The 123,321-nt window shown below is 32.9% G+C and overlaps 1 protein-coding gene and 1 long non-coding RNA gene across 4 annotated transcripts; one reads left to right on the top strand and one right to left on the bottom strand.

Moving 5' to 3' along the window:
* Positions 1-21,404: 21,404 nt before the first annotated feature.
* On the bottom strand, positions 21,405-50,642 carry LOC118185550 (uncharacterized). Its single transcript, XR_004757614.2, has 2 exons — positions 50,517-50,642; positions 21,405-21,558 (listed from the first exon to the last, which is right to left on the bottom strand). It is a non-coding gene; the product is annotated as an uncharacterized LOC118185550 (long non-coding RNA).
* On the top strand, positions 50,585-106,209 carry LOC118185529 (serine proteinase stubble-like). Of its 3 annotated transcripts, none has more exons than XM_035355409.2 (8): positions 50,585-50,712; positions 74,754-74,885; positions 88,098-88,451; positions 95,107-95,186; positions 95,303-95,388; positions 98,900-99,186; positions 102,600-102,757; positions 105,638-106,209. In XM_035355409.2, exons 2-8 carry the CDS (start codon positions 74,792-74,794, stop codon positions 105,794-105,796), a joined length of 1,218 nt encoding a protein of 405 aa, XP_035211300.1. In that variant the 5' UTR covers positions 50,585-50,712; positions 74,754-74,791; the 3' UTR covers positions 105,797-106,209. The 3 variants fall into 3 exon arrangements, with proteins under 3 accessions (XP_035211300.1, XP_035211292.1, XP_035211305.1); XM_035355401.2 differs by lacking the exon at positions 50,585-50,712 and adding an exon at positions 50,791-50,956; XM_035355414.2 differs by lacking the exons at positions 50,585-50,712; positions 88,098-88,451 and adding an exon at positions 50,793-50,956.
* Positions 106,210-123,321: the final 17,112 nt, after the last annotated feature.

Genomic DNA, 123,321 nt, shown 5'->3' with positions numbered 1-123,321 from the left:
TGGTTACCGCCTGCAGTTAGGCATACTAATGATACCTCGACACAACACTCTGAGTTCATTGGCTCAGTTTTCTACCTCGAACGTTCCAGTACTTTGCAGTAGCTAACAGCGTCCACTACGACCCCTTTTGACAGCCAGCTGAAGCCCACCAGTGCCCGAGTGTTTAGGACCGCTGAATTCTGGTAGTTCGACCTGTCTTGTATTCAAACTCAGGCGGAAAAGCTTGGAGAACGAACATTTGAGTTTCCTGATTTTCCTCATGTGTAACGTAAATATGAGGCAGTTTCTCTCATAAAGTCCTCCATGAAGGGACCACGTATCTCCACGTGGAATTCCACGTATCTCCACGTGGGAAGATAGCCGCATACACAAATAATCTAACCTGACAGCCAGTCGAAGAAGATAGCTATACAATGACCAACTAAATGGGTCACCACAATCTTTTCAATAAAATGTTTACAGCAAAACTCAAACGAATATGAATTCAGCAGTGGTGGAATCCAACACTGATGTCCCTTGCGAATAAAGCAGATGACTATAGGATCCAAACTGTATAAAAATTAAATCTAAGTCCTTGTGATACTGACAAGTGAAGTATCTGTCAGTCTGAATTTCAACAAAGTTCTTAGGAAGATTTAAGTAACCTTTATATTTACTATTTAAATGAAGAGAAAGCACATTTCGTGCATACAAATAAACTCCACCACTGGCGAGTATTTGAAATAACGTAAGCTGAAATTTCAAATTACAGATAACGTAGTCGGAAACTACACAAATGAGTTTAATTAAGCTGGTTCAATGTTTTAATAATGACGCGTTATAAACCTCGGTCAGTAGAATGGTTATAGTCGAAATATTCACTGGCCGATAGATGTAAACTGCAGGCAACGCTGCCGAAAGGTAATATGTGTCTAAAACATTCAAAACCCTCAAATTAAATACTTTATCATCTAATTTGCATCTTCGTGAGGAATATGGAAAAGGAGAAGTTATAATAAAGGTTTAAATTATGACAATTCGTTAATTACAATAAAATACTTTAGAATAAATGTAACTTCTTAGAAAATGTTGGAAACTTCTTTATCGAAGCTTCTTTGTTATTTAAATATCCTAACAACCTCATAACTGGTGCCATAGGAATAAAACAGCGCGTTATATCCTAATAGCTAAATAGATGAAGTATATAAGTACTATAGATATTCGAAAATAGTATCTCCTTACATCATATGATACATTCTAAAGAAGACATGTGTAGGTAAATATTTATTTTGTTTTGCAATAATTCTTTAAAAACGATCCTATGGTAATTACCTATATTATTTATTTAATATTTAAATGGTTACTGTTCTAAATAGTTAATTAAACGATAATTAAACGTATTCCTCTCATTCTGCAATTTCAGTTATCAATATACCTGTTTATAAGGGACCACCAGCGACCATGCGATAAAATCCTTAACACTAGTAATTCCTCCTTGGGTTCAATTCCAGATAAACGGATTACCTGCATGGACGTTTTCGTGGTTTTCCACATGTGTAACGTGTATACGGACAGTTTCCTTTAGATAGCCCTCCACGAAAGCATTTTGCCGCAGTCAACTAAACACCAAACCCGTTTCTAAAGCCTGTAAGGTATTTTCTTCCTCATTACCGCACGCCCTCATGGTGTAACCAGAACGCATGTCCGACTAGCAGTCGTAAATTACGGAGTTCGAATCCTGGCGAAATTGCGGAGTACTGAATCGGAAAGTACAGAGTTCGAGCCAGTGCATATTTCTTACATTTCATGTCTTCAGAAAAGATCTTAATGTTTTGTGAAAAACCTTAAACAATTTTAGAACAAAAATATAGCAAAAACAAGCCCTTATTTTCGAGTAAATAGGGTAACAGAATCATCCACTGATCTGGAAATTAACAGATTTGAAACCATGCGATATATTAAAGTGTATAACTTGTGCTGCTATTTAAACTAGAAACTAAAAGACTTGCAGATCCTACTAGACATACAGCGAGTTATCGCTACGTCTTAAACAACTCACAAAGAAGAAGGTTTAAATTAACCTTTACTATTTTAGGAAAAGCGAAAATATTGAGACAAGATTCTTTACTAAAATTTATACATTCTTGATCTTGCTGTTCGAGAAAATATTTTATCTCAGTTATTAAATAACGAAATTGTTGCAGAAATTTACTTCTACTTAGCCATCTTACGCTGGTATGTAATAATAATTTTGGCAGTCCTTCATCAGGTTACAACTAAAAGAGATGTCATCTGAGGAAAATCCCTCGTATGGATTTAATGTTGAACGCTGTGTCCATTAATTCTTTTGTATTTAATCTTTTGCTGGCTGACATTTGTTCTTGCACTATGCATTGTTAGCTAAAATCTTGCCTATTTGTCAATATTTTGGCAGAGAAATATAAATCCACTTTTGCGGCTTTTTGAGCCTGCTCCATCTGCTGTCACTGAAGCTTATTTAAAAAGTAGTAGCTTCAAATTAGTGAGAAAAGTTTGAAAAAATTTGAATATCTCTTATCCTTTTTTTTTTTCTGTTTTGTTTTTTAAGAACTCAAATCCAACTAAACATCTTTAAACTTGTAACCTTTAAAGCCTGTACAATTTTGTGTTGTGGCAATTAAATCTGTCGATTGGTCAAATTACGGGCAAAAGCAAGATCATAATTATATTTTCGCTCATTTTCTCAATCTGCCGAATCAAAGTATTTCGAGACCATTGTAGATCTTTAAAGCATCAATAATTTCACTTTTCTTCTTAAAATTATTAAAAAACGAATATGACATTAAAAAAAAGGCTTTGTAAATTTGCAATCAGAAAATTGCTAATTATTTATTTATTTTACTAAGTTATGGCTTATTTTCCGTGATGCAATATTTACTGTATGCGATTTCCAAATGGGTTTAAAAAAATGTCGAGTTATTATTTGAGACTCAAGATCCTTAATTGTGTTTCAAGTCACTATTTTGTAGATAATCTCTTTGATATTTGTTATATAAAAATAAAAAATGCCTCTTCAGATTACCCCTTTCAGTAACGATTAGGGAGCCACTGAATATAAGCAACAACATTTATAATCCATCATTTGCAAAAAAAGTAATTATTTTCCCATTTTTCACGAAAATTACAAGTTGTTCAATTTTCTGGGATTACCGAATGAAACTTATGCTTCTGCAAAATTCATCAGAATCATGAAGATTTCTTTTAGATAAAGGTCTTAAAGCATTCACAGAACACCTTAGATATAAAAGTATTTAATTTAATAGCCATAATTTATTTTAATACATATTATTAATCACAAAAGCTTATAACAATCTGACTTTCATATCTATAATCTGCATGTTAACATCAAAAAAACTAATTATATCGGGCTAAAATTATGGTTTCATTTTTAATTCCTTGTACGAAGTAAAAAGGAAGTATTGTAATCGCAAAAAGTTTCAGGCAGCATATTTCAACGAAAATATGCCATTTCGACCTCTTTCAAATGCAATTTAACGATGTATTTCCGTGATATCTGTATGTAAGGACAGAAAAAAACACTCTTTTCCTCCAAAAAAAATATAAAACTGCTTTAAAATGAATTCTGAAGAGAATTTTTCGTGGCGTCTGTACGAACGTATGTACGTACGTATCTCGCATAACTCAAAAACGAGTAGCCTCAAAAACTTTGAAATTTTGTATATAGGACTGCTATAACATATAGATGTGCACCTCGTATTTTGGTTGCAATCGGCGGCACCAAACCTATATATCCACTCTATTACCCGACTCAGTAATCTCAGTTTCTTTACTCTTATATGTTTGTAAATTGTACATTTTTTGCTTTAGAAATGATTGAATTATGTTGTTCTTATCTTCCGGTTAAGGTTTTTATGCCTTTAGTAAATCTGTATGCAATATTTTTAGAATTATCAACAATTTTAAAATTGTTTAAGTGCCGCTACGCCTAATAATGTTTTAATAATGCTTGTTTACATTTGAAACAGCAGGATAGCGGATTTGTTGCCAATCTAGAGAAACTTAGCTTCGCAACAACAAAGATAACGCCTTCATTTATTATTAAATCATGCTTAATCCTTTCTGGAATTTTTTTGAGGAAGTAAGCGTTTAAGATTTACTTCGTAATTTTTAATACAGATATTTTGAGTTTTTATGTATTTTTGCCTTCTCGCGAAGTGAAAACGGAATTAAATGAATGAGAAATACTCAATCGTCTGTGAAAAATTGTTTCTTTTTTGTTTTGTTTGCTTAATTTCTTTTATACATAGTTCTAGCTTTGTTATAGTATTTGAATAGAACATGTGGCAACGATTAGATAATACTTTAAATGATATAAATTTTGTGCATTCTGAGTTATAATATGAACGAAATATAATACTGTTAAGTAAACCTAGTGCCAGAGTGTCGCTATGGTAAACAAAGTGAATTTTAAAGAATGCATTTATTCTATTGTGGTTTATGCGCTGTCGGCGAAGTAGGTTTAATTCAATCTAATAAGTTTAAATGAAATGCAAGAAAAATGCGTATAATTTAATATTCCGTAGAAGGAACTCATGTGGTGTAGACATCAGATTTTTATTTAAATTTAACTTTCATTTTAATTCTTAATTTTATTCTATCTGAAGGCACCACACTTCTCTAATTTAAAAATTAAAGTATCGATATAAAAAGAATTAACTGATTGATATGCCATTTCACCTGCGGGTAAAATATGCCTGAACAGTTACTTGAATGACCTCCACTTCTTACTAAGGTAACTTATCTTATAAAAAATGTATTAAAACCTTCCATGATAAAAAAGTAAGGTTTAAAATTATCTCGAAGTAATTAATTAAAAAAATCTGAAAGGTTTCAGATTTTAAATTATGTCCAAAGGGACGTTTTTTAACATTTTGTGTTACATTTATTTATTAAATATCATATTCTTCTCACTTAAACCCTAAAAATTCAGTTCCACAGCAATATCGCAACATAGTTTTAAAATGAGCATACTATCTTTAGAATTTCAGATAAAGAGACTCGCGCGCTGGAGATATTTTTTTTTTTTTTTTTCTGTTCAACGTTGCGATTGCTCGCTTTGAAATCCTTGAGTTTGTTAATCAAAAATTCGTTAAAGTTTTACAAAATATAAAATCGATAATAAAACAAATTATAAATTTCAAATTTAATCTTCCATATGTCCCTATTCGCAGAAGGATTACGTCATTCAAAATTCGATGGCTCTATGTACCGTTGCTTTATCACAATGCGAGAAATAAATATACATTTACGCAGATTTTTCATTATTTAATATTTTCAAATATAATGCAGGACTCTAAATTTTGGGGCCAACAGTTTGAAAAGTGACTTGCCGTTTATAGTGATTCAACAAAGCCACTTTGGACAAAAAAAAAAAAAATTCTGAAAGGTTTTAGACTTTAAAGGTTGCTCAAAAGGGTTTGTTAAAATTTTCTGCGTTCTCACCGAGCTCACAGTCTACCAGTCTGCTGCAGTCTACTGACTCCTGCTAATCATTTTTATTTTATCTTATTTTTAATTTAATTTAATTGTTTTTGTCTTTTTAGTTTAGGACACATAAAACTCAAAAATTCAACAGCAAAATCGAAGAAACAAATCTTAAAAATCAGCATAGCAGCATATGTTTAGAATTCCCAATGCAGTGCTAAGTGTTGGCATAGATTTTCAATTTTTTTCAGTTTTCACTCAGTTCATCGTACAATATTCAGTTTTTTAGTAAGCTGGCTTGCAAACCTTTCTTTGTTTACTGTTATTATTATTATTAACGCTTTTTTTGTTAACTTTATGTATTAAATATCACGTCCTTCTCACTTACGCCGTATGAAATTCAATTCAACAACATAATCACAAAATATTGAAAAATAGCATATCTTAAGAATTTCAGACAGACAGTCTCGTGCGTTGGGAACAAAAATGTTTCATTCCGTACAGTGTTGCCACTGCTTGCTTTCAAATCGTTCAGTCTGTTAACCAAAAATTCGTTAACATTTTACAAAATATGAAATATAAAATTCGAAATTTTAAATTCAGGCTTCCACATGCACATGTTCAGGTGAGGACTCTCGCTATTGAAAATTTGATGGCTCTAAGATGCCTTCGTTTTTTTTCACAATGCTAGAAACATGAACACATTCATACAGATTTTTCATTGTTTAATTTCTTTAAAAATAATACAGGGCGATAATATTTGGTAGCAACAAGCTGAAAAGCAATACTCATATAGTGATTCAACGCAAAATTCCGTTTCGAGACTAATAGCCCATTTGGGCTAACACCCCTTTTGACCTAAACCTGATCATATTCATTCTTATTAGTTATAGCCTTCACCTTCTTCCTATGAGAGAATAAAAGAAACAATGACTGAGAGGTAAATAATCCTCTGATCCTGAACCAATAACTGTCTATTTTATAGATTACTCCTTTACATTCAAATATCCATTTATATAATTAACTTAACACTAATTATTCATGATAATTTCAGATTTCATTAATTTTTTTAGGCATTTTACTTTTGTCATTATTCATATTCACTTTTATTAAATACATAATTATTCGATTTTGTCTAGATTATTCGATAATCATTAAAATATTTAGTATTCTTATAACAGCATTACAATCATTTCTTCGTGTCATTGAATATCACAGTTTTTATATCCATTTCCTTACTAATACTCAAAATTATTTCGTTATTAAACATGTTTCATACTCACCATGTTTCATATTCGTTATTAAACATGTTTCATACTCATTATACTTTAAAAAATTGTTTTTTAAATTCAAAATTAGTATAATTAGTTAACCATGAGGTTAACGCAGCACACCAGACGAAGTTTCAATAAATTTTAGAAACTAAAATATTTGATAAGTTTTAAAATTCATTGCTTAATTTATTCAACGGGAATACTGATAACGTAAATTCAGGAAATCATCATTAAGTACTCTAAGTTCAGAATAATTATACCTACTAGCGAGTTTCTACTTAACAAATGAATAAAACATTTTTAACTGCCTTCATTAATAAATGCCTTATTGTTATGAAAAATTTTAAGTATACTCGCAAAATTAAACATACTCAAAAATTTTATAAATTTAAAACCACTTAAAGTAAATATCTAAATCATTACGCTTTCCTCCTTTGAAAAATAACATATATTTTTCTCCAAAATAGCAAAACCAAATTGTAGAAATTAAATAAAGCACTTGATGTAGAATTTAAAGCAATGATACAAATTTTATGTTACTGAAGACGAATGTAACGTTGGTCTCATTGCGTGAAAAAAATATTTATAAACGTTTCATTTACGACTATCATGTTACATATTAATTCACGAGCTGGGAAGTGAAAGTCATAAATATAAAAACTAAGATGTATAATTTTCGAATGATATACATTTGTAACTTAATGACACACTTTTTAGGTTATTAATTCTAAAGTATTGGAATTCGACTGTAGAATGATGCCAAGCGATTTGTTTCCCTATCTTTCTTGAAATATTGCTATGGATTACTGCTTTGCAGAAACAAGCACTTTAATACAAAATTTGTCTGAAGCCGGTGGCAAGCGTGATACTGGCAGACGTTTAATTATTAATATAAAAATATTCCTGATGATGTCAAGATGCTGCTGAAGGGGCATATTCTTGAAGATGTAGCTTTTGTAGATCATTTTCATTCAAATATGTTTTGATGAATAATAATAGAGTGCACTAATTTCAAGCATATATGACATTTTACATAGCAATAAGCAGCGAAGCGATAGCATGATGTTAGCAACCTAGCAACAAATCAGAGGCGAGAGCATAGCATAAAACAGAACCTGGCAGCCTTGTAGCTGTGATGTGCCAAACCAATCTACCAATGTGATTCAGGATGATTTAGAGTTTTATTATATATTAATTTTGCATCATTTGAAGGTATTTATTAATATAAAATAAACAAAATAAAAAAAATCTGAAACGTTTCACATTTTAAATTACGTCCAAAGGGGCGTGTATAAAACTTGAACGTTATGATCACGATTCTATTTTATTCACGAGTTGGGAGAGCATTAATTTAATCAAGAATATACTGGTATAATCAAGAATCAATATGCCATTTTCACGTAAAGACTCAACTTGAAAATAAGAACTTCCAGTTGAAAAACAGAAATATTTAATGAAGAACGTATGTACATTATTTACATTATTCAAAACACAAAATTAACAAATAATATAAATTTCTCCATTATAGGGCCAAGATTAGTTTATCAAGAACAATCAGATCATTTCAAGCGTCAAACTCAAGCTAAACTAAAAGAGTTATTACATTCTTTCTCTGCCGCCAATCACGTGACCTAGTCGGCGACAGACGATAAATAATAAATGAAAAACTGACTCCATCGGAGAGAAAAAGGAATAATTTCAACAGGACGTTTTCTTTAACATTTTGTCTGTTACCTTTATTTATTAAATATTACATTCTTCGCATTTAAATCATAAAATTCAATTCAAGAGCAATATCGCAAAATAGTTTTAAATTGAGCATATCTTTAGAATTTCCGATACAGAGTCTCGTGCGCTGGAGATAAAAATGTTTTTCCGTACAACGTTGCCATTGCTCGGTTTGAAATCTTTGAGTTTGCTAATCAAATATTCGCTAAAGTTTTACAAAATATGAAATTGATAACAAAACAAATTCCAAATTTGTGCTTCCACATGCCCCTATTCGCAGTAGGATTACGTCATTCAAAATTCGATGGCTCTATGTACAGTTGTTTTATCAGAATGCGGGAAATATACATACATTTATGCAGATTTTTCATTATTTAATTTCTTCAAATATAACGCAATACTCTAACATTTGGTGGCAACAATTGGAAAAGCGAAATGGGCATTTATAGTGAACCAATGCAAAATCGCAAAACTAAAACAATAGTCCTTTAGAGACAAAGCTCCTTTGGACGAAATATAACTATTCCATCAGTATAAATAAAGAATTTAAATTATACATTTATTACGTATTATGTATCTTTTAAACATATGTATTAAAATAAAAATAAGCAATATAAAATTACAACATAATAACAAAATAAGGCGCGTAACATCATTCACTTCAGTATTTTCATCAACAGCAACGCTTATGAAAGTTTCTTCTAATCCAGAAATTTTGTTTTGTTGCTATGTTTTCTGCTATTTAAGTTATTCTTTTTCAGTAGTTCGCGCAGAAGCCTATATTTCTTGAATTCGGGGTAATATTGTTTGTAGGTTTGGTAAATCGCTGAACGCAATATTTCAACACTTTTTTTAAAATGTGCCCTTTAACATATTCGCCATATAAGGGATTAATTTTGGAAGAACCTAGGTTACAGAGATTTGTTACAATTATATTATTATTTTTAGGTTAGATGAAATAACCAAATTAAAAAAGAGACTTATCTGGGTATTATAAAATAAAGTTAGAACTTTGTTTTAACCTTATATAATAATTTAGAACTTTTTATCTTGCGTACAGATATTATATAATAGAAATTTATTATGGCATTAACTAAAAAATCATTACTTGCTTCCAAAATTGGTTTTAGCGAGATGCTGCTGCCATCTATGGATAGTATTGTGAATTATACTAATAAAATTTCAGCTATAACACACTAATTGCGTGATATTAATAATCTGTTACTCCTTCAAGAAAAAAATAGTTGCTGACATGAATAGCGAAGCAAGCAGAAAAAAAGAGAAAGAATGAAAAGATAATTTATAAATGCTAAAAGTTTATTTTTTAGTAAACCCAGTAAATGTCATTAAGAACATTCAAACACAATATTTAATAAGAAAAAAGTAACAGATATATTAAAAATAAATATTTCCCAAAATTTTATGGACAGTAATAAGAACTAAGTAATAGCAGGTTTTTATCATAAAACGTATATTGTGGCAAACCAACTTACTAATAGCACAAAGAAATTTAGCTTTATGGCTTTCGCATTCGTGTCCATAGATGGCAGCACTACCAATTCGGATGATTGCAGTAATGGACCAACCTAGAATACACAACAAATAATTCATTTTGGCTATAGCTTCAGAATAGTCAAATTGATCATAAAGTGTCCTTTTAGCCAATCTAGCTCAGCGATTAATAAGCTTAATCATATCTTTAGAAAAAAATAAAAGCTTAACATTTGGCAGGGTTTATGTCACAGGCAATTTATGATGATTGTTAGGTTGGGGGAGAGGGGGAATGAAACATATAATATTTCTACATGATCTTCTACAGTAATTAATTTTCTTATTTATTTTCTATTATTTATTTTAGTTGTCTTACTTTTAATAATAAGTTATTTATTATAAGGATTATAGATCTAAATATCTATGTCTAAATATACACATGTAAGATTAAAAATCTGTAAGTAAAATTTTAAATTAAATTAGCAATATCTCCTTAATTCTTCGTTTTAATTTAGGTGTTCCCTTCTCTAATCTAAAAATAGCAATTGCTTATAATAAATTTTCCCGTCTTTTCTTTCTGCATCATTTCTCGATTGCTCCATGACTTTTACATAACGCTAGTGACGTGAATGGAACTAAAACAGCCAATAATAATTTTAAAGCATTATTAATTACCCAATCAAATATGCTGAAACCGAAAATAACCTACTTTGAATTCAGATTTTATCCTGAACATATGGCACTTTGCTCTGGTATTTTTTCCTAACTAGACTGCTGTTTGCCGATTCTCATTAAACAAAAAAGATATCAAAATATATCTGTTTTCTGAAACAGACGCAATTAGTTTGCCAAATTATTTGTGGCCTCAAAATGCTTAATTACAATAAAAAATTAGTTTAGTTTGCTATAACTACGTCTTGTTGCATCTACATGACTTCCAAATATTGTCTTAATTAAGGATCTTCTATGGGTGCTTCAACATACATCTGCGTTGTTTCCAAATCATCACACTCACTCACACACACAAACGCATATATATAGAGAGAGATAAACAAGAGCTTAGAAATTTCAAAGTTAAGATTATAAGTTCCTGAGTAGCTGAGAAATTAATTAAATAATCAAGATATAATAAGAATTAATCAAAATATGGTAATTTTAATACGAAAAACTTATATCAAAATCAAAACCAAAGAATTCATGAAATAACAAAATAAAATGTAATGCAATAATATAATTAAATAAATATTTGAAAGTGGTTCTTCTCAAGTAGCAGCCAAGTTTTTAACTGAGACATATTTTTTAATTATATCTGGAAGATTATAAATTCATTAATTTTTTTTTCTCAGTGGCAGGCACTTGCCTATAACGGCATTGGCGACTCCTAAGGCCAGAAGTGAGGGCCATTTTATTGTTGAGGCACCTAATAAGCGGCCGCCGTTACCTCCTATGAAGGGACAGACAATTTTAAATCCAAGTCTTCTCCAGGACTCCAACCCGGTTCTTCGGTGTCGCAGTCAGGCTCCTCTAACCACTGTACCGTCTGGGAGGCGAAAGTTCATGAAATAAATTAAAACAAATTGCAAATAAAAAGACAAATAAACATTAATCAATTAAAATAATGGAAGGTCATAAAATTTTATAACGCAAATTAAGAATTCAATAAAAGTATAAAGTAAAAAAAATCACTTTTTAAAATAAATCATCAAGGTGCTATCTCTTCCGACCCAGTCTTGATGAATGATCTTCTTGTTAGATTTCCAACCACCAACTATTGAATTACTTATTCAATTATTGTATTACATGTATACATATGTATATCACCGTTAAATGTCTCATGAATTACTTGTCTTAGGCTCGTGGTTTCATTTAATAACTGAGTGAAATGAGGACCTTCATTCCGGATATGAATTCTTGAGGCAGTACCCTATTCCAGTGAGGCTTACTATACGTTGGTCAAACTAGCAGATTCTTGAAATTTCGTATTAAGGCTCATGAATCATACATTAAGGAAACCGAAACTCATAAATCGTCCATTGACAAACAGTGTTGGTAAAAGCATCAAATTTTCTGTTTCTACGCAGAAAAAATTTTTCAGAAACCATTTTCTGTTGCCGAATTAAGATTTCTTAGATGCGTTTTGTATTTATAAAAATCCTTCAATTCTGTTTAATGACCACAGTTTCAATATATTCTTTACATTCAGTTTTAAAGAAATGGTATCATAAATACTTTGACAGTTTGTCAACAGGCGACGCCACTGACTTTATTCTCTTCTTTTTGTCAACTGTCATCTCTTGAGTCTATGTTTAAGTCCCTTTCACTTCTGCAGCTGAAGAAAAGGGTTTTATTAAACTCTCGAAATTATAGTCCTGCAAATTTACCCAACTTATGCTGATTCTTGTTGCTACAGTATGTTTAACATTGAATCAAAGATTAATTTTTGGACAGTTGTGGTTATCGGACTCTTTTCAGCAAAACGTAATGAAAATTTAAACAATTAAAGTTTTAAATGTCTTGTAAAAAGAAGAAAAAAGAGCTGTAAAGACATCCAGAAAAAGCCAATCCATTTTGCAGCAATACATAAAAATTTGAATTGAAGGAATTGTTAACATATGAGTTTTCACAACAAAGCAATTTTTAAGTAAATTACGTAATGATAACCCAGCTAAAATTTACTTTATTGCATTCGTGATAAGCTTATGTGCAGTATTATCATGTTTAGAACCATGAGTAGACAAGCTAGACACCGGTTAACCTACTGCGCTAAAGTAACGCATAGGATTGGCTAAAGATTACTAAGATTACTACATTTCATTCTTCTTCAGGAAGGGTGAGATTTGCATATGGTTTTCCAAATATGTATTAAACCATTGCGTTTGAATAAAGCAAATCATCAAAAGAACACAGAAAATCATAATAAAGATAACGCTTTTTCTTAAAGAAAAAGAAAAACACTATTTATTTGCAAATTCCTAGCTATTTCGTAAAATTAACCCTTATTTTCACAGCCACTTTTTTTTTTTTTTTTTTTTTTTTTTTTTTTTTTTTTTTTTTGTCTCAAAATTATCTTTTTCTAGCCCAAAGAGGCAATTTTCCTAGAAAGGCTATTAATTTCGTTTTGGCATTTTGCGTCATCCACTATAAAACGGCGTTTCACTTTTCAAATTGTTGCCACCAAATATTACTACCCTGCATTATATTTAAAGAAATTTAATAATGAAAAATCTGCATGAATGTTTCTCGCACTGTGAAAAACAACGGTACTTAGAGACATCAAATTTTGAATAAAGCAATTCCTCCACTCGAATATGGGCATCTAGGAGCCCAAATTTGGAATTTGTTTTATTACCTTTTTCATATTTTGTAAAACTTTAACGAATTTCGGATTAGCAAACACAAGGTTTTTAAAGCAAACAATAGCAATACTTTACGGTAAAAAAATTATCATCGGCGAGGGAGACTGTGTATCGGAAATTCTAAAGGCATATTCTTTTTAAATATTTTGTTATATTACTGTTGAATTGAATTTTATGTTTTAAGTGTGAAGAACTGGATATTTAATAAATAAAAGCAACACACAAAACATTAATAAAACACCCCTTTGGGTGTAAAATCTGAAAGCTTTCAGGTTTTTTATCTTTCGGGTTCTTTATCATCGAGCTCTGCAGATGTTCCAGGAAGAGGTTCTTTTCTAGGCTGCAGTTCATGCTTTGAAATTATGACACTACTGATACTGACTTACTCTTATTGTCCAAATCCCATATAGCGCGTTATTATTCCTATTATTTAATTGAACTCATAAAGCAAAATAAGCCAAATATACTCCTCTGTCACTTCCAATATAGCCTGTAAGAAATATCTGTTAAAATCTAATTGCATCCTTTAAAACGTGCACTTAGAACAAAGTAAAATCTATAATAAGTTGACGCAAATAGTTTATCACATCTATAACAAGTAATCAACTACCAATCTGCATTTATAGAAAGTTGATGCAAATAGTTTATAACGTCTTCCTCCAACTTTTAGTTCAGTTGAGAACAACCGTATATTTTGTGATGACCCAATAACAAAATAATATTTTTGTTGCTACAAGCGTAATTTAGGGGCATGAAAATATCAGCCCCATCAAATAAACCTCAAAAACATAAATTATATTTTAAAACATTTTGAAAAATGAATCGCTCAGAGGTTGAGTGTGTGTGATTATGGCAAAACAGCGAGGGCTATCTGCCTAAGGGGAGGGATGCCTTCGTGGAGGACTTTCTAAGGGAAACTGGCTCGGATACACGTTACACATGGGGAAAACCACGAAAACGCCCATACAGTCAGCCTGTTCGCGGGATTCGAACCTCGGACTGAACTACCAGTGTTCCGCGACTTTACCTCTCGGCCGCTGGTGTGCCGTTCAGAAGTTGAAAGCCATTTAGGTTTAACACGTTGACGGCGGCGCGGATATTCATTGTTCTTTTTCGTGCGGCGGCGCTAGAATTAGCGGTCCGTTTAGTGAAAGTTTATTCAACGTGTTAAGTTTATTTGATTAAGGCAAAGCACTCGAGGGCTATCTGCCTAAGAGAAGGAATGTCTTCTTGGAGGACTTACTAAAGGAAATTGGCGGACATACGTGTTCCGACAATGGAAAAAATCATGAAAACGCCCATGCAGCGAGCCAGCTTGCCAGGATTCGAACCCCAGACCGAACTGCCGATGTTCAGCTATTATACCGTTCGACATCTGATGGGCGGATGTTGAAGACCATTAGCTATCTTTGCGGATCCTGAATTAACTATTTCTTTCAACTTTCATTCCAGTGAAAGTAATTTAAATCATATAATTTTGGTAATTTGTTTTAGAACAAATGTTTTCGTGTTACAAACCAATCATTTTATTTTTAATGGAATAAGGAACGAATTTAAAATAGGAACTTTCTTTGCCCAGAAGGAGGGGAAAATTTACATTTAATATATTTTTACAAAATGTGTCCGTGACCAAAATTGTCTTAAGCAGAGAGTCTATGTTATTTGAATAAGAGTTTACAGTTAACGGCTAAAGATATACTTAATCTTTCAATCTTTAAGAAATATCCTGTGTAATGTAAATAACTAATAATTGATACGAGAAATCGAATTTAAATGCTACATAAATAATATGCGTTGACATTTTTCATCCGTTTCCTCTTCCGCTTTACCAGAAATAAAATTCAATATTTAAAGAATCTGAGATGAGCGACGTTTGATGTGTTTAACCAAATCATCAAATAATTATTCGTTTCCTCATCAAAAATATCTTCTTCGTAACAAACAATTTCCTCTTCCGTTTTATCCTTCTCACACAAACAAGTATGCGTATGATGATCACAAGGCACATCCAGAAAAGAAATCCAAGACAGGAAAAGAAGTGCAATCAATAATAGAATAATTGTTTTGCTCTGCTTGTTTTGGATGCAAGATATTAAACAAGATGCCATATATGCGTGACTTGAGCGCTTTATATGTAAAGTATTTTCTCCCTTATACAAATTGGTGCACAATGCTTCCGATTATGAGAATGAAGGTAGGAATGATCCCACGTTAGAAGATTAGAAGAAGAAAAAGCTGCGCTAATATAGAAACGCCATTTCAATAATATTGAAAATTCAAATTGAGATTAAATGAAATGTAAATAACACGGACGTCGAAATGTCACACTCTTATTTTCTGTTATAGCTTTAGTTAGCTGTGAAGAGATACAATGTTTTATAATTGTAATTAATAATAATAATTACAGGTCTAAATAATGTAGAATCGGTACTTACGGTCTAGGAATATGATGTCTGTAAAATGACTTCTTTTGTGGCTGTCTAGGGCTAATAAACTAGTCCAATTTACAAATAAATTGATTATTTAATGGAAACATGAATAGTTGCTATAAACTACAAAATGATTACACGTGTAGAAGGATGAATTTACATAGATGATATTTACAGATGAAGACAATTGACCGTCTTTTACATGTAAACATCTTTCAGTCGCGTCATCATTTTAATGGCGGAATCGTCTGCCTTCCATCATCGAAAAAAAGGTGAAAGATTTATTCTCACAGCTTGTTGCGTCATCCGATTATAATGAACGATGCCATCCCACAATAATATATTAATTTATATCATTAATATTAAAAACTAAGCAAAAATTATTTATTCGAAAATTAATAATTTTCATAGCAAATCCTCTCATTTCATAATAACAGTAATTCTTAAGCTGGTAAACCTTGCTTTACGGAATTCTTTCTAAAGACATATGAATTAATTTATCATATCGATTTTTCCCTAATCTATATGCTCCTTTCAAATTAAAAGAGATACAGCACTTCTTCTTTAAAACCCTGTTATCAAAACCCTTGTCTCTTCTATGACTGTTTTTCTATGTAGGAACAGGAAAATCGAATGCTTGAATTCCACTATCTTAAAAATATTCCACATTCAAAGACTCGAATTTTCGAACTCATTTCATCATGCGAATATTTTGAGTCATGATCTAAAAAAACAGTTACACGTTTTTAATTCAAAACGTTGAAATGATTCGTTTTATTGACGTCCAACAGAAACGCCATTTAAATAATGAGAGTTGATAGTTCCATCTCCGTTTGACTTAAAATGTTAAATTCGTGTTTTAAAAGTCCTGAATTTCGTATTGTCAATTTCTAGTGAGAATATAGAGCTTCAAAGTGGGAAAAATTCGAACTTTTTTTTGGAACATAGTTTGAGAATATGAATCTTAAAATCTTAAAACTCAAGAGGTTTTAAGTTATGTTCTTAATTTAATGAATTTCATTTACATCTTCTTTATAAAAACAGTGATGTTTTTAAAATCTATATTTTTATCTTTATTTTGCCTTAAACCTAAATTTCAGATTTGATTTTAATGAAGACTTTACTTTTAAATACATTTTTAATATTAAATAATTTTCCTTATTCTAATCATTCTCTCAAGAAAGATTCAGGATTCGAGAAATTTTTAGGTATCAGATTCAGGAAAATTTGGGATTCGCTCTACCGCTAAAATTTTGAATATAATATATATATTACCGTGAAAGAGCGAAATTGGAGAATGTCGACTTTCACCGGAGAATGTCAACATTCACCAAATACGTCGGTGAAAGATCGAATACTTCTTTACATTCTTGTACATTCGGACCCTCACCGGTGTATGTCGACGATCACAGATATGCTCTGGTGTAGGTTGAAAAGAGAGGAGTATACGCTGTCATTGTAAAAGGAAGTGTTCCACAAATAAATGCGGTTGTAAAAGCAAGGGCCTCTTGTGCAATTCAAAGTGTCATAATAGTTTAAGTTGTTGCAATAAATAAGATTTGAATCACGTAATTTAGTAAGTTTTTAACTTCTATTATTTTCCTTTCTCATTTTGAATGTACAGTTTGTTTTAAGTTCCTTAAGTTCTTATTTTAAATCTCAAGTCCGTTTCTCGCGACTGAATTACGGAGAAGAAAATATAATAATATTCTTATATGTTCAACATTTACCATTAGTACATGGTGAATGTCGACATTTACCGGTGTAAGTCAGAAATAAGAGTATTTCGAAAATATTTCGGACATACACCAAGCGACTATGTGAATGTTGACATTCACGGGTGAAAGTCGACATTTTCCAGATTTTGTTGTTTCACCGTAACATATATACTACGTTGACAAATGCTGCTTTCATTTACATATTGTAAAAAATGACATATATTACGCTATAAATTTACAGGTAATAAAGAGAATGAATTAGAAACGAAAGTTGGATCATGTAAAAATTAAAATTTTCAAAAATTTAAATACAGTGAAACGTTTCAAATATTAAAAATTCTAATTAGCAGGCAAAGTTTTCTTATATTTTAGCTCTCGTAACAGACATATAAATTGCATAAAATTTCATTTCATGTTTCCTGAATTGAATATAAGTGCGCAATTCTATACTGCTGAGACTGAAATTCGTGAAATAAATTTGTCAGAGTAAGATAACCATGTCTGAAATCTTCCGTTTTGCTCTGTATTATTGAGGGTTTTCAGCAATAAAAACTTATCATTAACATCTGTAGCCTACACCAATCAGAACTTGTAATATTTCGTCATATTTTAACACATGAATCACTAAAAATGTTTTAACAGTTTTCTAGCAATACCGTTCTGTACTGAGAAACGCTTATAAGGCTTTAATTATTTTCATGCTTAAAGTGATACATATACCTAGACTTCCTTTCAGGAATAAATAAATTTTAATCAAAATTGTTCTATGTGATAAGCAGTATTGAAAGAAAAATATTATTTTATTACGGAAAAGTTATATGAAGATTTCGTAGAATTCATTTCCTCCTAAAATATTCAAAATTAAATAAATTAATACATTTCTTATATAAAAATGTTCAGTTCGTCGTAATAGTCTTAGAAGTTTGAAAAAGACTTTAAAGATTAATGAGTGTTTCAGTTTTTTTATTCTTCACAAGTTGTATAAATTCTCTTCACTTACATTTGTATGTGTTAGCAGAATTAGGTATTAAGAATTTTGATCGCTAAGAGGTGTGAGGTTGACTTTAGAGGACGACAATTAGACTCTGAATTCAGATAAATTCCAGCTTTTAATTGCCGTTGATTTTTTTATATATTATGCGAAATTAGATAGAATTTGATACGTCTGTTTCCCATTTATCTATCTTCTTCAATTTTAAATTTTTGTATTTACCTAGTGTATTTGTCCATTTTCTTCAAGGAGCAAAATTGTCAAAGTTGTTCTGATAATTTCAACGGTTTAAACCCACGATAAGAAAATGCGACATAGGTTTCTTTGAGCAAAATTAGATAGAAATAAAGCAAAAGATGGGGGAAGGTATAAGCATAAAAGCATTTAAACACATATAGAGAGAGATGGGATAGTTTAGTTAGGTTAGATTATCTGAAAATGGCCTAGTACTTGGGAGCTATCCGCCTAAGGGCAGTGATGACTTCATGAAGAATGTCTTAAGGGAACTGGGCCTTATTCACTTAACACATGGCAAAAAACAAGAAACCTATTCTTGCAGCTTGCCCGTTCTTCTCGGATCCAACCTGAGCTGAATTTCCACTAATCAGCTGCTGCAACGCATCGGACATTTCATGTTTTTGTCTTTTAAGGATGACAAATCCTAAAAGAAACGTCTAGAAACAAATCGAACACTTTTCTAAAATCAAAGCAAATCTAAAGATGATTTCTTACCTAATATTTCAGTTCATTTCAAACAAGGTTCTTTAATATACTTATTAATTTCAAAACATTAACGTAATGCAAATGTTTTTATTTTATAGTATACGAAGGAGACATGATTATTTTCGATAATAACAATTTTTAACAATCCTATAATTTATTTAGCATTAAATATATTTCATAAATTTAGTTTCTTTCCCCTCCCCCCAAACTACAAATACTTTTTTTCCAGCAGTACATTTATCTTTTTATTAACATCAAATATTATCTACTGTTTGAAATATATTATAGAGAAATTAATGATATTTTTAAAATTATAAGTATATATAAAAGTAATTATATGAATTACAGTATTAAATTCCATCAATAATAGATCCACATTAATTTTCAATCAAACCATTAATAAAATTAGAACGCAAAGTCATGTATAAATTCGATATTTGAACCAAATGTATAAATATTAAAGACCTAGTTGAACTTTCTGGGTCAGTTTCATTTTAAATGTCATGTGAAAAAAGGTAGGTAAAATAATGACTACAATTTTTAAATGCTAAAATCTAAATTTTTAGCATACATCTAGAAGTTTATCTGTCCAAAATTTCATGTTTCCAAAATTCTGGCTCTGAAATTACGAAGCTCGTACACATAGAGTAGCGCCATCTATCCATAAAAAGGTGAAACTTACAAATACAGCTTTCTTCCTGATATATTCGTTATGCGCATTTAATAAATTTTATTTCTAAATAAGAACAGAAAACCCTTTATTTAATTTATAATAATGAAAAATTTTTGCGTCTAAAACAGAAAATGATTTACACGCATACCATATATTTACATATTTGCTCTAACAAAATAAATGTTGCATCTCATCGTTGACGACAAAACTACTTACTGTCTATAGTACTAAAAAACACTTTGATTAGCAAAATAAATTTGCAGAAAATACATGTGTTGGTTATCAGAATTAGTAAATAATATCAGCCTATTTCAAAGTTTTTGAATTTCAACTAAGGCAATAAATTCAGTTTTCAGAAACAAAGCTTTTTTCAGGAACACGTTATGTTATTTTTATCATATTCATTTAGAATATTATTAGTTATTCTTTTTAATAATAATAATAATTACTATTAAATTATTATTAGAATAATTATAATACTATTAATAATTAATTCTTAATTTTATTAAAATAATTATAATACTATTAATAATAAATTATAGTAATAATTGTTATTATTTATTTTTGTTTATAGCTTTACGTAATTATATCAAATGTATGTGTAATGGAAATCTTGAGCTCAATCTTTATGCTGTTAACTATTTCACATAAACAATTTTAAAAATAAAAAAAAAAAAAAAAAAAAATTAAAATCTGAAATGTTTCAGATTTTAAATTACGTCCAAAGGGGCGTTTTTTTAACGTTTTGAGTGTTACCTTTATTTATTAAATATCATGTTCTTTGCACTTAAACCATAAAATTCAGTTCAAGAGCAATATCGCAAAATAATGTTAAATTAAGCATATCTTTAGAATTTCCGATATACACAGTCTCGCGAGCTGGAGATAAAAGTATTTTTTTTCTATATAACGTTGCCATTTCTCGCTTTTAAAGCATTGAGTTTGTAAATCAAAAATTCGTTAAAGTTTTACAAAATATAAAATCTATAATAAAACAAATTCCAAATTTGGGATTTCAGATGCCCATATTCGCAGTAGGATTTCGTCATTCAAAATTCGATGGCTCTATGTACCATTGTTTTATCACAATGCGAGAAATAGACAATCATTTATGCAGATTTTTCATTATTTAATTTCTTCAAATATAATGTGCCCACCAGCGGCAGAGCGGTAAAGACGCTGAACACTGGTAGTTCGGTCTGAGGTTCGAATCCCGCGAACGGGCTGGCTGCGTGAGCGTTTTCGTGGTTTTCCCCATGTGTAACGTGTATACGAGCCAGTTTCCCTTAGAAAGTCCTCTACGAAAGGCATCCCTCCCTTTAGGCAGATAGCCCTCGTGTGCTTTGCCATAATTAAATACACCAACACCAACTCAAATATAATGCAGGAATCTAACATTTTGTGGCAACAGTTTGAAAAGTGAACCGACGTTTATGAGTCCGGCGCAAAATCGCAAAACGAAAACAATAGTCCTTCAGGGACAAAGCTCCTTTGGACTAAAAATAACTTTTCCCTCCCCCTCTCCACAAGCTTGATATTGCTAAAACATAAACCGAAACCATTTTTCAACACTTTTATTGTTTGTGTTTAATCTACGTTACATTTTTACCATCCGTGGGTGAATCACCTAGAACAAGGACTCCCAAACTTTTTCTTGCATCGACCTTTTTTTCAAGGAGCAATTTTCTTCAGCGACCACCTTACATTTTCCACTGTAATATAGAGTATTCAACATAAACATAATACAATTATTGCACATAAACAATTATGTTAAGAAAATGAACAAAAGTTTTGAAAAAATAGTTTGCTAGAGATATATGGTTTATTGTATTTTGTATAATTATTTTAATTTTACAAATATAAATAAAGTCCTAAAAACAAAATCACGAATTAAAATTATACAAAAATTTGATTTCAATTAATGTAATAGTTGAATTTGATATACTGATATAATTTTTAGAATATTAGTCTAAAACTGCTTAATTGTAAAACCCTTCCATTAAAAATATTCAGTCGTGTTTTCTATTCTGCTTTTGTTTTCTTCGTATTTTTATCTTGTTTTCTTCTGTTTTTGTGCTTTATTTTTTTATATTTCACTTATAATTTTTATGTACTTCGTAAAAACATTGATTTAAGAAATATTTTAAATAACTTTAGTAGATTTTTCCCTTATATTTATTTTGTATCATTTCTTTTTTACTACACGATACAGCTTTATATCAATAAATAATTAATTACCTATATTAATATTTTTCTTCTTTTTTTTGTAATTAATGGGAGTCTTGATTATATCGATCAACTGCCAGTTGCACATTCAGCTATTGACCTCAGTCGACCTCTTGATCATCTTTGACCTCCTTTAAAATTTCATCTACATCCAGACGGTTAATACTAAACCACTGGAAAACCCTGGTCTAAAATATCTAAAAAGTGTTCTGATCTTTCGCTGTTTGGTATGAAAACTGTGTGGTTTTTCTCAAAACTCAGTGAAGCATTCACAGTTTAGATACTGTAAATAATAAGTAAAGTAATATATTCCGTTTACCGGTTTATCTCAAATTTGTCTAGATTAGTCTAGATTCTATTACACATTCAAAATATGAATTACAGATGCTGATTTTAACTTAGGAAGAGGAAACTATAGCTTTATTCATTTCAAATTATGATAGAGAATAGATAAAACAATATATGCAGTAAATTATGATAGAGAACAGATAAAGCAATATAAGCAGACAATATTGAGTGCATTACTAATTTGTAAAACAGGTTTCAAATATTAAAATGAAGGTAAAGAATTTGTGCTCTCCTCGCCAAGTGCCGTCGTGGTAGAATGGGATACATTTGGCTGGCAGCTGGTGTGTGTGTGTATTTAATTATGGCAAAGCACACTAGGACTATCTATCTAAGGGGGAGGGACGCCTTCGTGGCGGACTTTCTAAGGGAAACTTGCTCATATACATGTTACACATGGGGAAAACCACGAAAACACCCATGCAGCCAACCCGTTCACGGGATTTGAACCTCGGACTGAACTACCAGGGTTCAGCGACTTTACCGCTCGGCCGCTGGGGCTGGCAGTTGGAAGGTACAGAGTTTGGATCCCAGGGAAAACATTGCTGAATTTTCGTGCTTACTGATCAGATAACGGTGCTACTTTGGTAGACGGTTGCACGGATTTTGGCGATTTGTTGGCGATTTTTCTTTTGGCGAGTAATACAACTTATGGTAAACCCATTGATGGATAAGTTATTTATGGTAACCGATACTTTGTTGTCATTTTATTTAAAAAATAATGTGTTTTATTGTGCATAAATTCCGTGTTTTAAATATTATTTATGGCTTCTAAATATTAAAAATCAATTTAATTTTGCATTTTTATTTGAAATAAAAATTTTATTGTTTATCATATTTTATGAAATTTTATGTTGTGGATGATGTAACCAATGACGTCACCTTACTTTAAAAGTAATTGGTTTTTATATGTATAAATTTAATCTAATGTTTTAAACATTATTTATGGCTGTTAAATATTAAAATACAATTTAATTTTGCATTTTTTTAAAAAATGATTTTATTATGTATGAATTTTTAAATAATTTTAATTCTAGGCATGATGTAATAAGCTCTCTGATTGGTTATAGAATATTTGTGCATTAACGAGCTGTAATCAGCTCCCTGATTGGTTACTGAAAATTTGTGCATTTCCGCGCCGTTTTAAAATTTAATTCATATCTTCGAATTCCTTGAAAGATGTCTTCAAAGGTTTTATTTAAATTATGATTTCGATTTTTTGTGGTACTTGTCAATAAGCAATAGGTTAAATGACTAAAAAATGTAAGTACATATTTTTCCTTTATTTTATAATTGCATACTTCAATTTTTTGTTGAAAAAATTAATACACTATTTTCAAAAATTGCTGAGATAATTATTGTCCATATGTTTTAATGTTAATTATATTCTATATAACGTATTTTAAAGTATTTGAATTTAATAATATTCTAATTCTTTTAAATGTTGGTATGATGGTTTTTAATTCGATATTCAATTTCAGTAATATTTTAATCTAATTAAACGTTGGCACAATGTTTTTATAGCGGTGTTTTTATTCTCTTTGCTATATGAAAGTAATAGTAACCTTACTTTAGTATTTTATACTCATAGTAAATGTATTTATTTACCCTTGCTGCCATCTTAAAAAGCGACATTTTCAACAAAATATTAATCCATTACTTTTAACGATATTTATTTTTTTAAAGTTTCGAATACTTTACTATGCGTAAAAACAGCGATTTTCAAGATGGCTGACGTTTGTAAAAATCGCGCCAACAATTGCGCCAACATAAATCGCCAAAATCCGTGCAACCGTCTACCAAAGTAGCACCCAGATAACTACCGAATGTTTCTATAAAGATATTATAAAAGAAAGTTAATTAAAATAAACTATAATTACAAGTTCCGAATCATACAGTATATGACTAAACGTCAATGGGTCTTAAATTATACATTATTTAACATTTCCAGTGCTTCCGATGACTTTTCATCTTCGGACTTAGCTGTTTTAAAAACAAAGATGAAAATAAAGTTTTTTGACACTGCATCTTATAAATACAGTTAAAATTTAACAAAACTTACCAACGAACTACTTGCGAATATCTTAAGAAATACAGATGTTTAAATATGTACAACGCACGCACTCTGAGTTTGTATACATGAGATTTCCCATGTCTAAAATTATTTAAAGGGCTAAATTTTTAGCAATCAAGCTAGGATGATAATTTATGTATTCTAGTATCCACATACAAACACACATACACGCAATAAATAAATAAATAAATAAAAAACTGAAAGCTTTCAGATTTTACATTACGCCCAAAGGGGGCGTTTTTTAACGGTTAGTATGTTACCTTTATTTACTAAATATCACATTCTTCGCACTTAAACCTTAAAATTCAATACAACGACAACATCGCAAAATCAATTTCAAATGAGCCTACCTTTAGAATTTCCGATACACAGTCTCGCGAGATGGAGATAAAAATGTTTTTCTGTGCAACGATGTCATTGCTCGCTTTGAAATCTTTGAGTTTGTTAATCAAAAATTCGTTAAAGTGATGCGAAGTATGAAATTGATAATAAAACATATTACAAATTCTAAATTACGGCTTCGAGATGCCAAAAATCAGTGGGAGATTATGTTATTCAAAATTTGATGGTTCTAGGTACCGTTGTTTTATCACAAAGCGAGAAACATACATTTAAGCAGATTCTTCATTATTTAATTTCTTTAAATATAATGCAGGGCTTTAATTTTTTGTGGCAACAATCTGAAAAGTGAACCGACATTTATAACGAACCAACGCAAAATGCCAAAATGAAATTAATAGCCTTACTGGGCTAACCCCCTTTGGGCTAAAAAAAAAAAAAGAAAAAAGAAAAAGAAAAAGAAAAAAAAAAAGAAAGAAAAACTGAAAACGTTTTAACGATATTTATAGTTTAATATCGTTTATCAGTAGAGATTAGATGCCCCAGGTGGAGTAGCGAAACATTTTATAGGATTTTTCATGAATACATTTAGACTAACATGAGAGCATAATAGCATATCTTCTATACATTTAAAAAGTGAGAAATATGTAACGTGATTCTGTAAAAATATTAATGTCATCAGTTGCATATACCATGAATTTAAAGCATTTTAATTCATAAATGTCATCAGTTGCATATACCATGTCATCAGTTGCATATACCATGAATTTAAAGCATTTTAATTTAAATCAATTAGATTAAAATGTAAAGAAAAATATTCTTAAGTATTACATCTATTGAATTTCAATAATTTCAATTTGTTAATTAATAACCGATAGGCTAAAATGAAAGAACAATATTTTACGTTTTTCCGAATGGCTACAAACTCGAATGAAAAGTGAAACAACACAAAATAGTGTTTTGGAACTTTTCAGGTACTTTTTGTTTTAAATGAATGCTTAAATAACTCAGTTGCAACTACTCGCGACTTCTAGGCCAAAGTGCTTGTAACTGCAAACAGGTGGATAAAGATCTTTCCCTAAGTTACACATTCGCTGTCTGTTTAATCTCCATCAAATTTGCATTCTAATGAAAGCTGAGAGATGAAGTAGACGTTATGGAAAAGAATTAACACAAAAATAAGCTGTTACCTAAAATAAATTTCACGGTATAATAAAAAAGAACTACTAAAAATAACACACCAAACTCTGTGAAGATTTTGCATGGGGATACGTAATTTATGGCATTAGAAAGATGTTTTATTTCATATATTGTTTCAAATATTCGTAATTATTGATGGATGTATTATAAATGAAATACATTTAATATCAATTAATATGTTTAAAATACCCATGATTTATAATCCATGGTTTACAAGGAAGAAAGAGAATTTAATAAATGCATATCGAAGTGAGATAAACATAGTAAGATATAGCAACTCAAACCCATCGGCTTCGTGTTTTTGGTTTGGAGTGTGTGCTTATTTCTCGCTTATACAAATATGCATATTTCAAGAATTCTAGCTATCTGTAGTCGCATAATACATGAATTTCTTTCCTTTCTTTTCATGTAGCACGTACTGAGAAAATAAAGACTTTTATTTTTAAAATTTCAATTGCAATCATTCCTTGAAGCATTATATTACAGAGCGTAGTAAAGGTACACTGCTTCATCTCTTGCTTTGTTGATATTAGAATAACATGGCACCCCAAAGTTGTGTAAGATAATCGTACACAAGGTTCGGAAAAATTCACTTAAGACGTCGTTTTAAACGATTTTGCGGTTATAAAACAGGAAGGGCAATCAAAATATGAAAAGGGATTGTGGCTTTCTGTCCCGAAAAGAAATTACAGACTTTGATATTAAGAAAAAAGTCATAAATATGATAGCAATAAAAAATTGTTAGTTTTAAAAATCAAAAATGGGGCAAAAGTTTAGACTTCAAGCGTCAATAAACTGGAGAGAGTTCAAGTTGTGAGAGTTGCTCAAGCTGTTGGTCTGTTCTCGTGTTCACTGAAGAACAAATAACTCTTAATGAAATAAGACCTCATAGGAAACAGAATCTTGAATGGCATACGAAAAATGAAAACCAATTTAGGTCATAAAAAGTGAATCTGAAATTGAAAATTCTATGAATTCAATCAGTACTGCTATGAAATAAATCTCAAATCTTTTTAACATTTTAAAAAGAAATGTTGTGACAATTAGATATACCAAGATTTAAAAATAATATTTATACGGATAGTTCCCAAGTTATGGAGATTCGATCTAAGTTATGGAGATAAGATCTAAGTTATGGAGATAAGTTATGGAGATTCGATCTAAGTTATGGAGATCTAGTTATGGAGATTCTTTCGTTTTTTTTTAATAAGGAGCACGAACAAAGAAGCATTGGTTAAAATCTCCGCATGTAAAACCAAATTTTGGATAGTTACCAAGTTATGGAGTTTCGATCTAAGTTTTCTTTTCCATAAGAAGCACAAACAAAGAAGCATTGGTTTAAATCTCCGCTTTTAAGAACCATTAACATTAAAAATTTTATATTTAATGAAATTTAATTTTACGCTTACTTTAAAAATAACAGTTCTTCATTCCATAAAATAATTCGACTCCTCTAATGTTGGCACCTTTTTATCATAACGAAATTTTCTGCTTTGGACCGTTTTTGTTGTTAGAAAATTTAGCAGCTTAGTTCTCCCATTTATCAACGTATAAACGTATAAACGGGATAGCATATTCGACTATAGTTCGGCCGCCTCATGCACGACCATGAGCACAAACACGCATGCGTCATTCGTACCGAATTATTCTCAAAAGAGGGTGGAAGGATGGGGACTTTCTTTCTCTCGAGCATACAAATTCTCTCTTTCTGGAAGAGAAGACTTTCATGTTGCAGCAAGTAATAACGCCCGTTTAGGACGAGTCTATGTGTTTTGGCATTATGCCAACCAAGATTGCATTTGAGAGGGTCGGACTATAGCAATCTGGAGGTCTGGTGTTCGAATCCCGAGAAGGGCCTTCCACAGTTTTCATGTTCCTGCACTTTGTATAACCTAATGACTCTATAAACATTTCTTTATATTAGTCACGATAGCAGGGCAGGTAACATTCAACAGCTTGACAAGGGTTGTCATTCTTCGAAGCTATAGATCTTTCATTTATCATGTCCGTTATATGTTATTAGAACAAACTACCCTGCATTGAAGTGCTGCCATTCAATGAGACATAAAATATGTAATTTTCAAATTAAAAAAAACCGTGTAATTAACCGACAGATTTAAAAGCAATATAAGTACTTTTTTAATGAATATGTTTGTTTCGTGATTTAATACTTCTTATTTGATGTAAATGATGCATATTTACTTATTTTGAGTGATAACGTACCTAACTGACAACTTTTATATAACTTGCACAATTTTTGCAACTTAAGAAAGGTGTTCCTAATGTCATATATAATGAATTCGGATAGAATATAAATTTTTACTTTGCCCTAAACGAGTCTATTTTCTTCTATAAAATATTCGATAAACACCCAGCAGCTAATTCATTGTAAAGCTTCTATGAACAACAATAAAAATCTGAATTTTATACATTTTAGGGAATATGTTACTCTCTATATAGCGAAAGACAATTTATTTGTTCATTCAAAACAAAATGGCTTCTTCGTTTGTTGTTGTGCTCATGAAGTCAGTTAGATGGTACCATGGGCGGTGCAGACCGTCTTAGCTATCTCGAGGCATTCTTCATAGAGGTCATAATTTTCTTCATAGAGGTCTTCCTGGGAGCAATCACTAATTTGACGCATTGCAGCCAAGTATGGAGGTAAGAAAAGACTTACTTCCTACCTCTAATGCAGTTAAGATGGGTTCTAAGTTCTAGTTCTTAGTCTTGCCAAGGTCTAACCTTAGCAACAGAATTCATTTCATAAATGAGGTAGGATGATGATATTCTTCATTTAGTTGCTTCTTTGGCCAGGGCTTCACTTCCGTCCATGCCGACGTAGGCTGGTATCTGTAGCATTATACAGTGTTTATTTAGCTGACCGATGTGGGCCAGAGCATTATGTATTTCGTATGTCTGTCTTAAAACACCCTGCTGAAGTGCCTAAACGGCAACCATGGAGTCATTGAAGATTATTATTCCTTTGGCCTCCTCTGAATTTTCGAGCTCGAACAAAATGGTGACATTTCTATCAACTATATCACTCAATAATCAGTTTGAGTGGATTAAGCGTTCTAAGAAAGAGTTCGCTTTAAAATATTTGCAGCAATTATTAGCATTTACACATCAGCTTTACAGCTTATATACTCGCAGTAAAATATTCAAAAATTAAATGATGTATTAAAAAGTAAAACTGATTTCACCTAACCACAAGCTCAAATAAATGCCTAGAGAACTTATTTACCACTTTACTAATCTCGGGCATCATATTTCAACTAAAATATCAGTTTTAACCACTCTCGAATCCATTTGAAAGATGGTTTTGCGTGACATCTATACGGACAGAATAAATAACGTTTTTTTTTTCTGAAGCGGATTTTAAGAAAGATTTAAAAGATATTTTTTTTTCTTGGCGTCTGTACGTACGTACGTGTGTATGTATCTAGCATAACTCAAAAAATGAATAACCGTAAAACGTTGAAATTTTGAATATGGGACTGCTATAACCTCTAGTTGTGCACCTCCCTTTTTCCTTGCAATCGGCTGTACCGAAATTATATATATATATATATATATATATTCCCATTTTGTTACCCGGCTCGATGAGCTCAGGTTTTTATTCTTACATGTTGTTCAATTGCGCATTTTTTGCTTTAAAAGTTATTATGTATTATGTTGTTCCTATGTTCTACTTAAAGTTTTTATAGCTTTTATTAATTTACATGCAAAATGACGCAAGGCCTAATAAAGCCGCCACTTGTTTACATTTGAAACTCATAGTGAAACAATAAATTAAGTCAATTGGTGCACCAACTTCAGTGTCTTTTTGTCAGCGACACAAAAAATTAACTTTCAGTTTGCGTACAGAAACTTTTACCTTCCTGTAAATTATAAACCGTAAAAGTTGAGTTCCTAAGTTGTAAACAAGTGCAGATTTCTGTTTTTGACGTTTTATGCCTTGAAGCATTACACACTACGGAGATTCTTGAGGAGTTATGCTCTATCAGTTCTCTTCATAAATTATTTTTTATTATAACTTTACCTACCAAAAAGTTTAATAAATCAGAATTTAAAATTTTACAAGACTATTATTTACAATTATTAATACTTTAAGAAAAATGAACATATTATGTTATTTAAGAAACACATTAAATATTACTAAACAATATTTTTCAATATTAGTAAATAATAATTTAAAAAAATTACATTTCATAAAACAATAAAATTATAAACATTCAGTTTCTTTTTCTTTTTCTTCCACCAACTATGATTTTTTACAATATCTTAAAATCTTACTTTCGCGCTTCTTCAAGCTTTTATAAATAGTTTTAGAAAACTTGATTGCAATGCCATTTCAAGATCTAATCAATATTATTGTTCTTTTATTCAAGGGGAACTAAAGGAGGAAAGCCCTATAAGCCGGTGTCTAATCTGCCCATTTCTTAAGTTGGTGCTGAGTACCACACTAAAATCTTTCCTAGCAAAATATTATTATATATTTTCGTGTATCAAGCGAGAATTTTGAGGAAAATGTTTTAGCAACTTTAGTTTTACTTAAATTCGGAGATGAGCTTATATACGAGTTCTGAAAGACGGTTGGGAAAATATTATTTTAGTTTTGTTTAAATCTTGTAGCGTCGTTAGGTTATTTTTAAGCAGGGGTTCACGAAAATCGTACAGTGCTCTTGCCGGGAATCGAAACTGAACCTCTCGAATACGTGCCGAGTGTGCTACCCTTACACCACGAAAGCATGCTGGAAGGAGGGAGAAAATACATAATATGCTCCCTCTTTTAAAGGGCGACTGTGGATTAGAGGACCCAATTGCCAAATCTTACTGGTGACGAATTATTGTGCACCACCTTTTAGTTCGGGCGCCACAGAAGAGTCAGGTTATTTTGAAGTAGGACATGTGAAAAATGTGCAACGTCCTCGGCAGGACGGGAACCTGGACCTCTCAAATACGCACTGAGTATGCTACCGTTGCACCAGGAAAGAGGGAGAAAATACCTTACAACCTGATATACTAATTCAGAAGTCAAACAACAAAAATCAGCGTTAATTTACAAAATTTTCACAGGACTAGTTTCGATGGTTTTACCGAACCATCATCTTCAGCTGCAAAACCGCAAATGATTTGCATTTGCGGTTTTGCAGCTGAAGATGATGGTTCGGTAAAACCATCGAAACTAGTCCTGTGAAAATTTTGTAAATTAACGCTGATTTTTGTTGTTTGACTTCTGAATTAGTATTTATTCGGCGTGTTATTGTGTCTTAACCCGATATACATTAATAAAATTTTTCAATGTTGAAACCAGATTCAGAATTTAAAAAAAATTCTGAATAGTATTTTTACGCCGCAGACAAATCTGGGTAAATGCCATCACCATCCTTTCAACGCTAACATCGTTGTCATCTACCTTCGTAGATCCCAACATTATCTTCAGTTCCGTTCATAACACTACTTCTTTGATAATTCTGATGATTTTTCGACTGGGTGAGAACTCATTTTCAGCTCATTTCATTAGTCTATCCATGCTAGGCGAGCAATTTTTTCCAACTTTTTGCTACACGTAGCTGGAGTTATACAACGAGTTTAAATTACTTTTTAAGAAAGGATTTTAAGTTTTGTTGAATTTTTGCAGTAATAACTTACTTCTCATCTTACATTCGAAAGCATACGGTATTCCTGTGATGTTAACCCTAACTAGCATAAATAAAGAACCGCATACATAAAAATTCTTTAATTTTGCATCCTAAACAAACTAAACGTCCTAAGCTGACAGCCCACGTGCTTTCACGCAATTAGGATAGAGAGCGATGTTTCGAGGCTAAGATGCCATTGTATCGAAAAGGACAAGTAGAGCGAGAAAATGTAGCGACCAAAGTGACGTCATGACTGATCGTCCGTGACAATGCCGTCTTGCACATTTGTTTCGCGCAAGGACTTTTCCGGCGGAAACAAAAACGCTGGAACTTAATTAGATTTAAAAAGCATTAGGGCTGAAAATCCTTGTTTAAGCAATAAAATTTTCTTTATTTTAAGGATATAAATTTTATATTTTACTGGAAATGTATAAAAGCCGACATTCTATAAAGTACATAGAGATTTCATAGAATACGGAAAATTGGCAAGCCAGTGTGTGAAACGAATAACATTTAATACATTTCCCAATATTTATATATTTTCATTTATTCTACAGGATAAAAACTCGCATGTCTGATAAGCACGCAAAATATGAAATACATATTCCATTTTTTGTAATATCCAAACATTTAATACATTCACACATAATCTACACATATCCATTCATTTAATACATTTATTCCAAAATTCCATACACATTTAGCCCAAAGGGCGTTAGCACAGAATGGCTATTAGTCTTGAAATGGCATTTTGCATTGAACCACTAAAAGCGTTATATCCTTTTCAGATTTTTGCTACCAAATATTATCGCCCTAGAAATTTAATAATGAATAATCTGCCTGATTGTATGTATGTTTCTCGCATTGTGAAAAAAAACAAGTACCTAAGTCACCAAATTTTGAATAACGTAGTTCTTCACCCGGATATGGGACCTAAAAACTCGAACATGGAATTTCGAATTTATTTTATTATTTATTTCCTATTTTGTAAATCTTTAAGGAATGTTTTATTAATAGACTCAACGAGAAATGGCAACACTGTGAGGAATAAATCATTTTTACCTCCAGCTCACGAGATTCTCTATCGGAAATTCTAAAAACGTGCTTTTTATAAATATGTTTAGCCCAAATGCTCTCGAAATGTGCATGTGTGCGTAAATGAAACGCCTTTTTGCGCGTAACATAAAATCTAAAAGCTTTTAGTGTTATATTTTGGCAGTTTTTACACATTTTTATGCGTTGTTTTCTTTAATAAGAAAGCCATAAATTTTTCTTCTATTTATTTTTACACATTTTGAATAAAAATTCTTAATCACATTCTTTCATTATGTTTTCAAAATAACATTTACATTTTTGAGGAATGTACGTCTTTTAAATAATAGCCCTACCATGATCTTTTTTATAACTTTGCCTAAACAGAATTCGCCATTCTACAGAATGCCTATGTATTTTATACAATACTCAGCGAAAGTTTTTAATAATTCTCATATTTTATACTTTGGTAAAACCGCCAGGCTTTTTACAAAATACCCGGGTATTCTATGGGATGCCGGCATTTCGTATCTTCCGATAACATATATATAAAATAATAAACTTAATAATATAATTAACAAATATGGCATTAAATAATATAACAGAAATAACAAAACAAACAAACAAAATGGCATACCTAATTACCATATTTATTGTATATAATATAAATTAATATACCAAATTTATCATGATAGCAGAAACCACGGCATAATATAAACATAGGAAAAAATATTTTCTTAAATTTTTTTCATGCTATTAGCAAAAGCTTTATAATTAATTTGCTGTTAATATATAAGTTTAATAAAAGCTTCAAAACTTATTATTTAAGTAATTGCTTAAATAACAGTAAAAATACGAATTGCATCAAATTTTATTCCTTACTACGCTGAAAACGCCAAGTGAAAAGCAAAACTTATTATTTAAGTAATTGCTTAAATAACAGTAAAAATACCCATTGCATCAAATTTTATTCCTTACTACGCTATGAATACCAAGTGAAAAGTTTTCTCTTCGAAATATAAAGTTAATTACAGTCAGATATCCCATTATTTGAGGTGTATGTAAGACAAAGCTACCTCCAGAAGTTGGTAATATTGAAAAAACATTTTTTAAAAAGAAGGCGAAAATATTTTGATTAAAAAATTCGGGATGTAAAAAGTATAATTTGTGTTATACAATGTCAATTTTAAGCCATGTTTTAACATTATGCATTTTATAATAAAATGCGAAAAAATTACAGTACATGTGCTTTTAGAATCTTGTTTATAAATTACAAAAAAGTAGCAAGTATTCATAACATTTATTCAAATAATTTATAAATATTATTTATAAATTTATAAATATAATAATTTATAAATTTATAAATATAATAATTTATAAAGTTATGGTATATAACAAGATAAACGTATTTTATTTTACAAACGTTGTATGAATTTTAAAGAATAAAACCTTAAAAAATTTAAATAGAGTGGTTTCATTACTTTAAAATATCTCAGTTTACAGACTGAATAAATCTCGAAGATTAATTAAAGATTTAACAGTGTGAAAAGTTAAAAACTTAACTTTTTCTCTCATTGGAACGACAATATTTGCGAAAACACGTGCATGGTATGTGCAACGTAACAATTTTAAGAATAAAAATGTGAACAGTTGCATTTGTATTAATGTAATTAATATTTACGTTGAAATTAAAAACAGAGTTATGAAAGGTAATAAAAGAAGCTTTTTTGTAATGTATTACAGTAAATATGTCTAAGCATAAAGCTACTTTGTACACAGTTATATTAAATTTAGTTTCTCTGTTTATTTAAATGAAATATTAAAACAAATATTTAATCGGCTTCTATTGACACAATATTTAAAAATTTTTTCAGAATACATATATACGATGACAGCACACTCTATAATTAGAATCTGTTTCTTGAAATTCAATGTAAAATTTATTTTCATTCAATACTAAACTTATTTCCTAGATCCTTGTTCAATAGTCAAATTAATCATATCAAGCTTTGAACATTTATGCTGTAAAATAAATAAAAAAGTAATCATCCAACTACAGCTTCCACTCTTAATTTTGAACCGCAATTTTTGAATTTTGGCAGTTTTTCAAATACATATGATATTTTAGTTATCCTACTGTTGGCTAACAGTGATAGTTCCTTAAATTATTAGATTTAATCTTTCGTTATCAGCAGTACCGTGATTTTAAATGATGATGAGATCGGATTTCTGAATCGAACCAAAACGTAAGAAGAGATACTAGTTTTCAGCTTTAAAAAAAATTCGACTTTTTAAACTTAAAAAAAAAAAAAAAAAAAAAAAAAAAAAAAAAAATTATATTTTATAGATTAATTAAAAAGTCTCAAAATTGATCAAAAGCTAAGCTTACAGTGATGAAAGATTCATTTGTATTGTTGCGTTCTAAGTATTCTTGCGTTTGGAGTAATTAAAGACAATACTTGATGAAGAATCAAAACACAATTTATTCGCCGGTAGACACTATTACGCAGAAAAATTCCAAAGACACGTTTACACTCGTTGAAAAACTACGAAAAACACCCTGAAACAATCAGGAACACAGTCTTCAGGCTATAAGGGTGAAGACAGCTTCTCGGCAAAGCACAAAAGTACAGCTCCCGACACGATCGATCTCTGATCTCTCAAGCTAATCTCTGAACTCAAGACATTACACTATTCTTCCCGTACAAGGCAGAGTAAATATATAGCTTTAACCTACCTTCGAGGATATTTCCGAGAAAACCACTAAAATCGCGTTCTAGAATGTTCTCGCTCCGTCTGTGACACGACGCCAATTTTGTTGCCAAATATACCCAAATTAACGATTTCTCGACAAATTTGGCAAATCTGCCTTTCCGTGCCACTTTCTGGCAACCCAAAGTTCGCCTGCTTTGCGGGGAAGCTACATCATCGCGTACCTGCTGGGCACTTCTCAACAGTATACACAATTAACACTCGATTAACTCGGGGCGGATAAACAAGGCGTTGTCTAAAAAAGATAAATTTTGTTCGTTCGGTAATTCGTTAAATTCAAATTCTTTAAAGTTTGCTAAAGATTCGTTAAAGTTTTACAAAATATGAAATCGATCATAAAACAAATTCCAAATTTCAAATTTGGTCTTCCACATTCCCATATTCGTAGGAGGATTACGTCATTCAAAATTCGATGGCTCTATGTACCGTTGTTTTATCACAATGCGAGGAATATACATACATTTATGCAGATTTTTCATAATTTAATTTTTTCAAACATTATACAGGGCCCTAACATTTGGTGGCAACAGTTTGAAAAGTGAAATGGACATTTATAGTGATTCAATGCAAATTCGCAAAACGAAAACAATAGTCCTTCAGGGACAATGCCTCTTTGGACTAATTATAATTTTAAATATTGCAAATTGGGTAGAGTATAAATCCGTACAAATGTCAAATAGTACAGATTAATAAAAATTATTTAAATGATCACAAAATTAACGATAGTCTTAATTCGCTTTTATCCAAGCAATCAAACCAGCGTAAACCGTTTTAGCTCAAATGCTTATCAGATTAATTTAGAATTACAATAATGTATTTGAAAGAATTAATAGCACAGCTTAAATGCAAAGACTGAATAAAATGAGCAGATTTAAGACAAAAAAACTTGTAAGAAATAAAAACTTAATTTATGTTCAAAATAACTCGATTTAAGAACGTAAAAGCCTAACAAAAATTACTGGATTATTTGTTTGTTGTCTAAGTAATTGAGCTGAAAAAAGAAAACAAAAAGTAGCTCCAGTTACCAGTTTAAGAAATGTATGCAAACCAGTTCAAATGCATTCCGGAAGTTCTTGTAAAAACTAGTTTCAGTGAATTAGAGTTTAATGGAGATATGAATTTTGATCTTTTCAATTAGGCTCACTTTCATATTTTATTCTTCTTATGCTTCAAAATTTTAAATGCTTGCATAAATAAGAATAAAAATCATATGTTTTTTTAAACCTTCCCATTATTTCCTTAAAATTTCTTGTCATTTGTTTACTATTTTCAGTAATTGTTAAATATGTAAAATTGGTTTCGGGCATTAATGTTTGAATTTTGCTAACGAAATGTTATTTAAACTTTTGTTTAATTTACTTCTTTCTTTTAACCACGAAGTTCACTCATTCATTCAAATATGGCGTCTTTCAATATGAATTCTTTCTGAAAATCATGGACGCTACTTTCAAAGCTCATATTGCTTCGTACTCTTTTACTCTTCATACTCTTTTACTCTTCATACTCTTTCATACTCTTTTACTCTCTTCATACCTTGCCTTGCTCTCTCATTGGCTCATACTCTTTTTGCCATCAAAGCTTATACTATAAGGTATCTCTCCCTCCGTCTAGCATGCCTCTGTGGTGTAAAGGTTAGCACGCTCGGTGCGTATTCGAGAGGTCCAGGTTCGAGTCCCGGAGATGTTATTGCTTATTTTTCAAGTCTCCTGCATCAAAAATAACACAATGTCTCTACAGTGACGTCAACGAAAAGGTGGTGGATAACAATTCTTCACCACCAGGATATGGCGATTGGATCCCCTAATTCCCAGTCGCCTTTTATAAGGTATTTCTCCCTCCTTCTAGCATGTCTTCATGGTGCAATGGTTAGTACACTCGACGCATATTCGAGAGGTTCAGGTTCGAGTCCCGGCAAGCGCATTGCTCTTTTTTCACGTCTCTCGCATCAAAAATAACCTAATGACTCTACAATATATTTTATGCGTTTTTCTTATACAGGGCTTAGAGAGAAACATGTAACACAAATGAAATGCGGGAAGTTCTAAATAATGAATTAGGAGAGTTAAAAATTTACTCGCAATGTTAATTTGTGTTTGATGGAATTAAATTTTGTCATTTAAATTTAAAAAAAGAATTTCTGAATCAGTTGTGCAATTCTAGAAATAGATTTAAAGATGGCAACTAAGAAAATGGACAAAAAAAAATATTTTATTAAAACTGGTTTAACGTATACAAACTGAAAATTGATGTAAATATTTGGATTAATTTTATTGCATTTTTTTACGTGTTTTGTTTTTATATTTTTTGTTTTTCATAGTGTTATGCACTTTACTTATTTATTTATTTAGCACATTTTGTGTAAAAATTTTATTGTATATTTTTGCTTAATCAAATTTTTTGACTTTATTTTTCTTGTAAGTGTTTATTACTTATATTACGCTGAAGATCTTATAGTTCTGAATTGCTCAACGTTTGAATTATAAAATAGCTCATTTAAAGTCCGTAATATAAACAATGAACCACCTTACTGTATCTTGGCGAGAGTTTTTTTGTCACTAAGTTTCCAGCATTTAGCGATTTCTTGCCAACAGCGATATTTTAGAACTTTTCAGAAAATGCATTTTCGAAATCCAAGGAGGGATTTTTGTCGAAGCTTTCAGATGGGCTAGGCCAGTCCCATATAACATCGCAGCACTGAAACCGTGAGTCAATTACTTCACAGACACGTGACTGCATTGTGTTCCAGGTTGGTGCAGTCCTGCCTTAGACGTTGCTCTAAACATCTTAATTATAAATATGCATAATGTTGAAAATTGAGTTTTCAATTTGAAATTTGAGTAATTATTACTCGCTTTTGCTGCAGATTAGAAGTGATTTACACTAAAATGATTAATATCTGGAATTGTTTATCTATTCATCTGAACTTATGTTGTACCTAAGGATTACTTAACCTTTAAACGTTACCTCAAATGTCTGACGAGTTACCGTCTCTCTTACAACTTACAATTACAATTTACAGAAAAATACTACTCAAAAGATTATATTAACATAAAACTTTAGCCGTCATTAATTTATGGGATTAGAACTAAGAATAACACAAAATAAGCAATTCAACTTCTTGATCGGTAGCGACTCGCTGTTTAATGTACAATCTGTCTGCTGGGTTACCACTCTATGCAAAGTTTCAACGCTGAGTTGGTTGGACAAGAAACAAAAGTAACTTAATCATTTAAACTAGCGGTAACCAACGTCAAGCTTTCATCTTTTATTCAGATGAGGGGCTCTTTAACAATTAGCAGCTACAGTGGGTAGAAAAAGTATTTGCACACCTACATTTTTGTTTGCAATTCATAAAAAGAAGCATTAAGAAATAAATAAATTGGTATTGCCAAATCAGAATAAGTTTAATCATCCAAAACAAACAGAAAAATTACAATAATATAAATAACAATGCTTTTTTGTAGCAAAAATTAAAATATTTCGTATCAAAAAAGTATTTGCACACCTGCATGAATACAAAAGAAATAAAATATATAAGCAAATTTCAAATAAATAATATTTAGTATGCATTCCTTTAGCATCTATTACTGCTTGTAATCTTGCTGGCATTGATTTAATTAAATTTTCTGTAACAGTAGGGTCAGTATTCTATCACTCTTCAATAAGGGCAGATTTGTTTGAAATCTTCCTTTTTCTCATTTTTAAATCCAAAGAAGTTCATAAATATTTCAAAGGATTTAAGTCTGGTGATTGTGGTGGAGTGGCATGTTTTCTGGTTACATTATAAAGCAACCACATACGTGTTATACCGGCAGTGTGCTTGGGATCATAGTCTTGCTGAAAATATTACGAATTACTGATACCCAATTTTATTGCACTTTGTGGCAAATTATCTCGTAACACATCAATATAGGTTTGAGCTGTCATATTCCCATCAATGAAACACAAATTACCAACTCCTTTGCTAGCCATGCTCCCCCAAATCATAACAGAACCTCCTCCCTGTTTAACTGTAGGTAACATATTTTTGGTATGAAAAACAGTACAAGGTTTTCTCCAAACTAATTTCCTGCCATCTGATTTAAAGATATTGAACTTACTCTCGTCGGTGAATATGACATTTTTCCAGAAATCGATTGGCTTATTGATATAGTCCTTAGCGAATTCAAGTCTCTTCAATCTATTTCGTTTAGTTATGAGAGGTTTTTTCCTTGGAGATCTCCCATAAATGTGTGCATCGTGCAGGACATTTCGAAAACTTTGGACACAGATTTGAACTCCAGATGTTGAAGCGACATCATTGGCTAAAGTAATTGCACTAATAAATGGATTTTTCGATGCTTCTCTTATGAGTTTTCACTTCATTCGCCGTGAAAGTTTCTTTGAGTATCCAGAACGCAAATTATTTGATGTAAATCCTCTTTCTTTATAACGTTTTATAACATACCGAACAGTAGAGAAGCAAACATTTACTTTTTTACCTATTTTTCGATAACTTAGGCTATTTTCACGTAGAGAAACAATTTTTTCTCGCAACGAAATCGGCAATTTAGTTTTCTTAGTTGCCATTACAATTTGAAAACGACAATCAACTGATAACGTTTCTATAACACCTCCTTTTATAGTCGCCTTACGTATGTTATTTACTGCGGGATGACTGTCAAATAATAGCATAAAAACTCAAATTTGCTAGAGTTGAGTTGAGTGTGCAAATACTTTTTTGACATAAGATATTTTAATATTGTTGCAAAAATATTTTTTTATTAATATTATTATATTTTTTGTAATCAATTTAAATGAATAAGCTTATTCTATGTTTTAAATGCCAATTTTTGTATTTCTTAATTCATTTTCTTATGAATTGTGAAGAAAAATGTATGTGTGCAAATACTTTTTGTACCCACTGTAGGTTAGCAGCCAGGTTATTTGAATATGACGCAGGCTACCTGCCTACAAGAAGGGATGCCTTTCTAAGGAAAACTGCCTCTTATCTACTCTGCACATTCGAAAAACCACAAAACCAGCCATGCAGCTAGCCCGTTTACTGGGTTCGGACCAGGGTCGAACTACGTCTGTTCAGCTAATCTTAACTAATCGACCATTAGTTGGCAGCAAGCCGCAATACCAGTACCCAGAATTCTACTCAAAATCAACATTTATGATTTCCACTTAACTTTAACATATAATACTTGCCGTAAAATTTGCATAGCATTTTGGATTGAGCAAGCATTTGAAGAAACAAAGCCTAATTGAAAGAAATCAAAACAGGGTGAACTGTTTGTAAAGCTTGCATAAATGTTGTAATGAAAAGGGGGTTTTTCTTGAATGAGACTTGCTTGTGTTGATTTGCTAAAATGCGGCGGGTTGTGTTTCAACATGCTGTTGAATGTTTTAAGTTGTTCAGAGTTACTGGTTGTGGTGCCAAAACCCATTAATAATACCTCCACATTTAACACTTATAAATAAATTATTTTAAACTAGCAGCTACGCGGCCAGCCTTCGTCTGGTTTTTAAATGTACAGAAAAAATGCCTGAAGGGAACACCAAACATTAAATTTAAAAACTGCAACAGAATTTTACTCTACAGAACAATATCAAAAAATAAATAAAAATAAAATAAAGACACAAATTTTAATAAAAATGTATTACATATAAAAAATTACAATGAAATAAGCAATAACCCTTAATACAAATATTAAGTATCCTAATAAATAAATTCAACAACTTCCCGTTGCCTTCTCTCAACAAACATCCAGTATCCAAGAGTAACATTAAAATTAAAAAAATGCACAGAATTATCGCCCTCATTTTTCCAAGTGGCAACAGTGCTGATTTTCAACTGTCAGCAGTCCAATATACAAAGCACTGAATGAAGAACTGTTGCCAAAAACATATTTCTGAAAGAATGAAACTATTCAAAGTGATGCGATTTCATCAAAAAAGATTTTTAAAAAAATCTGATTCGAATTTTGAAAAAAATCCCTTCGAGGTGCATTGGCTCTCGACTAGATGCACTTATCTACCAAATTTCGTAGCCCTGGGTCTATTAGCTTACGCGTAGTACGAACGAAAGACACACAGACTCTTTCTTTTATTACAGGTAGAGATTATAATATACTCTTTACAATAATTCCTGACGTTTGGTCTACCATATGTAGTCTATCTTACGTTTTTTCTTTGATGCAGAATTGTATTAGTCAAAAATTCGCTAAATTTGTTTATAATCATTGTGCTATTAAGCTAGATAATTATATTCAGCAACGAGAACTTATGTTTTCTATTTGATGCAGAAGTGTTTTAGACAAAACATTTCTAAATTTATTTATAATCATTATGTAATTAAGCTACCTTACATTAGAAAAGAAAACAATGCATGTGGCGTGGACGCACTCAGCTGATCGATGTTTATTAATATTCAACAATGGTTTTACTCGAAACATTGTATACAGTGAAGATCTTGATTAATTTCATGAGTTGATTTATTACTGCTTATTGTTGCACAAAATTTGATTTGTGTCTGAGTTAAAACAACACGCCGAATAACGGTTACTGTAGGAGTTAAAGCAACAAGAATAGTGCAGTATTCATAAATTTTCAGGAGTAGTTTCGAAGCTTTAAATACAGAAGTCCATTTGAACTTCTGCAGCTGATCCTGGAAATTTAAGAATATTACACTGATCCTTCTTTCTTTAACCCCTCCAGTAATTTGTGTTTTGTTGTAAAATGAAGCAATAAAGTAATAAACCCGTCGTTTAATCTTTATATAGTATTATATATTTACTATTTAATTTTGTTTAATTCCGTCGACAAGTCTCAAAATATTAATGCAACTTTAAAGTTGTATTCATTCTCTACTTTTGAATTCTTCCATTCTCATTTCCATGTAAACCTTAACTTAGAATGTTTCAAGAGTTCGACTCTTCGATTCGTTAAAGACTCGGAGGCTTACTATTATTAAATATTGTTCCTAAAACCTGGTGTCTTATATGCTGGCAAATACGGTTGTTAAACTCTTATGTTAATTAAAACTCTAAACTTTAATAACTGTCACAGGTAGAAAAAAACATTAGCGAAAATAAGGCTGCAAAATTCATTAAAACTCAGTTTTTATTTCTAGTTTATTTACTGAGGCATTTTTTATTTAAATTAAGGGTTTCCAACACTTTATCTCATCGACTGCTTTCAAGCGAACGCTTTTTTTATCGAACTCTTACATTTTTCTTTATAATATACGATATATAACATAATCATAATACAAATAATTGTGCAGGAAAAAATTAAATAACATTTAGACTAAGAATAACAGCAAAAGCTTTGAAAATGAAATGGTTCATTACACTAAAGCTTCATTATTTTTTCTATTATTTTTTTTAATTTTACAAATGAAAGGACAAGTTTCCAGAGACAAAATTACAAATTCTAATTGCTATTTGATAAGAACTTGTCACCATATTTTCTTGTGTTTCTCCATTTTATTGTTTTATATTTCAGGTCTTGCAAAAAAGATTTATATAATTAAGGAGTATCAGAAACCCCTATACCGACAATGTTAAATTGGCCATTTTCGATGTACCTTTTCTCAAAACCTGCTGTAGATACACGCTTGAAATTTTTTTGTGTAATTAAAGTATACCTATCTAATTATACTGAAATGAGCTTTTGAAACATTTTAAATTTTAGAGTAATTTACAGAATATTTTGTTAGGCATAGTAAAATTTAGCACTTTTCTCACAGAAAAAAATAAAAAAAAATTTTATTCTAAGTTTATCACAAAAAGCTCATTTCAGTAAATATTAGGAAACCTAATAAATAAGCTATAAAAAGTTTAGATACCTGTGAGCAGTAGTTCCTGAGAAAAGGTACATCCAGTGTAAAAAAATCACGTTTGGAGAAAAACGCATTTTTATGTAAAAATCCTCATTGATCCCAGCAGCCGATGACATATTAAAACTAGATTTTTTTACAGTTCTAATTTTCATAGAGATTAAAGAATGGTATTTTTAGAAAGGTAAAAGCGTAGAGAATTTGAAAACGCAAAAATCCGAAATCAGAATTTTTTGAAGATTTTGGAGTTCCAACACCCCTTAAAACAATTTACTTATTTAAAAATATATTAAATTATTTTTCTGTATTTTCCCTTATATAGATTTGCGTGATTTTCCCCTTACAATGGGATACAGAGATTCATATTAATTCACAATTTTATTAATCATTTTTTAATCAATGGAGTATTGATTATGTCAATAAATTATTGCGCCATCGACTTCCATTCGACCCCTTAACATCATTGCCCGCCTTTAAAATTTGGTAACCTCTGATTTAAATATTAAACGAAATTATCATTTGAAACTATCTTAATATGCAAGTCCTGAAATAATTTTAAAAAAAAAGTAGAACGAACAACGTAAAAACCCATCAAACGTATAATTCCTTTAAATGCATGTTGTTTTAGTTTTTTTCAGATATCTCTCCATAAAACCCATTAACCTCCTTCCTCTTGCATGCAATTCATTTTGTAATGCGAAAGTATGGAGCTTAGGAAGAAAATTACAAGAAAAGAGAATGATAACGATAGTAAGTGATTTACAGTCTACTGAATCCGTAATTACGCTAAACGCAGCAATATAAAATAGCTGAAAGATGCAAATTTTTAAAAACGGATGGGAGTTCAGAAAAACAAATTATATTAAGGAAACATTTAAACAGAAATAAAAATTTTAAAAATATTGAATTATTATGCTAACTGATGTTTTCAAGGAAAGTCCAAAGCATTTTTCGATAAATATTAAAAGTTTTAAAAACGTAACTTGATGCCCCTAAGGGGTTACCAAAAATCCTACACTGACCTGGACAGTTCCCTATTTTTATTGTGCCCGGATCTATGTCTTGGATTGTAAAACGACAGACAATATCTGTATAAAACTGACAACAGTAGCATTTAACACCCATTCATTTTCGTCAAAATATTTCAGAGTAAAAGAAAGAGAATTGTTTACACCCACACCGTTTTGCGTAAGTTTAAGTTTCATTTTAAAGCTTTGAGCCCACTAGCGGCCGTGCGGTAATGTCACTGAATACTGGTAGTTCGGTCCGAGGTTCGAATCCTGCGAACGGGTTGGCTGAATGGGTGTTTTCGCGGTTTTCCCATGTGTAACGTGTATACGAGCCAGTTTCCCTTAAACAGTCCTCCCCGAAGGCATCCCTCCCTTAAGGCAGATAGGCCTCGAGTGCTTTACCGTAATCTAATAAACCAAACCAAACCAAACATTTTAAAGCTCTTGTTTTGTCTTGTGCATAAAGTACGAATCCTAAAGCATGCTCGAAAGATTTATATTCACTTTGTTCAGTTTCAGGAATTTTCCAGAAAATTAAATACTAATGGTCTCTTCCAGAATTTGTCACTAAATTCAAAATTATTATTATTAGAGAGTGAAAGAAAAATTAAAAAGTTTTATCTTATTTTACATAAATGCAGTGGCTCCTAAAAGTGTTCGTACACTTTAAGAATTTGTAGAAAAAGCGCTGTAGTCCGGAATTGAATTCGAATATACAGCCTAATATTTTTCATGTGATCTCCATGCGATTTTGAATAAAACCAAATGTTTCTTTTTTAATATAGAATTATTTTCTTTTTCTAAAATTCAAAATGTAAGGAGGCATAGATCGTAACACCGAAACAGTTTCGTAAAATTTCATAAATAAAATTATCGTCCGCCACTTTTTTTTTATTTTTGCATTTTGGAGATGTTTAAGCTAGCTTACTTCATTTATTTAATATCTAAAAATTAGTCGTAATCATAAGGAAAGGATAAAGAACATTAAATAATTTATAATGTTTCATCGTAAGAGTGGAAATTCAATCCGGGCTATATTAGTAAATTTCTCCCATTCTACGGTGAATATATGATAAAACGTTTGAAAGAAAAAAAAATAAAGTAAGAAGAGGTCTTCCGGCAAAGTTAACTCAAAGTGATCAGAAATTTGTTGTTAAAAGATTTGTGGAAACTTCACCTTTGAGTGCGTTAAAGATTTCTACAGAATTTACTGAATATTTTTCTACTTCAATTTCACCTGAAACTGTTCGACGAGTACTCCGATCAGCTGGATTACATAGGCTCTCTGCTCTAAGAAAAGTTTTTTTAAGTACAAAAATAGAAAGATTATTTTTTCTTTTGAAAAATCAGCGTTAAATAAGCCCGAAGCGCATTAAAACCATGTTTTATTTGCAGATGAATGCAAATTTAGCATTTTTAGAGAAGGCGTTCTCTGTGGTGCCGGGAACACCTGAATTGCAGAGACAATGAATGGGGACGAGTACTCTTTACAGATGAGAGCAGATTCAGTCTGAGTAACGATTCTCATCGCATACTCATCTGGAGAGAGCGTGGAAGCCGCAATCATCCCTCGAACATCATTGAAAGGGACAGGTATGGAGGTGGCGGTGTTCTCGTTTGGGGAGGCATCATGCTTGGCAGTCGTACAGACCTTCACATCTTCGACGCAGGTTCAGTGAACGGGACCCGTTATTGTAACGAGATTCTTTATTTAAATATTTTAAATAATAACTTTATTCACCCAAAATCTGGGTATTGGAAACAATTTTATTTTTTAACAGGGTAACGATCCTAAGCACATGGCCCTCAACGTTCGCCTTTGGTGTACTTATAATTGTTCAAAAGTTCTAAAAGCACCACCCCAGTCAGTAGCTTAAAACCCGATAGAACGTATTTGGAGAGAACTAGATTTTAAGTCAAAGACACAACATAAAAACGAACTAACAACAGGAATGATGGAAGAATGGAGGAACATTCATGCAAATAATTTTTAAGAAAAACTGGTGAACTCTATGTGACCAGACGTTTGAAATTTGTCATAAATGCTGCAGGATGTCCTATAAGATATTAATTGAAATAAATATTATAATATTTATTAATATGTATAGATTTCTTTAAAGCGTACGAAGACTTTTCTGAGGTAATTTTTCTGTTACATTTTTTTGATTTTCCTAAAAACGTTTTACTCTGTTCATAAAGTAATTTATGTAGTTTTGACAAGAAAAATGTATAGATATTATTAAAAAATTCTCATTCTCAAATATTAATTTTTACTAATTAATATAGCAATATTTCACTTAAACTCGTAAGCGTACGAGCATTTTTGGGAGCCACTATATGTAAGAATTTTTTTTTTTTTTTGAGAATATAAGATGTTTCATTTTAATCTAGAAAAGGAGGTGTGAGATGTTTATACGCATTGCCTAGTTCTTATAAAATATTTTCTACTTATTTTTGACGTCTTTGTTTTCCGAAGAAAATGGCCTTAGCGACTTTTTAAAGCATTATTTGGTACTCTTCTGTTTTGAGGGCTGTAAAAAAATTGCAGCGAATATGTATGCGCAAAAGCGCTAAATCTAGCAAACGCGCCCATTTAACAGCGCGCCAAATCTAGCGTACGCGCTGGTTTCAGATTGCGTAAGTTTATATAGTTTTATATTTCTTAAGACGCCATTGAAATACTAGTTTAATTTTTAAATCCTTTTTTGATATCCTATGGATTTAACAATTTGGGAATTGCCCATGATGAAGAGTCGGCAACAGAATTTTGGCTAAAGTGCAGAATCATTCACTGCTTGACGCGTTTTTAAGAATTAATTGCACATACTCGGTATCCATATGCATATCGACCTATTTTCACTTTTAAAAAAAATCTCAGAATTGCACAAAAATGGCACTGCACACCCCTTTCACTTTATCTATGTACACATCGACCTATTTTCATTTAAAAAGTAAAATAAAATTGACAAAAATCCAATTGTTTTGACCCTTGTAAAAAGCGGCAAACAAATAAGTGAGCGATTCTGCACTTCTGAATTTCGATTCTGAATATTTTCAAAGAAAAGGAATCATTCATTATAGAAAATTACGTTTGAACAACCAACGAGATTAAATTATGCTTTAGCGATAGGTCGGTAGAGAAATAGCGATGCAGGCATCCATTCAGTTATGTTTAGCAATTTTTATATAAATCATAATAATGATCTGAAATAGTTATTTACTCTTATGCTTCCATTCAGTCATGTTTAGCGTTTTTCATATAAATTATAATAATAAAAAAGTATTATATGAAATTAACCTTTATATAAATAAAAAAGTATTATATGAAATTAACATCAATCTTAGATAATTATTTACTACTATACTTCCTTTTCTTGCCGCAATTATTAGGTTTGCCGCAATTATTTTTGGCAGCATTGGCATCAACAATAGTTTGGCGATTTTTACGGCCCTCAAACCGAATAGTACCCATTATTTTCTTATGATGTCTAGATTTTCTTGAAAGTACTGATTAGATGTGATGACCACAATGAAGGAGTTTAGCTATAAGATTATTCATTTTGTTTAATAATATCACTCCAATCAGCTTGCTAATATAGCTAGAGCTTCGCTAGGGTCAAATTTCAATTCCTTTTTCCAATCTACACCCCGCTGAGTTACATGAGCAGGAAAAGTGTCAAATAAATCCTGTGCCGTTACCCTAAAAATTATTAGAATATACACGAATCAGATAGCGTTGTTCAGAAGGCAGTTTGTTACGTATATCTGGGGTAATTAAGATTTATAATTCATTTTAGCAACTCTATCCTGTAGCAATGGAAATGCAACTACACATTTGTAATGTCCTTTGCTCGCCTGTTACAGACCCCAGAAAGTACCTACCGGGCGCTCTGCCATTCGGTAGTGGTGAGCATGGGACAAAACCGACTATTCTGAGGTAAATAGACGATGCAGAGGCAATAGTCATTTTTTGATTATTTTCGCAACTATATAATATCCTTCATCTGTACAGCAAAGGAATGCGAACTTCAAATTAATGATAGCTCATTGAGATCATTAGCCATGCTAGAGGTATAAAGAAAAATAACATCATTGAGCAAAAGAATATCATTTATCTGCTTGCTTCTTTATTGCCAGTATAACGTATAATATTATAATGATTATTTCTAACAATATTTATTCATGCCGCAGCTTCGAAAATGGTCAGTAAGCATGACTGAGCAGAGTGCAAAGTTTTCCTACCAACTTAACCTTAAATTTAAATTTTAAAATACATTTGTGCATTCCTTCCATGTATTTCATCCTTCCTTCCATAGCCATAGGGTGTATTTGTTAGCATATTCAGCTATCAAATTGGAAATCCATGGTGTGATTTCCAGCAAGAAGTACTCAGTTTCTCATGTTTGCTGCTCCCAAAAATACCCATTAATCGGCAGAACTTGACTTCAAGGAAATTCAGAGATAAAATGTTACATACAAAATACATACATAAAATGTTACATACAGTCAGAAAAAGGAGATACTGTTTACTGAAATGTTCTACATGAACTTCTTTAAACATAAATGTGGCTCCAGTTCATTTTCATACTCCCATGTTTTATATGCAACAGATATATAGTAAAATTAAATAAAAGGATTAATAAAAAATGGGAAAGCTGTCAGATTTTACATTACGCACAAAGGTGAATTTTATTAACGTTTTGTGTTACCATTATTTATTCAATATCATGGTTTTCGCACTTTTAAACCATAAAATTCAATTCAACAGCAATATCACAAAATAATTTAAAAAGGCCATATCTTTATGGTACAGAGTCTCATGCGCTGGGAATAAAAATATTTTTTTTACCGTACAGCATTGACATTGCTCGCTTTGAAATCGTTGAATTTGTTAATCAAAAATTCGTTAAAATTTTACAAAATACGAAATAAATAATAAAACAAATTCCAAAATGTTGGCTTCTCAGATGACCATATTCGGGTAGAAACGGACGTTATTGAAAATTTGATGGCTCTAGGTTCTTTTCACATATGTGCTGATTCTTCATTATTTAATTTCTTTAAATGTAATGCAGGGCTGTAATATTTGGTGGCAACAATTTTAAAAAGGAAATGCCATTTATAGTGAACCAACGAAAAATGCCAGTACGAAATTAATAGCTCTTCTGGGCCAATAGCAACTTTGGGCTAAAAATTAATAAAAGATTTGAAGTGCATAGCCCCTTTTGTTTACTGCAGTAAACTAATATAATCTATTTCAAAATATATGTTCCTAATATTATATACATAGACACAGAGTAATCATTTGAAACCCGTCTAACAAGCTTTCAATATCTTAGGCGTCCTGAAAAATAGCATTTCTTCTTTCGTATAATTTCATGTGAAAATAAACCTCCAGTAATTCTTAGGTTTAGATAAAAATGGGAACTATTTGAATCAAGTTATATTTAGTTTTAGAAAGTAATAATAATAATTAAGCTAAAATGAAAAAAAAAATTGAAAATAAACATAAGCTGAATAATATTATTAAACAGGTAACAAACAATAGCCAATAATAATTTTAGAATAAATACAAGTTTAGCAATAATAATAAAAAGCAAATGAAAATTGAGAAGTAAACGTAAATTGACTAGTCACAATAAATTCATTTAAAAAAATAAATTAAATTAAAAGCAATAGTAACCTCAGAATAAACATTAACAATAATGATAATAATAAGCTAATAAGTAACATGGAATAATAATCTCAAAACCAAACAAAAGTTGACTCTCAAGATATATGTTTTTCAGCTTATTTTTGCTGCGGAAAATAAACAGCAATTATCTTATAGGATTATAATTATTCATAAGCATTTGATGTTTGGGATGACGTAATCACGAGGTATTTGGTTATGCCAATTATTTAATTTAATTTTTTAACTATGTGTTAATATTCGAAATATTATTCCAAGATTATTTGCAAGGAATTTGAATTTTTTGCATTTAATGCACCATTTGCTTTTATAATTAGGATGACAAAAAATTAACTTGTAAATTATCTACTAAATTATAGGAAATATAGTGCAATATACGGCGGCATACTGTAACATTTTCGTAGCGGAGAATATGCAAATCCAAAGAAATAATTCCGAAGCAACAAAATTCAGTAACTCTCAATATTGTCTCATAAAAAATAATAAATTTTAAAATAATCGAAATCGTACTCAAGAATTCCACCAATAGAAGAAATTAGGTAGGTAAAACGATCCATCTGAGTTTACTAATATGACCAAATAACACCCTGGGAAGATTTTCTGCAGTTAAGAAGGCAGAAGTGTTGTTATCATTAGTCTCTGCTGGTGAGGTAGAAGCCGATTCATTCTTTCACTCCTGCATCGAATTTGTAGGTCGGCTATCACGGTGAGTTACATTAGAAAGTGACTTTTTTTTTCTTCCACTTCATTTCTCCCTCGTCCCCTCACACTTCCTGTTCTTTTGCGTGTTTTATTTCACCGTTCGATGGCTAGGTGATAGCACGCTTCCATGGCAGTTTCAGACGCTGCCGGGAAAAGGTAAAGTGCGCCTTAAAGTACTTTTTGTGGAGGAAGTTTTTACAAAACGGATAATCTATTGTTCCTTTCACTTTTCCTTATTGCATTTCAAGGTAAGTGATGTACAATTATTAAGCTGTTTTTGTAGAGATTACAAGAAGGTTAAGCGATTATTGGCTTTGCAACATTGTAATGAGTTTTATTCTATTCATGAAGAAATTTCACAATACAGTTTTAATTCTAGATGTTTGTTCCACACCAGTTTGTCAAACAGAGAATTATAAAATTTAAAGTATTTTTTTTTTTTTTTTCTGAATAACTGTATTGACATTGTAAACACATTAATTTGTGATATTTTGAAAAATTGAAATTAATTGCTGTACAGAAATTTTCCTTGTGAACATCTGCAAGTAATTTTGCAGAAGTTTATTGAAAATTTTATAAAGTTTTAATGTAAATGGTGTTGTAGAAAATGTTATTTTTACGGCATAAACCTCAAGTTTGGATTTATAAATACTATTTTATTCAATCCCAATTTTGTTGTCTCTGCTGTGAATTGATCGTAATTTTAATTCATACTTAAAATTTGTACCAAATGTGCACTGGAATTATATCGTCTGTTTTTTGCTTGTTGGTACATGCTTTAAACCTTAAAGCATCAGAAAATAACCAAAATGAAACAAAAACTGAAGGCTTGAGGACTATAAATATTAAACTCTAGTTTCCTGTAGCTATAAATATATATCTAGAATAGTGTTTTTATGGCAAATGTAATGCAGAATTTAATTATTACCTTCTCTTAAATTTACTTCCAAGGGCAATAGTTTATCCTCCTTAGTTTTAAATAAACATAATAATTTTATTTTTGAAAATAAATTATTCTTTACCGTTTTAAGATTTCCTTATCAGTATTAGTGACAAGTTTTCAAATATTAAATTTCAAGTGCGCATGAAGTAAACTTCGAAAAAGTTATTTCACGTCTTTCATTAAATTCGAATTTTAATGTTACTACCGAGGTAAATACAATCTACTTAAGTATCTGTTACAACTATAAAAACTAAATTTTTTTTTACATTCTTATGTGATTGAGTTTGGAAAATAAGTCTTTAATTATGATTTGTTTGGCGAAACTTTGCTTGTAATTCAGTTCTTGTGTTTAACTGGAGAATATATAAGACATGTACAAGTCAGGATTTTATTAAGAATTTTTCAGTTTGCTTAAAACAAATTGTAGAAAAAGTTTCGAATTGTGGCGCTGCCAAGAAAAACTATAATTTATTCAAACTCTTACCAAGTACAACCGGTGTTATACGTACGAGATACACGAAAACAATTGGCATATATAAGAGCACTAAAATTGCTAGTCACAAAATTTTCATTTTTTGCAGTGTTTAGTTTTAAGATAAATTTACTCTTAATAAAAGATTTTTACTTCAGGTATTAAAATGAAGCTTAGAGAATAACATATCAAAAATTAATGCAGAGTTGCATCACCCTTGCTAAGTGGTTTAGATCGCTGGCGAACGTGTTGGCAGCATGATTGGGTTTAATTATTTCCCCTATGTATAGCACGGATATAGCCATTTCTTAGAAAGCCCCCCCATAAACGCGTTCTCACTCCTAGGTAGATAACTCTTGTATGCATTGTATACTATGTTCAAATAACCAAACCTAACACAGAATCATGTTCGCCAGCTATCAAACTTATAAAATAGCTGAGCCAAGGTAATTTCTCTCCATGTGTAATAAGAATACAAACTACTTTCTCTTAAAAACTAATGAACCATGAAGGCATTCCTTGCCTTAGGCAGATAGCCTTAGTGTGGTTTGAACGTAAGCTAATGAATTCTATCTTGACACTGAATCTCTTTAGATTTAAAGCATACGAAGTAACTGCGTAGCTACTTTCGAAAACTAAAGTATGATGGAGGTTTTCTTGACTTTGTTCTTCGATGAATTTAATTCATGCCAAGCTTAGTAATGAAATTCTTTCTTAATGAATCTCTTTCAAAATAATAGTTAACGCATTTTACGTATTTACGTATTTTAACGTTTTAATGTTAAGAGCCCATCAGAGACTCGTCGATCAAGACAGCGGAGTACTGGTGGTTCATCCCATCTCCGGTTAAGAGTTTTTGTTAAAAGGAAATTCGTGCCACTTTTTCCTTTGTTATCAAAGAAAGCAGCCTTGCTAAAGCAGATGTCATAATCAATGAAACAACTGATCAACGACTACACATTTAAGAAATTTCTACGTACTGACTTAAATATTAGTTACTCTGAGCTCCACGAAGCTTCTGTCCCAAATATTTTAATGTATTTTATTTTATTTTTTTTTTATTTATTTATTTTTTTTTTTTTTTTTGAAGCAGACATTTCTCTAACTTGCAGAACTTTATGAAGTTTTTCGTATTTGATATCAGAGTAACATCTCCTTAATTCCACCTGTTTAAGTAGATTTCTGTGCTATTAGTGATCTCATATTTCAGTTTATGCATGGTCTTTCATAAATCATGTTAAGGGGTAATTGGAATACGGCAGGTTCGCTTCATATAAGCAAAAATCTAGCGTGGATAAGTTAAATTCGCAAATTTATATAAACAGTAAAATTTGTAGGCATATAAAACAATTTAGTCGTCAAGATTGTGTTCATTACTTCGTATTTTACACAGAACTATCGCAAATTCATGTGAAACCATAAATTAACAATCTGAGGGTAAGTTATCTATGAATAGTGGAGTTGAGTGCTGAGTTAAATGTTTTGCGGTACTTACTCAGTCATTAACCCACGGGTTACATTTTATTTTCCTTAAAAATTAATCTGCTTATAAGCCCGTGTTTACTGGAAGCTTACAAATGTAATCTAACTCTTGTATCTGCCCTTAATTCTTTCATAACGCTTCACTGAAATTGCTTTCTAATGTAATTAACATTAAAAGATAATGACATAAGCTTATAATTTTGCAATTTTTTGCTCGTTACGGTATTTAGGAATACAAAAAGGTCCGTCAGTCATTTGTTAGCTTCCATATAATTTTTTTTATGGCTTAGCCTTTTTAGGCTTTGGTCACTACTAAGGCCAGAAGGGGTGGTCATTTTATTATATAGGCACTTGACAGGTGGCCTCCTATGAAGGGACAGACAATTTACATGCATTCCAGAGGCCGAGCGTTAAAGACGCTGAACACTGGTAGTTCGGTCCGCGGTTCGAATCCCGCGAACGGGCTGACTGCATATGTAACCTGTATACGAGCCAGTGTCCCTTAGAAAGTCCTCTACGAAGGCGTCCTTCCTCTTAGGCAGATAGCCCTGGATGCATAAACCAAAAGACTAATAAACCAAAAGACTAACCACTTTCCCGGCTGGGCTGTGTTGCCACAGAGAAAATTTTAGGAGGCGCTGGATTACACTCCCAGTAAAGAGTATAAGCAGTTGTAATATAGTATAAGCAATCCGCGCCTTCTCCGGCATACAAAACCCGGCCCAATGATACGGCAACTGGCTTTTTTAAATTCCTGCTTTGTCCAGGATTTGAACCTAAAACCAAAGAAATTGCCGATGGCTTCAGTAATCGCGATACTATTCAAGTTGGTTAATTGTCAATCTTTGCCAAATGTATTTTTATGTAGCCAAAAAATTATTCAAACAAAATTATTCACGGAAACCGTTTAAAATTTATTTTAAATAGTTTGCGTGGTTCTTAGTCAGTTACCGTCGAACACTATTATAACAAAAATGGACAGCATTTTTGGAACTTTTAACTATTTTTCCCTACTCGACTGTATGGTAAAAGCAGGAAAATTGTGGCATTTTGTTTATTAGTTATAAAATGTTTATAACTTTGGTTAGGATAGATGTTTGATCTAGTAATTCTATATATTGTTTTTTAATTTTCAAATGGTACACTGAAAGTTTAGTTCCTACCGACTCGTAAAATACTAATGTGTAATCCGATATTTAGGACGGTGTACTACGGCAGTTGCATATTTGAATAATTTTTAATTACTTGCCATCGCAAAAGTTACTATTGCATTAATTTACTATAATTTGCATTTCTATTGCTATAATTACTGTTGCATTAGTTAAGTTGTACTATTATAGCCATGCCTTACAGATACTGTAATCGGATAAATTATAAATTAGCGTAATCAGATGTTAAAACTAGTGCGAATTATTCTAATGTATAATCTTCAATTTCTCTAATGTGCAAATGGAATGCTACTCGGTTATTCACACGAAAAAATGTTTAAATATTTTAACAAATTTTTCTGTATCTTTGCACAAAATAGTAAAATTACTTACATATCTATGTACTACTCAGGTTGAAAGCTTACAATTAATGTGAAGACACAGCTATCGGGTCACATGATCTAGGGCAGAAATTGCGGTCGAGCCAGAAAGTGTTCATAACTAGAGTTCCGAATGAGGTGAATCTTTACATTATGGTAACTTGGCGATTTTTTGGCGAAACTTTGACGACCAACCCTGTTACAGCAACCTGCTAGTTTTTGTTTTTGGACACCATTTTGTTTTCACGAAGTAAAGGCATGTTTTTATTTAAACATTTATTTACAACAATCTGCTAGCCGAATTACGCTTATGCTAGAACTTTTATGGAACAAAAGTGCTTAATCATGACGAAGATTAGGTGCGAAATTGGGAGAAAGTGTAGAATCGCCCACTGCTTGCCGCGTTTTTAAGAATTGCATATACACGGTATCCATGTACACGTCGACCTATTTTCACTTAAAAAAAATCTCAGAATTGCATAAAAATGTCATTGCACACACTTTTGACTTTATCCATGCACATATCGACCTATTTTCACTTAAAAAGTCAAAGAAAATTGACAAAAATCCAATTCTTACTCTTGTAAAAAGCGCCAAATAAGTGGGCGATTCTGCACTTTAGCAGCGAAATTGTTTCTAAGTGCTTATTAGCTAAAATCCTGATTGTAATTTTCCGGAAAATGTCACATTACATGTCTCATGATCTCTTTTCTCTGAGACAAAATAATCTGTGATTCGAACTGTGTACTTCTCAGATTATTGCTAAAAGTCCTAGCTAGTAACCTTTATCGCCTTACCCAAAATGTCGCCAAACTACCTGTTACCATATTCTAGATTACCATATTCTAGATTAGCCCAGAATTGTTCATGAGTTGATCCGAGTCAAGTGATCTATACCATACTATATTGATCGTTACTGTAAGAGACAGAATGTCATTCTTTGACTAGTATGAACTCGGAGCGCAGTACCCAACTTGCAAGCAAAGTGAAGAATTTTATTAACGTGAAGTACAATCCATCTGATAATGATTATAGTGTAAAAGAATAGGCTGCCTGTTAACACTCCTACGTTAATTGGGAGTTTCTGTAAATAGGAAAATAACGCGGTCGCATCAGAACAATTTTTGTAAATATGTAAATTTCATTTCTGAAATTATTATCTTATGATCTTAATTATTATATCCAATATTTATCCCTAAGATTTATAAACAGATTTACTATTTTATTTCTCAAAAGTCTCGCAAGGAAACATTTCTTGCCAGTTTACCGTCCTTCGTAAAACAAATCATTCCCGCTGTCTGAAATAATTATTTTTCAAACTGGCGATGTCTCCAAGTGTAAAGGATCATTCATTAAAAGTAGAAGATTTACGGTTTCTGTTACATTTTCTTTGATTCTGTGTGGCTTCTGAACTGCTTCAGTTGCTTCATCACGCTTCGTCACCTCCTGTTAAATTGCGATTAAGTTTCAAAACTCTCTTCTTTACTAATGCTTCAAAATTACGTCGGCAAATTTCAAGAGTAAAATGCTAGATGCAGTTATTGATATATGAAAACTTGAGCACTCGACCTTTTAATTACCCAAGGTATAACTCAAGTTAAATTTTCAAATTTTACAAATGAAACTAACGTTAAAATTGCCACAAGAACTAAAAGTAGTAAATCTGTTGCAAATATTATCAAATTAAGATTTTTGTAAAACACTTCATATACAAAACGTGTTATAGAATGAAATGTGCGGAATTTTCTATTGAAAGATAATACGCCAACGTTGCCTGTTGGCACCGATAAATCTTCATTTTTATCAATGAAAAGATTCCAAAGTATATTCAATTTAATTATCGAAATAGCTGTTTAATGTATTTTTGCTTCAGAACAAGCTGATGATTGAAGTATTTCCTCATTAGGTGTATTCGTTTAGCGCTTATCTTTCTGGAGAAAGTTGCTTAACACATTAAACACTATATTGGGAAAAATTTGTATTTTCTTCAAGACCAGATTCTTGACAAATCGCATTGCTGAAAATTTACTCAGAGGACATTCTTTATGGGATTATTTTTAATTACCCGAATACAATGCCTTTTTTCTCACAACTGTAACTAAGGGCCGAATTGTCATATTTACAAAATTCGGCTAAAATGCGATTATTTATACCATGTCTACTATGGCAGAAAGGTTAGTCAAAAGCATAAATTACTTGTAAAAGCATGTTTTTTGCCTTATCTGAAGGATAATTTACTAATTTGTTTCCTTTTGTAAGCGCGTCATCTCAGTAATTATGTAATCTAACTCATGTTTCATACTTACTAGCGTTTTTGTAATTTAAAAATATATTAGAAGTTTCTACCATACATTTCTTTTCTCATAAATTTTAAGCAATATAATTAGCGAAATTTCTGATTTTTATCTACAAGAATTAGGTTAAGACTAGGGCAGAGCACACAAGGGCTATCTGCCTAAGGTTACGGATGCTTTCGTGGAGGACGTAAAAAAAACTGCCTCTTACTCACGTTACACATGGGGAGAAAGCCAACCATGCAGCTACCACATTCACCAGAGTGTAACCCCAGGTCCAGCTGCCGATACTTACAAGAATCTTTTTGATAATGGCAAAGTATTCTAGGGCTATCTACTTCTGAGTATTTGTACTTTTGTGGAGAAAAAATTATACTGGGATAAACTTGATGCAACTTTCGGATTTAGTTGCCAAGAATGGTACCCGAGAAGAATGTCTTTTTGACTTAACCAGTAGGGCACGTGTACGTTGTCTTCTACAAATCTCCCTGCATGACCTGTGCTCGAATCCGAAAACGTCTAGTTCTCCGAGCTTTCGTGTCTTTCTCGTGCATCATAAATGTCAATTTTCCATTCATGAATACCCCACGTAGATATCCATTCTTTTAGGTATGTAGTTACCTTGTGGTTTGCCATATTGGAACCAAAGATAACTGCGCATTAACTCTCTTTGTTTAGCTGTTTTAATAACGCTTGAAATAAGGCCACAGTTCCAACTTTATTTGCGCTTATATCTTTAATTGCTGTTTGAACTTTATATCAACTTTTATTTTTCATAAAGTTTATTATTCTAACTTTATTTCTTACAGAAAAACTTTGTTACCAATTTTTGTTTATAGTTTATATACTGCCGAGTCCTTGGTTGATATTAAAATAATCATCCTATATTTCAAAACAGATTTGATGAGATTCAGGAACACTTCTTTCATTATCCGATAGAAAGAAAGATGGGGAGGGAGGGAAAGATATCCGGCAGATTATCTTCTTTGAGGGCTTAGCTAAGGGAAAATAGTCCATATTAAAGTTGCGTCAAATATTTACATTATCAAATATTAAGAATCTAGTTCTGCGATAACCCAATTTTCATTTTATACGGCACATTTAATTAGATTCTAAATAGCTCTTAATATTTCGGATAAAAAATTCTGCAGTTGCGGGCCTACCCAAAATGACTGCAAAAATCTTGGACCCCTTTCCCGGCGAGCGCGATGATTTGATATAAAGATTATGCCCCAACCACTTAACCGAATCTATTTAGCCAAAAGGTCTTTTGGGAGATGGTGAGTTCAACAAACGAAATCATCCTAAGAAACGATCAGGCTGGTATTTTTGTGGTTTTTGAAGAGAATATTAGTCAATCTCCCTTTGAATTTCTTTTACGAAAGCATTAATTTCCAAAACAAATGGCCATTTGCTGCTTTGCCATAAGCAAACTGAATTTTGCTTAAGTTCGCCCAACCAGTGACAGAATGGTAGGACTTCAACCAGGCTTCGGGAGTAGGCGAACGGGCTGGCTGTATGGTTGGTTTTCTTGGATTTGCACAGTTAACGGAATACAAACCAGTTTCCGTTAGTCTTCCATGACGGTATTCTTTCTTTCATGCAGAGAGTCTTCGTTTGCTTTGCGATACTAAATAATCTAACCTTTCAAAAGTCCTTGCTAGATGTTGCATATTATCATGGAATCCAAACTTTGTTTTGAAAACCGAACACTTAGCTTTTGCTAAACCGCTAGATAATCAGCTACTTTTAGCAGCGATTTCTGGCCATTAAAACCAGTTAATTAGTTGTACTAATTATTTTTCTAATATATAGTATAAATACATTTTCTATTTCTGAGCAACTCTTTTCATTACCCGAGTTTCTTTAAGTTGAAAACATTTCTAGACTTAATATAGCAGTAGAGCCTGAGTACGATAATTAAACTGTTATACTAATCAAGCAATCGGCTTTCCTAGATTGCTTTTGAAATATCTGTAATAGCAGTTTGCTTTAATAAATCTCCCAGAACGGTATTCCTTCAATTAAGCAGATAAATTGCCTGTCTTTTTCAGTAATTAAATAACTTCGATTATATAATCAACGTTATCTGGTTAAACACTCAATTTACGCACCCTCTCATCCCGCAATGAATTTGTCTGCTAAATATATATATATATCGATATTTTCATTAGTTTTCTCCATGTTGAAGATAAATTCAAGTTTCTTTTAATGTCCTGAGTAGATACTGAGCACATAACCCTCGAAAGCCTCGCCATAGTTAACCTAATAGGTCACCATTTGACGTATCAGTACAGGAATGGAATAAAACTGATTTCTACTTTTATGCATTGTTTCAAAACCTTGAAGCTCATCTGAAAAATTTTCTTTAAAATATGCTTTACCACTTTGTTTCTGGGTTGAGTAAAGCAACCAGGTGGAGAATTTCCATTATTAAGGTGAGAAAATTACTGTCAATAATATACCGTTGCTTGTTTATGTATTTGAAAATGGCATACTCTGCATATTTGCAGCAAATTACTGCTTTTGCGCTTGCTTGCTTTCTGTCCTTTCGAAGATTAGACAGATATGCCAGTTTCTTTAGCGAGACCTTGAACATACTTCATTGGTTGTAAGATATGAAGACCTTGCACACTGTTTTTTTTGAGGAGCATTTTTGAGGTTAACAAAAGATATCGTGACTGTTTGGACAATAATCCTTAGCTCACTCCTCCTGTTTGTTTGAAGTTCTTAATATAATATTTGACTATGAATATAAAATTCAAGGATGAAAAGAACGTTAACCCACTTCAGAACATGAAAGGTGTATATCGCATTTTTTGGGGGTTCATTCATTTGAAAAGGATAAGTATGTTCTTTCAAATATACATGCTTGTATAAAAACATTGTTTTTCGTTGCAAAGACAATACACTCAATGTGTTACGATTACTTTTTATCTTCTACATGATATTTTGCAATTACATAATTATTTGCATTCAGCAATTTTAGAATTAAGGGATTATTTGCAAGCTTTATTAACTCAAATATATTCTGGTGGAAGAGTTCGATTGATTCAGTGAAGTTGTTTACATTTTTAAAATCTAAGCACTTTATTTGTGGACTGCAGCTAACCAGTGCTGAAGTGGATAAAGCCGAGATATATTTATAGTTCGCCTTGTGTTTTATTTTTAACAATTCGATGAATTGTCTGCCTAATTTCTTAGAGTTCCTGGTTTGTAATATGAATATGGGTTAGTTGCCTCTAGAAAGTCCTCAACGAAAGCTCCCATCTCTGTCTCCAAATAGACTGAATACTTCTCTGTAATCAGAGAATTTATTACATTTAAAAACTTTCATAATATTTCCCATATTCAGTTTTAAAGCTTTGCACAAATCTCGCATTCGGACAGAATCTTAATTTCATGTTCTCATGATTTAAGATTGGTTTCATTTATCAAAACATAAATGATTTCAGTAGCGAGTATTTTGCGATACACGGTAATCCTCGTAATTTCAGTGATTATATCAAAAGTGCAATTTTTCTATTACTTCCGATTTCATTTTTGGTACCGTCTTTGGCGATTGACTTTTTGAAAATTGCATCTCCTCTTATTTTAATCTTGTATTATATCTGCAAACTAATAGCAGTGGAATAATGTAACCTCTACTGCACGATTCGGAAAATAAATTTTCAAAATTTTTAATTGTTTATTGGCATCATTATGAACTTGAAAACTTATTTTAGTTAAGTATTGAGCTTTAATGGAAGGATATATTAATTGATATTTAACTCAAATTACGCAGGTGTATTGTGATGCAGAAAACTGTTAGAACTATTTTTACAAAAATAATCTGGCTGAATATATTTATAAAATATATAAACTTATCATTAAACCAATAGAAGTTTATATATTTATATATGCCTCAAAATATCACATTGGTGATTCTGTAGAAGCATTAGGTTATTTTGAAGCTATAGGCATAAAAAATGCACAATGCCCTCGTCAGGGCTCGGATCTGGACCTGTCGAATAAGCGCCGAGTGTGCTAACTGTTACACCATGAAGGAGGGAGACTGGGGATATATGATAACGGGCGTGGCCTATCACGACCATAAGACCAACTTGTTTGGTTAGGCGGGTCGGGCTGCGCCTACTACTGATACTGATATCCAACTGAGGATTAGAGGACCCAATCGTCAAATCCTGGTGGTGAAGAATTGTCAACCACCATCTTCTAGTTCGGGCGGCACTGTAGAGTCATGAGGATCTTTTGAATCAAGAGACATGAAAAATGTGCCATGCCTTTGCCGAGACTCGAACCTGGATCTGTCGAATACGCGCCGAGTGTGTTAACCGTTACACCCCGAAGCCATGCAGAATGGAGGAATGTATTAAGCAGTTTTTTCAAATAATTTTGAACTTTAAATGAAACGTTTTCAAAAGGAGTTCATCTTCAGCAAATAATTAGTATTTAAATTCCCCACAGGCTATTTACTAAACCGTAAAATTATTAATAGGGGGACATCTTTAGGCTGTTTATTTCAAACGAAAAGTGTGAAGGAGTCTTGAATAAGTCTTAATATTTGGTCTTGGTACTTAAAACGGTCAACGCAGTTTTGTCATAACCTCTTTGTACTTCGCAATATTTCTAGCCTCAGGCCTTCCAGCTATCTTTACTGAAACGAATTTCGTACTTAAGTGCTTTTTGTAGAAAATTACTTTGAATAAAATATAAAAACGGAGAATACATAAACTTGCATTGCTCCATCATTAAGTAATGCTTCACGACTAAACGTAATTTTTAGACATGTAAATCTCTAGACAAGTTACGTTTCTTTGACTAATGGTTTACATTCTAATGGTTTTAAAGAATATCTGCAAGCTTACAATGCTAATATATGTAATTATTGGGAGGAATTTCTTTCACCTTGAAGCTGAGTAAAGGTTAACTTCCCTGGAAGAAGGAAAGACAACTTCAATCTGTAGTACTTAAACTGGTTTTCCGGAGTAGTTGATTTAAAGTGACCATTCACAAATGCTAATATTTTGATTAGATTGTTTCCAAACACTAATAACCTCAATAGTTAATATGAATTCAATGCCAGTTGGTTTTATTTATTTTGCACATTTTCCTTTCAGACAAGTTTAGAATATTATGCTCAAGGTGTTTGAAAAATGTCTTGAGGACACGTGTGTAATTTATGTCGCTGCCAATTACTATTCTGTTCCACCAACAATCGGAAGAAATAATTAAACTTAGTTTTCATGAGCAAGTTAAGATTTTCAGCAATTTGTTTTCTCCAGACAAAACAGAATATCCGAGCCACCCAGACGGTACAGTGGTTAGGGTAGCCGATTGCGATACTGAAGGATCCAGGTTCGAATCCTGGAAAAGGCATGGATTTAAGTTGTCTATCCCTTCGTAGGAAGTAACGATAACCACCTATTGAATACTTTCATAATAAAATGACCACCACTTCTGGGCTTAATAGTAGCGAAAGCCAAAAAATGACTAGTGCCTGCCATTAAAAATTAAGAAAAATCCGTATAGTCCTTTATGTTCTGCTTTCGAAATGGATACATTGACTGAGCTAAGACAAATATTGTAAACATACAGTTAAACTCCCTTCGCAAATAATTTTTTTTACATTTGCACTATTAAAGCTTAAATATAAAATGTTTACTTTTGTAGCGACTATTTAAAATTTCAAAGATTAAGATTAACATTCGTTTTTGATGAGATTAAAATAATTTATTAATTTTATATAAGTCTTAATTCTGGATATAAGGGTATTAAACAATTACATACGTAGTTAAATAATTTATCAAAAAAGCGTAGTGGAAGATGTTTCTATTAAACTTGAATGTGTATTGCATGCAGATATGAATTTTTCCGAATATATCATGAGGTGACAATGATGATCACAGTATGTTACATTACTCGGAGGATAAAATTGTCATTTCTAAAATGAAAGCTTATTTGTTAAGTCTTTACGGGCTGTAACAACTACGGTGTATTGGAATGTCGGTATTAATCCAAATTTAAGGTTGATGAATTCGAAATTAGATTTTGTGCTCGTAATTTTTTTTTAAATTTTTGTGAGCAGATCCTGCCAACAGGTTCTGTTTCTTCCCTACGTGAGATTACCCACGACTTTTACCGTCGCCTGAAAACCCCACACTTCCTCAAGTTCTTGCATCATTCATAAATAGCCTCCAAGCAAGAAATCAAACTATTTACTATAAGCCTGGGCCATTTTGTCTACGGAGTCGTGCGGTGACTGCCTGCTTCACCACTCGGGATGTTGGAAGAGAAACATCGTCTGCGCTTAAGATTTATTCAATCAAAGGATCTTTAAAGGTGTCTCGGTGAAAGGGCTTGTTACGTCGGAAATATCGTCTACGAAGGCATCTCTCCTTTTGGGAGCTAGCCATCAAGTACTTGTTATAATCAATATAATCCAGTGCTTTCACAGTACAATTTTACTTCTTGAAATTCTGCCCACCAGAAGCCGAGCGGTAAAGTCTCTGAACACTGGTAGTTTGGTCCGAGTTTCAAATCCGGCGAATGGCCCACCAGCGGGCGAGCGGTAAAGTCGCTGAACACTGGTAGTTCGGTCCGAGGTTCGAATCCCGCGAACGGGCTGGCTGCATGGGCGTTTTCCCCATGCGTAACGTGTATACGAGCCAGTTTCCCTTAGAAAGTCCTCCACGAAGGCATCCCTCCCCTTAGGCAGATAGCCCTAGTGTGCTTTGCCATAATTAAATACACCACCACACCACACCAAATCCGGCGAACGGGCTGGCTGCATGGGCTTTTGCATGGTTTTCCCAATGTGTATACGAGCTAGTTTTCCTTAAAAAGTTCTCCATGAATTCATCCCCCCTTAGACAGATAGCCCTAGTGTGCTTTGTCGTAACCTCAATAAACCATTCTCGAAATTGTATATTTTTGTAATAATCCCTAGTCTCTAGTTTAGACATGTTTATCTTTCTAATGTCATCCTAAACGTGAAAACGCAATTTTGAACATTTATTGTACATTTCTTAATGTATGAATGTTTTGAATGTAACTTGAATGCGTTGAACTTGAAGCCTATACATGAAATGCTATAAGCGAATAGATTTAAGCTAACATCAGTAGCTTGAAATATTTAAAGTAGAATTTTGTTTGCGATTTAATATGAAGGTACCAAGATGTGTATTCCCAGACTAAATAATCATTAGTTGAAATCAAATACTCAGACACGTGTTGGTTGTAGAGTCCTTTGGCAGTATTTCATGTATAGGCTTCAAGTTCTGCGCATTCAAGTCTAATAACTTTGAGTCTGCACAAATTACCCAAGACTTCTTCCACTGGCGAAGCTTTTCACATTCACAAAGATTCATCTTGTTTAGTTAATGACTTAAAGTCCAATCCAGTTCTTCATAATACTTTTAAAATTCTGTTAACTTAATTTCTCAATTTTCGTGACTAATTTTGCCGACACCTCGTTCGCTTTACTACGGTAGGGTATAAATAGGACCTTTATGCCCCTTGCTTTGTAGTCTTGCAAATTTTTCTCCTGTAAAAGGGAACCTGTTTTTCCTCGAAATCGATTGAGTTTTTAGTCCAAATCTATGCCAAATACAATGTTGTTCCTTTACTAATTTTAAGTTTTACTTTAGCGTGTTTCTTTTCTGATTTCACAATGAAAATGCTAGGAATGCTCTGGAAAGGTGACTTGCTTGTCGAAAATATCCTCCAATGGACATCCTCATCCAGGCAATGATAGAGTAGTTGGATTCATTGCCTCATAAGCTGCTGGATAATGTTGTGAAAAATTTGCGCAACGTGTGGAAAGTTCATGGCAATCTATGGCATACATATTCTTCATTGACACCTTGTTCAAAAGTTTCTGCTTTCGTTCATATATATTTTTTCATTTTTGCATTCACAGCATCAAAAGAACACTTTTAGATGTTTCAAAACTTTTCGAACACTGCATTCGAACAGTGTGGCAGCACTGTTTTATTCTGCTTTGCCTCCAGCTCAACGTAATGCTATTCTATCTTGCAATTTGTTATCAGTCCGTAGGAATAGTTCAGCGGTGTACAACAGTGCTAAAATGGGCACGGATTTAAATGTTACGTGAAACCTGTGAAGCGAAAGTTAAATCTGACATACGAGTTACCTCAAATTTTCTTTTCTTTCTAAATTTCGTATTTCTAATCCAGGATATCTTTCTATCTCTTACGTGGAAAGAAACGAACGAGTTCATGTATAGAGGCCACTTTCTATGTTAATTATGTGTTCTTTACCTCGCCCGAATCATATGCGTTACTGACTTTATGCGGCGACTTCTCGTAATAGGCGCAGGCTAATTTTCAAGGTTTTCCTACGCTGCTTTTCGAAAATTGGTTTTTTGACTCGTACGTGTTTTACAAGTTTTTAGGCTTCAAAAACAATTTACTTGTTTCTGTTTGGTCGAATATATTTTCTTCGCTTTGTTTACTTGTTGTAAGTGGTGTTGTACTAGCTCTGAAGTAACTCAAAGCCCAAATTTAGCTTAAAAGCAAACTATTAATTTACAGTCTGAATGTTTCATAGGGAAGAGAAAAATATCAATTCAGCAATCTGCAAATAGAATTGCTACTTTTATTGGACAAGAGAAAAACAGGTTATGCATATAATTCAGGTTGGTTTACTTAGAAAATACTACTAGAATTGAACGTTCATTTGATAAGTTTACTTAAAATTTTAATTTTTATTTAAAATTTTAAAGTACCCAAGGTATATATTACAGCTTAATTCTCTAAAGAAGTCCACCAATGGCAAAGTGCATAAAGGAGCTGAATCCAGGTAATATGACTTTAATTCGAATCCTGGCGGAAGGGCTCGCTGCGTGGGAGGTTTGATGGTTTTCGACAAGCGTAACATAAACAGAAGACGATTTCTGGAAGTTTCTAACATTACTCTCCTCAAATAAACCTTGGGTATTTTGACTTGGGTCTAATTATTTTTAATGTCTGTTAATCTACTCAAGGATCACTTAGTTTTTATAGTAGCTGTCAAAAAGTGCTAGGTTTTATTTAAGAAATTAATAAAATTATTTTCAAATTTGAAATTTATAAAATTATTTCGAAATTTCAAATTAATAAAACTATTTTCAAATTTGAAAATAAAATTATTTAATGAAATAAAATTATTTTCAAATTTTAGGTTAATAAAATTATTTTCAAATTTTAGGTTAATAAAATTATTTTCAAATTTTAGGTTAATAAAATTATTTTCAAATTTTAGGTTAATAAAATTATTTTCAAATTTTAGGTTAATAAAATTATTTTCAAATTTTAGGTTAATAAAATTATTTTCAAATTTTAGGTTAAATTATTTTCAAATTTTAGGTTAAATTATTTTCAAAATTTAGGTTAAATTATTTTCAAAATTTAGGTTAAATTATTTTCAAAATTTAGGTTAAATTATTTTCAAAATTTAGGTTAAATTATTTTCAAATTTTAGGTTAAATTATTTTCAAATTTTAGGTTAAATTTTCAAATTTTTAGGTTAAATTATTTTCAAATTTTAGGATAAAAAAAACCAGTAGGCATATTCGAGTCTAAACTTTGTTTCATGCACAGGTTATCACAATAGCTAATTTCTCCCAATTTTGAATTTTTATAATTCTTAAAAAATGACGTTCAAGCGAATTTTCTGCAGTTCACTTCCGGGTAACTATAATCTCCTATTATTGTCTTCAGTCTGTTACTTGTACGAGAGCTGGTTTTATCCTAATCAGTGCTGGTTACGATCAATCAGATACTAAGAAATAAAACTGCTGAACACATAGTTTGAACCAGAATTCAAATCCCTCCAAACAGACTAACAGCATGAGGTTTTACAGTTCCTGAGATTTTAGAATGCGAATACGAACCAGTATCATTGTCATACATGAAGGCATCTTACCTTTAGGTAGATAGCACTGGAGTGCTTTAATTAGTGGCTTCTAGTGCTTAATTTAAATAAACAAAATCTAGCCTGGATAAATTGTAAATCTTTCGGCACTTGATCCAATTTAAAGTAAGCAGAATAATTTTTTAATAAATCAAAAAAAAAGTGCAGGTTTCATAAAATCTAAGTTATGTGTAAGTTAATACTGCATTAAGTTTTTCCCATAAAGATTAAGTCAGTATCATTTTTTAACTGTTCAATATGTAACATTTTTACCATTGTAGCCCAGCAATATAGTAGCGTTAAAATAATCATGGGTAGCCTGTATTATACAGGCTACCCATTATACAGGAAGGAGACGTTAACTCCTTATTTTTAATATTTTGCGTTTGCTGTAATAAGCTTTTTTCTAACTCATTATTTATGAAATTTAATTGCTCTATTTAAATGCTTTTGCTGTTTATTTAATGATTTATTAGTGCGGTTGTACACAGAAAATATTCTGAAGCAATTTCGGCCAGTATTTGCATAAAAGTCGAACTACAGTTAACTATGTTACAGGTGGGCCTGAAGGTGTTCATTCACAGCCCAGTAATGGTCGAGGTGCTAAAACTGAGATTCTGGTTGTTTTGTTGGTACCTTAGAAGTAGCTGAATTTTCAAACTGCACCAAATTTTGTGGAATAGCCAGGTTTTCAAGGTGCGCGAGAATATATGTAATAAATGCTCAGTTTTAGTATAGTAACATAGCTATTTGTTTCATTCGAGCATTTTTATGGAATTGTTATATTTTGTCTTGAACTCGGTTTTCTAGTATGCTCTCGTACAGTTTGCTTGCAATGAAAGAAATCTTTTCAGGAAAGTAGTATTTTGCCGGGAAATAACTTAAAGGCTTTGCTTTGAATCCGTTTTTAAAGCGATCTTCACAAAATTCATTCCAGGAGGAAAAAACGTCCCTTTGTAAATTTGCTGTTTTCGAGATAAATACATAAATAAAACATAATGTGCATTTCGTATGTTTAATATTTTTGCAATTAAGTCATCATTCTTTTTTTAAAAAAATCGCTAAATTTTCCCAGCTTGGTTACAGTAATAAGTAATGTTTTATTCCCAGGCGAATGAACTGGTTATATGCCGTATTAATCCCCTTTGTTATGAGAAAGATCCATTTACTTCTTCCCTTCAATGTTTGAAGGGTAAATTAAAGAATGTTGAGTTTAAAAAAATTTCGTCTCGTAACATTTATGTACGTGTAAAGAAGAAAGAGAAAGCAGAAGAAAGCATAGAATTAAAAGAGCAGAGCATTAATAAAAAAGTTAATGGTAGAAGTTTTGCCAGTGAAGCAAATAAATTCTTTAAATTCTCTGCAAAGTTTTTCTCGCATATTAAACAGCTCTCTCCTAAGTTTTAATAACTAATAAATCAAAATGCAAAGAATTCAGCCAAATTTCTTCAAAAAATATAGTGGCATTATAATTATTCATTGTTTCTGATATTTTAAGAATGTTACTAGTGCGTATAATGACTGTTTAAACTAGGAATATGTCGGTACTGGCAGAATAAACCCACATGTTTAAATATAGCCTTGCGGATTAGAATCGTGTTTGAATATTTCACCTGAAATGGTGTGACGTGCTTCATTATGTGCCATTATTATCAAAATAATCATACTATCAAATTTTCTATCTGAATTCTAATAATAAAGCAAGTTATGAGATCGTAATTAAAGGGCATTGTTTCAACAGAGCCTCGCATTTGATTACCTAACCGCTTAATTCACCAGCGTTTTAATGGGCCATTAGCCCACCAGCGGCCGAGCGGTAAAGTCGCTGAAAACTGGTAGTTCGGTCCGAGGTTCGAATCCCGCGAACGGGCTGGCTGCGTAGGCGTTTTCGTGGTTTACCCCATGTTTAACGTGTATGCGAGCCAGTTTTCCTTAAAGTCCTCCACGAAGGCATCCCTCCCCTTAGGCAGATAGCCCTCGAGGCTTTGCCATAATCGCACACACACACGCACTTTAATGCGCCATTATAAAATACAACGGCACAAACGTAATTCTATGCGTATTTTCGTAATGTTTGAACTGTTTCATCAACGAGTTGCGATTGCATTCAGCTTAATACTTCCCTTGAATCCAATCGATTGTAACAGTAATTCTTCAGAATTCCTCCTGTCGATAAACTAAATTTAATTTACCTTAATTTCAATCATCTGTTCGCAAGATTTTTATGACGTTTTCTAAGAGAACGAATGAAAATTAAGAAATCATTTCAGTGAGGGAGAATTTGATAAATTATAATTTACTTGCAGTAATAAAAAAGAAAATTCTAGATTCTGAACTAAGTTTCATTCCTTGAAAATCCTACTGATGGACAATTTTCTCAACAAAATTACTGTTCCAAGAGCAATGATTTTACCTTTTAAAAATTAACACATTAAGTTTGGTCGCCTGAATTATAATTGCCATGTTAAAGCATTATAACGTTACATTATAAGAATCTCGAATACCAATACAAAAGCTGTCTTGTCATTTACGCAGGACTACAAGCCACAGACCGTAAAGATTGTCATGAAGTGTCAGCAGATAAAATCCCATTGAATAGCTGGAGGAAAGCAATTCAATTTCACCAGCTGAACGCATTACTTGGCCATCGCAAGCAAAGCGTGAAACTACCGGAAGCAATTTCTGTTTACTTCTTTATTAGCCATTTTGTTGACTCATTTGGCTCTTTATTTCGAACATGTTCATTTCTCTCGTGTTTGCTGGCGTAATGGTGTGTGCAAACGCTTTGTGCTTCGAGTTCGGGGTTCGTCACTTACCACGATAAGTGTCTCAGGTGGTGACAGATGGAGAAACGATTTCTGTGGCTTTGTTCCATTTTGATAGTTTACGCGATAATTTAAAATTGGGGGTAAATAACAGCCTTCAGGGTGTTATTGAAATAAGAAACTCAAGAAATTGAAATTTGGGAATTTGAATTCCATATCAGTATCTCGAATTTTTATGTAGATTTAATCGTGCAGTACAGCGGCCATTTTTTTCCCACTGTTGGTAAAATTCACAATGTAAACAATCGAGCATAATAACCATGAATGTGTAACTTTAAATCCATAACAAATAACATTTTTAAAACAATTTGGGGAAAAGTTATTTTATGAACATTTTGATTTCGTATTGATTAGATTTTATTGAAAGCTTACTATCACCAATCAAACAGTTAATGTAATTTTTTGCCTGAAAATTCGCATACGAGGATGAAATAGTCTTAAGAACATTTCAGGAGGAAAGAATTTGTATTATTCCTGTGATAGGCATTTAATGAAAATATTTATTCTCGTCTTATTGTCTCTAAACGAATTTCTTAGAGGATCGAATTTATGCGAGATTTTTGTTTCTGTTTTAATATTTTCAACATTCAAAATGACTGACGCGTAGCTTTGATAGCTTTAAATATCCCTGGTTCGACACAATCTCGACTGAAGATTCTTTCCATGAGCTCCTTCCCAAGAGTTTCTTGTAAGAAGAAAAGTCATTGATAAAAAAACGCTGATTATTTCATGAAATAAACTGGCAAGGGAAGCTTGGAATCTTAATGATATTAGAAATGTCCTTAATAGTAAATCTAATACCATTTATTCAGTAAATTCCATAAACTATTTCCTCAAAATTCAAATCAAAGTACAATAATGGTAGCTAAGTTATTGTTGCATGCGTACGGGTTCGTTATAGATTAAACGCACAAAGAACAATGATAGTTTGACAAAATGTTTTACCAAGCAACAGCTTTAGAACTTTTCACAAAAATGGCCGTTCAGCTCTTCACAGTATCAGAGTACAGTCAGTAGTTATACTTCAAACTACTCAGAAAGTTAAACGCAATTCAAATCAAAGCGAATATAAATAGGTAAGCTCACACGGAGGTATCTCAATATTCCAAACTCATACTGCACTAAACTGGGAAACTGTTCCAAGTTCCTCTGTAAGCGGAGAATATCATACATTTGTAGCGACGTGTTCCGGCTCAGTTGAGATGGTGCCCCATGGGTTCATGATGGTGAATTTTCCCTGAAATAAATTCTGAGAAACTGATGCTCTCTCCATTCTTATAGCTTCCCTTCGACCACCGAGAAAGCTCTAGTATTGGCTCTCACGTCTCGAAGTTACTGGAAGACGTACGAGGACGGCTACGCTTAGTTGTATACAGGGATTCATTAATTATTCAGTTAGAATACCTATCAATCATACTTATACAAATACCGAATCAAAATGTCTTCAAATGGTTGCCAAGTGTGGCGACTTTTGGCTATTTTTCGCTAAATTTGGCGACAAAAATTAATTTCTGAAACTATCGTCGCAATTTAACGGTAGCCCTCGCCTGTGTCCTTATTTTTCCAACATAGCTTCGTCTCTTTCAAGCATTTCATATTACCTTATACAAAAGATACTACAATTTCACATATGATTTCACGCAAATTATTTACATATATACAAAATTCGTAACATTATTATTAAAATTAATCTGAGCTCAAATCCCTTCCCTTGTCTCCTCAAAACTTGCTAACTACTAGTAATTGGGGAATCGCATGACACGGCACCCAAGAAAGTATCATAACACGGCACCCAAGAAAGAAAGGTATCGCAGAAAATTCAGGATAAAATTTTAAGGAATGTAATCAAACATATACTCGTAGATGGCCTTTTAGGGGCCGAAAGGTAAACTCGCTGTACACTGGTAGTTCGGTGCGGGGTTCGAATCCTGGTGAACAAGCTGGCTATATTGTAGTTCCCCCCTGTGTAACATGTATACGAGCAAAAGAAAGTCCTTAGAAAGTCCTCCACGAAGGCCTTCCTCACTCAAGATAGTTTTCCCTAGAGTGCTTTGCTATAATCAAATAAACCAAAACCAAACATACGGATTTTACAATACCCGGTAGCACTAACATGAGATTAGACATTTGGGGTTAATTAGGAGGTTATGTTAAACTATCGCATATTCCAAAAATGAATTTAAATTTTTGCTTTCTAATTATTCGTGATAGCTAAGCAACTTTCAGTTTCGAATCGTCTAACATGAAATTCATTTTATACACGCTTTCTTCAGTCGGCGAAGCATCAGGTTCTGTAAGGGGGTATAGAATGTTTTCAAAATTGCTTAAGATACAGTTCCGGTAGTAGACATGGAGCCAATGTATATTCTTTTTAATATGCATGTTTTTGCATGAACGTAACGCATGCCATATTTTCAAGCGTATTTTTACCTTTTCGCCACTTTTTAGCAAATCTGAAATGAGCTGCTAAAGATGAAGAAATTTAAGGTTGGCGTATGATGCAATTATTTTCAGATTTACCAATGGCGACATCTTCGATTAATTCAGAATCATGGTTAATATGCGAGGAGTTAAAAACAAAAAATACTATTAACAATTTACGGTACTTTTCCGTTTTGCCGGCGCAGGCGATAAAGTCGCCAACAGTGCTACAACTGATGCCAAACGGAATAACCTCGCTGGTAACCTTTTACGCTTCATTTTCAAAACAAGTCGCAGTCATTTCTTATCACATTGATTTTTTCTTTCAATATTGGCATAAAATTACATAAGTTTTACCAGATAGTTCAATTTTATGCCCTAAGACCCATTCGCGGTAATTAAATCAACTAGGATGCAATCCCACCGCTCACCCGAAGGCAAAAATATAGAAAAGGCAAAGGGTCATCAGTTCTAATGAGAATGCACTAGCAAAGTAAAGCACTGCGCTTCTACATAATTTCTGAGTAAGCTATTCATACGAATTGAAATAATTCTTGCATTTAAACTTGTATTCAAAATTAAGATTTAACTTAATGTAGATAATTACTGAGAAAATTAGATTTTTGTAGCGCAGTTTACGCGAAATGAGATCACTTGGAATCACGTGATATGAACCGGCGAATCGGGATGTTGAACTGTGAAAGCATAGTAAATTCTTAAATTAATGTCTTTTTACAAATTTATTGTCTTTATTTATTGGCTTTTTACAAAATTTTAAACGATATTAAAATGTTTGTCTTCAAAATACAAAATTCTTAGAACTAACATTTGTTAGCATTTTTTATGTGTATACTGTATGTTGTCACCAATAAAGTCTGCTTGGCGAGATTGCGCCGGCGAAACGGAAAAGTACCCAATTTACTTGAACATTCAAGTTATTTACTGAATTATTTGAAGATTTTTGCCCAGGGGACGGATTTAATTTATTGCTATATGGATTAATATATAAAAGTAATACATTTTATTTGGAATATACTTATATTGGTGATATTAATATATTTTTGAAACAGCATTTTAGTTGCAACACTGATTACAGTGAGACTCGTCCACAGTAACTTCGCTTAAGTAAGCAGATCACGAGTCTCTCTCATCAGATGTACCCAAAGGGTTAATCTGGAAAATTTGTATATTTCGTTACATATTAAAAGCATAAGACCATTTAAATAATAGAATACATGTGACTGGAAATGGAAAACCTAAATTATAATTGTCATTGAATTGTTTACAACAAAACTTCAACATCAGAGTTCAAACTCATGTAAGAAAGGTCAGAACTTTGTCTTTTATGAGTTTCTTATGATAGCATATTGCGAAGCGTCATATAGAGCCAAATTAATATCTCCACCCGCTGAATCGGAAAAGTTGACCGTATTCTCCCAGTAACTTGATTAGCAGAAGTTCAGATTAAACTAGCCGTAAGCTGTCTAAACTTGATGAAATTAACATAGAATTGGTGTCAGTTGAGTGAAACTTAGATATAATAATTTTCAGTATTTTGCCAGATTAAATTAATACCAGGATAATCCACAATTTGCTTCCATAATTGTCCTGAATATTATTGGGCAGATTTGTATGCCTCTGTGGTAATCTTTTTTCCAAAATGTTAATTTTGACAAGCAAATGTAAAAATATTATATTAATTTATCCATTTCGTGTTGAAATATTTGTACATTTTGTTAACCGGGAAATCAAGTAGTTGTAAGTCTAAGGCTGAACCTTCAGGAATCAACCCCTTAACTATTCGTCTTTCTTGAACAACTTCACTTCTCCAGATAGCATCTTAAGCAAAATTTTGTAATCTCCGCGCAAACAAAATTCACAACTATTTCCCTAGAAATAGCCATGGAGTCTTTCTAATGTTTTATCCGAAAACGATTTACAAAACTAACTGAAAAAATACTATCTGTTTTTGACTTAATAAATGTTCTCTTTCAGCTCAAGGCTCTAATACTGAAAACTAAGCAAAAAATTCCGCGCAAACAAAATTCACAACTATTTCCCTAGAAATAGCCATGGAGTCTTTCTAATGTTTTATCCGAAAACGATTAACAAAACTAACTGAAAAAATACTATCTGTTTTTGATTTAATAAATGTTCTCTTTCAGCTCAAAGCTCTAATACTGAAAACTAAGCAACTTATCCTATGGCCAGCTTGTTGCTCCGAAATGCCGTCTTGACCACGATCCTGTGTTATATACATGCGCAAAGTGGCTATTACATACCACAGCAAGCAGCTGGTAAGTGAACTTCCTTTATTAGATTGTTAGGAATTCAGTTTGGTTTAGTTATCTGTTCACTTTAATACATTATTATCTTCAAATTTACGAGTAATATAATTTTATTTCAGAACTTCATTGCTTCAAAGACTGTTTTCAAAATGCAATCCGATACCTGCAATGTTTTTGATACTCGTATGTTTTCGTAAATTCTTTCTGAAAATTAAGGATCGATATTTGTTAAAGGAAATCTTATATAGAATGTACAGCGGGTAAAATTTCTGTGCGCAGCAATGACCGTAAATAAGTTTCGCACAAAATCTTTTGTGAAGAAAATGAAACTTAATAAAGCGGTTCAACATAACATGAATACATTTATATTATAAAGAAAAAAATATTAAGGTGATTAAATAACAAATTTTAAGAGACAAAAAAATAGTACAAATGAGGAATAAAGTTTCCTTACTGAATTTACATAATTTATGGAAGATTAATATAGCTTGGTTAAAATGAATGGTCAGTAGGCTGTCCTCTGGCCTTTGTTACTTCAAGCGTTGTGATGCGTCTTCTCTCCCACGAGTTTTTGGTTGTTTTAAGCGAAATGTTGCTCTAAATGTCTTGAATGATACATTTTAGTTCAACCTCGTTTTTAATGCCATAGTTTTAAGTTCACGACCGATGTCTTCCTGTACATGTGTTGATGGGAGAATCTGGAAGATAGAAGTCTACTATGAAGTTTCTGTTGAACATGATTGAGGCACCATTTTTAACAAACTTTTGAGGTCTTAGAATCATTGTACCGCTGGAAAATAGATGTAATTACAACCTGGATGCATCAGCCACAATGTTTGACACTTCCACATAAAGTTTTGGCATCTGCTGATTTGTTTTCTTTTCCAAACCATAACTCGATCATCTGATCCATGCGTATTAAACTTTATCTCTAAAAAGGACTTGCTCCCAAAAAATGTTTACATCTCAAACTTGACTCTTTTTGCTGTTACTTATAAAAAGACTTCTTAACGGACCTCAGTTTCATTGTAACCAGTTTTATTTGATATTTCTTCCCGTTTGAGGTGTCACTTCAGTGCTGCCAACAATATTTAAATCAGCTGCTAACTATAAAATGCACTTATTCATGGATTATTTTTAACCTTACTCATGTTTCTTTTATTCAACCAGTTTAGTTTCGCAAGTCTTTCTGGATCGATCTCTGAACTCAAGTTTGAAGTTAACGGTATCTTTGAATAAAGCGGTACACTTCGATTTATTTACGATTTAACCAGTTTATTTCAAAAATAATTAATCATTTCATAACTGAATCACCAAATGACAAATATCTTTATGAACTCCCATTTTAACACGATCAGAAGAAGTAAACAACTTGCTATCATGTCTTTGTGGCCCTTACCTACAATCCAGTTTCGAAAATTTACTTGACTTCGCTTACAGAAGACGTCAGGATTAATTTGCATATTGCATAAAGAAACTGCTTCTAAATAGTTCGCAACATCTGGTAAATATTTCAGATAAAACTCCTGCCGCATTTTGTAAAAAAGGCGTATTATAAACATTTCAAACACTCTATTTTAATATATTTCAATACGTTACTGCAGTAAACAAAGATTAGAAATTATGCAAATATATTTGTAACTTCGACTCCCGTATGTGCATATGTTTTTAACCACTTAACACAAGAGTCACTATAACATCTCGCTGGAAATGCCTTTTATAGTAATACCATTCATTGATCGGTTTTATGCTGTAAGTTTCAATAAATTAAATTCGTTCCTATATGTATGGTGTCTGGGAGCAGATCACATTCACAGGCTTAGCTTAATTTATTCACATATAAATGTGCTTAGCATCGGAAAATAACTTTTGCAATTTCTTAATCATTTAAACCAACTATTCGAGCCATGTTTCACAGAGCAGAACAAACTGCCAGTTTCAACGCTTAAATTGGAAGTTCTACGAGGTTATACCAAGCAAAGTAATCCTTTTCAAGAATGTTTCGAATACTAGTCCAGTCTGGCAGCCAGAGGCAGCTTTTTCTTTAAAATATGTCTCGTGAAAATCATCGAACCGTAATTCTAGATCTTAGTTACGTATGTGAGTGTTGCTTAAACACCTCATAAAAGATGAGATTTGCACTAATCTTAGTTAACAATAAATTAATAATTCTCTCAATTTAGTTACAGATGAATGTTGCGCAAGTTGTGCAGGTGACTGTTGCATAAACAGATCGTAAAAGATGATTGCATTAATCGTTGAAACATTCTTAAAACAAGTCAAAGCAATGTTCTTTACAGCAGTTATAAGCTAAATATTTTGGTCTTCCTTGGAGTTAATAATTCTGCCATTCAAATCTGTGCCCTAACTATAAGAAAGGAAAGGGCTCGCTAGTGACGTGATTTAATTGGAGCAACAATTTGTTCATCAAATTTGCCCAGCAACTTGGATTGCTTTGGAAACATATTAGTTCCAGTGTTTAAGAAATAACTAACAACGAAGTTCTGCTAATACTGAACTTAACAATATCACTTAATAGTTAGACTAGTTTCAAAGAAACACGATTGAATTTGTACACTTGAACAATATCATTTAAATTTGTGCCATTAAAAGTCAACCCACCAACCAATATCACTTAAAGCATCTATAAATAATCTTATTAAATTTAAGGTTTGGCAAATGTGATCTGCAGCATTTTGGAATTTCGAAAAGTTGCTAAAGTAGGTGTTTTGGCAACTTTACACATGTAAGTTTTCAGCTGTCAATTTACATCAATTTTGCAGCTATAATTTATAACTTCGCGTACTTCTTGAGCGAACCTTATTTGTAATTATTTGTTAGTTTCTCATGTATTGGTCCAATTTCTTTAATTCATCGAAACCCTTGAAATGTCACCGACATAATTTCATCAAATTGATTGCTTAAGTTAGTGATTTAGTTGCTTGTAATCTGAAAACAGTTGTTGCAGTTAAATTTACATTTGGTACCTATAGTTTCTCAATCCGAGTTGAAATCCTCTGGCTAACTGATGCCTTTATTCCATTAAATATGTAATATAATGTAAAATGTATTTACATTTTGGTGCAAATTGGACTTTAACGATCTCGGGTAATTTTTAAAGTGGTATGTATATTGTAAAAAATCTTTTCTTTACTCTATTGTAATGTACATTTAATCCCGAAATAGCGTTATTTCACATAAAATGTATGTCGTTTGCATAGCGAGGTACAGCAGTATGCATGGTCTTCTTACGAGAGCTTTACAGAAATTCGCTGACAATTAATCACGTTTACCATACCTTAAATATCATCTTTGCCTTTTAGAGTTAAACAATTTCTTACTGATAAGTATAGGTTGTTGATATCAGTCTCGCTTGTCTGATAATGGTCAGCACAATCCCAAGACATTCATTGTGACAAGAAGTTAATTTGGCCTATCCTTAGCAAGAGAATTGATTATCATATAGGTGACAGCTCGACTTAGCCGAATTCCACACCCAATTTTTGAGACGGTGCACTGGAGGGACGAGTCCGAGGGTCCCTCCAGTCCTCGGACTCGAAAAATCTCGAGAAATCCCCTCTTCCCTTACATCTAACTTCTAGAGAGGACTTCTAACTTCTAGGGAGCACTCTAAATATACGGCTCGCCGTATATTTAGAGTGCTCCCTAACCGCACAGACACTATACATACATCCATACCTTCTCCGGATATCGAACCCAAGCCCTTCCGTACGGTAGTCAATTACTCACCACTATCCCGGTTGAGTGGCATCGGTTGTGTTTTCTTGCATAAGCATTTAAAGTGGCACGTATACAGACAAAAATAAATGTAACTAAAATATATAAATGAATGAAACTTGTAAATTAAGGTTCCTCATGCGATTCGATATCTTAAATTTCGTTCCGAGAATCACTCCGGGGACTGACCCATGAACGGCAGCGTAGTAAAGTCGCTGAACATTGGTAGTTCGACCTGGTTTCGATTCCAAGCGAACGGGCTGGCTGCATGGGCGTTTCGTGGATTTTACCAAAGTGGAACGGAAATCAGAGGCAATTCACCTTGGAAACTCCTCCACAAAGGCATTCCTCCCGTTATCTCTAGTATGCTTTGCCGAAATTAAGAACCCAAAGAAATCAATCTGGGGTCTCTGAAAATAGCATTCTGGAATTCGAAAATCAATCAGCTAAAGTTTTGTTGCAATCTACACGTTTACTTATAACAGCATTTAAGCAGCTATTTTTATCACCTGTATATTTTTAGATGCGCATTTTTGCATTTGCCTTTTTTTAAAATGCTAGGAGTTCAACGTTTGCAGACCTTTTGTCACCAGCTGAGCAAATAATTGTCTACTAACCGCATATAAGATTTTTAGATCTTGGACTATACATAATGTGCTAAACTGGTTGTTAATATGAAGACTTTTGACATCTGACAGGTGTAGAGCACTTTAGCTAATAATACAGAAAACTGCTTGTAGAACAAAGCAAAATCATGAATTATCAAAGACACTTGTTAATAAAACAAACCAAAAATTCGTCTTCGACAAACATTATCCTATTCTTTCAGCATTGATAGTACAAATGATACTTAGCATGGCGCTATAGTTTTACACATGATGCTGTAGTTTCTGAAGCGCAGGTTATGAAGGAAATACAGAAGATGTCATACGTCTTGTCTGAGCACGGAATTGGTTAATATTTTATATAAAAAAAGTCTTGAGCAAAGCCTCCAGCTCGTTAATCTCCTTCACGAAGCTAAAAATGCGCTGCTGAGATATCGATACAGAATGTAAGCAGTGGTAAATGGGCGGCAATTGTATTTTAGCACATTTTATAACATTTTTATGCAGTTTTAGAGCTCGGTATAGTTTGTATATGTTAAGGCATCAGTCTCAAAAGCTAACGTTTTAGGAAGAGACCAATCTTCCAGAAGTTAGTTAGCAAGGAACTGTTTTATTGCCCAACTGAAGTTTTCAAGTTATGCACAAAACTTAAGTTCCGTTCTTAAATATGGTTCCATTGGCAGAAGGTTTAAGACCCTCGCTCCCAAGATACTAGTAATTTCACGCGAGTTCGAACCCTAGGAACAAGACTGGCAGCATAACTTTTCGTGGTTTTCCTCATGCTTAGCGTCAGTATGAACTAGTTTCCTCTTAAAACGTTTTGCACAATAGCATAGCTCCTCTTGGGCAGATGGCCTACCTGGCGGCCGAATAGTGAACGCTGATAGTCGCTGAACATTAATAGTTGAACGTCGTCGAATGTAGTTGAAATCGTTGAACATTTTTAGTTCGGTCAGATTCGAATCTCGCGAATGGGCTGACTGCATGGACGGTTTCGTGGTTTTTCCCGTGTGTAACGTGTACACAAGCCAGTTTCCCTGAGAAATTCCTGAATGAAGGCATCTCTCCCTTTTGGCAGATAGCCCTTGAGGGCTTTGTCATAATCTAATAAACGAAACCTGTTGGCCTTTGGCAGATTTGAATACTGTATAGCACAGCCTCGTGCACCCTGTTGTATTTCAATATCCTAGCCATTTTAAATCTTGACGATTTCATCAGGACGGAAGGAATTTTCAGAATCTTAACATATTTTCTGCACAGACAAATTATATCATTTATGTATAGCAATTTATTTCGATGTTAGTAGTAAGAAATAATGGGAATAAGATAGCAAATGTGAAACGTAACTATTTATAACGCTGATTTATAAAATTTCGATTAAAGCACGAACTAGTAGTTCTTTTCCATCTTCCTAGAAGTTCTAAAGAAATCCAAAACTTTTCGAATGCTTTAAATCTACACCCAGTTTTGGATCTGCCGATAGAGTGCTGCAAGTATTCATTCGGATTTTAGATGTCAAACTCATTAGCTTAACGATTTTATGATATGGGCCCTAAATGTAGATAGTTTTTCTTGTACCATTATGACGGTGCAAATTCCGCACAGTTAAAATTTGTTCATGAGTGAATAAAAGCTTTAATACGTTATTAAAATATTTGCAAAAATGCTTCTTAGTTTGAAGTGTAAGACTCTTTTACTGCATATTCAGAACACTCTTTTCATTTCATAAGAAGCAGTTTCATAGTTTGAGTGATCTAACGGGATTTGTTATGTAGTTCTGATGACTGATAGGTAACCTAGATCTAGTCTTCATTACTTCCTCTTCGTGATAGGTGCATACGCGAATTTTGAAGCTGACCAGTTAAGTAACTAAATCATTGAGATAGTTACTCTTGCATTGGCTGCGATTCTCAAAGGATTTAGCTATCTGAAAAGTCGTAATGTTTAGCATAATAAAAATTTCCACTTTAACTTCGCAAACGCCATTCTTCGACCCAGATTTCACGTTTTTCGCATGATCTTTCGGTCTCATTTTCTGACAATGTGTCTTAAGCTTCCGTTTTCTATCCCAACATCAGTTAGTTACATTTCAGCTTAATTTTTGATAGCTGAAAAAGCTTTAAATTGTTTACGCAAGTAGCTAATTGCATAGACAGAGGATGTTTCAGGATTCGAAACATGGAATTTTCGCAATAATGTTTTGAAGTATTAACTATATTGATCTTTTTTTGGAGGACTGTGCATCTCAAAAGAACCAAACACTCGACCGAAATGACACTCGACCATAAAATTGAAAGCTTCTTAACAAGCAAGCGCATCATCAGAACAGATTGGATCTACAAGCCACAATAATGTGAAGAACTGAAAAGGAAGTCGGGCAAAAAACAGAGATGATTTGATACGAATATATATGAATTTATAGTTGATAGTCATTTATGGTAATTATCCCTTTCTTTTAAAAGTTCGTTTGAAACAACCTTTAATCACGGTGATAAAATCACTCGCGTGCTTGAACTTAATAGCAAGTAAGTCGCATGGTTGTTCTTTTGCCGAGAGCGTAAATGCGAACGAAATTACTTTCATTATCGTGAAATTATAAAAATTGACTCTTTGTAAATATTTTGTAAGCAAACTTTACATAAAACAACAAAAGTAGGCCTTTTTAAGAACTTTATTGACGCAATTCAATCAATGGCATAAATTGTTTCAATGGTTGTTTTTCAAATTATATCTACAATTTTAAATAATTTCCAACTTGGTACCAATTTCTCAACATATTATCGAAAGCTAAATGCATTTACCGAGGCAAAAAGTTTAAATTATTTAGATTTCAATCTCTTACTGGAGCTAAGTAGAAGATAGGGTAAGGACGTAAAGTGCTTTAATAAACAAATTTAGACAGAATTAGAATAATTCATTGTTGGTGCAATAACCGAATGTTATAGGTTATTTTACAATTTTTCTTACTCAAATTTTGCAAGAAGACAGTATAAAAAGTAAAAATATTATCCTTAGGGCGAAGAAGAAATAAACTACATCGAAGGACATAAAATGTAGGTTCTCTTCTCAAAAAATGTTAAAAAACATGTAAATACATTACTTTCATCAAAACATATTTGAGAATCTTCGAAATATCATAAAGGTAATTGCAAGACGTTAAATTAAAATTCAAATTAATGAACTTGCAAAAATAGAGCATTTCAGCCCATCAAAATGGACAAAAAAGAAAGCACAGTGATGAGGATATCAGAATAAAAGGTAGCTAATAATTATGCTGTGAACACTGTTTTTGATAACAGCCTCGAGCTCATCTGGCATGGAATTTTTAAATGTCTTTATAGCCCATTTGGATATCAAAGTTTAAAATTTGCTCTCGTAAGAGCCTGAATATAATGCAAAATTAATGAGTTATTTACACTTATGTTAAATAATCGCATTAATTATACAATGAGGTAACACTTCAAAACTTAAGTATTACTTTCTGTTCAAAAACTTTAATTAAGGGATCTTAATTAACCCCCATTTCTCGAATAACTGCCAAATTCACGGCGAAATCATTAATTCAGGTGCCGTTAAAATTATACGGCGCTAAATATGTTATATGTATCGTTTAAGAGAACTCATTTGCAATAAGTGACTCATCGATTTAATTCGTGTTTGTATGCGAGTCCCGTTGCGTGTCCGCTTAATATAGTGTGTCTGCAGTGTCATGGTGCACTTTTGATCGGTCACAATAAAGCAACAAAGCAAGATAGAAATGTGAAATCTTCACCAAACAAGAAAACCTCTTAAAATTTCATACTCATTCAGTGCAGTTGGATGTGGGCTCCATCCATGCCGTCAGTCTACTCTGCAAAGAAAAGTGGTCTTATCATTCATCAAGCCACACCACACGTTAACTTTAGGGCTGTTGCGTTCATACTCTACGTGGGCATGAAAATTTTCAGCAGCCCACATTCGGATGTTATAGCGATGAATATGTCCATTAACAGGGAATGTCGCCTCATTGCTAAACATAATCTTCTGCAGAAATCTGTTATCATTGTCGACCTCGTGAAGCATATCTGTAGCAAACGCAAATTGTTTGGGTCTATCCGTTGGTTTGATAGCATGGAAAAGCTGCAATTTGTAAGAGTTTCATAGGTAACTCTTCCATATAGCCTTTACAGACTTGTCACTGATGATGGCCTGTCAAAATGGGGTTTGTCCAACAAACTGCCGGTATCCTTCAACTGCTTATCCCACCGTAATCGGTTAATTCGGGTTATTAAATTAGTGTTATTTCTACGTGGTGGCGGTTCGTTGTACACGCGAAGATATTCACTTTGCACTTTAGTTATGGATTCAAATTTGGCAAGCCACAGAACACACTTAACTTTCCTCTGTACGGTTCACATCTCGACTGGCGTGGGCGTAGATGGATTGATCTGCTCCTTCGCATGTCGCGGTGCTGCGTCATCACCTGTGTGCGCACATGATTGCACATAATACTACGGAAACTTGGAGAGCTTCCCTTTTGTTTGGTGAAGATTTTCACATTTCTATCTTGTTTTGTTGCTTTCTTGTGGCCGAACAAAAGTGCACCATGACTTTACGGACGCAGCGTATATTAAATCTCTCGCACTATAAAGAGTTCAAATTGTTTAAGGACCAAAACAAACAAGAATACTCTTCTGGTAGGCTTTTTTAATGAAGGTACAATCTGTTTACTTTGTTCAAGTAGTAGCCTGGTTTTATTCCTCTTAACAGAAGACATTGGCTTGAAGAAAAATTTATTGTTGTGACTTATCTCACTTGTCTAACAGTAACATCAGAAAAAGCCTACGAAATTCATCGTGGCAAGGACAGCTCCTGTCGTTGGCAAGAGCCTTGAGCACCGTGCAGGTGACAGTAAGACTTCTCTCAGTTCCCCCCTCCTCCAATTTTGAAGGTGATCTCCTCCGGGGAGAAAGGTCCAAGGGTCACTCACCCTTTCCCCCTACCACTAACCTCTTGAAATGACAACTTTCTGCTCACTGTATATTTAGAGTGTCCTCGTGCCACACAGACGCTGTACATTTACAAATACCCACGCTTTCTCCGGGATTCGAGCCCGGGCTCTTCGGTATCGCAGAAGGCTTCCCTAACAACTATACCGTCTGGGCAGCAGAAAAATTCTATAACAGGCAAGAGGAAATGGAAAGCTGCTAGTTTCAAATATTATCCTGGACTTTCAGTTTGACAGGATTAAAAGTAGGTCTAAGTGTCTTGGTATGAGTTTCCTCAATTTATTTAGTTTTGATAACACAATGCTTTCGCGAAATTTCTTATATGCGTAAATATTGAGAATTTGCTTTCAAAACATCACCAAGGCATCTTTTCTTGAGCCTAGAGTTATTTGCTGAAGTTGAATCACTCGCCTCAACAATACTTTAAATTTTCAAACATAGATATTAAAATACTACTAAAAGATTTAAATGATCCACTTTAAATTTTCAACAGTTGCGGAATTATTCCACATTTTTTTTAAATTTTAGAAATGACATTGTTTTTGTTTGTACAATGAGACAATTGATTTATGTCGGTTGATGCAGAGAATGAGTTGTTGAGGTAGAACGAAACGTTTCTAAAGTAAATACTTGGATCGTACAGCGGCTCTCACAACGAAATTATTACACTATACGAAGTGAAAACAAGGGAAATAGACACAAGGGGGCTTGAGCTATTCAGAATGCGTAGATGAAGCTGGCCGTATGCCGAACGGTACAAGTCAGCGCCCGTCCCTTTCGCCGTCGTCATTGAGAGAGTGGACAGCAATGATGGAAGGTTGGAAGGTAACTATCACGGTCAACGTTGGACATCGTCGTTCCAGTGGAAGAAGAGGATGCAGGGTAGTGAGATCCATCGTCGCATGGTATTCGTGTGCGGGAAGAAAAAAACCCTCAAGGCGTACCGTATCCCGTTGGTTGGCCAAGTTCAGCAGTGGTGTGGAGACAGCAGCCAAAGGTGTCAGCGTGGAACGACCAGCAACATCGCATGCAGCAGCAAATGTAGCAACCGTTTCGGTTTTTATCATGGCGAACAGGCTCATAACATTAAACAAGATTCAGGAAGAGACTGAGCTTGGGCGAGGAACATTGCAGGCGATTGTGCATGGTGATTTGGAGAAGGCAAATGTGTGGGCAAAGTGGGTGCACCTCGGATCTCGAACCAAGACCTTGGACTAGGCCTTGCTTGACAACATGAAGGACGCAGTCAAGGGCCAAATGTTGAATCTTCTGCTGAATTGCAAGCAATTGTTCATAGGTGGTGGACCAACACCCCCACAGACTTGTTTACCAAAGCTTTTGGGGACCTCCCAGGCAGATAGCAGAAGTGTATTGACATGGCCTGGGATTACTTCTGATGTACTATGAGTTTCTTGGTTAATAAATTGTATTCCGCTCTGTGGCAGCATTTGTGTCATTCATTTCTGTACGACGTAAATATTTTAATGTCTTACTTTAATACATTTTAAGCACACTGAATCAATACTTAATGCGATTAGCTATTTCTAGATGGAAAAGAAGCTATTATTTAATATCTTTTAAACGCATATGAAAGTATTCAGTATTCCGTAAGTGCTTTGAACTGCATACTTTCTTCTGTACTGTACAATCTTGTACTCTTAGTCAACTTCTGAGAAGCCGAGAACTGCCCCTAACATCTTACAAATCTTACCGAATCGGAATTTCAAATTAATAGTCGAAGCTTTCTTCCTCATTAGAAATGGTCGGTTTTAGTCATTTCTTTGTAACATGAATACAAGACCTTAGAAAATCTTCAACGGAAACATCCCTTTTCTTAGGTAGAAAGTGCTTTTATACTTTGCTATAGTTTCATCAGAAGTATCGCTATTTTCCATAAGTCCTATACTTGGAATTTCGTCATTTATACATGCAAAATCAACTGCCGTACTTTTTAAATTCTGAATCTTCATTAGAAATTACTTGCAAACCACTTCCTCTTAAGACAAATAAGACTTTATTTCGATATTTAATTTGTTGACTTAAGCGCATATTCGTTTCGAAGGGAATCTTCGGGTAAAATAAAATGCGTTATTCCAAGCCTAATCTTAGGAGTTTAGTTGCCTGAACTATTCGACTTACGCATATGTCGACAAAGGGTTCATTTACGTTTTATTATTCCTCCTGATCTGAATCTCAGCTAGATGTGATCGATGAATTTATCGTCGAGAAGAAGCAAGGATTGATTTTACAGTCGGCCTAAATCTTAAACACCTTATGGGTAACCGTACGTCTTTTCCCATCTCCGTCCTAGGTTTGATGGAGTGAACAGGCTTGGGGTTTTGTATCTTTGTTCTCTTATCGCTAACGTCTCAAAGGCTTTCGACTTAAGTGCTTCTATGAAGCAAACCCACTACACATTTACAAAATATGCACGTTTTCTCCGATATTACAACCCATACTTACAATGACTGCCGGCAGTACTAACCGTATAGATTAGAGCGGCATTGCTTCTTTAATTCGAGGCGTATGACATTTTTTTTTTCTGAAGTCTTGTTTCATTTGACTAGTCTATTTAATACGATTAGTCTTGCTAGAGATTCTATTATTCCAGTTCTCACATGTTTACATAAAAAACTGTTTACATCAATCTGAATTATTTTACTTGTACTATTTTCAGATTTAATGTGTGGAAAATATTGTCTTTTTACTTCATTAACATGCTAATTTACTACATGAATGATTAAATAATTTAAAGAAATAGCTTTTAAAATTTAATAGTGGCTTGTTTTCACGTTGGTATCGTTTCTAGTTGATATCTACAGCCTGAATCTACTCTAACTCAATTAAAGTGAACTCGGGTATATAACTGAGCTGCAATATTAACAGAAAATTTTGCTAAAAATAAAACATTTTATTTAGTAGTTAGCATAATTTATGTTGATACTAGATATCGAATGCATATATACCACTTCCCATGAGCAAAAATAAAATTACATGGGGAGAACTAGAGCAACTGAGGAAGAAAATGCCCATTTCGTCAATTTTAGGGCCTGTATCCATTTGGTCTAGAACAGTTTTATTAATATGAATTTATTTACCTTTCATGTGCTTTTCCTTATTACATTTAATTTTATGTTTTTGTTTCATTTTTATTAATATTTCTTTATTTTCACATAAAGACTGCAGATTCTCTCATATCACCAACCACATTTAATACTGTATGTAATGTATTATGAATTCCTATTGGCAAAATTTGTCAGCAATAATTACTAATCATTAAAGTCGTCAACCTTAGTACAAGATTTGTTAATGTTCAAGATTTTGGTGTTGACAAATTCAAATTATCTGAATATTCCTATGTTTTTTACTAGTCTTACTCTTACTTGAGCTGATTCTTAATTCTTTGTTAGATCTGCTAATCATTGGTCCTAACCAACATTATAGTATATCAAGTAGTTAAGTATATTATGATTAAAACTGAAACGTTTTCTTCGCCGATTGATAAAGATACTTAAAGATGAGTATTTGGTATGCAGATGTACAATATTAGTCCTTGTACACCACTAGTTCTGAAATTACACATAAATCTATCCGTAATGGCTCTGTTGTAAAAGATGGCTAGTATGGTATATTTATAAAGGTTGATTCTTTTCTAGTCTTATAACTAAGGTTTGGCTAATTTTCATTGGATAAGATATTATTCTTAACCTTTTCAGACATGTTTCAAATTTTGAAATCTATTGAATTTTTAATTACACACTAATTTTTCTATTGATATCTTTTTCCTCTGGAAAAATGGTAAACAATATACTGTAGAGGACATTTATAATTTTAATTTTCGTTATTAAAAAAACTAAACATCAACTAACATGCAAGGTAACTTCTTACAGCTATTAATCAGTATCCTGTCCAGTCCTATCAACAACCTCAGAGCTATGCTGTTCCACAAACCTACCAAACAGCGAGGAGGTCCGATACGTGCAGCCACCAGCCAGGGGCAACTTGCATGTTTGTCTTGTTGTGCCTCATGGGAGGGGGCGTGTCAGCCGGATCCTGCTCTGAAGGCCTCCTTTCTACCTGCTGCATACGACCCGCCCAGATGATGCCTGCTCCGAAACCCGTTCGACGATGGCCCCCACCCGTTGTGTCCCAAGTGCAGAGCGCTCAGAACTTTCAGGGGAAGGAAACAGTAGTGACAGAACTGCCTGTCATCAAGACTACGAAATCGCCAAGCAATATTACCTGTAAGTAGACTTAACAACTTTTAACTAGTATGGTAAATTTGCCTAACTGGTATCGTCGGATCATAAAATAGCTTTTCGCAAGCGCTTTTAGAAGTATTTATTAGATGTGATTAATAATTATGGGAGAAAAAATGCTGTAACTCCAATGAAGATGGAAAACTAAAAGTACAGTGAACTTTCTAGGGGTGAATATCTAAAGACAACGCGTGCTGAACATTACCTCTAAGATGAAAACCTGCGCAGAAGACCAGAATAGTCCAGAGCCACGTCTGATCACCTTGGAGAGTTCACTGCGATTGTGAAGTACATAAAGATCCTTTATGCAAAATGGATTGATCGGGTCCAGTTGAAGGTTAGGCTGTGAAGGTATCTACAGCCGTAATTACGAGAGCTGTGCCGAAAACTATGCAAATGTTTAATAATTTTTATTGAAGACTAGTCCAAACTCCAATTTTTATTGGCTTTTCCTTTATATTAAAGTACTACTTGGTATTGTCTACTTGGTATTGCAAATAATGCATTTTCGAATTCTCTTTGGTAATATTCGAATGTGCACGTGATAGCCTACTGTTGCGGTGTGATCTTCATTGCTGGGTTTCCCCTTTAAATATAATCAATCTGTGCACATTACTCTTGTCAAAGGTAGTTTTCTTAAACATAGTACACCCTTCATGAATGTGGGACAAACCATATCCGTTTGTCAAATTCGATGATTGACACACAGTTTATACTTCGAAAGGACTATATATTTGAAATGAAAATAATACTCTCGTCTGCAACTCTGTAACATGTAAAGTTTGGGCAATATATCGGTTAATTTAAAAATTAACTATAGTTGCATTACTTTTGCTACGGTCATCGTATTATGGGCCTATCCAAAGCATGTGGGAATAAGCTGAAAGTTTTTACAAATGACTAATTGCATTGTTACCATTTGTCTGGTGCAGATAACCTTGACAGGTTTTGTGCCAAATTGCAATAATCCAATCCAAAGCATGTGGCAATGTAGAAATAACAGAAGTTGAATATGTGATGCTAACTGAAGACATTTTTTCACCTAATTAATTCTTCCTAATTTTAAATTATCACTATTGTCTCTTTTGTCATTGAAAATTATTACGTAGCCATTAAGAGAAAGCCACGCATAATTTGAGAGGTAATCATTAGATACCAAAAGTGTTGCCTTCACTGGCATTACACAATCTGTAATACATTTTGTAATTTCTTGTCCGTCAGTTTACAGAAGTCTAGAAAGAAATTTTGTATTTTGGACCATATTCTATTAAATGAATTTACAAGCACGTACCCTGCACTTACACAATTGGTGAAATGATGAACCGTTAGTACTAAAGACTGACATAGCCAATATTTAACATTCGTCTCATCTACTTTTATTTAAAACTACTAAAATTTCCTTTCCATTTTTGCTTAAAATTACTAAAATTTAATTTCCATTTTTGATTCCAAGTGTATCAGAGCTTAAATAGGCGTTTTATATTGTAAAACTAATGTTTAAGATTTTCTCAATTTTATTAAGAATAATTTGTATTTATGTACAAATGTCTACTTAAATCCTTAAAGTGAAGTAAATTTTTAAAACATATTCCAAATTCAAGTCTTACCAATCCATTCGAATGATGTCTCACATTTCAAATATTTTTGCCAACGATTGTCAATATAGACAAGAAACTCCAAACAAACCGACATGATTTTATCTCTAGGCTGTTTTCCCCATGTGACGTGAATACCAACTGTTTCCCTTAAAATGGCTTCCGCGAAGGCATTCCTCCCCTTAGGCAAAGAACCCTCATTACTTTCCAACTTTAAATAACAACCTAATCCACCAACGGCAGAGCCATTTAAATCGTTCAATGCAATTGATTCAGATTCATATCCTGAAAAACTGGGCTCTATAAGAATTTCAGATTTCCCCGCGAAAAGAGGGAATACGAGCTCATTTCACGAAGAAAATTCGCAAGAGCATCCCATTTTAACATCGCCTTGTGTGTTTGTCATATCAAAAATTCTATTGATAAGGGGTAATTAGTACAGTAGTTCTGTCTATAAGTCCTTGAAGTGCATATAATTTTTGCAGCTTGTTTTCTCAAAGTAAAGAATGAGAAAATTGTTGTGCTAACATGCTTTAAATCTCATTTAGTTAACATAAAGTTAATATTAGAGAGTTACAGAATTAGCTTTAATTTCAATTCTGCATTCTAGACAAAGTGTTGTATTTTATTGGTAATAATGTTCAAGATAACTACCATAAGAAAATACCTCATGAAATTTCATGCCTATAGATTTTGCATCACCTTTTAATGTTTGTTACAGTGGCATTGCTAGGGTGAGGCAAGGGGGGACATCTCTTCCCGGGCGCAGCATCCAAGGGGCGCCAAATTCAATTTACGAAATTTTAGAATGAAAGGTTGTCCATTCTTGGCACACGGAAAGGGGAGCAAAGTCTTTAGTTGTCCATGGGCGCCGAAAGACGTAGCTATGGCTTTGTTTTGCTATACATCTTTATGAAATTTCTATTAAATGCGTTATGCTGTTAATTCTAGTAAGGAACCTCGAGTATCCAACTCTATTAACCTGTCCTAGGGTCGATGGCCAATGCCTGGGTGAATAGATTTACCCATATATGAAGTAAATGCGAGCCAAATTCCTTTCGAAAGTCATTGAAGTGCTATGATGGACAAAGAGCTGTCTAACGCTTTATGGTCGGTAATCCATTTATCAAAAGATGTTAAATTGGGAAAATTTAATATTAATCTATATAAAATATAGCTCATTTAGTTGTATAAATGAAATTTAAGAGCATTGACTTCCATGCAGTTTTCCAATAATTGTATCAAAATTTTAATGTATTAAAGTTGCTTGTCACATAACCGATTTTTTTCTGTTCCAAGGTCCTATAACCATAACTAATAAGGCATGAGATGTCCTTCACATAATTTTATACACAAAGTTAATTACTTTTATCACAGTTCTGTTTATTTTCGATAAATGTGTATGCAAGATTTGTTTCATCAACCAGAACAATAGCCTTAATAGCCTTAATAGCCTTAAAAGGCTTTGAAAGGCATATTTACCATCAAAAGCTTTCTATATCAAGATGCAGTTTCCTGCTGCCTGCTTCTGGTGTATAAAATCAATCTGCTCATTTTCAGTTGGGCAATTCCACCCCATTCTCGCTATTCAAAATTTCGTATACGCATGGTTGATTTCGCCCAGATTGCACCAGCAGTTGAGGGGATAAGACTGCTCAGCACTGGTAGTTAGACCAGGGTTGAAGTCTAAACGGGCTGAATGAACTTTCGCGGTTTTCCCTTAGAAAATACTCTATGAAGTCGTCATTCTCTCAGGCAGACAGCCTGGTATGCTTAGCCAGTGCAGTCAAAACTGGCCCTGTAAAAAAAAAAAAAAGTTTTTTCCAGGTTCCGGGTTATTTGATCCCTAATTGACTAAATCTGCGTAGTTGTACGAATTACGTGGCATACTGTTAATGGAAAATAGCTTTCCTTAATCTTCTAGCAAGGTGCTCAGGTTTAAAACAGCTGTTCCTAGGGGGTTAAAATTTACAAGTAACATATTAACCTAACTTCACCAAACTGAATAATTCGTAATCTTATTTTAGACATACGTAAACTTTCAGAAAATGGAGAGATGTCGGTAAGAAAAGTCTAGAATTCTCGTAAAATAGTAAGGGAACTTTGCAAAAAAAGAAATTGTATTATACACTGAAGTGCCACAAAAACTAGATAGGTAAATCTATGCGGACTTGGTAATGCCACTTGCACAATTAATCAAACCAATCAGTTATATACATCAAAGCGTATCTATGGAACTTTAATAGTTTTTCTGTCATAAGGAATGCCTGATTTTGACTTGGGAAGTACGATTTACTTATAAGTTAGATTGGTGTCAGACACGGAGTCAAATGGATGTCTGAGACAGAACATGTCAGAGACGCATGCAATTTGAATTTTTAACGCGGTCATTTCAAGAGTGTAAGTTTAGCAAAACCTCAAACTAACAGCAGTATAGTATAAAAAAAACTGAATATGATCAGTCAGGCATGGAATTATTTCATGCGATAGTCGAACAACAGTATCTCAAGTATGCAACGAACACAGCATTGAGGATTATGTGATATTCTTTTTAGTGATAATTGGTTTTCAGAACATATTCAACCCCAGTAAATTTAAAGATTGCGCGATACAGAGATACATGCCACACCTGATCTCGGAAACTAGTTTTGACTAGAAATAAATATAACCGTCTGAGCAATCTCGTTTCCATCTAAAATTTTGGCCTACATGAACCACATTAGGCCTGATATATTTGAATGAAATGTTTGTTTTGTATTTCAAATTTTGAGAACTCTTTTCCTTCGAGTACGTTATTGTTTGTATTATTTTCGAAGCATTTAATTAACAAATCATTTCGTAATTTTAATAATATATTCAGACTTTATGCTTGCTTCATTAAATAACCATAGTGAATTAAAAACTTTAAAATGAAGACTCGAAACTTGATTTCTGAGCTCCCAAAGAGCTGGACATTAAATTATACTAATAAAATTAAATATTTTAGCTGTGAAAATTTTCAATTTTTAAACTCGTTCACTTTTAGATTTAAAATCATGTCAAGATAAGCATTTTTAACGTACACCTTAGCAAAGAGAAGTATAAGAAACCGTCAATAGATGGCAGCACTTGCGTATAACGAAGCTCCCACGCTCGTTGTGTGTTGACTGAACGGTTACGAAATTTTGGTGTATCATCTATTTTTTGAGCGAAAAGCGAGTTGTATAACGAATGTTTAAATTGCAAAATTGTATCACGACGTCAATGAAATTAGGTCTTAAGCTTACCGTCAAGTCGGTGCTTACTATGCCTATAGAATTCTTTCCACAAAATACTGCAAAATTTCAGTTTTTTGTTTAATGATTTTAAACCGCTTATTCTCTTAACATTGCATGGATTACGGAGTAGCAAGAATTTCTAAAATGTCTAAGTGGTAGTTTAGAAATAATGTACTCAACTCTGTTTATGTAAATGCAAGACAACAGATGGGGTAGAGAAGTGTTTTTAAATTCTCCGTAGTATCTCTTTATATTGATTGTCCAAAGCTATAAACATGCTACAATACTGTTCTGACGTACTCCTAACAGTCCAAATATAATAGAGTGTAACCAAATATGAAAATCCTTTTATGAGCAAATTGAAAGTTGGAAAGAACGACTAGGATTTCTTTAGATTGTGCATTATTGAAAATTATATTATCTTTATATATTGTGTAATTATGAATAGAAGTAGTCTGTCGCTACGCCATTCTCTCTGGTCTAATTATGCAGGATTCGAAATTGTTTAAATATGTTTCAAGATCTCGATTAATTTTGCCTTAAACTTGCAGGACGGAGATGAATTTTTCATCTGAAGAAAACTTTGAAAGTTTGGGTTGTCTAAGGTTTGACTTTCTGAGACCCTGACATTTCAAGACTAATGTGTAATGTACTTTCCGACGTAAAGTTTGTGTTGAGTGTTAGTAGCAGGCCTTTCATGATCCCTTTTCGAAGTCATTAAAAATTTTATAAATCATTAATAATTTAATAAATTTAATAATTTAAAATAATTTTATAAATCATTTAAAATTTTATAAAATTTATTTTATTATTTTAAAATGCAATTATATTTGAAGTTTTCCTGTGAATTTAAAAGATTTTTAATATTCACTAGTGCCTAATTAAATAACACAACTGAACCACGTTAGTCGACCGAATTCTAATCCAACAGAATCGGATGGCCGAGTAGAAGGGTTTTGAGGTTTATCTCAATTCGTAAGTATGGAACCAGTTTCCCTTAAAATATTCTGCACCTCTCCATTACGCGGATAGCCATGCCATGCTTTAATGTATTCAAGTAAACTTATTTTCAACAAATGTGAAACTGAATTTTTTTTAAACTGTTTTTGAACATTCGAATTATCGGATTCCAAAACTTTTAAAACAGATTAAAATTCCAAATTGTTTTGCCAGGTAAAACCTTCGAATACTAACACATTTTAGAAGTTTTAATTCAAATTTGGAATGTCTAATTTTGTTGATGATCAGTAGAAAGATTATTACAATCTCCCACATTTTGCTTTGGTTTAAAGATTCTGGGAAAATGTAAATGCTGAAATATGTTTTGTCAATTATATTGAGAAAAGGAATCTAGCTTAGTTTATGCATTTCCTAAATTTCATTTATAACTCCTTAATAAATGTATTTAAATGTATTTATAAATTTATTTATTAAACATCTATTTTAAACTTTTTCTTATGAAATTTTTCTTTTGCATTACCTGAGGAATTCGACATTTAAAAAAATGCGAAAGATTCAGAGAATCGTTTTCGAATTTATATTTGGAACAAATTGAGGATGCTTCCCATTTCTTTGCAAAGCTGTTTTCTTTTGGGGGGGGGGAGGAACAGAGAAATGGTATATACAACTAGTTATTCCACTTTAATTTTAAAAGGTCTTTATTGCTAGCTTATAATTTGAAATCTATTTCAGAAACTGATAATAGTTTGAAAAATAATTAGTTTGAGTCTATTAAATTTAAATGTAATTTACATGCAAAAATGAAAAGGGTGTGTTTACTTTGTCTAGTTTGTGGGATTACTCAAGCCAAACCACAGAGCAGAATTATTGGTGGCAATGATGCGATGTATGGTGAATTTCCTTGGCAGGTAAGTATTTATTTCTGATTAGTTCACTACTTATCATAATCTTACGAAATTTGCAGTAAAACTGTATTGAAAAACTTTTATTTGCTAACACATTTCTGCGAAACGTTTCATTTTAGGCTCATATTAAATTAAATCGGCAGCAGTGTGGTGGAGTCTTGCTCAACAACTATTATGTACTTACTGCAGCTCATTGTATTTATCAGTGAGTTTGTTTTGAATTTTTAGCTTTATATTCCATTTTTATTCGGTAGATGGCGCCATTTTTCACATGCGTAATGCTCCTCGCGTATTTTCACAAATTTTAAGGAGTTCTGAACTTTCATATACTTATCCATCTCGCCAGCTTATTTTGAAAGTTTACCATTGATGCATTTTAATACTGAATAAATATGCTGAAATAATTTCTAAGTACTGGGAAATTCGAAATTCCAGCGCTATAACATGCACGCTATTATGGTTAGCATGAAATTTTAAACGGACCTTTTTAAAAGTCCAGAAGGAAAGAAAGTCCTGAATTTATTACTAGATGATTTTATGTACTATTCGTAAATACAGTGAAGCATTTGCACAATATTGGTAGATAAGTTTCTTTCACTACTTTCGTTAATGAAAATATTCCACATCATAAATCTAAAGCAATGTATAAATTTTCTTTACTTCAAAAACTGGAATTTAATCTCGTATTTCAAAGTTTAGAATTGGTAAATTCGCCTTCACTGAGTGGGTGAGTTATGAAAGTACTGATCATTAACATTGAATTCCATTCCTTGTGACTGGCCGTACGGAGACATCGTAATTTATTTTTAAACACAATGTAGCAGACAAATAAGACTGCTGCTACGAGACATTATAGGACATCCGGCTACGTATATGTTGTAGATGAGCAATTGAGATCAACTATGCTTGCAGCTTACGAACTCCGGAGAGTCAATTCTTGTCTGTGTACAATGATCTGTATCAGTGCGAGCACTAATTCATGCGTTATTAAAATAGAACAAAGAAATTTGAATAATGTGAGGCTTACCTATTTTGTATAAGAAATGGTGAAAACTCGAGCATAATAGAGTACCATGGGAAAATATTCCTCCTGGCCTGGCAAAACATTGCAGACAGATGGATGTTCCGTGATGAACCCTTGCAAAATATTCTCACCAACAGTCCAGAAAGGACACATAATTCCCCAGTCTCCATATGCATCTAAGTCCCATTGATTTTTTGCCTTAAAATTTAAAATTTCGGTTGAAAAACTTATAGGAATACAACCTCCAAACTGCTAAGCCAATCCAAATGAAGGCAACTACGTGGTATGTTTTCCAACAATACAAATGAAGCAGCTGCGTCTCCAATAATCGTTTCTTAAGGAGACTAATTTAAATTTGAGAATTTGCGTTTGTCGATATGATAGTTCTTTAGCTAATCTCGCTTATTTTCTACCACACTTTATGTAATGTAAATAGTTTCGCTCAAGGAAAGCTAGTGCAGCACATATTCTACTACATTAAGGGGCCTCCTACACCTTATCTTCGAATATGTAACTGTTGCAAAAATTGGGATATTTTATTTATTTTAAAAGCAATTACTTCCAACATTTTACAGCTGCCTACATAATATAGTGCTTTGGAAACTAGTAACCAGAAAGTTTGTGTTGCCACAAATATTTTTGTAATTTAATCCGCTTTGTGACAAAAGTTTTCGTCATGTCTCCATTTTGCACGCATGATGTTTTAAAAAGGGCTAATGGTACATACCTGACATTTGGTGGAATTCTTTGTATGGGTACTATTTTCTAACTGAACCAAAAAGCTGATGGATATTTTAATATTAAATTTTATGAACGAAAACATTACGGACTTTTTAATAAAATACATTTTATAAACTCAACTCCAAACAAAATAAAAAATTTAACATGAATTTCTTAGAATTTTTGGTTCACAGTAGTTCTCAAATGTTATAAAAGCTATATATTGAATATAGAATTAAATTCGTCAACAGAATGTTTAAATTGTGCCCTCAAGGTGGAAACATGACGAAAAAATTTGTCACAAAACCTATTAAATTATAAATATTTGTGGCAACCCAGACTTTCTGATTAGTATTTCAGAAAGCAGCTATGTTATGTAGTCAGCTGTAAAAAGTTGGAAGTAATTTCTTTTAAAATGTATAAGTTATCCCAATTCTTGCAACTGTCGCATATTCGATGATCGTGTGGGTTTTAAGGTGTAAGGGTCCCCTTAATATGCCAATTAGTTTACAGCAAATGCGTAAACAAATATTCAATGCTTTCTTTCTAATGAAATCTCAACTAGCATAGTTTTCATAGAGCCTATCAAGTTATAGAGGAAGCAAAACTAATGCAGGAAACGGGTGTTTCAGAAGGAATTCCGGTACTTTTCCGTTTCGCCGGCGCAAATCTCGCCAAGCAGACTTTATTGGCGACAACATACAGTATACACATAAAAAATATTAAATGTTAGTTCTAAGAATTCTTTTAAAAAAAGAAGGCATAAACATTTTAATATCGCTTAAAATTTTATAAAAAGCCAATAAATAAAGACAATAAATTTGTAAAAAGACATTAATTTAAGAATTTACTATGCTTTCAAGGTTCAATATCCTGATTCGCCGGTTCATATCACGTGACCCCAAGCGATCTCATCTCACGTAAACTACTCTACAAAAATCTAATGCTCTCAGTAATTATCTACATTAATTTCAAGTTAAATCTTAATTTGGAACACAAGTTTAAATGCAAGAAATATTTCAATTCGTACCAATAGCTTACTCAGAAATTATGTAAAACTGCAGTGCTTTACTTCGCTAATGCATTCTGATTAGAATGGATGAATTTAACCCTTAACTTTACCTTTTTTATATTTTCGGCTTCGGGTAAGCGCATTGCATCCTAATTGACTTAATTACCGAAAATGTCCTTAGACATAAAACTGAACTATCTGATAAAAATTCTATGTATTCTATATGCCAGTATTGAAAGAAACAATCAATCTGATAAGAAAAAGCTGCGACTTGTTTTGAAAATGATGCGTAAAAGGTTACCAGCGAGAATATTCCGGTTGGCATCGGTTGTACCATTATTGGCGACTTTATCGCTTGCGCCGGCAAAACGGAAAAGTACCGGAATTCCATTTAATATATCTAGGACTGGGAGATTCTGCGTGAGTTTATTTCTTAGAAGTTTAATCTACTTAGCATAGACGCTGAAAACTGTGCATCGTTCAGTAGGATACGAAGCAAGTAAGACTACGGACAACATAGATTTTAATCCAAGGTTTATAATCTAATGTAGTCCTGCCCTAATATTAGATATTTTAACAGTATGTAGAGTAGTTTACAACCTAATTATATTTTTTAATTCAAGCCAAATAATAATCAAGACCTGAGATTTTCAAGTTTAACCCCTTAACTGCCGCGGGTGTATATATACGCCTTGCTCAGCCGATGCGTTAACTGCCCCAGGCGTATATATACGTCCTTCCAAACTGCTATCATTTGCTTTGCGCTGCTACACCTAAAATTATTCGCAAAGTTAACGCATCGGCTGCGCATCTGGGGCAGTTAACGCATCGGCTGAGCAAGGTATATATATACGCCCGCGGCAGTTAAATGGTTAAAATACCACTTTTATTAGACTAAATGTTAAACCATATACTGCAACTTTTAACTAAACTCTTTCTAACACGCTTTATTTCTGTCAGAGTACGGTTACCAGAGATCACTGTACAGCTTGGCGTGTACGACATCCAGGACCACAGTCGACAGGATTACGCCCCTCAAACTTTCTCTGTCGTGGAGAAGAAAATTCATCCAAAGTTCAAGTACCAAGCAGCGCATCCAGACAGATATGATGTAGCTTTGTTGAAACTAAACAAAGCGGTCAGATACCAAGAAAATGTTGTGCCTATTTGCTTGCCTAGGAAAGACTGGAATTTCCAAGGATGGAAAGGAATCATAACCGGCTGGGGAAAGACTGATGCTGGCTTGAGTAAGTTTTCTTTAGCTTTTTGCCTTATTTTTTAAGGAAACTGAAATGAGTGCCTTCAGTTTGCGAAAATTATATGAAACAGAAGCTCGATCTACTGTCTGCAAAGAACGTTTCCACCCAATGTACGCCAATTCTTGTTCGTAGTGAAATTCAATGATTTATTTCCACATCGTTCGTCAATCACGTTCTAGAAGCTGATTTCTTATTTGGCTCATTTGAAAAATTTAAGTATGTATTTGGTGTTATCTTCGGACTATAAGTCTGGTAACACTTAGCATAGACTATAAGTCTGGTAACACTTAGCATAGACTATAAGTCTGGTAACACTTAGCATAGACTATAAGTCTGGTAACACTTAGCATAGACTATAAGTCTGGTAACACTTAGCATAGACTATAAGTCTGGTAACACTTAGCATAGACTATAAGTCTGGTAACACTTAGCATAGACTATAAGTCTGGTAACACTTAGCATAGACTAAGTCTGGTAACACTTAGCATAGACTATAAGTCTGGTAACACTTAGCATAGACTATAAGTCTGGTAACACTTAGCATAGACTATAAGTCTGGTAACACTTAGCATAGACTATAAGTCTGGTAACACTTAGCATTATAGTAATAATGCTTTGCATGAGGCTTCCATAGAATTACCTAATGCCATTCCTTTACAGTAAGTTTTTGTCTTAAGGACTTCATTGTTCAGTATGGGACAACAAAGAATGTTAGATCAAATTGAACAAGACAGTGGACTGAATCTCAAATTTACAAAATCTGTGTTTTCATGTATGCTATATACATAGAAGCTACAAAGATCTTGAAATGATTTTAGGTCTCAAGAAGTCGTATTTTCAGTTTGTGAAAAATTCAATCTAGAAACAAAACAATTTAGTTTTTTTATGGTTAAGTAGTTCTTAATGTAGTGTATTCATGACTGAAAACAAATATTGAAGATATGATATTTGTTTATGATCTAACAAATACTCAGTTTAGGTTTTCCCGCATTGGTCGTTATTTTGTCTTTTTGCCATCTGGCAGTGATAGGTCAAGATTTAGTCATACATTTTAAGTTTTAAAGTCAAAATATGAATTCATTTCCAAAAGCAAAATTAATTTTAAAAAATCTCTATTCTACTGGATTGTAGGAAAGCAGTTTTTAAAATTTTATTTGACATATGGCCTCAAATTTTGCAGTTTATCGAATTTGGTATACTCTCAATTCTTGACAGAAAAAAATAGGCGAATGAAATGTAATAAAACGAATTGGATATGAAAATAATTGTCAAAAGAAATTATTCAAAAATTAGACTAATATAAGATATTGCGTATTAAAATAAATTGTATCGTGTATATAAATATCGCTTATGTTGAATTGTATATTATGATAAAAAAATCTAACTTCAGTTTAAACTGAAGAGTTTGGACTTCAAAATATATGATGTAAAAATACAATAAAGCAAATTCAGAAATTTATCTTGGAAAGAAAACGTTTAATATTCCTAAAGATCTAAAAACAATAATCATGAAATGAGTACAGTTTTGATAAACGTGCAATGTTAGTGGTTTTCAAGAAATAGCTGAGAAATTTTAATTAATATAACCTAAATTATTGATAAATGTATTTGCGCATCAATGGCAAAGCTTGACACAATTTTTCACCAATTTTCATTTTAATTCTATCTAGATAAATTAACTCAGCAATACTAGCTGAACAAATGACTATTCAAATAATACCTAATAAATACTTCAAATGATGCTGAGCATCATTTGAACCAACAGCATATTTTGAAAGAAATTTCCAGAACTAGTGTGAATGAGAAGATTAATACTGCTTTATATAATCGTTATCAATATTTTTAAGTGCTTCTGAGGGGATTAATACGAAATGTAAGCTCCTGTTCTCATTACTTTATTACATTTTTCAATAACGACATTTTCGGACCATATATGCTTTGTCTTTAATTCAGTGCCAGTAATAGACCTGGAGTCCAATTACACATCGTAAGCTAGCAATTTTCCCAGCCTAAGTTTTATATTGTAAATAAGATAAAAATTTGCTGCTGACACCTTGTCGGGTTAACTTCGTGCATTTGGCTTATTTTTCTTCTATTTCAACAAGCAATACGCCACCAAATCTTTGAATGTTTGTTTGAAAAGTCTTCTCAATTTCCTTTAACATAATGAATAATTTGTAACAGAAATGGAATTTTTAGATAGCTCTCGCATGCCTTAGTAAAATTAATAACTTAAAAATAATTTTAAAAATTACTTGGGGAAAATCTTTACTTCTATTCCTTTACTTGACTTTTGATTTTCTGAATTCCCTCCTCCTAGTAAAAAATAATTTTATGACTAGTAAAGGCTACTTAAAATATTAAACTTCTAAAGGCCGAGCATTCTCCTTCGAATTAGTTACTGATAACTATCATTTAATCTTATTACTCAAAACACTTGTATTATCTGCGCTACTGAAAGCAGATATTGTCTACGTAGCGTTGATTATTCATAAGTTAGTCACACTTACCGGAAATTTGGCTTAGCACCAATTCAGCTCGCCCTAACTCAGCCTTGATTATTCTACTCCTATATTAGCCTCAGGGAAGGATTTAAGTATTTTATAACCAGCTGAGAGCATCCTAAATCTATAATATCGTATAATTTATAATGTAATTTGTGTTTTTACACCCCTTTTGTAAACATGATAGGCAATGCTATGAACTCATAAGAGTATTATTACAGAAATTGGTCGGTCCATAGGCTTTATTCCAATTTTTGACATTTTTCTATCAAAAGGATGTACCGTCAGGAATTAGGACATTTTAGGGCCTTGGCGTTCACCCCATATTTTTTTCTTAATGGAATTTTAAAAGAATTCCTGTTGTAACCAATTAAGTATGGTGCAATTATCTAAAAAAAGAAGATAATTAAAGAAAATGCTTCTAAAAAAAGAAGATAATTAAAGAAAATGCTTCTAAAAAAAGAAGATAATTAAAGAAAATGCTTCTAAAAAAAAAGATAATTAAAGAAAATGCTTCTAAAAAAAGAAGATAATTAAAGAAAATGCTTCTAAAAAAAGAAGATAATTAAAGAAAATGCTTCTAAAAAAAGAAGATAAAGAAAATGCTTCTAAAATTTGGTCCGCAAGATCAAATGCGAAGGATAGGTTAAAATAAATCGCGATATTGTTTTAGTTCAAAAGCTAAGGCGGAGAGTTTCCCTTTTGTTACGTTTCTGAGGGTTGGCGGGAAAACAATGGCTAAGTTAAGAATGATGATTGAGAATATTTCTGGCTCAGTCTGAGTTAGAAATAAAACTCTGTGATAAGTTGGATTTGGAAATCGACCGAAAATTGGTATCCACCTGTACCGAGACATTAAAATTATATCATAATCTATTGTAAATTCAATATCTTTAGGTAACCGCTATGGCACCAGACTCTTGCAAAAAGTGGATGTACCCATCATTACCAACGATCAGTGCGAAACCTGGCATCGTGAGAAAGGAATAGACATCACGATCTCTCCTGAGATGATGTGCGCTGGATACGAAGAAGGGAAGAAAGATGCATGCGTCGTGAGTATTCAGTTTATTCATCTTTGTTGCGTCATTTACATTTTTATTATTTTTCTATGATTTACAAAAACTAGCAGGTATGGTTGTAATCCCATATTTCCATATGCCTGGAATTTAGTGCAAATTTTCTTCGTTAATTCTCATTTTACATTACTTTGATTTCACCTTACTCTTAAGTTTTAGCTAAAGTTCTTGTGTCGTATTTGTTTGTCAGTAATATCAAGTTCGTAGAGTTTTCATGCCCGAGAGTCGTTTTGGCTTCGGCCTTGGACATCATTGGTTAACAATATGAATTTTCCTAGGTTGTCCTATTTTTGAACAACAGTCCATCAGATGAATCTGACGGTCTTCTACCACTTTTTCTCCATCAAACGTTCAATATACGTAGCGTATTCGGAAACTAAGTACCGTTTCATTCTAGCGCCATCGAAGCGCTGTGGTAGGCGTCCCGCGCATGCGCACTAGTCTTTCTTGTTCACTGACTTTTAATGGTCGCCGTTTTGGTTGCTCTATGTTCTATTTTCAGTTTGCTGTGCACATTCAAAATGTTTAAGACAATTAGTTCTCCCGCTGACTGTGAGATTCGTGCCGTGATTAAATTTTTGAACGCGAGGAATGTTAAACCGGCCGAAATTTATCGTCAAGTGACAGAAGTTTACGGTGAATACGCGATAAGTGATGGAATGGTGAGAAAGTGGGTAAGAATGTTTAATGCAAGTCGAACAAATGTCCACGCCGAGGCTCGGAGTTTTCGGCCTTCTGTTGTCACCGATGATTTGGTAAGGAAAGTTGATGAAGCAATTCATGAGAACAGACGCTTCACAATGACAACTCTTTCAGAGGCATTTCCACAAATGTCACGTACTGTTTTGTTCGAAATTGTGTCTGACCGCTTGAATTATAGCAAACTGTGTTCCCGATGGGTTCCAAAAATGCTCACTGATGTTCACAAAACAAAGCGACTTGGTAGTGCCCTGACATTTCTGACGCGGTACAGTGATGAGGGAGAAAACCTTTTAAACCAAATTGCGACAGGAGATGAAACTTGGGTGTATCATTTCACACCAGAATCAAAACAACAATCGATGGAGTAGAGACACACTCATTCTCCGAAAAAACAAAAGTTCAAAATGACAATGTCATCACAAAAAATCATGTGCTCTGTCTTCTGGGATAGGAAAGGCGTTTTGCTTACTGAATTTCTTCCCAGAGGTGAAACCATTAATACGGTACGATATTGTGAGACTTTAACAAAACTAAAGCGTGCCATTAAAATCAAACGAAGAGGAATGCTCAGTAAAGGAATTGTGTTGTTCCATGACAATGCTCGGCCCCATACTGCTGGTGTCGCTCAATCGTTAATTCGACAGTTTCATTGGGAGCAGGTTCGATCACCCGCCGTACAGCCCGGACTTGGCGCCGTCCGACTATCATTTGTTCCTGCATATGAAGCGCGAGCTTGGTGGCAAGCGCTTTGGATCTGACGATGACACGAAAAATGCTGTGGAGTCGTGGTTATCGGAACTGGCGGGAAGTTTCTTTGACGATGGTATACAAAAACTGGTCACCCGCTATGACAAGTGTTTGATCATTGGCGGAAACTATGTTGAAAAATAGTTTAAGACATGAAAATTGGATTCGAAAAAATTGTTTTACTTTTTTTTTTCAAAACGGTACTTAGTTTCCGAATACGCCTCGTATATATGCTTCTTAATACGCTTATCTTCATTCTACTCTCTGATATTAGTAGCATATTTTGCTTGTTGAAGTCCTCCAGTATAAACAAAGTTCACAAAGATTGGATTTCAAAACATGAATTCATGCGTTATATGCTTAATTACTGTACTTAAAATTAAACTTTTAATTATCTTTTATGCAATGTGACACGAAAATTGCAGGATTGTTTATGTGAATACATATTAGACATCACTAAAGTATTTCCATTTAACGCACACTAAATATTGGATGTTAGCATTGCCACGATCAGAGTTAATATGCAATTTTTAATCAGATGTTACTCTGGAATAACGGCGCAGAGAAATCGGTTTCCAACACAGTGGCTCCAGTACTGAATTAAAGTAAGATGGACAAAGGAGAGAATTAATGCTGCGGGTATTCACATTTACAAGATTAACGATTGTGACTCTTAATTCATAGTTTGCCCTAATTGTAACTGTTGCCTATTTTAACAACCGTTCTTCAAATGTAGGAAGTAGGTTCTATTCATATGCATTTGACACCATGTTCCATTATCTAATAAGGAGTGTGAAATTTCCTTCTTAAAGTTTATTTGGCGGCGTTTATGATATGAAGACTTAAGTATAATTAAAATGCTCAGCTTAAGTTTGATTAATGATTTTTGTCTGCTTAAAAATGTGATCTCTTGCGATTTTGAATTCAGATATTTACAGCCAGTATCCAAAATGATTTAGAAAACAGACAATTCTAAATTTCATTGATCATCTGAAATGATTTTTCATTCAGTTATAATTCAAGATTCATTTTGAAGGCTTAAAAGCTCTTTAAATTTTCGAGTTGAAGAATTAGCTGTATTTCTTGGACTTAATTAACAGTATCTTTCCACTATATACTCTTATGAAAATAATCTATAATTTTAAAATTCGTGGACCATAATTTTCAGAATCAAGCTTTATTTCAACAACAGCGATTACGTTATAAATCTAGGGAAAAAACTATTTTCTTAATTTAAATATTTTACTCATTCGAGATCTGTCCTTTCTATTCCTGGATCTAGCCTTATGTCATTCGAGGTATTAGTAATAGTTGCAGTTTATCATTTTGAATTAACTGCAGTTTATTATTGCCAGTTTTCAACTGGCAAACTATTTATCAATACGTGCTTAAACGAATTTCTTTCAGGGAGATTCCGGAGGCCCATTAATAGTAATGGTCCAAGGCAGATGGACTGTTGTTGGCCTCGTGTCAGCTGGTTTCGGATGTGCCCAAAGTCGACAGCCTGGCATCTACCACAGAGTGCCTCACACAGTTGAGTGGTTGAAAGAGAATATAACATCATAACACAGAGCCTTTTTTTAACTACAAACATGACTAGCATGTTTTTAATACTCACGATAAATCATTCCAACTGTGATCTCTAAGAACTGCGATTTGAACATGATACGCAACATTTTAGATTCTTTTTTACTGTGTGTGTTTTTAATGTTGTACAAAGTACTGTATAATAGCCATGTAGCAAATCTGCCATTTTATACCCCGACTCGGAGATTTTTGTCTTGAACTCTACATGAGATGAATCTCGAAGAATGTTTTACTGTCAAAGTGTATATATGTACAGAAGCATTGCATTTTATCGCCATACGTGTTTCTCTTTAATTTTATTTGTTGTTGAAGAATGTTGAAATGTGTACAGAACACAAATGTTGAACATTTGTAAAGACTATTTTAGTAAATAAAAGAATTTTAATATTTGATTTTTCCAATTATTTTCTTTAAGAGCACAATCATTGATCAATACTTTTGGTTAAACAGAAGAACTATTAAACTACGCGTTTATACATATCTTATTTTTTACAATTAAGTAGTTAAATCTGGGTTTAAATAACATGTCTAATAATGATTATTGGAGAAGTCAAACAAGAATCATGGTCCACCAGCGTCCGAGCGGTAAAGACGCTGAACACTGGTAGTTCGGTCCGAGGTTCGAATCTCGCGAACGGGCTGGCTGCATGAGCGTTTTCCCATGTGTAACTTGTATACTAGCCAATTTCCCTTAGAAAGTTCTCCACGAAGGCATTCCTACCTTTAGGCAGATAGCACTCGTGTGCTTTGCCATAATTGAATAACCCCCTAATCCCCAAACAAGAATCAGCGTAATATTGGTAAATTTTAAGGACTAATTTCGATGGTTTAAATGCAGAACCATCGAAACTAGTCCTGTAAAATTTGCCAATGTTACTGATTCTTGTTTGAATTCTCTGATCAGAGCTATATCTGATTAAAAATAACGGCTGATATCGTTACAACGTAATAGTTCAAAAGTTGTTTACAACTACGTAAATAATTTACCTTTAAACTACGTAAATAATTTATCTAATAATTTATCTTTAATTTTCTTTTTCATACATTTTTTAGATAGCCGCCCAGACGGTATATTAGGAAAGACAACTGCAATTACCAAAGGGTCTTGGTACGAATCGCGTAGAAGGCATGGTTGTAACTGCTCTTCCCTTTATTGGAGACAAAGGTGTCTCACCTATTAGGTGCCTTCATAATGAAATGACTACCGCTTCTGGTCTTGGAAAAAAACATTTTTTTAAGATTCGCTTTGTGAGTTTAAGTATTTAAGATATATGTAGTCTAATGTATACTATTATCGCTTCTTCAAAGTTGTTTGTCAAGTTACTAAAATAATCTTTTCCGAAGTCGTCCGAGGACCATGGACCCTGATGCAATGGTAGAGAAAATTAAAGGTTCACGAAAACCCATTAAGTCAAATCAGCATAATGAGATAAACTATCAAAAGTAAATAAAAATATACATTACATATCAGAGGACGAATGTGTGTAACTTATAATGCAAATGAACTAAGCGCAGGTGCTATTGACTTGAATTTTATGGTTTAAGCTAGCTGATTTATGAGCTAGTTTCCTTCAAAGAGTTTACTATGAAGCCATCCTTCCCCTTTATCCCCCGCGTACTTTACCATAATAAAATGAACCAAATCGATCATTTTCCTAATTTTCTATGCGAGTTAACAGTTTAAAATTCTATGAATTACAATTAGGTCTATTAAATCCCGTAAATCGGAGTAACTTCTGCTAATGTTCTACTCATTAAATGATTATAATTCTTTGCTTTTGTGTAATCATTAATTCAAGATTCTGAGGTAATGGAAGTAAAAATATTTATGCGTTCTTTCATTCGCAGATCGTTTTGCACATAACGGTAAACATGCATCTGGAGGTTTTAAAATTTGACAAATCATACAATGATATCTAGAAGCTATATTTTTCACCATGATACTTTATATAACGAGTGTTTAGAACTGCGAAGTTTCGTCCAGTTTTTATTCTGACCACGATGTGTTCCCTTTGCTTTCTTTTCTGCTGCAATACTTTAGGACGTATATTTCGCCTCGTGTTACTTTTCCCGAGACTTCTTCAGCTAATATCCATCGCACCATTAGCAGATGCGTAATTTCAAAATTAGATCTATGAAATTTTATTACAGCCTTTAACGATAACTTCGCAGTTCTGTGGGACAGAAGACTGATCAAACTGCATTCTTGTTGCACATTCGGTCTTTATTCGAACTAGTCGTGTTTCATGTCCCTTCATGTAGTAAATAAGACAAAAGTAACTTGGCACAAATGTCATAATTTCAGATTCTTCTGATATATCAAATAGTCAAAATTATACTGTTATTAAGAATCTATAGCTCATTTCCATTAACATGGAGAGAGGTTTTAGGTTTGAAAGTAACGTTTTAGGTCAGAATTATTTCATTTTAAATTCTCGAATTTTCTGGGAATGGTTCTCAAATTATATACTTTCGAAATATGAACAATACGAACTCGAGAGTTTTGTATAAATTTAGAGGGTTCTTGGGACAGGTTTTCGAGTACAGTCGGTTTTTAATTCGGAACGACTACAGGGTTTAATTTTACAAATATTGATTTTAAGTGCTTTCATTTACAATATTTCTAAAAGTGATGTATAGAATTTATAGGGAAATTTCAGCACATGTTCAAAATAAAAGTATGTAATCTAATATCCAGTAACTGAAATTAACATAAAGACATAAGACTCAATATTTCGTGAAAAGCATCCAGCATTCCGCATCCGCTTACTATGATTTAGCAGTTTGTGTACTGTAAGAGCTATCTATCAACGTTAACTGCTGAGTACCCGATTTTTCTCTAGGCTGTATGCAGTTTTTTAATTCTTGGAACGTTAACTTTCGCCTTTTAATTATAACACATTGAATACAGACTGTTTATTATTGCGTTACAAATTAAATGAACTATGCTAAAAATTACTACTTTATTTTTTAAATGTCATGTTCTTCGCACTTGCGCCATATAAAATTCAATTCAACAGCAGTATCAAAAAAATATCTAAAAATAACATCTTTAGAATACTTGATAGAAATTCTCACGTGTTGGAGATAAAAATGTTTTTTTTTTCGGTACAGTGTTGCCATTATTCGCTTTGAAATCGTTGAGTTTGTTAACCAAAAATCCGTAAAATATTTACAAAATATTTACAAAATATATAGAAAATAGAGAAAACAAATTTGAAATTCAAAATTTGGGCGTCCGGGTGCCATTGTTCGGGTGGAGGGGTATGTAATTCAAAATTTGTTGCTCTAATTACTGTTTCTTCACTGTGCGATAAATATACACACATTTATGCATATTATCATTATTCATTGAATTTTAATATAATACAGGATTATAATATTAGCTGGCAAAAATTTAAAAAGTGATACGCTGTTTATAATGAATCGACGCAAAATGCCGTTTCGAGACGAATAGCACTTTTGGGCTAAAAAACATTCAACGATAAAAAAAATTTTACGGTTTAGTTTAGTTTGAAAGAGTAAGAATTCCTAAACGATTATTGCGAATAAAAATAAAAAAATCTGAAAGCTTTCAGGTTTTATATTACGCCCAAATGGGGGTGTTTACTTAACGTTTAGTGTGTTACCTTTATTTATTAAATATGTTCTTCGCACTTAAGCCACATAAAATTCAATTCAATATAAAAAATATTTAATAACAGCATATCTTTAGAATTTCCGATAGACAGTCTCGCGGACTGGAGCTAATTTTTTTCCCCGTACAGTGTTGCCATTTCCTGTTTTAAAATAATTGAGTTTGTTAATCAAAAAGTCATTAAAGTAGTATAAAATGGATAATAAAATTCCAAATTCGGGCTTTCAGATGCCCATATTTGAGTAGAGGACCACGTTATTCAAAATTTGATGTCTCTATGTACCGTTGTTTTTTCACAATGTGAGAAACATTTATACATTCATTCAGATTCATTATTTTTTAAATGTAATGCAAAGCTCTAACATTCGGTGGCAACAATTTGAAAAGTGAAACAGTTTTGTTGTGGACGAAGCAAAATGCCGAAACGTAATTAATACCCCTTCTAAGCAAATTACCCCTTTAGGCTAGAAAAAAAAATATTCTTATAAAAAAGGAAACGCCTGTATACATCAAAATATTAGATATCTATCAGCATGGAACAAGAATGTTCCTGTTAAATTATCAATAACATCTTCAACAAAAAAAGAGTGCGGATAAATTAAAAAAAAATTAACATGTAATTTGTAAGAAGATACCCAGATTATGCGTGGCTCAGCGTTATCATTCCTGGTCTTCTCTTTTCATGCTATTAATTATTCATTAACTCCAATCTCTGTGATTTAATTAGCTTGCTTGATTAAGATCCAAGAGCGAGTCCAAGGTCGTTTCGAATCACTGTTGATTTATACGCACGGTACGTGTCAGGGTTAATTTTCAGAGTGAAAAATGCGAGTTCGTTTAGGTTCATCACCCAAGCATGAATAAAAGAATGAGTTGATACGGCCGGTGCAGTTTTAGAAAATGTTTCATATACTGGTACAGATCCAAAAAAACGAGAGATCCTCGTGAAAATTTTATTTGAATGGCAAATTTTATTTAAATGCCAAAAATAAATTTGCATGGGAATAATCTCTTTTAATTCATACCAGAAAATTAATCGATAGGTTGAAAAAGATTTTATAAATTCAGTAACATAGCACTCAGAGCAGAGGTTCTCAACGTTTTGACTAGCACGTACCATCTAAACAAAAATTGAAAAACTTTAGTATCACCACTACATTTTACAATGATTGTTTCTCAAATTCTGTACAGAAGTATGTAAAATATATATATATTTCCCTTTATACAACTTGTTGGCTATTTGTATTAAATCTGCACACATAAAATGTTAGATTAAAAATTGGTTACCATTTTAATTATCAAAACTTAAGTTATTATACTTTAAAAATTGAGTGTGAAATTTGGGTCTGTTTAAGATATCAGTTTCTTTATGTGTCGTCTTACTTCACTTAGCTAATTAAAATTAGAATTAGAATTTTAATTATGCGCTGCTTTTATTTTTCAATTAAAACATGGAAGAAAATCATTATTCACACAAATAAGTTGTGCAAAAAAGCAATAAAAATTTGAGATGCCTTTAAACCCTTTTTTTTCGATTCGAACGAAATTTCTATCAATTGTTCTTTTTCTTCACGAAATGCTTGAACTTAATAGTTAAAAATACCTCGTTCCTTTGAGTACCACCTAATTTTCTCTTGCGTACTACTGGTGGACACAAATAGGATGTGTGAAAATGTTTATATTTTGACTACATCATATTTAAACATTCATGGTATGATTATATGAGTTTATGATGGCAAAGCACACTAGGGCTGCTCTCGCCGGGGTCCGGGACCCAGTCGTCAAATCCTGGTGGCGTAGAATCATCATTCACCACCTTTTAGTTCGGGCGCCACTGTAGAGTCGTTAGGATTTTTTGAGAAGCAGGAGACGTAAAAAATTAGCAATGCCCTCCCCGGGATGCGAACCTGGACTTATCGAATTCACGCCAAGTGTGCTACCGTTACACCACGAAAGCATGCAGAATGGCTGGAGGAAATACCTTATAGCTTTTGTGGAGGACTTTGTAAGGAAAACTAGCTTGTATGTACGGTACACATGGGGAAAACCACGAAAACGTTTTTGCAGCCAGCCCGTTTGCTTGAATTCTATCCTAGGTCCAAACTACCAGAATTCAGCGATTTTATCGTTCGGACACTAGTGGGACATATTCAACATTCATAATTCATGTGCATGAGATGCGTCTTATATACCATTATCACATAAAATATGCTTTTATAACCACTTTAAAGGAAACATCTTCGAAGTGTTTGTTTTTTAAGTTGTGTAGCACCCTGTGAGTGGCGGTTTTTTTTTTTTTTTTTTTTTGTAGCTTGTCTTTTCTATTTATAAATATACTCGAATTAAGTAATGCTAATTTATATTAATATTGTTACGAATTTGGTATTTAAAAAGCTAATGTTAGTTCAATTATAAATTAAATGGTTTTATTTCCCGCGCAGTGCAGCGTGTGACGAATATTAAAAGAAAGCTAATCCGGAAATTGAAAATACAAGAGCGCGTGCATTAAACATTTAATAAATATCTCTTTTTGATTTCGAGAAAGTACTAGAAAATTCTCGCGCGCGATTTTAAAACCTTATAAAAGGAGGAAAACCTCTCAGTTCGTAGTAGTTACTTAGTTTGTTGTTTAGAAAACTGCTCTCGTTGATTGTAGCGAATTCGCGGATTATCTTTCTTTAGATGTTTTGGTATTAAGTTCTATTGAACGTTTGAGTAGTTAAAAGATAACTACTGTGAGATATTGTAATGCTGCACGATAATGTGAGGAAATTTAAGCATATTTGTTGTGATAATAAATTTTCGTTCATTTTTCATCGGACTTGTGTATTCATTTCGTAACGAACCCGTACGCACGCAACAATATACAGGAATTAAGTCGTAATCATTTATAATGTATTATAAACTGAGGTAATCAGAGAAGTTTGAGTTAATTACCTGTTATTTTTAGTCTGTAAATGAAGGATTGTTTGTTTCACCAACTCACTTGTGAATTACAAAAATGTTAACCTTGGTTAATATAAGCTGTAATTTGGTGTGATATTCTGTGTTATTTTGCTTAGTAATATTATGGTAGGGAATTGATCAGTTTATCCGTTAACTTATGTTAGAATTATTCAAGAAAACTGATAAATGTGTGTTGTTTAAAATTTAATTGCATTTGTGTATACTATATCTTTTGTGGTATATATATATATATATATATATATATTTTTTTTTTTTTTTTTTTTTTGTGTGTGGTCTGTCATGTCGCTCCATTTGTTTGAGCCGAGAGGTTTTTATAAAATATGGAGTTTTATTGAATTTGGTGTTATTGTTACTGATTTTTCTTTTTACACGGGTTCTCATAACGCTTTATCTCATAACGATTGTTTTCACTGATAAATGATTATTATTATTTATTATGAGAGTTTGCCCGGCACTAGTCAATCAGTTTAAAGTAAAAGCTTTAAGGTAATAATGTTAAAAGTTAAAAACCCTAAATTTTCAGTATTCAGCACTTGTTTTGAGTTCGCTGCTTTCTTGTCCTGGCAAAATAGAAATTACTGCCACTTGAGGGAAATATGTTGCAAAATTCTTGCGCGAGTAATTCAGTGAAATAATCCAGTCGCAGTTACAACTACGACTTGAATATTTTTTTAAGGAGTAAGTCTCGAAATGGAGCTAATTTACAGTTAAGTAATACGACAGGTATTTGTTTTCTTACATTTGGCTTTGCTCCTTTGAGCAATGCATTTTAAAGAAAAGATTTTCATGTTCTATATCTTCAGTTTTGGGTGGTTTAATTCCTAAATTAGTTGACCTATATGTAACTGCTTAGTTTAAAATTGTTTCAAGTATTTAACTGAAGTTTCCTTCCAAGATCAGATTGCAATTTCTTTTCCATCTTAATTTTTAAATTTTTCAAAAACTCTTCGCAACTTTCTTAAAATTTTAACGGTAAAATCTTGAAAGAATTCAACTATAATGAATCCAAGATTGCATTTTTTACCGTTTGGTATTTTTTACGTTCTCATTTCTAAAAAAAATGCAGATGTGAACATATAAGCTATTTACTTTTAAAGTGACATTTAATCATAAAAGGAGTAAATACACTAATGAGGGCTATTATTAGCTTTACTTGTTCAGTAAATGAACTTTGGCTTTACTTCCAACTGCATTGCATGGGTGTTTTCGTGGTTTTCCCTATGTGTAACGTGTATACGATCCAGTTTCCCTTAGAAAGTCCTCCACGAAGGCATCCCTCCCATTAGGTAGATAGCCCTCGAGGCTTTGCCGCAATTAAAAAATCTAATCTAACCTTCCAACTACAGGGATTTTAGTTACTTTGTACAGTAGAGGATTTCAGAACAATTTTAACACTAGGTGTTGAATCACTTTGAGAATATGAAAATTAATGCTTTAATGTTTACCATATAGAAAGATATCCTGTTAGAACACTCTTAATATTATTATTTGTGTTCCGCCCTAAGACACTACGCGGAAGGGAGGAATGCCTCCGTGGAGAACTTTCTAAGGGAGACTGGCTCGCACACATGGGGAAAACCACGAGAAAAACAAAACACGTTACACACAGGGAAAACCACGAAAACACTCATGCGGCCAGCCTGTTCGTGGGATTCGAACCTCGGACTGAACTGTCAGTGTTCAGGAACTTTACCGCTCGTCCAATGGTGGGCATCAATTCATATGGACGAAGTTTTTATGCACTATTAAGTTAAATGGTAAAGTGTCCATATCTCTATATGTAAACTTTATATCTAATAAATGATTTCAAGGCTTCCATTGGTAACGTAAATACGAACCAGTTTCCTATAAAAGGCTTTGCATAAAGGTATGCCATATCTTAGGCAGCTAGCCTCGTGTGCTTTGCTATAATCTGAAAACTCCAGCCCATCTGTACAAATTTAGAATGTAACAGGATAGAAAAGAAGAGTTCTTTACAGAAACATTAGATCGAATATATATATTTATATATTGCATATAAAGGTTTTACTCCCAAATATATATATATATATATTTACGTAATCATGTTACCTGGATTTAGAATTCCAATAATGTGAGTTTAAGACACTCATAATGTTACCGAAGCTGTAAGGAGATAATCGATTTCGTTTTTCGAAATATCATGACTTCTATCGATGTTTCATTTATTAATTTTAAACCGCAATCAGATCTACTAACTAGCACGTCTAAGGAAACATTTCTGAGAATCTTAGCTTCCAGGACAACTAATTGATTGACTTACACGAAACCCGGAGCATGCGCAGAGAAACATTTTCGCCAATTTCAATAATATCCAGCTTACATTGCCCAGAAGATGTTTACAGCAGGACTCTTTCGGGTACGTTTGCATGGTTTATGTTGATTATGGCAAAGCACTTGAGGGCTATCTTCCTAAGGGAAGAGATAATTTCGTGGAGCACTTTCTAAGGACAATTGACTCGTATACACGTTACACAAGGGAAAACATTGTGTATCGTGTATACGAGTCGTGTGCTCATCACTCTGCGGCTGTTGAGTCCGTTTCGGCTAGGAGGTATCTTCCTGTTTAAATAAATCCAGGATAGAATTTCATTAAGAATGAGCGGTTACAGTAACTGAATACTAGTAGTGCGACCAAGGTTCGAATCCCGGCAAGCCGGCTGGCTGAATGGGTGTTTTCGTGGTTTTGCCATGTATGATAGGAATACATCAGTTTCTTTATGTCCTTCTCGAAGTCATTCCTTCTCCTTGGACAGAAAGCCCTCTTGCACTTAGCCATAACCAAATAAAATAAAACTAAGTCTCGTTTTTCGGAAACTTTTCTTCCAGCTCGCTAGACATGCGACAGTAGAGAACTTTGGCCTTTTCTATTTTAATAACAACTAATATGTCCAGAATTTACCATTCTCTGTGTTTTTATTGTTTTAGAAATGTTTATATAATTTCTTGATTTTTTTCTCCTAGAAATAAGTTTATATCTATGTTTTAAACTTTTCATAACTATTTTCCATTAAAAAAATCACATTTTCTTAAATATATAAATATTTTTATGGTGGTATTTTATGCGAAAAACGTTCAGCACAGAGGATGTTTGCACATATATTGAAAGATTTTGAAACTGTTAAATTAATGTTTCAAATCTAAAGAGTATTTTTTAAATATTCTATCCAATAGCTTTTCTCTTAGTCCAGAGGGGCTTTATCCCTGAAAGACTATTGTTTTCGTTTTGCGATTTTGCGTTGAATCACTATAAATGTCCGTTTCACTTTTCAAACTGTTGCCACAAAATGTTAGAGTCCTGCATTATATTTGATGAAATTAAATAATGAAAAATCTGCATAAATGCATGTATATTTCTCGCATTATGATAAATCAACACTACCTAGAGCCATCGAATTTTGAATGACGTAATCCTACTGCGAATATGGGCATGTGGAAGCCCAAATTTTGAATTTGTTTTATGATCGATTTCATATTTTGTAAAAATTTAACGAATTTTTAATTAACAAACTCAAGGATTTCAAAGCGAGCAATGGCAACGTTGTGCAGAAAAAACATTTTTATCTCCAGCGCGTGAGTCTTCTGTATCGGAAATTCTAAAGATATGCTCGTTTTAAAACTATTTTGCGATATTGCTGTTGCACTGGATCTGATGGTTTAAGTGCGAGGAACATGATATTTAATAAAGAAAGGTAACACACAAAATGTTAAAAAACGCCCCTTTCGACGTAATTTAAAATCTGAAACATTTCAGATTTTGGGTTTTTTTTTTTTTTTTTTTTTTTTTTTTTTTTTCAATAAAACTATGTTTTATCAAAGGTCACAATGTACTTCCAGTTCCCTCCCACTAAACAGTTTTTCTACAAATAGTTCTGCGTTAAGCCGCATGCATCTACAAAACCCGATGAACATTATGTTTCTTAGCAATTTTAAGTTTAAATCTTGGTTTATTATTTTACGTGAATGCAATACATAACTTTTTCGGGTATTTGTTTGAAGCCTTCATTCCATACAGAATTAATAACTAACAGTTTTTTCCTTTCCGATTAATTAACATTCCTTATTTTGCATTTATAAATTTTCATACCAGGCATTTCCCAACGTTTTTGAATTATGAAATAGGATTATTTCTCTTCTGAAAGCTCAGAAACACGTGCTTCAATCCACAGCTTGTTTACACGTGACCTTTTGAAAGAATAAATTTAAAAGTAGTAGACGATATTTCTCATTTCAAATCACAAGCTGTTGCCAGAGATGTTTATGCCAAATTATATGCGTTTTAAAATTCTTTTTCGAAATCGTCCTAAAAATATGTAAACACGCTGTATAGTGTATTAAAAAAGACAAATATATCATTCTTATTTCAGTTGTTTGTAATTAATTTGTAAGGCATTTCTCCTGCCTTCTTAGCATACCTTCGTGGTGTAACGGTCAGCACGCTCGACGCGTATTCAAGAGGTCCTTTGTTCGAGTCCCGGCGAGGACATTGCTGATTTTTCCTCTCTTCTGCTTCGAATTAACCTAATGCTTCTACAAATTTTTAAATAAATGCTTCTTATAAAATGGATATTCAATCCTTTGAACGTCAACAAACACTTTGTATACGGTCTTCAGCATCTGTAAATAGCTAAGTCAGATTATGCATAAGTGCACTAGGGTTATATGTTTATATATATTTTTATATACAGAAATGCCTTAGCAGGAAGTCTCTTCAAACAGAACTTCGCCTCTGTTTAGCTTAAACTTGAGGGTACGTTTTCTGGTACTTAACGAAATCATTGCTATCAACATTCGTAAACACTGTGAAGAAAATGCAAAGTTAAAAGCTTTACTGTAATTTAAAAAGTAATAAACTTTCACAATTTTTTTTAATTTTCATTAAAATGCAGATTATTTCATTCATGCAGATGATTCAAAAATATTCTGGCAAAAAGGTACAGGGGAAGGAAGTAAACTGATTTTGTAATTTGTGTAGTTGAACTTTGTAATTCGTCTTTTTGTAATTAAGTTTGTACATAGCAGTGATGAGCAATTGGTTAAAAGCATTTTGCTGGCGTAAATCGTGATTCGCGTGAGGCTTTTCAGTGGTATGTATCATTACATAAACGTGATATTCGCCAGTACGCATTTTATCAATTGGACAGCGAATGGAAATTGAGTAGGTGTTCAGAGGATATATTCGATAATAATCCTCTGTTCCCTTCTTCCAGCTGCTGCTTCGTTTTAATCGAAAGCCCATTGATAAAATCCATGTCTGCGAGCTCCCCTTTCATTCATGTAGAATTGCATATCATTCGAAATTCGTCATCAGAACTTCAATTTATGCCAGCAGAACTTTTACTTACCGCTCAGTAGGGTCTTCTGTCGTCTGAATACGCAGCTTACATACAGATTCCCATTACAAAATCAGCTAAATGTTTTTAAATCACTATGTATTTTAGTTTCGATTTGCAGAAACACAGAAGGATAAATCTTTACGTCCATGAATATTGTCGCAATAAACGATAATAAGCCACTTTTCTTTTTAGATTTGCATCAGTGGCTGCATCCTTTTCTCCGGTATACTTCACTATTGTAGCGACATTAATCCTCCGCCCGGATTCTGCCCTTGAGCTTTAATGGCATCATTTCCAATGAAGCCAAGATTAATCAAAGGCCGATTTTATTCTGAAGGAATTGGTGTTAAATTCGGAGGATGAGGACTGGATCTCATCCAACAACTCCTCAGATCCTCAATTCAAATTATAGGTAATGGAAGGTTTCCGAATGCAAACAAAACCGGAGAAGGGTTTGCCCCGAAAAAAGGCGCTCTTCGATTCTATCGGCCGAATGGTTATGAGTGTCATCAGACGCATCATCGAGTCACTAGGTTTCCAAGGCAGTAATGCCCATTTTTTATTTATTTATTTATTGATCTTCTTTTCAATCTTCAGGAAGTGGTGGATGAAGTAGGTTTTACAGGTGACTGGTTTTAGTAAAGAGGAGCGAGCATCCAAATGATGCGCTGATGGGCTCCTTACGACGATGTAAAGTTTCTACACTAATGCATAAAACTCTTTTTTTTTTTTTTTTTTTAATTTCTATTTTAGCTCCAAAATAAAATGTTTGTGTTTATAGCTATATGATTTTAGTTAATTTTATAATATGCACCGTCAGAAAACAAGCATTTTGAATGTAATGGTACTGTTCTGTTATCAGGACCGGATTCAGAAAGGTATGCTCAAGAAAGGTATATGTGTATGCACGTGTATATGCATGTACGTGCACGTGTATATGCATGTACATGTGTATGTGTATATGTTACCGTGAAAGACCGAAATTGGAAAATGTCGACTTTCACCGGAGAATGTCAACATTCACCAAATACGTCGGTGAAAGATCGAATATTTCTTTACATTCTTGTATATTCGGACCCTCACCGGTGTATGTCGACAATCACAGATATGCTCTGGTGTAGGTCGAAAAGAGAGGAGTATATGTACACGCTGCCGTTCCAAAAGGAAGCGTTCCACAAATAAATGCAGTTGTAAAAGCAAGGGCCTCTTGTGCAATTCAAAGTGCCATAATACTTTAAGTTGTTGCAATAAATAAGATTTGAATCACATAATTTGGTCAGTTTATAACTTCTATTATTTTCCTTTCTCATTTTGAATGTACTGTGTGTTTTAAGTTCTTATGTTCTTAAGTTTTTATTCTGAGTTTCAAGTGCGTTTTTTCGCGAATGAATTACGGAGAAGGAAATATAATATTCTTATATGTTCAACATTCACCATTAGTACATGTGAATGTCGACATTCACCGGTTAAGTCAGAAATAAGAGTATTTGGAAAATATTTCGGACATACACCAAGCGACTATGTGAATGTTGACATTCGTCGGTGAAAGTCGACATTCTCCAGATTTCGGTGTTTCACCGTAACATATACACACACATATTTTCATGCGTACATATATACATACATACGTTCTGTACATTAGATGCATACGTTTCTGGATCCGGTCTCGATAACAGAAGAGTATCTAAGTTTGTATTGCATTTCCCCCGTACAGGTCTCTTAGTTTCAGATGTTACCATATTCATTTAGTGGGTGCAGTTACAAGTGGATGGGGCAGCAAAGTTTTACCATTGTTCGTATAGTCCCCCCGCATTAACTATACAACTCCACTCCAGTTTTGATGAAGAGCTCCCCAGTGGATGGAGCCCAGCAGTGGCTAAGTGTTAAAGTCTTTGAACACTGGCTGTTCCAACCTGAAATAGATTCGTGGTGAAAGGGCTGGCTGCATGTGCGTTTTCGTAGTTTTCCGCATTTATAACCGCAAGCCAGTTTCCCTTAGAATGTCCTCTGCAAAGGCATTCCTTCCCTTAGAGAGATAGCCCTCACGTGCTTTTCCATAATTCAATAAAACAACCCCGAGGGATGGTCCGAGGGTCTCTCACCTCTCCTCCCCTACCAAAAACCAGAGCACTTTCAGCTCGCCAACATGTTGAGTACCCTCATGCCGCACAGATTCTATGTACTTATCAACACCCACTGTTCTCTGGGGCTCTAACCCCGGCTAGCCTGTCGGTAGGGAAGGTAGAGTCGCTAGCCACTGTACCGATTACGGAACACCAGTCTCTATATAACAGTCTTTATAGTTATGCCCAAAATAGAAATATGATAGAAGACAGTTCATCCCCACTTCGATTTGATCAACTGCGTCTTGTGCTTCTATCCGATCACCCTTTAAGTAGGAAAGGAATGAAGAAGTTACCGCATTTTTTCGTACGTGCTCTCATGGTGCAAAGCGTGGTTCGAATCCTGTGACAGCAGAATTGACGTTTTACGTTTCTTTCTGTGAAAAATATAACAACTTGAATAATTTCATAAGTTTTATTGTGAAATATTGTATCAAGGTAGCTAACAATCTGCTTTACGAAATGCTGCACCAGAATTCAACTACTAGTATTTTTCATAAAAATTTGATCAAACGAAAGTAATGTTCAGTAATAGAATAATAAGGAATGTTCAGTAGAAACGGCTTATCTCATATTTATAAACTTTATTAAGAAATGAAGAGAATTTTTAGCCTTTATATAAAATATTAGATCACAAAGCATAAATTGTACTTATCATAAACTTATGTCACAAGACTATTACAAAATTTATAATATTTTTTAGCTATTTTATTAAATAAACAGTTATGATTTTGGTTTTTACTACAACTTCTTCTTTCTGTATTCTTCTCCAGAGTGCAAATTAAGTTTCTGTGTATATAAGCCGAGGGTTTTGAATCTGTTAGATGAGTTCTTCTGGTAATCGCATCTTGTTGTTAGTTAAACTCTCGCCATTTCTGCTTCAAATTATATTTCAGCTCTAGAGTTTCGCTAGCCGAAGCCTTAAAATACTCACTGGTAAAATTCTGAGCCAGCTCAATGTTTTCTATGTGTAGTCTTCGATTATGTTACCTGCATTCGTGTTTAACTTCTGTTATGTGAATTTATATCCCAAAATCAGTGGAAATTTCATCTGTAGCACAAGCTATGGTTGCATGTTCACTTTAAGATTAAACAGAGAAGGTTATTTTAACCTTCTTTAGTATTTTGTGAGTTGTTTAAGACTAAGCGATAACTCGCTATTAGACTATTACGGCCTGCAGTACTGTAAAATAAAACTATATAATAATTTCAGCTGTAAAATAAAGCCCTCCAAATTATTAAAAATTTCTAGTACTCTCCAGTAAGAAACTAGAATAAAATGCGATAAAATCCTAGTACGGTATTGGCGCCGTTTTGAAAATTTTCGCCAAAACCAAAATGACTCTTTTACTGCTCATCATAAACACCGCGTTCATAATGTCGCTAAATCCTGTGTGTACCGAATACTAGGATTAAGCCTAAAAGGCAAATCATAAAACATCTGAAGGGGACATATAATAATAGTAATCAAAAAACAATAAATTAAAACAATTTTAGAACTGGGATATAAACATTGTAGTTTTGTTTTACTGGCTAGTTGAAAATTGTAACTGACGCTATTTAAATTTTCTAAACTAAACTTTGTACATTTAGCAAAGTAAGTTTGATTAGAACATAAACACACATAAAAGAATTACACGCGAAAAATTAATAAAAAGTAACATAAACGAATTTAATCTCGGACAGGAGAAAAGTTATATCCATACAAAAATCCGCCGAATCTCGAACTAACGGTTGAGTTGTTATTTTTTTTTTAAATCATTTTCTTTCAAAACTTTTTCTAATGTTCCCATTCACCGTTGGGTTACAATATTTAATTTCTTTTTATTTTCATTTTTTAGTTTCATAGTAAAATAAATGTGGGGCGAAAAAGAAAATTTAAAAAAGAAGAAAAGGAAAGAAAATCGGAAGCTTTCATATTTTATATTGAACCAAAACGAGCATTTTTTTAAGTTTACAGACACATACATGAATCGAGAGCATTTGGGCTAAAAGTATTTAAAAATAGCATATCTTTAAAATTTCTGATAGAGTATCTCGCGCGCTGGAGATAAAAAAATGTTTTATTCCCTACAGTGTTGCCACTGCTCGCTTTGAAATTGTTGAGTTTTCTTAATCAAAAAATCGTTAAAGTTTTACAAAATATGAAATAGACAATAAAACAAGTTCTACATTCGGGCATCCAGGTGCACATGTTCGGGTGGAGGGGTACATTATTCTAAATTTGATAGCTCTAGGTACCGTTGTTTTTTCACAATGGAAGAAACATACATACATTCCCTCAGACTCTTCATTGTTTAGTTTAGTTAAATATAATGCAGGGCAACAGCACTTGGTGGCAAGAATTTAAAACGTGATACATTGCATTTAAGTGTTTCATCAGCACAAAATGCCGTTTCGAGATTAATAGCTCTTCTGGGCAAACGCCCGTTTGGGATAAGAATCGTTAATAAATAATGATTGTTTAACACAGAGTTCTATCTTAAAAGGATAAACTAAATTAAATGAAATTTCCTTCATTTAGTCAAGAATTATATCTATATTTCTGATGGGATGAAAGTAATTTACAACTCGGAAATCCCACAAGCAAATTTTCTAAGCCATAATTTAAAAAAATAAAAAACAAATTAATCTCAAAGCTTTTAGATTTTATATTACGCCTAAAAAGGCTTTTTTTCATTTACACATACATACACGTTTCGAGAGCATTTGTGCTAAATCTCCTTTGGGCTAAAAATATTTAAAAACAACATATCTTTAGAATTTCCGATAGACAGTCTCGCGCTGGAGATAAAAATATTTTGTTACGTACACCGTGTTGCCTCTGTTCATTTTGAACTCATTGAGTTTGTTAATCAAAAATTCGATAAAGTTAAAAAAAGTACAAAACAGATAATGAAACTCGAAACTCAAGATTCGGCCTTCCAGGTGTCCATATTCGAGTGGAGGATTTCGTTATTTAAAATTTGATGAATCTGGATATCGTTTTTCTTCACAATGAGAGAAACATACATACATTCATGCGGAGGCTTCTTTATTTACTTTCTTTAAATATAATACCGGTCGGTGACAAGTGAATGCAGGCCGGACACCCGGACGGCTTTAACAAATCGGATATCGTCCAATACCCGCACCTGTCTAGAGCAACACAATCCTCGCGGCTTCCCGCAAGGGCTGCATCGGGAATTTATTCTTTAAATATAATACAGGGCGATAATATTTGGTAGCAACAACTTGAAAAGTAGTACAGCGTTTACAATGATTATATGCAATATGCAGTTTCAAGACTAATAACCCTTCTAGACTTAACGCCCCTCAGAGCTAATGATAATATATATACATGTATAAACTGTATTGTATTGAGAGCGTCTTGCATATAGTATTAGAAATTGGAGAGTTGTTTCCATCAAAAAGGTGGGAGAA

This window comes from Stegodyphus dumicola, chromosome 8 (genome assembly GCF_044657685.1).
Source record: "Stegodyphus dumicola isolate Sdum_Otavi_A_Nest chromosome 8, ASM4465768v1".
NCBI classification, from domain to species: Eukaryota; Metazoa; Arthropoda; class Arachnida; order Araneae; family Eresidae; genus Stegodyphus; species Stegodyphus dumicola.
Note: the sequence above shows the minus strand (reverse complement) of the source record. Positions and strands in the feature narration are given on the sequence as shown.

Bases quoted from the DNA above. Each gene is read 5' to 3' on its own strand.
- LOC118185529 (XM_035355409.2), top strand. From the start codon at position 74,792: ATGGCCAGCTTGTTGCTCCGAAATGCCGTCTTGACCACGATCCTGTGT. The intron at 74,886-88,097 runs GTAAGTGAACTT...AACTTCTTACAG, and splicing joins CATACCACAGCAAGCAGCTG to CTATTAATCAGTATCCTGTC. The intron at 88,452-95,106 runs GTAAGTAGACTT...TACTTTGTCTAG, and splicing joins ATCGCCAAGCAATATTACCT to TTTGTGGGATTACTCAAGCC.